This window comes from Phoenix dactylifera, chromosome 14 (assembly GCF_051530095.1).
Source record: "Phoenix dactylifera cultivar Ajwa chromosome 14, Ajwa_hap1_PhDact_Kaust_v1.1, whole genome shotgun sequence".
Classification (NCBI taxonomy): Eukaryota; Viridiplantae; Streptophyta; class Magnoliopsida; order Arecales; family Arecaceae; genus Phoenix; species Phoenix dactylifera.
The window spans coordinates 15,580,342-15,724,520 of NC_143203.1; the positions used below are offsets into that span (position 1 = coordinate 15,580,342).

The following is a 144,179-nucleotide window of genomic DNA, read 5'->3' on the forward strand; positions in this document are numbered from 1 at the left end:
CGAACCCAAACAACGTCAAAAGAAAAATCTTACAGCCGAGACGTCTCCGGAGCGCCTGGGACGCGACTGACACCTTTTTGGAGGTTTGTTTGAATTTCAAACGTTTCTTTCTTTGTGTCTAACGGCTATATTTGCTTTTTGGGCTATAAAAGGGAGCTCTTAAGTGCCTTCCAACAACTTCTCACCAACCCAACACAAGATCATTCAAGAGAGAAGTAAGAGAAAAAGGTTCAAGGGAGTTAGTGCATTCAAGTGAAGAAATCAAGTGCTTTCAAGCTTTCCAACTGATTTCGAGCTCAACTACTCTCTCCCGATCGGCATTCAAAGCTCACATTCAAGACAACGCGATCCACATCGGAAGAACCACCATTTTCCACGCTTCCAACGGCTAAAAGGGTTCTTCCGGGTTTTGTTATTTCTCACTATTTTATCTGCTTATTTAGAGCTTTCAAATCTTTTGTAAAACCTTTGGTTATTGTGCTTGTTCCAGTCAAGGGACTTGGAACAAAGGAAAGGCGTCCCAAGCCTAGGTGAAATTGGGGGTTGTAGGGTTCGTTGTTAGCCCGGTGTAAAACAACGAGTTGGGTAGTGCACTCGCAAAACTACCGGACTGTAATCTTGGATTATAGTGGAAATTCCCAAAGGTGCTTTGGGGAGTGGATGTAGGAGCAGTGGAAGCTCCGAACCACTATAAAACCTTGTGTTTGCGATTGTCTGTTTTCATACCTCTATTTTTACCTTAGCTCATACATTTGTGTGTTTTATTTTTAATTGGGCAAAAAGTTTTAAAACACCCAATTCACCCCCCTCTTGGGTGACCATCTCTGGGCAACAAGTGGTATCAGAGCAGGTGCTCTGTGTATTTCTTGAAGATCTAACCGTCTTGGCCAAAGATCTAGATGGCAACACCCTTCTACAATGTTCCTGCTGAGGGGCAGGCAACCAATAGACCTCCACTCTTCAATGGGACAAATTATACCTATTGGAAGAGTAGAATGAAGATCTTTATTCAAGCACAAGATTATGCCTTGTGGAGGGTCATAATCAAGGGACCACACGAACCATCTCACATGGTTAATGACATTCAAATTCCCAAACCTGAGGAGGATTGGGATGAGAATGATAACAGGATGGTTCAACTCAATGCTAGAGCCATGAACTCATTATTTTGTGCTCTAGATGTGAATGAATTTAATAGAGTCTCCATATGTAGTTCCGCTAAGGAAATATGGGATAGGCTTGAAGTTACCCACGAGGGTACAAATCAAGTCAAAGAATCTAAAGTGAACATTCTAGTTCACAAGTATGAGTTATTTAAGATGGAACCCAACAAAACCATCTCATGCATGTTCACACGCTTCACCGATATAATAAATGGTCTAAAGAATTTGGGCAAATCCTACACTAACCCAGAACTTGTGAGTAAAACTCTCAGGTCCTTGCCAAAAGCATGGGAAGCGAAGGTCACGGTGATCGTGGAAGCTAAAGACCTCAACACATTGGGACTTGAACAACTATTGGGCTCATTGATGACGCATGAGCTCACAATGAAGCAACATGAAGAAGAGTTGCCAAAGAAGAAGACAATCGCACTCAAGGCTACTCGAGTGTGTGTGAAGAAGAAAGTAGTGAGAGTGAAGAAGAAAGCGAAGATGAGGACTTGGGTTTAATAGTAAGGAAATTTAAGAAATTCATGAGAAGAAAGAAACCCTTCCCAAGAAAAAAGTTTGGAGGGAGAAATGATTGGGAAAAGGAAAAAGATAAAGAAAGAGACCCAATCATTTGTTATGATTGCAAGAGACCGGGACACATCCGTTCCGAATGCCCTCAACAGAAGAAGCATTTTGGAAAGAAGAAGAAGAAGGCATTGAAAGCAACATGGGATGATAGTGACACATCATCCTCCGAGGAAGAGAAGGAAGAGACCGCCAATTTGTGCTTCATGGCATTCGAAGATGATGAGGTAAGTCATAGCTCAACTACAAATTTTACTTTAGAAGAATTATATGAAGCTTTTCAAGAACTCATGAGTGATTGTAGTATGTTAGGAGCAAAGAATAAAGAATTAAAAGCCTCCAATCAAAAACTAAAGGATGATATTGAAAACCTATTGATTGAGAAGGAGAGCTTCAAAAATGTTAATACCATTGACCTAGAAAATAAAAATTCAAAACTTAGCATTGAAAATGAAACCGCAAAAACACAAATTAAGGAATTAAATCTAAAAGTTAAATTCCTACTCAATAGTAATACCTTACTTGCGCAAAATGTTGAACTCCTTAAAAAGGATAAGGAAGAATTAGTTAAAGAAAATGTGGATCTCAAGAATGAGGTACATAAGTACAAACCAATTGTTGAAAAATTTACACATAGCTCTGAAAAGTTAAATCTTATTCTATCCAATCAAAGAGCTGTTTTTAATAAAGCCGGTCTAGGATATAAAACTAGCAAACAACAAAAGTATCTAAAGAATTTCTTTGTGAAAGCAAAAGATGTCAAATCTGAAAAACCTACATGCTTTTATTGTGGAAAAAGTGGACATAAAGCCTACTCTTGCATTCAAAGAAAGATTCAAACTAACAAGAGTACATTTGTAAGAGGTAAAAACATAACTAAAGTGTGGGTGCCTAAGGGAACCAACTATACTAACCAAGAAGGACCCAAGAAGACTTGGGTACCTAAGAGCATCACTTGATAATTTTGCAGGTATGCCTTGCAGCCGGAAATAGAAAGAGAATGTGGTATCTTGATAGTGGTTGCTCAAGGCATATGACCGGTGACAAGAGTCTCTTCGTCACCTTGAAATCAAAAGAAGGAGGAGTAGTCACATTTGGAGATAATGCTAAAGGTCAAATCGTTGGTGTTGGTAAAATCTCCATATCACCCTCCTCTTTTATTGACAATGTATTATTAGTTAATGGGCTAAAACATAATTTATTAAGTATAAGTCAATTTTGTGACAAGGGATTTAAAGTGTCATTTGAATCATCACTATGCATAATTAGTAGTCCAATTGACAATGAGATCATACTCACAGGACATAGGCATTGAAATGTTTACATGGTAGATCTTGATGATCTCACCATGAAGGATGGCCAATGTCTTGTAGCCATGGATCCCAAAGTCAATGAGACTAGTTGGTTATGGCATCGTAGGTTAGGGCATGCTAGCATGGATTTAATCTCTAAATTAATTACAAAAGATCTAGTCAAAGGACTACCAAAAATAGACTTTGAAAAGAACAAAATTTGTGCTGCATGTCAATTAGGGAAACAAACAAGAAGTTCTTTCAAGTCTAAGAACATAGTCTCAACATCAAAACCCTTAGAACTAATTCACATGGATTTGTTTGGACCCACTAGAACTGCTAGTCTAGGGGGTAAGAAATTTGGTCTTGTAATTGTTGATGATTTTTCACGTTTTACATGGGTTTCATTTCTTGCACATAAAGATGAGTCCTTTCCCGCTTTTATCAAGTTTCATAATAGGGTTTCGAATGAACTCAATCTCAAACTAAAAGCAATTAGGAGTGATCATGGTACCGAGTTTGAAAATCAACACTTTGAAAAATTTTGTGACGAAAATGGTATCAATCACAATTTCTCGGCCCCTAGGACACCCCAACAAAATGGGGTGGTAGAAAGGAAGAATCGCACACTAGCAGATATGGCTCGTACCATATTGTGCGAATCGGATCTACCAAAATATTTTTGGGCTGAAGCAATAAATACTGCATGTCACATTTTAAACCATGCATTAGTCAGATCAATTTTAAAGAAAACACCTTATGAGTTGCTGAATAATAAGAAGCCAAATATATGTTACTTTCATGTTTTCGGTTGTCGGTGTTTTATTTTAAACAATGAAAAGGACAATCTAAGTAAATTTAGTGCTAAATCAGATGAGGGGATCTTCTTAGGTTATTCCTCATCTAGTAGAGCATACAGGGTCTTCAACAAGAGAACTCTCGTTGTTGAAGAATCCATTCATGTTGTTTTTGATGAAGCTAATGGAGATTCTTCTAGAAAAGAAGAAGATAGTGATGCAGGTATACTTGAAGACAGAATGAAGGAGTTCTCCATACAAGACAAACAACTTGAAGATGAAGTCAAGGAAGATACAATTCAGCAAGATGAAGAAGATCAACCTCAAGCAAGAAATCAAGATCTTCTGAAGGAATGGAGGTATGCACATGGTCATCCAAGGGATTTAATCCTTGGTGATCCCTCACAAGGGGTAAGGACAAGATCCTCTCTAAGAAATACTAGTAATTATCTTGCTTTCGTTTCACAAATAGAGCCTAAATCACTAGAGGAAGCCGAAAAGGATGAAAATTGGATAAATGCTATGCAAGAGGAATTAAATCAATTTGAAAGAAATCAAGTTTGGACTCTAATGAAAAGACCCCCTAATGTTTCGATCATTGGCACCAAGTGGGTGTATAGAAATAAACTAGATGAAGATGGAATAGTTATAAGAAACAAAGCTAGACTAGTTGCCAAAGGCTATAATCAGGAGGAAGGAATAGATTTTGATGAAACTTTTGCTCCTGTTGCTAGGTTAGAGGCTATTAGGCTACTTTTGGCATATGCTTGCTTCATGGATTTTAAACTCTATCAAATGGATGTAAAAAGTGCATTTTTAAATGGTTATATAATGGAGGAAGTTTATGTAGGACAACCTCCAGGTTTTGAAAACCACTTACATCCAGATTATGTTTATAAATTACATAAAGCATTGTATGGACTGAAGCAAGCCCCTAGGGCATGGTATGAAAGATTAAGTAATTTCCTAATTGAAAATAAATTTAAGAGAGGAAATGCAGACAAAACCCTCTTCATTAAAAGAAAAGGAAATGACTTATTGCTTGTACAAATTTATGTGGATGATATAATTTTTGGTGCTACTAAAGATAGTCTTTGTCAAGAGTTTGCCAAGCTTATGCAGGAAGAATTTGAAATGAGCATGATGGGTGAGCTCAACTTCTTCCTTGGGCTACAAATAAAACAATCAGAGGAAGGCATCTTCATCAGTCAGTCCAAATATATCAAGGAAATGTTGGAAAAATTCAAGATGAAGGATGCAAAGGAAATCAGCACACCCATGGGCTCAAGTTGCAAGCTTGACAAAGATGAAAAAGGTAAAAGTATAGACTGCAAATTGTACAGAGGTATGATAGGCTCTTTACTTTACCTTACTGCTAGTAGACCAGACATATTATTCAGTGTTTGTATGTGTGCTAGATACCAAGCATGTCCTAAGGAATCACACTTGCAAGCTGTTAAAAGAATTTTTAGATATCTAGTAGGGACATCTAATGTAGGCTTATGGTATTCTAAACAATCTGACATAAATTTAATTGCTTATTCCGATGCTGATTTTGCCGGGTGCAAACTCGACAGAAAAAGCACAAGTGGCACATGTCAATTCTTGGGTGCTAATTTGGTTTCTTGGTTTAGCAAGAAACAGAATTCAGTTGCCTTGTCCACAGCTAAGGCTGAGTACATTACAGCTGGAAGCTGTTGTGCCCAAGTTCTATGGATTAAGCAACAACTTGAAGAGTTCGGTATCAAAATGGACAATATACCAATTAGATGTGATAATACAAGCGCAATTAATTTAACAAAAAATCCTGTCCAATACTCAAAATCAAAACATATAGAGATTAGGCATCACTTTATTAGGGATCATGTGCTGAAAAATGATGTGATGATTGAGTATGTATGTACTGAAAATCAATTGGCCGATATCTTTACAAAGCCCCTTTGTAAAGATAGGTTCAACTATTTAAGGAATGCTTTGAGCTTGTATGATCCTAGCAAATAAATTGAACTTGTATTGCAATGCTTTGCTACTCAAACTAATAATCCACCTCAAAGTCACAAATAGCAAACCTAGTATCTATTAAGTGAAAGCATGAATCTATCTAAGTTAAATGACGAACTGTTTGACTTTCCGGAGGATGGTTACCCTCCCTTGGACTCTTCATGGAGATATTTTCAGAGCCTATTTTATAGGTATTCGAAATTTGGTCAAACATTCCTCATTTCAATATTAATAATTCAAAAATCATTATCAAACTTTTATAGGGTATATTATTAAAGGGAAGGATCACAAACAAACTCACTCTATATTCACCAAAAGAAATCATGTTGATTAGTATGGTTAAATAAAATAAATTGGGAAAAGATAGAATTCAGTCTGAAATTTTTCAGTGCCGGAGACGTCTCTGGCAAATCGGAGAGACGTCCCCCCGGCGAGACGTCTCGCGTTAGTCGCGGAGACGTCTCGGGGACCGAACGAGGGTTTTTAAAATAGGTCGAAACAGCTCGAGCTGACCCGAGCTATCTCTTTCGTCCCCAACAAAATACAAAACCCTAGCCTCCATTTTTCTCTCCACCTCAAACCGAACCAAAACTCCCCATTTCCCTAGGATTTCCGAGCCATGGCACCTAAAAGAGCTAGGAGAACAAGTGGGAGGCGTCCTAGGGTAGCGACCGATGCCGAGGAACGGAGGGAAGAACCTTCCGCACCGTCTCCTCCGGTTGCTCCGCCAACCATGACCATTTCCTGTGCGAATCGCACAGTAACCACGGGTAGGTTTATAGATTTCCATTTTTTAGAAAGTGAGGGGTTCTCTATTGGAGAGAGACTCTGTGCCCAAGGTTGGGAATATCTTTGTACTCTCAACACATCAACCTACCCCGGTCTAGTTAGAGAGATGTTTAGTAATATGGCCTTAGGGGACTCGGGGTACACTGCCTATGTCCGAGGGACATTGATAGAGATCAATGAGGATACCCTATCTAGTGTATTACAAATCCCTAAAGACGGTGAGGCTCCGACCTCACATCCCCAAAGGGAAATAGCCCTAAACCTAGTTTTAGGACGAGAGGACTGCGGCCCTCTTGATGTGGTTAACTCACAAGACCTAAATGCCGAGATGAGACTACTTTTGAGTATTGTCAACCGGGTCTTGTTTCCAAAAATCGGTCGCTTCGATTTTGTTTCGGAGCGAGATTTAGTCATCATGCACCACATCCTACTAGGGATTCTCCTAAATCTCCCTAGACTTATGCTGAACTACATTTCTATATGTCATAGGTATTCTAGGTTTAGCATACCCTATGGGATGATCTTTACCCTAGTATTCAAACATTTCAAGGTTCAAATTCCAGAAAATGAGCCTGCAAAATCCTTGAGAAACACCGACTACTATAATGAAAGCACAATGCGTAGAATGGAGTTTCACAAGGTAGATGGGTCTTGGGTCAAGGTACCAAAAAGAAAATCTCAAACCTTAGAGCCCGAGATCCCACATCAGGAGCCTGACCACCACTCTCCTCCACATAGCCACATGGCCTTCCCTGATGTTCCCTCCAGCTCAGCTGGACCTTCCACATTTGTGCCTCCTCCTCCTCCAGTCAGTGGGCCCTTCTCCCTATCAGAAGAACAGATGCGCACTTTAGCATCTGTAATATGCCAGCAGATGAGGGAGGAGATGAGATCGATGATTTCTGCTGAGTTGGCCCCCATCAGAACCTCACATGAAGGGCTTCTACAAGAGTTGAAGGAAATTAGAGCCCAGATAGAAGCTACAGCGACAGAACTAGTTCATGTGAGTGCCACCCAATCCTTCAGATCAATTGAGCTACAGGATGACTTGAAGAGCATATCAAAAAGCCTTCAAGAATTGACAAGCCCTGGAGGCAATGTGGGCACTGTGGTTGCCCAACTTAGAGGAAGAATTGAAAGGGCAAGCATTGAATTTGAAGCACTAGTGGCAGCCTTCCATCAATCTCAAGGAGAGCAGTTCAAAACTCTACTGGACTCAATTAATGCATTTATAGATGCAGCTGCTAGGGCTTATGAGCAACGTCGCCGATGAGGGACATTTTGTAGACATCAAGGGTTCATCTGTCTTTGTAAAACCCTAGGCTCATTTTGACACTTCTTTTGTATTAGGAATCAATACTTGTAATGATTTCCTTTTTTTTTAACCTTGTAATGCCTTCAAATGATTGCAATGACATATGAATGACATACAATCTCTTTTGAAATGCCTTCAAATGTTTGTTTCAAATCCTGTGGAATCAAACTTTGTGTATGTGATTCTGTGTTGTGCCATAAAAATCTCATAACATACCTTAAGTGTTCAAATTTGACACAATTTATCAATGCATATAAAACAGGGGGAGCACATCTTGTGATAACTATTTTAAACAAAAAGAGGAGTCTGAAATGAATTCCAAAACAAAGGGGGAGTGAAATGAATGCTGAATTCTTTAATAAAAATAACTTGAATATCCTTGAGTGGTTCATGGTAATATGCTGAATTCTACTAGGAATTGAGTTTTAAGTACCTAAGGATAATTTGTCCCCTTCATTGTTGATGACAAAAAGGGGGAGTAGAACCAATATGGATATTGGATATATTGGAATGCAAAATTTATGGAGTGTATTGAGTCGATATATGTATATGGAGTATATGGAGTAGAACCTAAATATGGAATGCAAAATTTACACTCATACTTAAAAAAATTGAATTAGAAAAAGATATAATTGAAGAATATTGGCCTTAAGATAATTGCCCTTCTGGAAAAGAAAGGGGGAGTCAAAAAGAACTTAGCCTTCAATTGTCTTTAGCATCAATATTTCATTAATTTAAATTTTAACTTGATTCAAATTCAATTGATATGCTAAAATTGCTTAAGAGCTATTAAGATCAATCTTATGCATAAGGATGGAACTGAAAGTTGACTATTTTGAATCATGCACACTGTATCTAGCTCAAATCAAAACATTATACTTGTACATCTGATCAAATACTGTGTATATGTTTAAATTTCGAATTTTGCATATACTCAGTGTTTTGTCATCATCAAAAAGGGGGAGATTGTTGACCCCCTAATGGATTTTGATGAATACAAAACACTAGAGTATAATTCCATTTATCTTAATAATTTATTTGAGAATTTCAGGTGATTAATTAACAATATTGTTAAGAAATGTCTAGGCAAGTTCCCATAATTTTTAAGGATTTATTGAAGAATTTTTGAGTTGAAGAAAATAGATCAGGGACAGCCGAGACGTCTCCGGGTTGTCTCAGAGACGTCTCTGGCACAAACAGGAAGAACTGGCACGTCTGGAGACGTCCCCGGCACCTGGCGAGGCGTCTCGCAGGGTCGGAGTCGACTCTCTCAGAGGCGGAGTCGACTCTCTCAGAGGCGGCAGAAAGGCCGATTTCAAGAGATGCGTGCGAGTCGTCTCTACAGGATGCGGAGTCGTCCCCGCGAGTAAAAAGCAGACTTCTGGAGTCGTCCCCGAGGTAGCAGAGTCGACTCTCTCAGGGTATTCCAGAGGATGTCTTTTTCGATGATAAAACAGCGGAGACGTCCCCTGAAAAAGCGGAGTCGACTCTCTCAGAGAATTCCAGAGGACTTGTTTTTCGAAGATAAAATAGCGGAGTCGTCCCCGAGGCAGCGGAGTCGTCCCCATGCAAAAAGTGCAAACATCCCGAGACGTCCCCGTAAAGTGCCGAGGCGACCCTCTCAGAAAAACAGAAAAACAAGCATTCAAACGGTTCATCATCAGAGTCGTCCCCGTAAAGCGCCGAGTCGACCCCAAACAACGTCAAAAGAAAAATCTTACAGCCGAGACGTCTCGCGTTGAAGCGGAGACGTCTCCGGAGCGCCTGGGACGCGACTGACACCTTTTTGCAGGTTTGTTTGAATTTCAAACGTTTCTTTCTTTGTGTCTAACGGCTATATTTGCTTTTTGGGCTATAAAAGGGAGCTCTTAAGTGCCTTCCAACAACTTCTCACCAACCCAACACAAGATCATTCAAGAGAGAAGTAAGAGAAAAAGGTTCAAGGGAGTTTGTGCATTCAAGTGAAAAAATCAAGTGCTTTCAAGCTTCTCAACTGATTTCGAGCTCAACTACTCTCTCCCGATCGGCATTCAAAGCTCACATTCAAGACAACGCGATCCACATCGGAAGAACCACCATTTCCCACGCTTCCAACGGCTAAAAGGGTTCTTTCGGGTTTTGTTATTTCTCACTGTTTTATCTGCTTATTTAGAGCTTTCAAATCTTTTGTAAAACCTTTGGTTATTGTGCTTGTTCCAGTCAAGGGACTTGGAACAAGGGAAAGGCGTCCCAAGCCTAGGTGAAATTGGGGGTTGTAGGGTTCGTTGTTAGCCCGGTGTAAAACAACGAGTTGGGTAGTGCACTCGCAAAACTACCGGACTGTAATCTTGGATTATAGTGGAAATTTCCAAAGGTGCTTTGGGGAGTGGATGTAGGAGCAGTGGAAGCTCCGAACCACTATAAAATCTTGTGTTTGCGATTGTCTGTTTTCATACCTCTATTTTTACCTTAGCTCATACATTTGTGTGTTTTATTTTTAATTGGACAAAAAATTTTAAAACACCCAATTCACCCCCCTCTTGGGTGACCATCTCTGGGCAACATCCAGATTTACATCTTTGTTTATTTAGCATTCTCAAGTTTACCTTTAGGGGCAGCAATAAATTAATGTTGGATCAATTAGATCAAGTTTATATTAGGGTACGCATGATTTTAGTTCAAACCTAAAAACCGAATTGATCCGTCTTTTTGGGTTGGTTTAAATCAGGTGGAAATAGAATCAGGTCAACTCATTTCCAAATTTTAGAAACCTGAACAAATCAATTCATGTTTGGCTAAAGGGTTGGGTAACCTTGACTTAATCCATGCATACACATATATAATATGTTTATGTAGAATTAATTTATAATAACAGAATAATTATATATCATATAATATTTGGTTAATTTTGATAGATTCTTCACTGATAATGTTGATTAAGTATTGCATTTTTGAATAAAGTATTAGTTCATCATGGCTGAAGTTTGTAACGCACTATATTCTATATATACAGATATTTTCGATTTTATTGTTTTAATATATATTTTATTATAGTATATATGTTTTCATAATTCTCCTTCTACTGTTAATCTTTTTCTTGAATAAATTCAATAATTCATTGGCTGATTTCTTTGTTCATCTTTTGAGTAATTCGAGGACTAATCCAAATCAACCTGATCTTGATTGGGTTTCATTTGGTCGATTCAGGACATTAATTGGTTCAGCTATGGTTCAAAAAACTGGGACCTAATTTGGATTGGATTGGTTCCAAGAGTTGGTCTCTAACCCAAACCAACCCAACCCATGTGAACCCTAGATCACATCGCATGGAGACATAATTACTTTAATAAAGCTATCAATTTGCAACCAACCTATTTGTTAAACAAGTAAGCTATAGCAACACGCATAACCCCACTTGTGTGATAAATTAGTGGGATCAATTTGTCTATGATGACCTATTTAATCTGTCAAATTGACATACTTAACCTCTTAATTTGCAATTGGCATCCAATTATATGGATAATGGTAGATGCAACTTGTTAAGTCATAGTGGTAAATGTGTTAGTTACAAGCTAATAGTCTGGGTCATAATCATGTCAATCTAACCTAGTTATTGAAGAGGCAGAACTAGTTAGATTGATTAAAACTATAAACCTGTTGTCATCCATATTATGCAGTCATTAATCTATGGTTTTTCGGTAGAACATTAATTATCGATGGTTTAATTTATATACTTTTATATATTTTTGATAATATGGCAGGGACACTTTGGCACATGAAGTGGGAATGTAACTTGGTAGCCACACGGTGATCGATGATTGCGTAGGGTTAACATTTGATGCATGGTGCAAGGAAATCATGTACAGATTTTAGTGTGTTCGAGTGGGAGTTACAAATTGATATGTGACGAATGCGAATGAGGAATTCAGTTAGTAGTTGTTTACCCTTTAGAAAGGAGAGTAATATCTTTGTATTAAAATCCCCCTTCAATGCTCTTCACAATGTAAGTCTTTGTAGAACTTATCCAGGTCTTTTGGCCTTTTTACCTTTTCACTTGCAGTTTATCTTTAACTTACTGCTATTTGCTTTGTCACTGATCGCTTTAGTTTTTTGTAGATCAGTTTATTTCCTGTTAACTTGTTTTATTTTCCCTTTGATAATTTAATTTTCTGAAGATTAACTTATTGTAGGATTAGCATGTCATCGATATCAATCACAAGGTGATTAGATGTCCTTTAAAACGAGGCCATCAATTAAGGAACCTGGGACTGAATCAATCAAGTTACCAGTGACTTCTTCATCAGTGATCAATCACTGGTTCAAATGACAAAATAGTGTTTGTCTGATCAATGATCGATAACTGGTTCAGTTAAGAGAGTAGTGTTTGTCTGGTCAGTGATTAGCAATTGATAAATCAGTCCAGTGACCAGTAACAATCTGGTCAACAATTAAAATCAGCCAAGCGACCAACGATGATCTGATCAACAATCAATCAATGATCGATTATCTCAGACCAGTTAACATAACAAAAATGATCGGTAAAAGACCCTCCTTAATTGACTGTTAACTTGATCGGCCGAGGTGATGCTCGCCCCAGTTGATTGATCAACTATTTTTGTAATTGGTGCAGAAAGAGATTGACAAAATCCAAACACGATTCATTTAACGAATGGATTAATCAATTTGACTCATCTATGACATGAACCCATTTATGGCAATCTAAATCTGCTAATTTCATGTCAAATTCCTGTTGCATCACTTCATTGGAGTGAGGATTGCCATCCCTAATTATATGGTCATGATAGGGGCCCATGCATTAAGCATGGTGCTGGCTAATTTTAGAACTGGCCAGAGGTAAATTGGATTATAAATGTTTCTCTGAACAAAAACTAGGGCCTAATATGGAGGTGAACAGGAACCATTATAATAAGCATTATAGTAGTAGGAGATTTTATGAGCAAATTGTGTTACAGTCTATAAATTAATGAAGCCCTTAGAAACCATTTTAATAAGCATAACAAGTGCACAACTTGATACCAACTTTTAATTTAAACTATGACCAACAGCATCATATACAATTTTTTTTTTTTGCATTAACGATTCTCGTCACAACCGGCAATAGAAGTAGATCCATAAATTTACAATAGTAAATAGCTACTTGATACACAAAATTTTACATGGATTTGTCTGACAGTGAATCATCTACCATGCAATTTGTAGAAATGTTTAATTACCTCAGTATCTGGAAGGTTGTTTGTTCAGCTTCATCCACATCTTATGCAAGGGTGGTGATTTTTGATCCCATACACATCGATCAATCCGAATTAGGTTGAAACAAGTAACTTTGGGTGATTTTTTTGCCCCCACAGGACTGAAGTTTAGTTTTTATTCAAGTCCAATGCAATTATAAATGGTTGGTTTTGGTTTAGAACCCATAGGCCTTGGGTTACTCATGGTTTGCTTTGGATAATTAAAAACAGTAGCTAATGGTTTTAAACAAAAGAAACAAAATGGAGAAGAGAATTTGTGGCGAACAGCAAGTGTAGCATTTTTCCACTTTTGCCTCCACCTTAATTTCTTCTCCTCTCTCTCTAACTTTATTTTAATACTTAACTTTAGGTTCTCTCTTTTTGGCTCTTTTTTTTCACTCCTTAACGTATATAACCAACAAGTAGAACTATAATTAGGTGGGTGAAATGGGACCATGTAAAATAAAAAGGTTCAACATGGATTTACACTAGACAATCTGATTGTAAATGGATTAGCTGTGTTGAAGGTTTCTTTTATCGAACCATTTGACCTGAGTCCATTTCGATCCGAATCCTGTGCTTTTTGGTTTTAAATGAAAGAAAATTCACAGGAATTTTAGTTTGGCCTATCAAAATATGCCATGCAGCTGATATCAAGGAAGTTTGCCTCCCAAGTTATTTTATCTATATCAAGAAAACTACAGCAATAAAAAGGTAATCTGGTGAAAACAATACTTCAGCATTTCAAACACAGGTATTTAGCATCATGGCCAATTTGGGACCTCCAATGAGGATTTTCATCTATGACTTGCAACTTTGTCATAGATTCGACGATCTTGAAACGCCATGTCCTGATCTATATCCCCTACATCTCTCCTCTCATAACACTGCTATGCAGGACTACATCCATCTCCATTAGATAGTCTCTGACGTAAGCTCATGAACTCTCATGGCATGCTCTTTGATCATTGAATGATCGATCTGTTAAAAGTGGAGCAGCTTCCAACCGAACATCAATTCTTTTGAGTAAACAAAAGAAATCATCTTCTCTCACCTCTTTTTGAAGGGTCAACGACAATCCTGCTTCTCATATAATGATGTAGCAAACAAATATTCCTTCATACATCAAAATCTTGGAAAAAAAGAATTTCATCCACCTCCAACATCAAAAAACCTAATTGCTAAGGCAAGCTTAAATCATCTCAATGCGCTCTAGCAGACCTACATCTTCAAGCAAATCCTCTGATAGGATTCATATTTAGAGGTCTTCAAATAAGTTCAGCAAATTCCAACAATAATTTTCTACCATAGCATTCAAGAAAACTTACAAAATTCTGATACAAATTATGAAGTTGGAAAAGACAACAGCTGAGATTCTTAAAACTGCAAAGCTAATGAAAACAAAAAGGATTATCTATCAATGCATCAGTACCCAACATGATCCTCAAATGAATATGTAAAAAGACATACATCTGATGATAATCCTTCGCTGGAGGCCAGGTGTTTTGCAGGCAGGAACAATTAATCAGCAAAGAAGGAAACACCACCACGGAAGATCTGGGTGCTTTGAATAGGATGATCACTCTTATGGTCAGGTTTTCTCAACTGGAGCATCTGCTTGGCTTGCAGGTTTATAACCTTACAACAGTTTGCAGCATTAACTTAAACAGCAGTCATTATTTAATTGTCATCCACAACTGCCTCAAGAATTTGCTGTTGAAGCACCTTCTTATCATAAATCTCACAAGAGCAGATCCATGCCACTACTTAAACAGTTCAAAGATGGTGAAAACAGAAGAAATATCATGCAAGATATCACTTGGGTTTAGAGGGAGGGTTCTGAAATTTTCCAGGAACAAACACAGGGAATGAGTTTGCTGCTTGACCTCTCTCTCCACGTACCTCACGATGCCCATGAGATTCCTTCTCAGCATCTGGTCTCAATCCAGCAGCATTCTCATTGCCCCGCATATCTCTAACTGGAGCATTTAGAAGGGGCCCACCAAAGAATATCGACTGCCCCGTGTACATTAATCTCTCTAGTCGTGGCAAAGGAGATACAACTGAATCAGAGGCACTCGAAAGGGTTGGTCTTCGTCCATAAGCACTAGATTCTGCAGGAGGACTTACCATTGAAACCCAAGAGGTTCTCACTGGAACCTCCATAGTAGTTTCACTTCTAGCAGTCACAGGTACTGACACATACCGGCCAGCTTCTTGATCCCATATGACTGAGGCCTTTTTGGTCTCCCTAACAACTGAAGTAGCAGATTGGAACATTGGGTTAGTCAGCTGGGTAGTTGGAAAAGGCCCTTTTGGAAGAATGTGTGGAGGATGTTCAGGAAGTGAATGCTGCAAAGGCCGTGAACCAAGAGCAACAGGATCATGGATGTGAACTGGACTGCTTAAGCTGCTTGCAGTTTGTGTACCAGTCTCATAATCTTCCTTGCTTGCAAGACTCTGTGGATAGGAGTCCCGCAGAGGAGAAAACTTCAGCTTATTCCTTGATTCTTTAGTTGCAGGCAAATCCATGCTCGTACTACTTCTGACACTTGCATTGCCACTGGAGCTGAAGTCCACATCAGAGACATGATGAGCATCAATGGGCCGAAGAACTGAAGAGGATGCCCTGGCTTTGGCTGCAGCCTTTATTGCCTCATCGGAGTCCAATTTGGCAAGCTTCCAGGCACTGATCTTAACAGCCTTTCTGGACTTGTTTGCTCTTTCAAAATACCCGGCCGCATCTGGATCAACAGTTGAAGGTACCATACCTGGCTCCAAATGTGGGATGACTTCATCCTATTTGAGACCAAAAGCAAGAAATCAGTCCACAGAAACACTCATACTTTCCGTTTTATTTTGAAATTTAGATTGTCATAAGATTCAAAATTACAGTTGAAGAAATCAAACAACATTAATTGGATGACCAGTCTTGTTTATACTGAATCATCCATGTGATTCCCATGCATGCTCTCACTAGTCTGAAAAGCTAAGATATTGGTATTTTAAAATTTTACTGATCCATCCATTTTTCAATATGCCAGGAAAGGTGAACATGTTGTGGAGGCTTACCTGCTGGTCAACAAATACCCTTGGAGGAGTGCACCATACACCTTTATATTGAAGGCCCATGCCCACAGAACTTCCACCACTTAAACCAGTTGTGGCAGAATTACTTGGTGAATAAAGAGCATTTTGTCCTTCCTCATCTGCAGATGCTGGAGGTGCTTCACTCATAGCTCTCATAGCAACAACATACTCATACGTCGTAATTCCCTGGCATATGAGAGGAAAAGATTCAACTGGTTTATAAATATGAAAATTCCAAAGGTACTCAGCTTTTCTTCAGACTAACCTTTTTCATCAATATCATGTGGAAAAAGAAGAGTTCACCCAAAGGCACACAAGCCAATAATGATACTGCAGTACATGTGGCCTACATAACAAAATCTTGGAATTATGTTTCTCATATTGAAGGTGTTATTTTCTCAATGCATTCCGAAGAGATTAGATTTGTTCAGTCAACGAGTACTTCAAAATGATATGAAGATTTTAGTTTTAGAACTACTAGTTATGATGAAGCAAGTCATATCTCTATAAGAAACCATGATAGTATTTAAGCTGGCAGTAAAGGCAAAAAAATTTTGCTACTCAAATTTTTTGGATAGAAGTAAGAATACAAGACATTGACATTTAATGGCGTTTGTACATGCTTTGAATTCTCCTTCACAATGGGAAGGAATAAAAAGAACATAAGTACTGAAAAATAAGGAAACTTTCATGGTCTATAACAAATGTGTGCAGTATCTACCCCTTCATAAGATGCTAACTGTACTAATAACTATTAAAGTAGTGCTTATGACTGCAATTTCCTCCAACTGGGTAGTACCTGCATTCCAAGACCATTAGCCAAATTAAATAACAAAGTCGAAAGAAAAAGAAAAAGAGTCTGAATATGCAGGATGACTGGATGAACATACTAAATCTTATAACCTAAACTCATGTCAATTTGCTTATCTGCAACTCTCTGCCTTTATGCTACACATATTATCAGTATCCAGTTTAGACTAATTATTAATCATCTTTTTTACCATTCTCTTGGTAAGCATGCCATTGAAATCATGACTAAAAATACCGATCAGTACCATACCATACCGGATGCTCATACTGAATCGGTATACAATCTCGTACTATACCGACACTAAGTATGCCTCGTCGTCTCGTACTGTACCGCATACCAACACTGTAATAGGATGGTACTAATATAGGATCCGGTATCGAGACGGTGAACCTTGCACTGCAGTACCTATTCACTAGCTCTCAACTTTCCTTCATGATATGATAGTCTATTAGAAATATGGATGTTCTGTCCTTTCTAACACACCTAAGTGATGATTATGTGTAATGCAACTTGATTATCAGAACTCCTTTAGTATTTGTAACATCAAATAAAATCAAATTATTTTTGTTATCATTTTTATCTAAAAAAATACAATATTCAAGGGTTCATCTGAAAGTGAAATGGTAAACCAAACCAAGCAATACTCTGTAAACCTTTAAGATGCATAACTGTAGGACTCATGCAGAATTTCATTCCAAGATTCTTGAAATTGGTGCATGATACCATCAAAATAAGAAAAATATGGTTTGGGGTGGGTGGGTGGGTGGTAGGTCAGCAAAAAATAAGAAGCCTAGTGGCAATTTAATATGCTTGTTAAATAGTACATGATATATGCCTAGATAATAGGCAGATTCATATGGTCATTTTCCAGCTTGCCATGAGGGTAAATTGGTGTGTCAATCAGATTCACACACAAATTTCCAACCTCGAACAATCATTCCCAAGGAACTGTACGAATCATCCGTTTCAGCAAAAAAAAAGAAAATCATTCCCAAGTGCATGATTCAATAGAGATCAGTTAAAACTTGGCTGTGCAACTTTAGTGCCCAAGCAATAACAAAATTCGCTTAAATTTTGTTTACATAAAACACCAAAAAAATATGATCAGAAGCACTAAACAAACTAAAATAGAATAACCAACTTGGCTATGGAAACATCAGACAACGGGCCCTTGATCAAACATTTCATGCCCTGGACTTCTTCAGACCAGATGTTGACTTTTGGTGTATCAACTCTTTTGATGCTCCATGAGCATACTATCCGATAATCTTAGCCCCACAAATTCTCATGCAAGAAAAGGGCAATCTTGATATCTAGTTGTGTTAAAGAATGGAGAAAAGATAAGGAGGGGGAAAAAGACTGGCAATATCAGTGTTCGCACAAGGGAAACTTTCAAAAATTCAACCTGAAATGTTAGAATGCATCACTACTTTTTTAACAACCTATCTAATTACACACACACACACACGGAGGGATAACCTTAAGTTTTGATGCCAAGTAATGTAGGATGCTATTTTAAACACATGGAGGAGATAACATATGATGTAGCATGGATCGGAAGATCACTAGATCAATGACAAAGCCTGCCACAGTTTCTGTGGAACCAGCAAGTTTCTGGAAGGCACAACTTTTTGCACAAATATTGGATTTTAGTGATCTTGGAATCACTGAAAAGGTCTCTTACATATCAAAGATTGTATCTGTTGAACCAGCAAAAGTAGCTTTTTGATGTTCACTCAAAACACATGCTTCAGACCAAAGTCAAGATATAGAGGTGAGAGGAAAAACTAGACTCTAAACCTTTTGAATAAACAAAATTACTAGCACATAATACCTCCATAGTGCCCCATCGAAGATAGTGGCCCAGACCCAATTCGACAAATACTTTCTTATAAAACAGAAAAGCCAACTAAGGATGGCAATGGTCCCCAAACCTGCAACAGTTAATCATCTAGAGAAAACAGGGCAACCTTGAAGCATCAAACTTACCACAACAGTTGCAAATGGAGCACGAGAAAAGCCATTTCCTAATTTCTCCTTAATGCTGATCTCTGTACCCTTCTGATTGACAAAGCAGAGAACAAGAACAGCAACGCCTACACCACATTCAATTGCAAGCTGGCGTACAAGAAAATGTTATGAGTTCAAATAAACTGAGGAACTCAAGTCCAAAGAATTCAACAAATTTACATAGTATTAGCAACATACCCAAATGAGACTAGTGGCCATAAGAGAAATAAATGTTATATAATTTTTCCTCCCCACGCAATTATTCAGCCACTGTAGGCAAATATATAACACAGATATGAAATTTTTTAGCTAATTGACAATTAAGAAATTAATAATTTAAGTATTACAGGAGAAAGTACCCGACAGTGATGGTCAAACCCATCAACACATTTATCACAACTTCTGCAATGTTTACTGAACTTGCGGACCTGCAAGGTGCACAAATATATGAAATCTAAGAAGTCATAAATATATGAACTACTCTATAATTCATAGATTAGAAACTTCACTATAATTAGCAGATGTCCAGCAAAAAGGAAACTATTAGCACATAAAGGATGTGCATAATTCAAGAAAGAAGGATTTTCAAATTATGATCATGACTAAAATCATTTCAGGAACAAATGCTGGAAACAAGCACTTATATGGATATTTCTAACCAAAACCATTTGATTAACAGGGATGTGGTAGGTTAAATTATTAACAGGTGTGGTAGGTTTAATTATTATGAGGTAACTGATGTGTTCAATTGATGTGAGAATAAAACTTATAACAAGGCATTAAATCAAAAAACGTAAAAGATCTCGAAGAGGAAGCAATCCAAGAGCATTTACTCAAATCACATATGCCTTAAGTTACTTTATTTAGGGACCTACAAAAACTACAAAAGCTAAGAAAATGAGAGGAAAACTCATTCTTCAAATACTTATTGTTACATAAATTTAAATTTGATTACCTAAAGTCAGGAAGTGGATGGAGGAGTGGGGAAGAGAAGCTCTTGAGAAAAGAAAATGAAAAAGGAAAAAAAGGAAACAGGGATTGAACATTTCAGTTACTGAGGACGGAATACACCCAGAAAAATGGTTGACGGATGGATGCAAGCATGCAAGGGAATCTGAATTTTGTAATTTACAGAAAGGTTTCAGGTGATCATGTGGGAGATTAATTACTTGTCAAGAGTCCTAATAGGACTCTAATACCTGGGCTTTATGTAACTTCTTTGCTATGTTATGAATCTTATATGTTATGAGTTCAAATTGGACAAGTTTAAAAGCTCAACTAAGTCTAAGAAGCCTAAAACGCTTGTAAAGAGTGAGATATGCTGAATATTTTAGTTAAAAAAAATCTAATTTCTTCTCTCTCCTCTCCCCTCCATTTTTTTAATCTTTTCTTCCTTCTCTGACCTTTAATCAACTAAGTACCTGTAGCTAGTTTCTTTTAATTTCAACTTGTCATCCAATTTGAAATATCACTTGTTTAATTGCTCAAATCCATCAAAGCCTGCAAATCCTGGAATTTGCAGAAATCTGAATAGTTGTGTAAAATTTAATTTTGGGTATAGATTGCACACTCTCTTAAAGTCCTAACACCTCGAACTTCCTAGTACCAATAACCAATCACTAAGGGCCTGTTTGGCATTATTGCAGTATTTGTGTTTTTTGTTTCTCTAAAAATTAGTGAAATACCAAGATAGCACAAGGGCATCATACATCTTATTTTAAATTCCATATTTTTTTTAAATTGTTGGGTGGTGGATGATATTACTGAGATAACAACAACTGTAGGTGATTTATGTCTTAAAAAAAATAATAGGGCATAACAACTGTCAAAGCAACTAGTAGTGGGATAATATAAATATAGGATGTCTCAAAACTTAAAAGATACCTGGACCATTCAGTTTGATCTTAAGTACCTTAAACCAATACTTAGATATGGGCATTAATATGACACTTTGGTATGGTCCACAAAAAAGGATCTGATACTTGGACACACACCTGCACGGCTGCACCTAACAAACCCAAGTGCATGTAACATTTGGGAAATGGAGGAAAACAACAAAATAAACAAAAAGAATGACACATAGAAAATTAGCAGATCCTTTTGAGAAAGAAAAGTAGCAGATCTTGATAATGAATTTAAATGAGAAGACTCTGAAATTAAAAAAAATAAAGAAATTTAAAACAAATAGAACATGAAGAGGATATGACCAAATCTGAGACCTTGAGAAACTTTTGGAAGGAGACAATTTCAAGCAAGTATGGTAAATGATAATTAATGCCCTTGATAAATTTTTTCCCTTTCTGAATTAATAAATGCCTTGGCAACATTTTATGGTCTACTTCCATGATAGGTTTCAAATAATTGTAATGAAGAGAGGAGAAAAAGAAGATGCATAAGAATTATCTTGGAAAATATATGCTGCTTCACTACTGACTGACAAATATATAAACTTAATATAAGTGAGGTTTGATGTGACAAGTATAGTTTGACATATAAAGGGATTCTAATACAACACTACAGTTATGTAATGGTTTTCCTCTTTCATCAATGTCATGACAATATCTTACATGTATTACTTAAGAACAAAAAAGAATTGATGAATTATCAGCAATAATCTTCAAAAAATCATATTGTCTAGAACCTTTACCTCAGCATTGCACAATGTACAGAACAAAGCATCTTCCTCACCAGCTTGTTCTTCAGTAGTTTCTGGTTTGCGGCAGTCATCTTTTACAAATAATGCACAGATGAACCCTCCAAATCTGCAGCAAGGTGACTTAATTCTTCTTGGTGGGTGCACCGGGGTATCTATCCTTGCATCTCCTCCAGGTGAAGCTTTTTTGTTAGGATTACCATCTAGAGAGCTTCTACAAGCTGATGATGGAGAAGAATGTGCTCCAGTTGCATTATTGTGAAGATTGTCACGTAAATTTGTGCCTTGCACCCCAGGATTATTCTTAGGTAAATTGATCACCTCATCATCAAACTTTGACATAATTCCAGGATCAGCAGGGTTTATGCGTGTACAACGGACATAAAGGATAAAAACTGCAAGTGCCTGAAATAACATTATGGGAAATAAAGAATCAAGAGTATTAGAACTCAATCCATCATGTCAACAGAAGCTAAACATGCATCTACAATTGCCTTGAGGTAGGAGTTCACGTACCACAGGAGTGTAAACAGCAATTGAAGCATATTCAAATATCTGTTTACCAAGAAAGGGTGCAAAGAAAGCATAGAATGCAACAACCAGAAGAAAGAACACCGTGAGAGCAATAACCTATTAAAAGAAATGCAAATGGAAAAGAAAATTAGTACCGAGTAATATGATTTCCCAAAATAACGGAAACTAAAGCTTAAGAGATAACATATTGATAAACCCAAGACGATAATAAAGATCATTTCCTTTCAACCGACAACATAAAATTATCATCAATATCACAATACTTCTTGCCAAGCTTTACTGTACTTGTACCAGTACTGGGCACCAATAGCTTACGGTACAGGTAGGCATGACACACCCCCAGACGTGCACATAGGAAGCTTCTGGCAATACAACTTTGTACAGGAAACAATACTTCTTGCACATTAAACTTCTCTAATTTCAATACCAAAGGAAATGCATCATTATCGTTCGCAAGGAAGTACTGCTTGCCATACCATGCCAAAACAAAAAAAAAAATTAATATAAAATGAGGACTTTTGGCTTGCTACCTAGAGGTAACAGTCTATATCAACCTAAGTTGAACACACTACAAGCTGATTCAAGCAGGCATGTGTTGATATGGGTTGGCACACCGGTACCCAGTTCCGGTCCAACGCCCATTCAACAAGAGCAGTACATATCCACAAGAGCAATACTGGAGCAGCAAGGGTCTTAGATCAAGGATTCAAAAGCCGCCCAGATCATATAAAACAAAGCCCATACAATTGTCTAGGGGCTTGGTTCGGGCTAAAATTGACAGAATCGCATTCGAACAGCCCAAACTGACCTGGATCATGCAATTCATGTGCAGATCAAGGTTTTTCACCCTAGACCAGCTCCAAACTAAGCGGTACACCTCAATACTGCTCAATATACCTTGTTTATGTTGTTCCTTCCTCTTTTTCCACAGTTTGAATGTGAAAACCAGGGGAAGGAAAGGTAGAAGACGGTAATCGGGATTTTTGCATCGGATCCTTGAATCTAAACCCATTTCTTCAGCTAAAAACACATTCTAGTTAGGTGATTTTCTTCCCCACCCTTTTTTCTAAAATTTATTCAAAAAACTGAACCTATATTTGAACTTAATTTGGAAAACTAAGGGGAAACTCTGGAAAATTGAATTTACAACATGTTTGATCATTGGATCATGCCATAGAGCATGAATCCAGCATCAAAATCAAGTCATTTTGGGGATCTAGGTTGATCCTTAAAGCTTACACCAAAAAATCTTGTAAGACATGCAAATGTTGTTCATTCAGATTTATCTTCAAATATTGTCAGTCGTCATGAAGGGGCTTATCTACAACCTAACAAGAATAATTGATTTTCAGTTATTAATTTTTCAAATTAATCTTCAAAAATTGATTTTAAAATACTAACGAATTTTGGGAAAATGTAGCATGTTGGCACTAGTGATGTACACATGCTATCAAAATTTAGGCGATAATAGATTAATTTTGACACAAGTAGATCCTTTTACTTTGTGAAGAAACATTAAAATCATGATAATAATGACTTGTAAAACTAGATCCATGTGATTTTTTTTTTACAATTAGAAGCACTCTAGATATACTGGATCCTTGAAGCAAGATGAAGAGATCTGACATATAACTATAATGAAAAGAACAGTCTATCATCTTACTTGATTTCTGGTTTTAAAAATACAACAGTGCCATATTTCTTAAGAACTTGTTTTTCAGATATTATGAACTCTTTACTATTTTAAAAGAACTTTTTGAAGAACAAGCAAAACAATCCTTTGCAAGCACATCAATTTTTAAAAATTGAATTAAATCAATTCATAAAGTTTGGCAACCATACAGCCCCTACCATCAACAGAGCTGCTAAAGCCATTTTTTTGAAATATTACATATACATACATATACAAGGCACTATTAGACCTTAATTTTTGAATGCCGGTTGAGGTTATATGGATATATTGCTTTCCATATTTAAGATATATAAAAAATTAGAATTCCACCTTCATTGCTTTTATGTTCCTGTGCAAACTCCAAACCAGAATTAAAATATCCTCAACTTAGACAGAACTAATATTTAACTAACAATGATTTAGAGTTTCTGCCAAACCAACCAATAGGACCCGTTATAATACATCTGTAAATTGTGCTAATGGTTAGCTATTGCTTCATTTCTTGGAATTCCAAGGGGCATTTTCTTATTATTAAATGAATTTCCAAGTTTTGAAATTGTTTTAAATACTTGCAATGGTGGGTTACAAAGAAATTGAGCCTAAGTGCACAGATGCTAAAATCAGTTGTTTCATATCATCGAAAAATTCCCCACAAAGGAGTAAAGTGTTTCCATGTGTGAATTAGTTCCTGGGCTAGGGGGCGGTGGAACTGTGCTACATGGACATAGACAAACGAATCAGATTTGAACAAATATCCAACCATTTGACTCAGCAAGAGGGCAAAAGAAGAACAGGGACATGTTGGAAGAAACAAATTTTAGCTAATATATAGTTATTTTCAAATATTGCATATGAAAGAACATATTAAAATATATCATTTGTTAAGGTCTTCTAGCATATATTTTTCTCATTCAAACTTCCCACTCAGCTCAAGGATATATGAAAATGATATTTTGCAAAGTCATTTTAATACCTACTCCTTGACTAACCTCAAAAAAAGAATGACAATTCACCTTTAATGACATTATAGCAAGTCAAACACATAGTTAGGAGTAAGGATCTTTTGGGTGTTGTAGCCCTCTTTTTCAGCATATATTTTGGTATCCTAAAGCTCCAATCTAGTAGACAAGATTAAAAGAAATACTTCTAAAATAATGTACTTTTTGTTGCTTTAGAATGTAAGCATGAAATGATACTCCCAAAGACACCAAAGCAATATAAAAAAATATCTATTTTTTTTCCTTTACTCTGCATTTTTTTTCTTTATTTTTCTGAAGATTATCAATTCTTTTTTCTTCATTTGGATCTTCTTCATTATACAATTTTAATAATGACACAGCTAAAACCAAACTGAAACTTGTTCTTACACTTGCATGCTCTTATCAAGTCAGTTCTAATAATCTAGTAGCCAAAAGAAGTTGCACTAAATTGTCCATGCAAACCAATTTCTTTGAGAGATTTGGCGTGCTTAACAGAGATTTTAAAGTTTACAGTTTTACACCCAGGTTTCATAACAATTTTGAAGTCACATTTAATGGAGATTTTCTGATTCTTTAGTCATTCCTTACACAAGTTATTGATATATGATCATAGCAAATTCCTTTCAGACTTTAAGAATATATATTTCACATAAGAGTATACAGTATTACTGTGCATTGAACCATATTTTAAAGTGGCAATTATATTTTGGTCTCATGAAAAAGATACACCCTTTCTAATCTTAAGACACGTGACAGCTGCTTTTATTCAGACCATATTGGCTAGAAATGACTCATGGAAAACCACTATGCAATGATAAAAAGATTAATATACCTGACTCTTGAACAAAATCAAACGTACCCACACTCCTTTTTTGTTTGGTAGGGTTTAAGCAATTTAAGTTCTCCCACAGATTACCTCCATTAAAAATTTGCATCAAAGATAATTTAAAACAACTCAGTTTCAGGAAGAAATAAGAGTTAATTACTTAATTCAACTTGGTAAAGGCATTCTGCATGCTTTATATTTTTCATTTAATCCATAGGCAACTAAGTTTTATTAAGGTTACTCTACTAGACTTGAGTTCTACAAATAGATTTATGCTTTGGAAAAAGCAATACTGGGGTGCTTAAAGTAGGAAGGACTTTGAACTATTTTTTCCTCAAAAATTCAATATATTCTAGAATATCCAACCTCAGTCACTAGAATGCATTGAAATTTGATATTCATGGACAGTGTACTAACACCATAAGTTACCTAACATACTCCAGTGGAAAAATTAGTATAACTCTCTCTCTAATAAACTGTTAGACTTGGAGAGAATATTACAGGATGTGTCCTATGTTGCTTAAGAAAGTACTTTTGTGACTTTTAGAGCAAAAAAGTCCATTCTTAAAAAAATCAGTGTTTGGTGGCACTATCTAAGAAGTGTTTCTACAAGTAGAAACAAGGTATGCTGAACTGGTATCGGTAGGTGTACCGGTCGCCTATCGGACCAGTACCGAACCGGTCTGCATAACATAGCCTGATACCGCTGGGTTCCAACCCTATAGGGGCCAGAACCATTTTTTAACGCCGAAAGTAGCATTCCTTGAGACCGGTCTGGGTCGGTACGGGTCAGTTCAACATTCTCCGAGTACAAAAGTTAAACAAGTGCTCTTAGGAGAAGCCAGAAAATCTAGCTTCTGGCTTTTTCACCTAAAGAACTTTTTTAAAAAGCAGAATCAACAAAAAGCATATGCTTAGACTCTCTAACATACGAGCACAAATATAAACAATTTGAAGGAAGTTCGTACATACACATATCCTTTACAAGCTCAAACGAAAAATAATTTTGAAGATTCCTATTTTATCAAACTAAACATGTGCTGCAGTGTATATGTAATATAACAGGCTCCAGAATTATGCATCATTACTCGTGTTGTTTGGAGAATCGAAAAACATAATTATTTGTAATCAAGAGAACGGGTTACTTATGAGGATTATATTGGCCTAAGAATTGCCCTTGAGTCTAGGAGGTTAAGATTTTCTTTGGCATGTTTTCTTATGTATTTTGCCTTTTTCTTGTCACTTCATTCTTTAATTTAGCTTTGTCATCTAACTTTATTCTTAGCAATGGGTTCTAAAAATTCTTTGAATTACATTCCAGTTGTGTACTCTGGTTTTCTACCATTTATTTATTGTTCACCAACAAGAAACAAAAACAAAAGAAGAATGAGGGGGAGTGACAAACAAATAGTTCATAAGCAGGCAATTGAACAATTTATTGCACGACTGTAAGTTTTATAACTGCCTAAATATGACTAAGCTACTCCATATACATCATATCTAATAAGTCATGTCACCCTACTTGCCAATCGGCCAATATTTTAAAAGATGTCTACTTAGGAAGCAGTCACCAATGCGCCTTCATAAATGTTTCTGCATCACGTTTAAGCATGGAGGACGAGAGTGATTTACAAAATATTATTGAGCTAATAAAATATCCTAACATTGCAGGGAGAAATTTTTAAAAAATTAATATTAAACTATAAAAAGATAAAATGCAAATCAAATAAATATTGAACTAAGGAGGCATAAAAAATATTATTATAAAAAGTAAAAATACATAATAAAAACAAAATTAATAATTTCTAGGATTAAACATAAATTTTTTTAATAAATGAAGGTTTTGAATAAGCCAATGTCATTTTTTAAAAAGTTAATATTATATTATAACTTGTGATATAATAAAAACAAAATAGTCATTAAATATGATTATGAAAGTTCCAAATGCCAATTAAAAGGGAAATCAAGTCAACAACTCACATAGTAAAAAAAACAAAGTATGAAAAAAAATTCAAATTTAACCCTATCCTAATTAGATCTGACCACAAATTGGATCAAGTATGGATCTGATCAAATTGGATTTAACTCAATTGATCTCGACAACCCTGATATGATACAATGAAAATTAGTTAAAAACTCCAAGTTTAGCTTGATTGTGGCCTAAATCAGACATAAAATAGAGCGAGCATGATCCAAACCCATAAAGTGATTCATTAGATGCAAATCTAAATCTTAGGCTTAAAACCAGTAACGGTTGGATATTGACGAAGCTAGAGACATAAACTGATTTGAGATTCCTAACTACGTGATATAATTACCAATAAATATTTTATTTTTGAGATTCCTAAGTAAGAAATGGAGCAATGATGTGAGAGAGGATGACAGACCTTATGTAGTTCATTGGCAACAGTTTTCTAAGTTTACAAAAGCGTTGGTATCATTTGAAGAACCCACAATGAAACTCTCTTTCTTTTTAACTTTTGAGAATCCTAATTAGGGAAGCCAAACAGCAACTTGAAAGAGGAGGACCAGCCCGATCTAGTTCCTTGGAGAAGTCCATCAAACTTCTCTTTTATGTTTCTATTAATAAAACAGAGAGAGAGAGAGAGAGAGAGAGAGAGAGAGATAAGTCCATCAATCCTTTTTTGACATTTCTAATGAACGAAGCCAAACAAAGGCATGAGAGAGGAGGATAAACTTCATCAGTCCATAAGCATTATACGATTGCCAGGGATACATCTAATGTACTTGGCAATTCACAAATTTCTAGGAGTCAATCATATTGTATACTAAACCAAAGGAAAAGGAGACGTCCCTCCATCAGATAAACAATGGTTGGGTTTATATGTTTAATAAGTAGTAAATTAATACACTAATGATATGGTAAAACCTTAGTAGCAGAAATCGTCCATTTAGGATAGTGTGTCCACTTCAGAGTCTCTTCAACAACTTGTCCCTGCACCCAACAGCCAATTCCAAAGCATTTCTTATTAAGAAAAGAAAATTATGAGAGCTACCTCTTTGTACTTGGCTCCCGCACGTGCACCTTCTTTTGATAACTAAGGGTAAAATAATTGATGATGTGAGAGTCAAGTGAGCCTCTTGTTTTTTATTCTTTTCACAAATTTGCTCTTTTTTGGAGAGGGGAAAGATTTCTCTCTCCTATCTATTTAATGCATATATAGGCATAAAATACAGATGTTGCCAAGGCAATACCTCCCATTAACTTGGGACATCTTATTTCATACATTTTGGGTGTATACATCTTGTTACATCTTATTTCCAAAATTGCCAAGTCTGATATACATGTTGAGAGTTGATGTCAGCTTAACAACTAGAAGTAAAACATTCTCAAACTCTCATAGGTCCCTTTTCTGTCCATAACACCCATATACTGTTGGTTAAATTAAATTCCTCCATATGTTTTGCAATGTTTTAGTTATTCTACTTGAAAAGGGAAGAAAAATGTTCAAACCCACCAGCAATTTTTCCATTATTAGTCTATACCATGCTGATATAATTCACACCTTGTGTTCTTCACAACCATTGAAAACACAGGGAACACTACTCATAGAATGGCTGACCCAAAAAGAACCTATATTATAACAGGTAAGAGAAAAGGAAAAGAAACAAATTATAAGCAAAGTCGAATCTCTTTATGGATGATATATGAATCAAATGCATATATGGAGAACTTAAAAAAAAAATTTAACAAAAAGTAGTTCTGATCATATTTATTGTCATCTTATCTAAATACAGTTTCAGTAACAAGAAATTAGCTAATGTCAAGCATGTCATCTTCTGTTAAACATATATTGAACTTTCACAAGGTACAATCAGTGTGACTGGAAATTCAAGGGCATCTATGCAGATAAAAAATCTCACCCAGCAATCTACGCAAAATAACCAACGTCATTAACGTTCAGAAAGGAAAAAAACATGCAACAAGAATGCGTCCCCAACAGAAATAATGTGAATCTTTTCAGGAAAAAATGTAAAATATAATAACAAAGATGGAATCATGAGCCCTTCCGATGTCATTTTGCAATCCATACAAAAAGTTGGCTTCATTATTAATCAAAAGCACAAGTGGAATTAAGAAATAGAATAGATGCCGGTTCCTCACAAAAGTAAAAGGGGAGTAGAAAAAACCAACATATTGGAAAGAAATTAACTGAATCCTGTTGCGATGAAGCAAGGATAAACCACATGGTGAACCATGGATGCAAAACATCATACAATTTCAAAGTAAGAAAAATGAACAAAAATTGAAGATATTTGAGCCCTTCTGATGCCATTGCAGAGTCTACAAACATAGTTCAATCCAGCATCAATAAGGAACACAAATGAGTCTCAGAAATAGAACAACGTAGATTTAATACAAAACCAAAGGCATAAAAAGATCCAAGTACTTCTGAAAAGAAGCAAGAAGAACCCATAAGAGAGATCCACAAGCTTGACATGGTTACAAAACTAAGAAGCAAAAACCTCAGGATAAAACCTGGAAGATTCGTGAACATGGTTGACTTGAAATGCAGCTTTTTCCGACAAAATTAAAGGGAAGAGGAATTGAATACTTCTATGAAGGACCCATGAAATCCAGAAGCAAACGAAGATAAAAACGCCAAAACCTACCATGAAAGGTACGAAAGTTTCGAACTTTTTCCAAAGCCATTTCTTCCCAAGCAATTTGAAGCCGCCGAGGGTTAGAGGAGACCCAATCCACAAGAAATCTCCCAAAAAAAAACCCACAAAAAGAACACTACCTGAAAGTTGTGAGTAGGGAGCTGCCATCCATGGCGCCTCACCATGACTGCAGCCAAGGACTCCTCTTTGGATCCCTCCGATCGGAGCATCAAAAGGGGAAAGCCCAGAGGAGAAGGGCCATAAAGGGAACCTTTTGAGTGAAGGGGGAAAAGAACAAAGAACCCCCCACAAGCCTCAGGGGAGGAAAAGAGAGAGCTTAAATTTAATAGTTTGGGTCCGGAAAAAAGTTGGTTGGGCAGCGGGGGAGTACCACGGCAGTCAATGGGCAGATTTTTTTTTTATCATTTTTTTTAAATCTGATTTACTAAACCACTAAATACAATTATAAAAATTAGAAAATAAAATAATTAATAATTCAGTAGAAATATTTACTACAATGTAAATCTAATATAATTTGCTATATAACCCACCGTCTAATCTGCAGTACTATTAATTTCAATATAAGAAACTTAAAAAAAAAAAATTATAACATATATGATAATTTTTTGCATGCAGCACGGAATTCTGGTGTAGAAAGCTTTACTCAACTTTGGTGAGCCAATAATGCTATTGATTGGTTCATTCTTTCACACGTGTGGGATATTTGTTGTATGAGCTACATTTACTACAGATTCCCCATAGCATTCAATGCCTACACATAGTGGTAAGGCGGTGATGGTAGATACGGTTCGAATCTAAGCTAAGGGCTTTGAATGCTCTTTTAATTACGGCTTATAAATGTTGAGCATTAAAAGGGAAGAAAAGGGCATTGGATCTGCACTTGGATAGTAGGGAACTTGTACGCGTGTTCTGCACCATAAGCTGTCGTTGCATGGCCCATGCATGATTCTTGTCGTGGGAGCCGGATACAAACTGATGGAGTTTGGCCTTCCCGTGGTTCACGGGTATTTGGATGCTTGGCCCTTGCATGGCCTTGATTGGGCCAATTCACTGCAACAAAACGATACTTGACCACTGTTAACAAGCATGAACAAAGACATCTCAAAAAATAGTAAACGTGGAGTGCCATTAATGCACGCTTCTTCTCCATGTAGCACTAATTAATCAAATATGATATGGACAAACTTTCTAAGATTTTGAGGCTTAAAATAGTATGGTACTGCAACTTTAAGGATATAGCTCGAAATTGCCGGAGATGCTCTCGAGCACCTCATGCTCGGCCGATTACTCTGAGCTTGGCAGCGAGCCGAGCTCAAATATTTTTCAATGCTTGATTTCATAAACAAGCAAATCTGAATGCCGACTCTGTTCAAAAATAATAGAAAATATTAGCTTATCTTACTAAAACTAAGCTTAAAGCTTAGCCAAACCGAGCTTCAGCACTTTCTGTGAAGCTTGGCTCGAGCTTGAGCTACAACTAGGTCCTGTGAACCAACGTGTGACCCCGCTAAATCTTGGCCGAACAAACATGGTGGTGACATCACCTTAAAAAGAAAAGAAAAAATAAGGAGAGGAGAAGAAAAAAAAGAGAAAATGAGGGCAATCTTTTGGCTGAAAAAGAAAAGTAAAAACATCGGAGCCTTGTCTCTCCCTTTTTCTTTTTCATTGTCTTCCACCATGGCGAGTAATTTCAAACTAAGCTCAAGCCAAGCTGGAGCAGTGATGCAGGACGAAGGTAAGGGATGGAGAGGCAGTGTGAAAGAGGAGAAGAAGAGGGGAAGAAGAAGAGAAGAGGAGAGGAGGAGGAAGAGGAAGAAAACTAGTTTTCATACATCATTTTATTAAAATCAAACAAATGCATGCCCCATATACATATAGGGCCACAAAATAACAGATAGGTCCCTACAAAGAAAACAATCTGAACAAGATCCTCAAATGACAATATGCAAATTAATCCTACCAACATAAAATAAAAATAACATAAATCAATCCAACCACAACGAAATTGGCTAGACTGTCCTCCTGCGACGACCGTGATCCCGCAAAATAATCAGTCCAGTACTAGTGTCCGCACCAACTCCCCCCGGGTAAGAAGAAGTCGACCCCGACGAATGACTCTGGTAGTACTCCAGGAGATCTGGGTCAATGCGCTGGAACTCCTCACGTGTAATCCATGTAGCATCGGACTCCGGGCGTCCTCGCCAGCAAACCAAGAAACGCTGAACACCCCCATCACTGGTAGAAACAGTCTGCTCATCTAAAATGGCATCAATATATTCTTTTTGTGCTGGTGGTAAGGGTAAATGGGTCGAGATGGTATGGAATCAAAAATAGGAGTATCATCAAGCTCAGGGGATGGCTCAGTGAAAGGGTCAATAGGAATGAAAGGGAGATCCTTGTAAGCAACCAAATTTTCAATATTAAAAGTAGAGCTAATACCAAAATCAGAGGGAAGATCAAGGACATAGGCATTAGTGCCCACTCGTTGCAATACCCGAAAAGACCCAGCACTACGAGCCTGCAGTTTCTTGACGGTTACAGATAGAAACCGCTCAGGCCGAATATGTATCATAACATAATCTCCAGTTTAAAATTATTTATCTCGCTTATGAGAATCAGCCTGTAGCTTATATTGAGCATTACTCATATGAATGCGCTTGCTAATTTCCTGATGCAGAGTATGAATGTGTTGTGCAAATGCATGTACAGACTCAGAAATTCGAATATGTGGGGACATAGGTAGGAGGTCTACAGGTTTTCTAGCTTTATAACTATGGACTACCTCAAATGGACTCATCGCGATAGATCTATTGACCGATGAATTATATGCAAATTGGGCGACAGGCATAATAGAATCCCAGTTACGATTGTGTTCACCTACTAGACTTCGCAAAAGGTTACCTAGACTTCGGTTGACAACTTCGGTTTGGCCATCGGTTTGAGGATGATAAGCAGTAGAAAATTTAAGTTTGGTGCCAACCATATGCCACAAGGTTTTCCAAAAATAGCTCATGAAGCGGACATCCCTATCGGATACAATGGTTTTCGGTAAACCGTATAACTTAACAATCTCATCAAAGAAAATCTTGGCTACTCGAGAGGTATCAGAAGTTTTGAAACAAGGAAGGAAGTGAGCCATTTTAGAAAAATGATCTACAACCACAAAAATGGAATCATGTTTCCGAAAGGTACGAGGAAGGTCGAGCATGAAGTCAATACTAAGGTCTAGCCAAGGGCGATCTGGGACAGGTAACGGAGTGTAGATGCCAGTATTTTGTTTTTTGTGCTTAGCTAGTTGACACGTGCGACACTGTCCTACAATTTTAGCAACATTCCATTTCAAACTTGACCAAAAAAAATGATGTTCAACTTCTTCTATGGTCTTATCACGCCTAAAATGTCCAGCGAGACCACCGGCATGCACTTTCCGTATCAAAAAATCTCGTACGGAAGTTCGCGGGATACAGAGCTTAGAAGCTTTGAACAAGTACCCGTCTTGAAGATAAACACCATTAATCAAAGGTCCTTGTCCATCAGCAAGGGCATTATAGAGTTTTCCAAAATCGGGGCAAGACAAGTAATCGTGCTTAAGTCTGTCAAAACCGGTGATAGAAACAGACATGGCGGACAATAGGGTTGCTCGTCGACTCAGCGCATCAGCAGCTTTGTTCGCTGCACCTGACATATACTTGAGAACAAAAGTGTAGTCCTGGAGAAATTGAACCCACTTAGCATGGCGATGATTAAGTTTTTTCTAGGAATTAAGAAAACGAAGTGCTTCATGGTCAGAGTAGAAAACAAATTTATTTGGAAGAAGATAATGTCGCCAATACTGTAGGACCTAGACTATTGCATAAAATTCTTTGTCATAGGTGGAATACCTCTGTCTAGCCTCATTCAGCTTTTCACTAAAATAGGCTATAGGATGATGTTCTTGACTAAGCACACCACCTATACCTAAGCCAGATGCATCACATTCCATCTCAAAAACTTTACTAAAATCAGGGAATCGCATAACCGACGCTTCCGTCATTCTTTTCTTAATGTCATTAAATACTTTAGCAGCAGCGTGCATCCACTGAAAGTCACCCCGTTTAAGGCAATCTGTGATAGGTGACATAAGTGTACTAAACCCCTTTATGAAACAACGGTAAAATGTGGCCAGGCCGTGAAAACTACGGATGTCAGTAATATTCCTAGGTTCAGGCCATTCGACAATTGCAGAGATTTTTGCAGGGTCAGCAAATAAGCCCTCAGAAGAGACTAAGTATCCTAAGAAGTTTACGTGAGTAGTGAAAAATGAATACTTCTTAAGGTTAGCATAGAGGCTCTCGTTGTGTAAAGTTGTACAAACTTGCCTCAAATAGATTAAATGTTGCTCCTTAGATTGGCTATAAATAAGGATATCGTCAAAGTACACGACTAAAAATTTGCCCATGAAAGGTCGTAGTACTTGAGTCATCACTCGCATAAAGGTACTAGGAGCGTTTGAGAGACCAAAAGGCATTACCAGCCATTCGTAGAGGCCATCTTTTGTCTTAAAGGCTGTCTTCCATTCATCTCCTGGGCGAATTCGGATTTGATGGTAGCCACTTTTTAAATCAATCTTGGAGAAAATGGTGGCACCCGCCATCATATCCAACATATCGTCGAGCCGAGAAATAGGAAAACGGTATTTGACGGTGATTCTGTTAATGGCCCGACTGTCTACACACATTCTCTAAGTTTCATCTTTCTTTGGAGTAAGTAGGGCAGGTACAGCACAAGAACTTAGACTTTTTCGAATAAATCCCTTTTGTAGGAGCTCTTTAATTTGCTTTAGGAGCTCTGCATGCTCAGAAGGGTTCATCTGATAAAGGGGCAAGTTAGGAAGAGTAGCTCTCAAGACTAGATCAATGGCGTGCTGAATATCACGCAGAGAGGGCAAATGATCCGGAAGATCTTCAGGGAAAACTTCCTTGAACTCCTCAAGGATAGCTAGGGCTTCAGCCGGGAATGTGCTTTGAAGATGTGGGTGAAGCTCTTTAACTAGTAAAGCAAACACTGGAGAGTCATTAAATACGTTCCTCTCAAATTTCGTGGGGCTAAGGATATGGAGTTCCTTTTCTTTAGAGGTACTATTGTTCGTACTCTTATCTAATATTTTGGGCCATAAAGGATTAAGCTTAATTTTTTTGCCCTGTAATACAAAAGAGCAAGAGTTAGTTTGACCGTAGATAGTGACATCAAGGTCGAACAACCAAGATCTTCCTAATATCAGATGACCTACATCCATTGGGAGTACGTCACATCAGACAGTGTCTTTGTAAAGGATTTGAATAGGTACAAGACACCTTTTCTTAATGTGAATGGAGGACGTGTCGATCCAGAAGACCTTATATGGTTGAGGTTGGAAAACTAGAGTCAAACCCAAGCGGAAGACAATGCTGGAAGATATCGCATTAATGCAGCTTCCGCTATCAATGATAACTTTACAATCTTTTTCTCTGCACTTAATGTAAGTGTGGAAAATTGAGGTTCGTCTCCAGTCATCAGTCTCCTTAGGCTGGGTAATTGCACACCTTACTACATTCATAGTGGGTTGGTTGGTTTCATGGGCAATTATCTGGGGTGTAGCTCGAATACAGCCTAAAGTGTGTGATTCTTCTTCAGGTTCGTCTTCGACATCTTGAATATCCTCTAATTTGGGCTCATAAATTTGTTCCTCCAAATTATCTATGTCATCCTCCTGTTCTTGTGTATCAATAACAAGGGTCTGATTTGCACATTGGGAGGCAACATGACCAAACCCTTGGCATTTAAAACACTGAATTCTTGAGTTTGTCTTTGGAGGTTCACCTAAAACTTCTTTGCCTTTAATATATCGGTTTTGGATAGGCGTAGAAGAAAAAGGCTTAGGTGGGACAAACCCGATTGGGGGCCTGGGTCCAGATGGTTGAGTATTAGTGGGAACCCGCTTGGTGTCAGGGCGCCTAGCAAACATGGATTTGGAAAATTGCTCATAGTTTTACACAAATGTATAGGCTTGGTCTAAAGTGGCCACTTCACGAAGGATAAGTTCTTCCTAAGCTCATCATTTAGGCCTTGTCGAAACCAGCTCAGGATCATACGTTCATCCTCAGCTACATTACTACGCATCATAAATTCGTCAAATTGAGCGATGTAATCAGTAGCTGTGCGGCTACCTTGTCCTAAATTATTCCATCGATCTAGGAGGTCAACTTGATAGCTTAATGGAAAGTATTTTTCTTTTAATTTTTCTTTCATTTCTACCCAATCAATAATAGCAGGTTGATGTCTCCTAGCTAATAGTTGTTCAGTGTTTTGCCAAAACAGTTTAGCTCGACCAAGGAGTTTCATTCTAGCGAATCGAACTTTTTTTTGTCCTCAGACAGGTTGTACCACTCAAAGAAGTCGTCCATTTCGTGTAACCAATCGGAGAAGACTTTCGGATCAAGACGACCGTCAAAAGTGGGGGCTTCCACCCTAATGCCTCTCATTACATCTTCATCGGGATCAAAAGGTTCTCTAGGTTCTACATTATGTCGGTAACCTCTATCAATATTAGAAAAGGGACCAGATCCTCTAGGTCAAGGGTAGGCATGATGGTGACCTGGAACAGACCTATTATCAAGATTGTCCTGCCGAACAGAGTCTTGTTGTTCTAGGAATTGTTCTAGGGTGCCATCCCCTTCAAGACCTGGTAAATGGGAGATACTAGCTTTCTTAAATTCAATAACCCTCTGAATTGAAGCCTCGATTTAATCAAGTCGGGCATTAACCTGGGTGGACATTGTGGTTAGGTCATGAATTTGGGCATTGTTGTTTTGAACTTGAACGTTAGTGTCTTGGATAACTTTTAATAGAGCTTCGATTTTGGAATCGATGCCTAATTGGGACTCAGGATGAGATGCGACACGACCACTACGTAGATGCATAAAATGAATGATAAAATGTATGATCCGACCAACTATAAAGGTTCCTAAGTAGACCTAATGCATGAAATGAATTCAAAATTGCAAAGTGGATGCTCAGTATAAACTAAAACTACTCCCTAGCAAATAGTTATTACAAACTGAAAATTAATATAAGACGCAGGCCAACAAGTAGCTGCAATCAAGTGGTACCAAGTTCTCGGACTATGCAAGGTGTCACAGAGCCATGTATGTCTCCCCGAATTGATCTAGCTCCATAGTTAATATTAAAGAAATGTGACTACTAGGGTTTCTATTTGTCTTGTGGATGTGTGTGGTTGCATGTGTTTTAAATTTGTGGAACTTATCACCAAGCACAAAAATGCGATAATTAATGCCAATTTAAATGAGCAAATTTAACCTGCAGGGGAGGAGAAAACAGAGCTGACTCAATTTGGAGAGAGGCCTCTGCTCACAGAAGACGTTCAGGCTGAAATAGTGCTGGGAAGATGGTCACAGCATTGTAGAGTCATCACTACGACAACTCCCATAGAGGTGGTCGGAGCAACTGATGGCGGCTGCGGTTGGGACAGTCTGCGGTGGTGGCTGTCAGAGTTGACAGTGGTGGTGCAGCATCCGACGGCGGCGCGGCGGCGAGAGCAACGCGGCGGCGACTAGCAGCGGCGAGCGGTGGCACGGAAGAGCAGGGGCGGCACGCGGCGTGGTGGTGCAAGCAGCAGAGATGGCAACAGTGGTGGGACAAGGGCGGGGGCGCAGATAGCAGTGGACGGCAGGGTGGGTGGCGAATGTGGTGGGCGTGGGAAGTGGTGGCAGGTATAGAATGGCCGGTGAGTGTCTTGCAGTGCAGCAGCAGTTGCGAGAGAGGAGAGAAACGGGCGGCACGGTGGTGCGAAGAAGAATTGGCGGCGGCAGCGGTGACGGTGGGCAGAAGTGGTGACGACTGAGAAGAGGCGGCGTGGGGTGGCGGAAAGTGGTGGTCGGAAAAACCAAGGAAGAAAGTCGGAAAAATAAGAAAGGGAAAGAAGGAAACTCCCGCACGTGCGTGACTTACGCATCACGTGCGGTAATTCATTTTTTTTTTTGATAACCCAAATGGACTCGGGTTATCGGGTTAACAGACCCAACCCGTTAAGACAGTCCGATCCGCAATATTGAATTTTTGAATTTTAAAATCTTTTTTTTTTTGAATTGGTTCGGGCTAATGGGTGATGGGCTAATAGGTCTAGACCTTACCCGCACTGTAGATCATCTTTCACCTTCGACCGTTCGTTCACTTCCGATGGATCTCGCCTGATTTCGCGGCGGTGGTTGCGGGGAGGCGTTGCACCGGCGGAGGAGAGTGCTGGGGCGGCGTCTCGTGAGGAGGCGGCATCCTTCTCCTAGTTTCGGCCACGGGCGGTGGCAGTAGGGTGCGGTCGACGCTTCCGGGGCGACGCGGTGGTTTCCAATGGCGATTCGGCGGCGCTGCAAGGTGAAGGCGGTGGTTGGCGCATGCGTAGCGGCGGCTGGAGGGGAAAAACGATGAGAGGGCCGGCTTATTTGCCTCCCGGGCCACTGTGGGCGTAGCCGGCAATGGGGTTTTCCTCTTCTGTGCGGAAACCGAGAGGGAGGGGAGAGGAAAAGGAGACGGAGATGGTGGTGGTGGGGGACGAAGGCGACGACGGCATATGGTGAGGAGGACCGGTGGAGTGGCGATGGGTGGGAAGCGACCGACGGGAGGGTTTTGCCCCTTTTGTCCTCACGGGAGATGAGATGAGGGAGAGGGAAGAAAACAAAGAAGAAAGGGAACGCCCCTTCTTCTTCGGAATGCGTGTTGTGCAGAGACCCTCCGTACGATCCAGCGTCTGCGGTGCAACTACTCCAGCAAAATACAGATTAGGAAAAGGCCGAAAAGGAATCGGTGGGGTCCATCCATAAATTGGATCCTTTGACTTCAGCAACAAAGGTAAAGTCAGGCCTGCTCTGATACCAAAGCTGATGCAGGACGAAGGTAAGGGATGGAGAGGCAGTGTGAAAGAGGAGAAGAATAGGGGAAGAAGAAGAGAAGAGGAGAGGAGGAAGAGGAAGAAGACTAGTTTTCATGCATCATTTTATTAAAATCAAACAAATGCATGCCCCATATATATATAGGGCCACAAAATAATAGATAGGTCCCTACAAAGAAAACAATCTGAATAAGGTCCTCAAATGACAATATGCAAATTAATCCTACCAATATAAAATAAAAATAATATAAATCAATCTAACCACAGCGAAAGTGGCTGGACCGTCCTCCTACGACGACCGTGATCTCGCAAAATAATCAGTCCAGTACTAATGTCCGCACCAAGCAGGTATTTTGAAATACTAAGTTGAGTCACCTTATTCTTGATTCTGCTCAACTCATCTATACCCCTACTCGAAAGGATTGTTTGGTTTCCAAATGTCTTATATCTATTTTTATACAACAAGTTTTGTTCGTAGGTTTTATTTAGTTGTTTGGCTCTATTCTACTAAAATAAGATTTTTGTTTCTCATAGAGGTTACTCACACTAGTCGTGTGCGAGCGTACTCAACAAAATTAGAAAAAAGTATATAGCAAAGAGGAAGAAAATAATGATTAAATGGGCAATATGATTATGTTGTTTGGTAGTATATTATTGTTCTAGGTTTTGGGAGGTATAATCCAAAATCTCTTTTCACAAACAGTGGAAGAAAACAATGAACAGAAGTGCATCACAGCAAGAACAGTGTATGCAAGAATGGTAGGATTGAAATCCATTGGTTTGGCACGACAGATGAACTGATAAGAATATATGTACTTTATAGAAGCAAATAGGTTTTTAGATGGATAAGCATAGAGAAGCATTAAGGAGGATTTTTTTCCCATTTTCTAAAAACTAGGGTTAGCGGAAGCCGAGCCAAATATCAAAACGGAGGATAGCATTGAATTCAAATCTATTGTATCAACAGAAAAAACTGTACCAATTATTAACCATAGCATTAAGGAGGATTCAAATGTCTAGAGTTAAAAATTGGTTAGTTGTGCACCTAGTGGTAAAAATAAGTGAGGTTTCAATAACGAAATATATATCATTAATTTAATCTACCTTATCCTTTGGACGTAATAAACTAACTAAAACTTATCCAATATATTTTAAGATTGTAGCTCATGCAAAATTGTGTAAATTCTAACTTTACATATCTTATACTATAAATCAAATGAAATCAAATAATGAAAGTTAAAGCGATCACTTGATGCTTAAATAATAGCCTCCATTTTCTTTAGCTCATGTTCCTCCATCCTCCTAGTTTTTGCTAGGAAATCTATCTTTAATAAAATACATATTAACTAAAAATTCAGTATTTAGAAATATAATCTAGAGAATGCTCCTTGCATCATAAGTTTAGATGCTTTCTATGTAAGAGAAAAGCTAAGATGCTCGATTGTGCTTATTGATTATCAAGGGAATAACCACTTTTTGGTTACATTTTTCTTGACCTAAAATAATGACTGCATAGTCAAAATCTAATGACGAATATACAATGTGTATGCTATCTGGAAACTCCTCTCCTTTTGTCTACAAGCCACCATTTTTTCTTAATTTCCATTCCTCCATACTAGTTTTGCTAGACAATTTAAGTAAAAATATATATTAATTAAAAAATTGAGCATTTTAGAAAAATAACTCAAACAATGTTCCTAGCATCCCAAGTTTTGATGCTTTTTTAAAACAGAACTTCGGTTTAGATTATTGATCCGCTTATTGATGTTCAAGGAAGTAACAATTTCTTGATTACATTTTGTTGACCTAAAGTATTGAATGATGGTCAAAACTTAGTGACATCCATAATGTCTATGTCACTTAAAAACTCTTTTCTCTTTTCACTATAAGCCTCCATTTCTTAATTTCCATCCTCCGTACTACTAGTTTTCCTAGGTAATCAATCATTAAATAAAAATATATAATTAGAAAATTAGGTATTTTAGGAAAATCCGACTAATGCCTCTCGCATCCTAAGTTTAAGTGTTTGATTATGCTTATTGATCATCGAAACTATTTCTTCGTTACATTTTCTTAGTCTAAAATTTTGATTAGATGGTTAAAATCTAATGACAAATGTACAGTGTCTATATGTCTTGGAAACATTTTTCTTTTGTTTAAATTAGAAAAGGGAGAGCCAAGGAGATAAAAGACATAATATAAAATATTGAGTGAGAGATGGGAAACATGAGAGAGAAGGAAAGGAAGGTGTTAGTCAAGGGAAATACAAATTTGCTTCTCTGCATTAACAAATTGTACATAGTTTCATGAGAAGCTTACAAGTTATTATACTTTAGCAATAACATACTTTTTATGAGACTATGAATGTTGGTATTAGTGTTTTCTTTTATAAAAAAAATCATTTACTTGAAGCTTCTTCACTAATTAAACATAATCCTTTGACCCTTTCATGAATATATTGTTTCAAGTGGTTGACATATTTAGTCTAGCAAGTATTAGGATGTCCTTCCAAACTATTCATATTGATCAAAACATCATATTGCCATCACTAGGGGCTGTAGCCACCTTATCTCAAATCCCATTCAACTTGTATCCTTAAAAAATATATCCAAAATTAAATGTAATTCCTTTACATTCCTCGCATCATTTTTTACTCTTCAACATGTCAATTTCATGGTTGAATTAGAATTTATTTCATTCAATTTAAATTATGGACTTTTCATTTTGACTGTAATATCCAGCCCATGTCGGTCTAATAAAGAGCTGGGCTTGGTCTACTCGACCAATCAAGGTAGATGAATCGGCCCATAATAGAGAAAAAAAATAAAGAGAAGGATCGGCATGTGCTGGGAAAGACCACGAGCACTGCATGTGTGGTGAGGGAGGCAAACTCCTCATAGGAGTCTCTTTCTTCCCAAATTCATTAGAGTTAATCCAACAACGAGACTGATTCTGATGCTTTCTTTCATCTTATTTAAAGCCCTCCCACCTTCTCTTCAATCTCCCATCGATAAGTTTGATTTTGCATGATGTTTGCTGGTGGTTGATCAAGTCTTCGTCCCAAATGCCGTTCGCCACGGCCACGGCCAAATACCATCTGGAGCTAAGTAATATCCCAAAGACCTCTTAATTAATCCTCCTCTACCTTTTTCTTAGTCCATAGAGCTTGGATTTTGGCCGGTTATCATCATATTTTTGTTGAGAAAGATGATGCCCTATTTTTCCTATTTTTGAACCTCCATCCCTATTATTTATGTTTCAGCCATCTTTGCCGCTAGCACTCATTGTTGAAGCCTTTCTCCAACCTTCCGAGTTGGTTTGTGGCTATGGCCGGAGCCCCAGCTACCAGATATTATGAATTTTTTTGGATTTCAAAACCAAAGCCATCATTTTGGTTTTTCTTTTGGGTGATTCCTCGCTATTGGCCATCTATCGTCACTGGCTGCCATTCACAATAGTCGACAGACTGATAGTGACCAACACGACCTTTCCTATTCCTTTGTTAAAGAGAGAGAGAGAGAGAGGCTTTGTTTTATCTCTTTCTCCCTCTATTGTCTCTCCTTCTCCACTCTCTCTTTTGTTTCTCTCTCTACATGACTGCGCTCTACTATTTCAGTTTTGTTTTGGATCCTAGAGAAGGGTCTCCCCTCAATGACCTTGGTCAAACCTTAGTGATGAGGTCCTGACCCCTGGCCACCGGATGGTGTACCGATCTCCACCATAGCTCTTGTCAAAATCTACTAAATCTAGTCATCCTTGATTTATATTGAGCCATGTGTATCTAGTCCAACTCTAATCAGGTAAAATTACTTGATCGGATCGATTGGAACATTTGGCACTCCTACTTGACCAGCTTTGCAAGGGTTTGGGGGATTAGAATTTTTATTCTTAAAATAATCATGGCTAAATTTCTAATAAAAATATATTTTTTGAATATTGTCAATGATGAAGATTATTGGAGTTAATTGGACTTATTGGTTGATTCTATTTGCAAGGTAAGTAAAGTTCACTTTTTCTAAATTTATTAGCAAATTATAAAAATGTTAAATTAATAAATTTTGAATCGTAATATCTTGATGCATTAATTTGATGAATGGTACTTTGTTATTGAATATATTTTATTTTGAAATATTATGATAATGCATGAGCAGAAGTATTGATCTTGTTATGGATTATATTCTCGATTGATTTCGATACCGTATGATTACGTGTATTTTTATCGAACTGAAATATGAAATCGCAAGATTATTTTGGGCTCTCAGCCTGACTACATTAAGAACTCTGTAAGGGTGGCAAAATGCGATCCAACCCATTTATTTGACTCATGTTCGACCTACAGTAAGCAGATTTTGGTTTAGGCTAAATAGGTTTGGATCGTAAACAGGTCGATCTATTTAGACTGTTTAATAAACGAGCCAGATTTGGATTCCAAAGCCCTAGCCTGTTAAACCTATTTATTTATCAGGTCGGGTCAGATAACTCGTTTAACCTGCAGCCTCTATACCTACTTTTGACTCACGACCTTTAGGTCTATGTCTGGACTCTTGCGGTCTTGCCTGTCTGTCTCGGGTCCTAAAGTTCAAGCCTCAAGCATAGTGTTCCCCATACCCACCACCATGTTTAGATTACCCCATAGCCTTAGGGCTTCTTTTGCTTCGCCCCTTTCCTCTAGTCTCTAGAAAGTTCTGACCTAAGTGGCGGAGTCCCACAGATTGAGTGCCCTTTGCTAGGGTGTCTTTCCTCATTGATCAAGCTAGTGAGCGGCGAGCTCTCTCATTGCTCATCGTGGCCCTATCCCATCGTAGAGTGAAGAAGCATGAGCTCTTCACCTAGTCTAGTAAGAAAAGTACTGCTTCCTCTCCTTCTCCTTCGAAACCCAAATCTTCTTTCTCTCCACCGATCTTTCTTTCCTTTTCTTCTTTTTTGGGTTTTAATTCGTTCTCAATCTTGATTTAATTCTGAGATAGATTTCTAGGTTTCTAGGGTTAGGGTTTTGTAATATATTCCATGGATGCGGACATCACCCTGCCTAGGAGGATTAGCGGAAGATGGAGGAGATGGCACTTCTTAGCTGCGTCACCTTCGACATTAACATCTATAGCAATTCAAATCACTTCGAGGGCTCCAAGTGCTCCATCCCAATCACTAAGAAGGATGAGGACCAAGATGCTGATGGCTGTGATCTTGCCTACTAGATGGCCTCCTACATCAGCCCTAAGTCCCTCAAGGAAATACCCTGAGGCACCTAGGCAAAGGATGACTCCAACTTCAAGAAGCCCTAGCAGATCATCGGTGCCAGCGGCATTGTAAGCATTCAGAAAGAAAAAAGGGGAAAGCCATTGCTGGGGGATAAATAAAACAAGTGGCGAAGAGAGATTGAGGTACGCTCTTCCGATTTCTTGTTCCTTCTTGATTGTTTCTTGATTCAGATCATTCAAATCATCATTCTTTCCTTATCACTGAAATACTTTATTGCTTGATTTGATTCTGAGTTGATCTTATGATTACAAATTCTTGATTCTATATCTAGATCTTGAGGCTTGATTCCTAATTTGTTGGTTAATTTACACTCTATTTTCTTTTCTTTTTGTGATTCTGTTTGCTTGATTTTATTTCTGGGGTGGATTTAATGTTTGCTTTTTTATGTGGTTTTGTCTTTTTTTCGATCAAATGGGTTTTTTAAGGTAGAGGATTAGCTTTTTTTTACGATCAAACATATTTATTTAATAGGTTAAATAGGTCGGGTCAGATTATCTGTTTATTAAATATAATATGTTTAGATTTTAATTCTTGACCTATTTAATAAATAGAGTTAGGTTTGGTTTTGGTATTTTTGACCCAACCTGTATTTGACCCAATCCATATACGACCCAACCTGACATGGTTGCCGCTCCTAGAACCCTTCTAATAGGAGTTATATGGTAGTACTTAATTTATCTCGAAGGATTTACGCCGCAAGAAAATACACAGCATATTGCAAGCAGATACACAATCCTAAAGGATTTTGCCTAGCATGGCACACCGTAAGAAGATGCAAAGTATCATAATCTTGCCATAGAAAAAAATTTAGATTTATGAATAAAATTTAAATTTAAAAAAAATTGATTCACATGCATGATGTTTTGATAATATTATATATCTAAATCTGATTTTTGTATTGCTAAATTCAATATACTTATTTTCTATAAATTATTATTTTTTATTGTCTAATTTATTTAGTTAAAGTGTTCATTGCTTACGGGTCTATCTAGCTTATTATTTAATATTTTTTTTATTTTTACAAATTCAAAGAACTAGCTTAACTCAGGGTTTTGCTATGGGAGAGTGACTAAATGCAGAATTTTAACATCTTTATCTTGATTAGCATTTTATTAAAGTTTGATGTAACACTTTAGAATATAGTTTATTTTTATGATACATTAAATTTGGTTTTTAGCTATACAAATTTAATTTTGAATATTTGATATTTAAATTTATTCCATTGCTTGCTTTATAATATCGTGATGAGATGTCTCGTATGCTTGTGGGGAGGGTTCGCTATGAGTATACGGCTGTTGCCGCAACCCTGGCTCGTGAATTTGGATCAGGGGCGTGACATCCACCTACTTGATAGATGATTATACTATTAAATGATGAGTAACTTTAATATAAATCCAGTCCCTCTATAGATGACTTGGGATGCTCCTTATCATTAGCTAGTTTGGTGATCATAATGATATGGCCAAATGACATTGAGAGGTCCACATTCCTCATCAACTTCCCATGGTACTTCCTAATACATTCTATCATTTACCTACCTCATGGGAGTGAATACAAACTCCTATTTAACGCCGTAGACTACACATGTACAGATAACACCCACTTTAACTAATCAATAGAGCATGAACAATATAATCATCTTTCCAACAGACACATATAATATTATAGACCAACCCAACTGTATGAAATCCACAAACTCCCAAAGTACATAAATATAAAAAGAAAGACATGTCTTCTAAGTTAGAGTTGTAGTATATAGATAAATATAAGAGAAATATATGATTTGAAATCCATTCTCAGATCCTCTTCACTTGCTTCTTTTATCTTCTCCGGGAACTTTGGACTCTGTTAAAATTTCATGTAACAAGTCAAGCCCTATAGATAAGAAGCTGCAACTAAACTTGACTGCACAACTAAAATTTAAACAAATACTTATCTACTCCATATATGAATCAAAGAAAAATACTATATCATTTGTCCAGTGAATCCAATACCATGCGTCCTCACTTTTTGCAATCCCTAAGTTAAGTCTACCTAAGGTAATAACACTTTTAATATCATTAATTATGTGGTACGATAAATGCTAATCATTATGAGGTTTAATGTCATTGTCCAAAACATTAAAGGTGATGATGTGGTCACTAAATGCTATGTTATTGATGATGAGTAGATGATTATGGCTGCAAAATAGATGGGATTGGGTTGGTTTTATTAAGTATAATCATGACATAATTCTGATTTTTTAGGTGAAAAGTACTGATTTTTTTTTGTTGGGACCGGAGGGTTAAATTATGTGGCTTGTGCCTGGTCCAATTTTATATCGACTGAAACCTAATCCATAATAGTAGAAGGTTGAAACTTTTGATCCAAATATAGGCCATTGGTCTATGTTTGGACTACGGATTTTTGGATAGCTTATGTATGTATATATATGTATGTATGTATGTATATATGTATATATATATATACATATATATACATATATATATATATATACATATATATATATATATATATATATCTACATATATATATATACATATATATATATATATCTACATATATATATATACATATATATAGATATATACATATATATATATATATATATATATACACATATATATATATACATATATATATATACACATATATATATATATACATATATATATATATATATATACATATATATATATATATACATATATATATATATATCGTAGCTTATACTTGTTGGGTATTTTAGCTTGACATTGCTTTACATCCAAAAACTCATGAGATAGTACTGGCCATAGTTACAGTAAGCATACATATATATATATATATAGATATAGATATAGATATATATGAACCTACACCATTTGTAGTTGAACATAAGATAGTACTTAATTACCATAGTTGCAGGCCATGGCCTGGGAGGCTAGCCTCTTGCAGGTTGGGTTGTGCTGGCTGGAGATGGAATGCATGCAGTTGGGGTGCAAGTTGCAGTAAGCTCCTTGATGGCTCATCATGGTAGAACTGCCCAAAATGGTCCAGCATTGGCATTTCCAGCTCCTTGTGCTCCATGGCAACCTGCTGATGCTCCATCGTCAACTGGTGCTCCGATAGCTAACACAAAATTCCAAAATGTTATTACAAAGAAATTTGTTACTCTGAGGAAATTATCATGCTTTAAAGTAATTTTAACATGAATTATTGTTGCAGATAGTCTAATAGTTGAATTTTAGCTTACAATGCGGCACAAATGGTTGTTCTGAACTTCTACGATGTGCTCCTATTTCACAAGCCAAAGAAGCAAAGTGTAATTGAGATATATTCCATTTGCAGCAGATGAAAATTGAGCTCTTCAATGCTAGATTTACCTTGCGACGCAAGTTGTCTAGCTGCTGGTTCAGTAGCTGGTGCTGCAAGAGATTGGTAAAGAAGAGCAAAATTTTTTAAAAAAAGAAATTGGATTGATGCTTTAGTTAGCTTGGTTAATTTAATATAAAGATGATGATTCTACACCAAATTATTGAATGTGAATGAATGGCATCAATAATATATATAATGACAAGGAACATGATGATTCACAAAGTAGACTAAAGTTTATTTTGGAGTAATTAATGATTCTGTACATGTTATGTGAGACAAATAATTATTCTTTTTTGAGAAGAAGAAAAGTTAATAACTGCATTGGTACAGCTCTTTTTGCAAAAATAATATAGTGAAAACCTATGTATAATTATACAAAACAATGGATCTTTCTTGATCTATGCTTCCTTGAGCATTTGAGGCATTCCCACATTATTTGTCTTTGCATTCAAACAAATCTCTAGTTCTTTGTGCTTCTCTCAGTTGGTGAACAAAAACCAATATGCTACACCATGACAATCTATATTGTCTGAAAAACCATTAGTTATTCTCATGGCTATTAACAAATTATGCATGACTACAACACAAAGTACAGGTAGACTAGTGAACAATAAAACAAATAAAATTTTGCATATAGTCCTTTTTCTAAAATTTAGCATTTTTAACAATTAAAAATTCTTTCTTTAGCTTCTGCAAATTTCCCAATTCATTGGCTACATTCAAAATTCTAGCTCCAAATAATTCTTGATATCTAAATTGTATAAAATAATTAATTTTAGGAGCAACCAGTGGACCTACCACAATTTTGCTAAAGGTACAAGAATGAAAGTTACACTGGTAGTAGCTTAACTCGGTGCTTAAATCAGTGACTATTTTAATTCTTCAAGTTAAACCAAGTATCCATCTGATTTCTTGTGGCTAGTTTAATACAAAGAAGCTAATTAATTTATGATCACTACTGTCAGGTCATTAATAAACTCACAAGCAAAGGAAAAGCACTTCAGGGTTGATATCAATACCAAAAATGCAAAATTGTACTTCTTCAGATTCTCTTCAAAGGATTGAGGCATAAATATAAATGTCCTTAAAACCTGCTTTGATATTATAATCTCAAAAAATGGGGAAAACACTTTGGAGTGTAATATCAAACCAAACCAAGTTAATAAGCTATTATAAAGCTAATTACTACACTAATTTAGACTACTTTCTATTATATGATCATTAAAAAGGGAAGCACACTTGTGTGATGCTAACCAAAGCCATCAACTATTACCGAGCTACCTCCTTTTTGTTCTTATTAGCATATTAACAAGGGAGAAGTACCTTGACTGTGATATAGAATTGAATAAAGTAGTTAAGCTTTTATTAAGCTAATACACACAAAATTCACTTCAAAGGGTTGAGGTGATACTTAGAACATGAAATCATGTTACCTTCGTCGTTCGAACCTTGTTAACCGAGTACTCCAGTTGCTGTTCGAGTTGATTTAGGTCATTCATGGTCATAGAGCTCAAGTTCTCGCCTGTGTACTGCCTCATGCTCGCCTGAAGCTTATCACTTTCATTCCTCATCCATGATATCTCATAAAACATTTGCTAATGTGAGAAGGAAGAACAAAGTAAATATTTAGGTTAGAAATTTGTTGACAATTTTGAGGAATGAATGCCATACCTGCTGGTTATCAATATCCTCAATCCGAGTATTAGTAACTCTCTGGTATCTATCTATTATTTGATGCATGCTGCAACATGAAATAATCAAAAATAATGCAACGAAGATAAATAAATGAAGTGCTTGCACATAGGTATCGATCATTATAGTGTTTAGAAAATTGATATGAACACGAATAAGAAGGAGAAAAATTAAAAGATGTGTTAATGTGGACAAATTCACATATGGAAAAATTTATGGTTAAACCTACAAATAAATAAGGGGAACATGAATAATAAGGAGAAAAATTAAAAGATGTGTTAATACGGACATATTTACGTATGGAAAAAATTATAAGTTAACCCTACAAATAAATAAGCTTAGCTCAAAACCATATGAACTTAAATATGGCAAAAGGTTGAATGACTGAGGATCTTGGAATTTTAAAAATATTTGTTTTTGGGATGAGTTGATATAGGTCAAGTTAGATTTGATCAAATAAAAAACTACCTAGTCTATAAATCTTATTCAAATTTTCAAAATTAATTTTATGAGATGTGACACATGGGTCTAAAAAAATAGGATCGAGCTATAACTTGCCAAGTTTGGACTGGATTAGGTCACAACATAGCTCGACCTTTTTGCTGCCTATTGTATGACACTAAGCAATTGTAGGCAAGTAAGGTTGACTAAGTAAAACTAGTTTAAAAGCAATTCTTAGTTAATAGTTGCTTAAAACAAATGTGCTTAGCTAAATCATGCATATCCATGCTATATAGAAATGGTGGGTTACTAGACCAAAAATTCTCAAGCATAATAATACTGATCATAAGGATTTTTAATAAAACTATATTTGGCTTTACTTAATAGAAGTAGCATATTTGATTAATCTTTTGGATTCATATCATTATTTGTTTAAAAAATTAAGATAACAACTGCTTCAGACTTTAGCAAAGATCATAATATATAACACTTGCATGCTTAAACAAGACCCATATAGTGGCAAAATTATTGCGCTCTTGTAAATACCCTTTATAATTTAAGTTTTTTGTAAACATCTTTAAGAATTTCAACTAATAAAGATTTTAACTTTAATGGTAGGATAACCTAAGGCTGCATCAAGTTGCAAAGTAAGTTAATATAGAGTAAATGAGTTAATTTACTTTCCACCTACATACTTGGAAATTAATCACTCAATATAACAAAATAGTTTACTTTGAGTTAAATTAGAAAAATAACTTTTTAAAATATCCATTTTACCTTAGAAATAAGAACTATATATTATCTAGTTTTGGAAGGTTAAAGTGGAACAAACAAGTTAAAGGGGACTTATTCTACTTTAATCCACTTCAATAGAGAACAAAACATAGTATAGGACTTGTTAAGGGTTCTGCTTTAATTTATAGCAATAAATTAATTCTTAAATATCATATTTCATCATATGAAAAAGTAAATAGCACATTTAGAAGGGAGACTTATTCTTTTGGAATGCTATATGATTACATTAAATTCTAATTCACAAGGAATCCATTCTAATATCATCATGTAAAGTTTTTTTTTTTTTTAAGAATTATTTGTCAAAATAGAAATAAATTAACGATATTTAAGTATTTGATATGGTCTAACTAATATGTGATCTATTATAAGCATACATTAACTAGAAGTTCAAATTCAATGTTTACATGGGGTGATTTGTTTTAGCTCAAGTGATAGAAGTGTGAAATTTTCAATCCTAAGAACTCAAGTTATTTTCATTTTTGTAGGAATTTGATCCATGGGAAGTACAGTGGTTGCCAAATTATTATTATTAGTCATTTGTAAGGGAACGGAGGGAGAAAGAAAGTTTCAAAGTAGTATTAACTATTAGATCATACAAAACTAGATTTTTGAGCACCTAACTTAAAGCCAAAATCCGTGGTTTTGAGTAAATTGGAAACTTAAGTTCTATATTTCAACCTCAATTACAAAGAGTGTCTGACTAAATTTGATTTCAAGGTCATGCTTATTGGGAAACGAGCACAACCTTGGTTTTGCTCAAAATTTCTCATGAATTATTTTGGAACACAATCTTGTTTTGAAGTGTTGATATTCCTTTATAAATTGTGTTGACTATGTTCTTATTATTATATCTTGGCAACTTTGATTAGAGCCATTCGTACGTATGCAAAGATTATCAATTATAAGTTCACTACAATTGTTTTTCTTTTCACTAGTTTAGAAAATCTCCAAAAGTAGTTCAAAAACAAATATGTCAATTAATAATGCAGTTTGTATGGATAGTAATCCAAAAAATGATAAACATTATATGAGCAAGTGAATGCATGCATTTTATGTTTTTTGATTTTTGGTAAACAAGTGGGCTTGCCCTCCCTTTCCCCAAAAATAGATAAATAAATTAAAAAATAAAAGCTAGTGACTAGTAATACAAAAATTGATAAATATCAACATATTTCTTTTAAGAGCAGATCGATAGAAAGGTATAATCTAAAACTATATGCTAACATTAAGTTGTACATTTTCTATATTGAAAAATAATAATACATCAGAGAAGCACTAATAATTAATAGGGATACAATTGGATACTTTTAAACATGAGTAATAACTTATCAAGATAGGTAGTTACATTATCAAGAAATTTCTTATTGATACTACTCTTGATGTAAAACGATCATAGAATGCTTATGAAACAAATGTCATGCTTGATAAATGCTTGCAAAGTTTTACACTCAATTTATAAAACATATGCTCATAATATTACTTCTTTGAGGAGAAAGAAAAAAATCCTTGCAAGGACCTTTCATGAAGACCTTGATCTAGTAAATCTAGTAGCAAAGATTAAACTTTGAAAATCCAAGCAGATGTTTCTCTTCTATAGAATCACTTATCCAATATTTGCTAGTATAGAATCATTTTTCCTTTTCTATCAAAATATATAATTTTTCTTTAGTATCAAAATTTTAAATCTATTAGTTAATTTTTTCATTTTCTACATTTATGACTCAATCTTATTTTAATACAGAAAATCAGAATAGCCAAGGCTAGGCCTAGAAGTTCTCCATGGTAAGAAATAATAGTTCAAAATATATGTTTTTTTTCTTAAGGCTAATTTTGAATAGTATTATTATGCATGTTACAATGTAATAGATAAAATGGGCTTGATGATATAGAAATTTCAAGAGCAATATTTTAAGCATTATATTTTGCATAGTAAAATAGTTCTAAGTACTTATTGAAAAGGGTTATATGAGAATTCTCTTCCTAGATTGTTATTTTTCTTATTTTGAAGACGGGAATAAATTGAAGCTGGAAAAGAGATTTATTAGGAAAAAATATTATTAGATGGAGACGAAAGTGAGTAGGTATTCAATTTCATTTACACAATTGCACTGAGTATTCTTACCATTATTAATGCTCACCCTCCTCAAACAAGAAAAAGAGAGCATAATGCTCGAGTTAAATATTAATGTAGCCTCAAAATATTTTGCTTATCCGCTGTTCTAGAGTTTTTTTTTATAATTTTCCTGAGTGAAACATGTGTGCTCATAAAACTTGCTAAAGATACAACGGGAATGAGTGAAGCTTGTTTTTGACAAAATAAAGTTGAAGCATTATTTACTGTCATTCCATGCCTAAATCTACTGAAAAGTCCTTTTGTTTCTCACTCCAAAATGTCATTTCAATTATATAGCACTTTTGGTGAGAATTAGATATACAGGTAAGTCCGTAAAGTCATGCATAAAAGTCCACCGACAAAAGAATGCGACAACTATCTTAAATCTATCAAGTTTTGTTTGGAGACAGCTTAAATCTATTAAGTAATATGAGAACAGTTATGCTACTTTATTTTAAAATATTTTCTTATATCAAAGTCTTCAACAATTGATACGTATAATTAGATTTTAAATCCTTGGTGATTATCTTGACAATTAAAAGTATGGCTTCATGAGTTTTTACATAGGAGAGAAACCCCCCCCCCCCCGTCAATATATATATGCATCGGATCTAAATTTATATTGCCAAAAGTTACATGATTTCACCCAAAAATGAGAACTTACATGCTCCAAACTCACGTTAAACTTATATGAAAAAAGCCTGTCTCAAATCTTGGATAAATGACATCTATGAGCCATGAATTGAGATACGGTTAAGTCAAATATGAAGTCCATGCCAAGTTCACCATGCTTGTAGTTGGTAGCAATGAATAGCAAAACAAGCACAGTGATCACGAGGATAACCTACAATGTAACAATAAATGAGTTGACTACAGTCAAATCGAGTATGAGACACCAGGATAAAGGAATTATATCCTGGGTGAAGGTAGTGCAGGGTCACCAAATTTAAAGACACTAAGGGTTAGATCCGTATCTCACTAAAAGAAAAAAAAAATATTATTTTCACATGATGGAGGAAAAATGAAATGAGCAATGCTACTGTAACTCCAAAAAATGACTCAAAAAAGTCACACGAGTGCCTAGCACCAAAGGAAGCAATGAGAATATATCAAACCAGCTAAAGGATTTTTTAGAGGAAATTAAGAAATATAAGTTGATTAAAACCCATAAGCTAACAAACCATGAACCAACATATAAATTGAGTTTTTTCCTGTGCAGATACATACACCCTCTTATACCCTTGCATGCCATTGCTGAGCTATCATGATATGAAGGAAAAGGCATTGATCATATGAAATTCAAAACTTCAATATACAGACTTCAGATATGAAAATAAACCATATTGAACAAAAAAAAATCACAAGATGAGATGTTAAGCTTTCAAACCTTAAAGGTGGACTGCTGTACTCAAACATCTTGCCAGTGCTTGAGAAGATCACAACCCCAACCTGCGCATCACACAGTATTGCGAGCTCATTTGCCTTCTTGAGGAGCCCTCCGCGCCTCTTGGAGAAGGTGACTTGCCGGTTCGTTGGGTTCTCGATCCTCTTGATCTCTATCTTTCCACGACCCATAGGTGTTGAGTGTTGTTGAACTCCTCTTCTGTTCTTCTTGGGTAGAAAAAGGAAACTACCCTTTTTGGCTGCCCAGGACTCCTAGTTTAAGTTGAAAGAACCAACTATAAGAAATTGAATGCAGAAGAGAGCAATAGCACAGAGATTTTGGATCGGAATTAGTAAATAAGCTTAAATTGGATTTGGTTATATAAGGGATTAGTAGACACTGGGTACTGTCATCAGAAGAGGAAAATATCGTTTACAAGCATCCAAATGATACTCTCTTTCTTCTGTTTTTCTTTGAAAACAATGTGGCAGAAGGCGAAGGATGAAAGACAGAGAAAGAGAGAGGAAGAGAGGAGAAGGGTCACCTGTTATGGCTTGCTTGCTTGAAGGTCGGGGAGAGAGTGAGGTATATAGAGAGAGCTGAATGTCCCACACTGCCCAGGTCTAATCAATGAAGAATATCATTCCGACCCCCTCAAAAAAAAAAAGAAGAATATCATGACCTCCCAAATGACCCCTAACTTCTATGCAAACTACAAATATGCACTCATATTAGGACCACAATATGCATCATATTTATATGAATAAATTAATGGATTTTATACTTGGTTTTGCAAGACCTAGTGAGCTGTGGGCTTGTGTGGGTGGAGAGAACTACATGCTCATGCTAGCATGCATGCAAGGACAGGGATTGTATCTTTCGGCAAAAGAAAAATTAACTTTCGTTGGATTGCGTTATGGTTGCTTTGAGATCTGTATAAGTAGATGAATGAAGAAGTTCGAAATATTTTAAGATCTGTATTGGGTGTGATCTAATGATCGACTCCGCATGCAATGTTATACTGTGTTTTTCTTCTTTTTTTTTCTTTTTAGTGCAAATGCTGGAACTTAATTATATTTCCTTTTTTTTTGGGAAAACTTTGTCTATTTTTTCATGCATACATGGATGAAAGGAGGAAGGGAGGGAGGGAGAGAGAGAGAGAGAGAGAGAGAGAGAGAGAGAGAGAGAGAGAGAGAGAGAGTCTTTTGTAATCATGACTTTCACAAAATTAAACATTGCCCATCTGAATCATTTCTCCACAACAAGAAAAGTGCCACATCCTATGGGTTTGTGGCCTTTACAATAATTCCTCGAAAACCTCAAGTCCCATTTGCATGTCCTCCCAATGGGTTATGAGAGCGAACATTGCTGTGGACTGCTAACTGCCCCTAACCTGGGTGGCCCTTGCCAATTTCCTGGTTTTTGCCTCTTATGGAAACTTTTGCAGGACCTATATATGAAACCAGGACTTTGCCATAATGGAAAAGGAATGACGCTGTTGGCCAAAACCCTAGACCCCTTAGGAAACAGACAGAGAACACAATGCCTGGTAAAGGACTACGAGCACATGGGATGATGGTGCTTTCTTTGATCTTGGCTATTCAAAATTGTTCCTTTCTTTGGCAAGGAAAGATAAAGAGTCAGATTGCATGCATGATTAACACCACCCTCTTCAATGTCCTCCAAAGCTTCCAATGCATAGAAGCTCTTAGATTTCCACTAGGGTTTCCACATACTCCTTAAAACATCCTTAAAAGCCTATGCCATTGCACTTACTGCACATAAATCCTAGAAGATGTACTTGATCAGCTAATAACTATATAAGCCTTGAAAGGCCATAACTTTACTGGATCTTCGCCTTTGAGACCCTAATAAAATAGTCGGAGGTAAAACAATTGGAATTATTACCCTAAAATTTAACTCACAAGTGCCTTAAGCCTAGTATATCTAACATCTAATGCTGCACAGATATAAAGAAACTTAATACATCCGATAAGCTTTCATTTATAACCTAGTTTGTCTTAAAAACTAGGAAGATGTATATATAGAAGTTCTCAGATACCTTCTTTAGAAATGTAGCATGGACACAAAGCGCAACTGCAGTGTTCTGGTTGAGTAATACTATATATGTAGATGTTAGTATGTAAGATATTCCACCCTGTAACTAAAGTGAGATATGTCTCAGCTAAATGATAAACTTGCTTCCATGATATGATGTTAATATCTAATTAATGGATTATTTTGGTATCATAAGTTATTTACAATAAATTGGAAGGACGTTTAGAAAAAATTATCTGTTCCTTCCTATGCAAGTATATAAAGTCCATTTACAAAAATAAGATGACACAAAATAAAATAAAGTATAATAACTGAAGAGGAATGTGATGGAGGGATGGAGGAGGAAACAAGTAATGACAGGATGAAAGAGTTCAAGCAGAAGCACGGAAAAGCATGTTATCGATGGCTTTCAATCTTTTGGTTTGATATTTTGCTTTCTTGTCCTAAAGTGTAATGTTGAGACTCCTGTGAATGCCATGGTTATTTGGTTCTTAATTATGTGCTTCTATTTGTAATTAATTAAGCGTAGTCTATGTATTTGAAGTCATTTTCATGGTCTTCACTAACGGCTATTTGCTTCTCATTCGTGGAAAAATAATTCTAGTGCAATTTCAAAGAATTGTACATAATGGAAGATCACTCTCTTGTTGGGAGAAAAGAAACAAATCATACAATAGGATTCAGGGCATAAACAAGTCTACGCTGTTAAACACCTTGTTTGTTCAGTGATACAAGAAATCATGTTGATCTGCTTAAATGATTAATAACTTAGCCATCGCATATGTTGAGATCAGATTTAAAATGAAGTCCACATTTCTAACATCAACCCATGGTTTCTGAAACCTAACCAGGAAGAAATGGTGGTAGTGGAATTGGTTTAGTCTCAGCAAGAATAGGCACAAAGACATCTATATTTATGGTATGAACAAATAAAGAATGGCCTTACGTGTGGGCCTATAATCTTTCTGCTTTTACTTAACAATGTTTATAAGGACTAGCATATAAACATTCTTCTTCTCAATCTTTTAATCAGATAGTTTTGGAAAATGGAAGATTTTATCGCCTTCGTTATTGTGATCATGCAGCTTCTTTTCCTATAGGAAAAGAACATAACTAAAGCTGAAGCTATCAAGTATGGGTTAAACTATAGAACATAACTCAATTAAGTTAACAAGAATCTATTAAAGGGCTAATCAAATTCCATGACTAAATACTTCTATAAATAAAGCTGAAGTAAAAAAAATTGTACCATGTGAACATTGTTCTTAAGGTTGGCAGCAAAGTCAGCTTTGAAGTCCTTCAATTTAGAGCAAACGTTGTGAAAGCCAATTCTCAAACTTGGACACGCATGTCCCGGACCCACTGATTCATGTGACGCAGACCATGCAGGCTCTTCATGGGGACCCCACGAGAAAGAGATGGAAAGATGTATATGTGCGCCCCTTGTGCAAATCAGGGAATGTGTGGTTAATGTTGGTTTGATCATCTGCGTCAGGTTCTTGAAGTGTAACCTATATGTAGGTGCCAAAAGAATGTCTTTGGTCCCCGGGGCTCTTCTTCTTCTTTCCTTCCTTTTCTGGACCTCATAAATTCCAATCCCATGAGCGCTTTCTGCGCGCACTACTTCATCTGCTTCCCCTCAACAAAACTCTCAACCACCAACTCCTGCCACCTCTCTGATCTCTCTCTCTCGCTCACTCATACACACACACAGAGCTAAAATTGTATGTATGCTTTTGATTCACATTCTACAAGCCATATACCATACGTTTTGATAGAGTTTGTACTTATTCTTCTTTCTGGTAATCACATTTAAACAGAAGAAAGTGTTTCGTCTAGAATAGTGGAATATTTTCCTGTGTGTGTTAGAAGTCCACAGTGGCCAGGCCTGAACACAGGAAAAAAATAATGCAGTCACAGGGAAATGTTTAAGTGAGAAGATCTCAGAAAGCAAGCAAAAGAATTTCTCCACTGGAGGAAATGAAAATTCACTCTTAATTGTTTGCTAGATACATATACACACTTGACAAAGCACATGATCATTAGCTGAAGACAACCACCAAGCGAAAGCAGACAGCAACAACATGGCTCCATTTATTAGTTTCTCACCCTCCTCTTCCTACCATAGGAGACAACTGCTAGCTAAGGGCGTCGTTTCTTGCTTTCACCTCTACCTTACCTTATTTATATAGTGGGCTGCAGTGCGTATGCGTGCGTTTGTGTGTGTGTGTGTGTGTGTGTGTGTGTGTGTGTGAGAGAGAGAGAGAGGAGTTTCCCATGCAGATCTATCGAGATTCCCTAGGGTTGAGTTAATGAAATGAGGTCATTCCAGCGGTCAGCAGATCACAGCATGTTATGAATTCTCCTACATAGATGGAAGGATGAGTTAAGTTCGTTCACTGAAAAAAAAAGGATGAAGCATTACTGTCCACTGTCCTTCAGAACTTACACTGTTTGGAGATCTTGCCATGGATATTTTTACACTCGATGAATTTGAGCTTTATTTCCATCTGCTATACCAAAATAGAAAAAAAAGATGAAATAATTAAGTTTTTTATTGTTATTTGGAAAAAACAAAAATAGCATTAAGATGGGTGCAAGCCTGATCAACAACTAGAGTGAGGTGGAAGCGAACCAAGATCCTTATGCCACAGAAAACTTTACCAACTCAACTAGTTGAGATGCTCAAAAATTAGATAAATTAGCTATGAGTTATTTAAATCTCAAATTAAAGCGCACAATTCAGCACCAGCATGTTAAAGATACTCTTGCCAGAAGTCCTCATCCTTTATATTGATTTCTAAGAGCACGGCTACATATTGTGCTAATTTTTATGTGGTTAGGTTTTCTTTTTCTTCTTTTTTTTTTACTTGAGGTCAAACTATATAATAATTTACATTTAACTACATTTTGGATTTTTTTTTTAGGCGACCAGAATCATTAAACCAAACTAGAATAAATACATCTAAGAGCATATGAAAATAAAATATCTAACAACTCAAAAGAAATAAATATATTTTGGTATTATAAGATGTGAAAGGAGTGGAAAGTGAATGTAATGTGAGTTTAGATTCTCGAGAGCTTTATAGCCTTCATTGGATGTGTCAATATGCATTTACAAATTGAGAAATAATGATAATGATGGAGATAGCAGAACGTCCCATCACTACAGTAAAATTAGAAAAGGCCGACCCTTTTTTGCCGATGCTAGGAAAAAGCGTCGGCAAAAGTTTCTGCCGTGCCAAATTTTGCCGACGCTTTTTAAGAGCGTCGGCATTTTGAAGAATAAACGATACTTAAAAGCGTCGTCATAGTCGTCTAGCGAAAGCGTTGCTGGGAAGCGTGGGAGCTGGACCTAGGACGACGCTTTTAAGCGTCATTATTGTCCCCGGCCTAAGACGACGCTTATAAGCGTCGAGTAAACACGACGCGTATAAGCGTCGATCAAAGACGACGCTTCTAAGCGTCGTCTAAGGCTAAAAACCCTTAAAACCCAGTGCCCGACCCCGATCGATCCCTCCCTCATTCTGCCCTATTTCTCCTCTCCGGCTTCCGTCTTCCTCCTCTCCGGCACTGCCCTAGCTTCCATCTTCCTCCTCTCTGGCGCTGCCTTTGCCACCCGTCTTCCTCCTCTCCGGTGCCGAGCGTTCGACTCCAACCTCCTCTCCTCCTTCCTCCTCTCCGGCGCCGACCGACCAACCCCGACCTCCACCTGAGGTATTTTTCTCCTCCTCCCTTTTCTCCCTCCTTCTCGTCTCGCTTGTTCTCCTCCTTCTCCGCCTCTTCTTGTTCGTGTGTTCGTGGGTGTTTTTTTCTTTTTTTACTGATACTCTAGCTTTGCCTCCGCCCGAGGATCTCCTCCTCCTCCCTTCTCTCCGGCGCCGTCCGGGCAGACCTCAAACCTCGATCGAGCGGCAACTCTGATAAGTATGATCGTTGATGCACATTGAACAATTATTATTTTTTATTATTTTGTTGCTATTTGGCTAAGTTAAAAAATTAAGTATCAAATCAGTTCTCCTAAGAGCCTATTTAGATAATCTATCAAGATTTGGACTGAATTTTCTACTGGATTTATAGGCTTGTAAGCCCATTTGAGTACCGTTTTTATCAACCCAACACTCTCCGGCCTGAATCATGTGGGACTTTTTTCCTCCTTGGAGATTAATAGGCCTAGGATCAGTTAACAAATCCAACCCCCCAGCTTCCCCAAGAACCTTTAATCAAAGGAAGGAAACATGAGTATTATGAACCATAGAAATCTTGATCAAGAAGCCCAGTCCCAATTCAGATTCACAGTCATTTGTGCAAATCACTAGATCATGATTCATATTGGAGGGAAAAGAGAAAAGCATAATTAGGGTTTAGATAATACTACCTTGAGATCCAACTGGTTCACCATTTGACCAAACGACCACAGCCACATAAAAACAACATAAATTTGTGTTAGTATGTCAATTAAGTGAGATTCATTTTTTGCAACTTCAGACCAAGCAATGAAGCACAATCCAATGCTTGTAAATTGGTTATGAAACTTTGCTAACACAAAAGGGGGAAGTGGTAACATTCATTTTTTGCAACTTCAGACCAAGCAATGAAGCACAATCCAATGCTTGTAAATTGGTTATGAAACTTTGCTTTTGGAAATGACATAGGTGATGATGATGAGTGGCTGCAATTTGAATTTTGTTATTTCTCTGATGGAGTTTTTTGTTGTATTTGATTGGTCGACAATGTTTGAAGTAGATAAATATGACAATGCATTGTGTATTAGGATTATGTAATCATAGTATCTACATTTATAATTTACAAGAAGTTGAAAGTGCACAAGAAAGGGAAACCCTTAACAACTAATGAACTAAACACAAGTGTTCCAATCACACTCATATTTTCAAAGGGAAAGGTGGCAATGCTTATCTCCATTCAGGAGTAGATAGAGGCAAGGAGTGAACTCAAATGGAAACAAAGGACTCTTTAAAATCCTTCATGAGCAATGTACTAAAAAGTGGATTGCAGGAACATAGTAGCCGGGGGGTTTCATGGCGAAGAGCATATGGCAGGTGCTATAGTGGGCACCATGTACTCAAAATGGGTTGTTGAAACATATCAATATATTTTTATGAAGTATCAAAAATCATTATTTTATATCAACTTCATGCAACAAATAAGGAAAAAAGATCAAGGCCAAAGCAATGAAAATATCAACCACATGTAATGTCTACAATCACATAATATCTATATAATGGCCACTATAGCTGCTGTAGTGGCTGTTTTTAAAACAATGTTCATAAGAATTCCGCATGTAATGTTCATAAGAATTCCGCATGTCTACAATCACACATTGTAAGTTTTTGGACTAATGAGAAAAGATCACATTCAAACTCTTCTCCCAGTTCTCTGTCTTCTCAATATTTTACTGTATTAGAATAGTTTCAGTGCCGTGCCAGTAGATTCAAGGGATGTGCCAGCTACAGTAGATTCAACACATCTTCTTCAAACTTCTTCAATGAACAGGATAAATGAGGATATCAAATCTCTCACTTCGCTTCCGGACCTTGCAAGTAATTCTTTCCTCCTAACTATAATAGAACAGATTCTTTGAGCAGCATCTAAGCTATTATCTTGATGCTATCTTGAGCAGCATCTAAGCTATTATCTTGATGGCATTGATTCCTTTCTGACTTGTAGGAATTTGGAGGTAGTTATTATTACTCTAAGAACCTTCAGGGCATACACTAGTGTTTGCCCACCAACTTTGCTTTCATGGGTGGGAAAACACTTGTTGGAATCTTTTGTCATAGAACAATTTTCCTTCTCGACATTCAAATTCTGATGGGTTATAGAAAGTTGCCACATACTACAGTGGATATGACTGTTTTGGTCTCAGGACTTCACATCATTACACACATGCCTACAAACTTTGGGCAGTTATCTGATAGGAACTTTCAGTCATGAACGTTTTGATGAGAACTGTTTAGGCAAAATAGATTTCTCACCCCTTATCTTTTTGTAGCTTTATTCATTAGCTTGCTGATTTTGGGGCTGGCCATGTCTCATTTAATTTCTGGTATTGGTGAGATTTTTCACATGCACTTGTATCTTTTATTGTACACTCTCAAATAAGGGAGAGAGCTTAATAATTAAATTGCCATAAGCATTGAGGACTTTGGAATAAAAAACTTTACTTTGTTATCATCAATTTCTTTTGGGAACAGAAAAATTGTTGAATCTGTGGGGTTTGGCATTTAGAATATACCTAAGGGCTCAGTAATTTGATTGTGCTAAAAGCATTGCTTCTATTCACAGTCCTTTCTCGCTGGCTATTTAGACCCAATTATTAGGAGGATCTTGAATGAGCTTTCTCCTTGTAAGTGGCTTTCTCTCTTCTTACTAGGGGAAAAGGGGGAAGTGGCTATCATAAATCAAATTCCCCACTTTTTTCCAAGCCTTCTTAACATCCTTTTTCTAGATGCTAACACAAATTGGTAACATTCATTTTTTGCAACTTCAGACCAAGCAATGAAGCACAATCCAATGCTTGTAAATTGGTTATGAAACTTTGCTTTTGCAAGTGAGATACATAATTATCGATTGCATTGCAGCATGCAGTATGGTGGGGAACTCACTAAACTAAAATAAGAGCAAAAGATGTTGGGGAACTCACTAAACTAAAATAAGAGCAAAAGATGGTGGGGAACTTTATTTAGTATAAATTTATCATTTAACCAAATATTGATTCTTTTTTATGCATACCAGGTAACAATATGCCCCGGGGGAGACGATATAGAGATGTGGAGTTCCAGCATTCTCAGGTGGGATCTACTTCTGATCAGTCCCTACAGTCCCAGCAGCCATGTGAGCACCAGCAGCACGAGTCAGGATCTCAGCACGAGCCTCCTGCTGATTGCCCGGAGGATGAGCTCCGGATCCAGGGTAATTCGATTTAAAGTTCATATTTTATGTTCATATTTGTCTTCAACTTTTTAAGACATATTTTATTTAATTTTAATAGATGGACAAGGGACGGTGAGGACGAGACGGGGACCCACTCAAGCAAAGGATGTGTGGAAGCTTCCTCTGGGTGAGAAGATCATCATCCGATGCAACGAATTGGGGCAGCCCATCAATAGAGCTGGAAGTCTTCTATCAAGCTTTTTAGGATCGGTTGCACGCAAGGGTCAGCTGTGTCTGCTCAACTATACGAAGTGGAATGACATGCTTCCTTCGTATAAGGTTGAGCTTCTTAAACTTATAGAGGTAATGAATTGAATTTATTCTTTTTAATTCGACACCTTCTGTATGTTAATTTGCTTTGTACCATAATTTTATTTTAGAGGTTTAATATTATTATAACATTCTGCATCTTGTTGTAGGGTAAGTTTGTACTCCCTCCAGAGAGCCATGATTGGGTGCTAAAGTCCCTCAACCGCAAATGGAAAGAATATAAAGCAAAATTGAAGACGGACTTCAAGCGCGAGGGTATGACAGAGGAGGAGGTTGCTCGTGTGACTCCTCCTGATGTATACCCTCAGCAGTAGAGGGAGCTTGTTCACTACTGGTTTTCTGAAAGAGAACAGGTCATGTATATTGTTTCAATATCTTCTATTATCTTTATTACTAATATAGATTGCAAATATATACATTGAATCATATTATACTGTGTGCTTTTATTTTGGCAGACATATTCTAATATTGGTAGAGCTGCACGAGCATCTCAAGCAGTTCCTCATACTTCATGCTCGAAGAGTTATGCGAGACGTAGAAATAAATTCGTAAGTTCTTTTGAAACTATTTGAAACTCTACTAACATATAGCACGTATCATGATATATAGTTTACCAATATACTTTCCATATGTGTAGATAGTAGAGCATGGAAGAGAGCCTGGTGAGGTAGAGTTTTATAAGATGACCCACACTCACCGAGATGGCAGCTTTGTCCGGGACAAGTCGAGAGATATAGTTGTATGTATTCATTTTTTATTTGATCATAATTTTTTTATTAATTTTACTTCTTTTAAATTATTAATGTGACTGTTTATTTTTTTGAGAGAGATATAGGAAAGAGCTACAAATCTTATTTCAGAGCGTGTCGGGGAGTCATCATCATCCGACGCGGCCAGTCGCGTCGAGGCTCAGGTCTATGCCGAATTGATGGGCCCAGAACGTTATGGTCGCGTGAGGGGTTACGGTGTCGGAGTTACCCCCACTCAGCTGTCTGCAGTGAGGCGATATACCCAAGATGCCAGACAAGGTACTAGCACTGCAGAGGTTTGTAGTTTGAAGACAGAGATGGCACAGATAAAGCAGTCATATGAGACAAGGATAGAGGAGATGAGGCAGAGTCATATGACTGATATGGCGGAGTTGAAGCAGAGCCAAGAGTTGAAGATACAATCTTTGCAGGATCAGCTTGACCATATTTCATCTTTTTTGCAGAGATTTGCTCCTCCGGTACATAACTAAATATATTTGAATATTTTATATAATTATAATGTATTCTTGTATGAGCGTGATGACTTTCGTATTTTTAGTTTCTAAAGTATTTTTTTTTCTTGTAGGTTGCTGATACTTCATCTATTCGTAGAGATGATGATGCCGTCGACTCTTGATACATCGTAGATTGTGTACTTAGGAATTTGAGATGGATGTTTTTAGAATATTTTTGAAGTACAATGTAATCAAATATAACAATATGAATATTTTGAATGAAAAGTTCTTGTTTGTGATGTGTATTTTATTATCTATGTGATTTAGTGTATGTGTTTTGTTATTTTATTAATGTATACAAAGTATTAAAAATTGCTTTTATAAAAAATTTTTTTAACAAAAATGCTATTGCCGACGCTATATAGCATCGGAAATACCAAGCAATGTTGAACGCCTTTAACGACGCTTTATAGCGTTGGTCAGGGAGCATGAGCCGGCGCTTTTAAGTGTCGGCATAGTCCAATAGAAACATCCGTGTGAAGCGTCGGTCGAAGTACGCCGACGCTTTTATGCGTCGGGTATCTCCAAACGGAACGACGCTTAAAAGCGTCGGCATAGAGCGACGACGCTTTTTTGACGCGTCGGCCTAAACCGGACCCACGCCCACCTGCCCGACGTCGGACCCACGCTTCGGGGAGCGTGGGTGGGAAATTCTCCGACGCTTAAAAGCGTCGGTATAGACGAAATATAGCGCCGGGAGATATCAATTCTTTTGTAGTGCATCCATTAAAGATGAATGCATGGTGCATTGCTTTTTTTGGATCAGCATACTGATGTTTCTTGGTCATTGAGTTGTTTTTTTTTTTCTTGACTTTACTGGCTATGCTCATGTTAGAGTAGTGTAAGTAGTTGATGTGCTCAAAAAAAAAAAAAAGAAAAAAAAAAAGAAGGTTGCGATGGCAAAGAGGCATCACATCAATTTTTGATCTCCTTTGTCGCAAGATAATTTTCTTCAAGATGATTTGTTACCAGCAATGCATTCACTTCGCAAAGACTTAGGCAAGATCCTTAGCAAATGTTGGCACCTTTGTTCATGAGTCACTTGAAACCAAAAGTGTCACGCCCCAAACCCATCACTCGGGTCGACCACGTGACATGGCCACATAATTCCTAAAGCATAACCCTAGAGATCATGTAAGGCCTAGAAGGTACAATATTCACATACATGCCAAAATTAATGATTAATGTAATTAAATCAAATCCAACCAAAATATACTGATTAATTACATAATTTCAAATGTCCGTAAGCAAAAGATAATTTAACTTCTATCTATCTAGCAGTCAGACTCCATGCTGATATCATTTCTCGTCCCACCTGATGGACTCTACAAATCCAGTGCCTCTGAAAAAGGAAGTAAGAGTAGTATGAGCTTTTCCAGCCCAATAAGAATCCTAATAGTCACACACAGTAATAATAATAAAATACTCAAAGCATCAAATAAATGTCATTTCATCATTTCAAAGGCTCAACAAACAACAAGTATATATAACCATTTCATATACATAAATCATTTTTCACATTATGTGATCCATTCACGTATTACTCTGATTCCCAAGTTTTAAGACTATTTATCACTTCTGACTTTGGACTAACCAAGATCATAACCCAGTCCAAGACTGCACAAATTCCACGCATAAGCTCGTGGCAGCTATCCCACGCGTAAGCCCGTGGAGGCTATTTTACGCATAAGCTCGTAGAGGCTATCCCACGCATCAGCTCGTGGCAGCTATCCTACGCATAAGCTCGTAGATGCTATCTCATGATAAGATTAGTCCAAACCATTTTACATGTCTAGCTTTACATGTTTAATCACATTTCAATCATATCACATATTTTCATAAATTTTCAAAAATATTCTATTTCTTCCCCATTTAATTATTTCAATATTTTCATAATAAACAAAATGCACGCCTCATAGGTATCATATCAGCTCATAAAACAAATAACAACAATAATCATAAAATAAATACAACGATAAATCAAATATATGCATAGAGGTGCTCAGATGTAGGGATTCTTACTGAAATTGTAGACTGACTCAAGCACGGATCCGAATCACAACCTACACGCTGGGGTGTTGAGTTCCCTGATCAAAATCTCCTAGTATCGCTGACTCTTCCCCTACAACATCAATTATAAATCACAAACTAAATTATTTAATATTTAAATATTCTAAACCATAATTCACATCCACTATGGGGTCCATCACCAGATCCCCAAACATCTCTATCCCTCCAGATCTAGGGCAGTCGGGGTGGCCCAACTTCCACCTTGTACCACCGGCCTATGTCGTCGCTAGCCGTGGCCGCAGCCACGCCGGCGACGATGGCCGGTCCCGGTGAAGAGACCAGGAGAAAGGGATGATTCCTCTCTCTTCATGGTTGAGAATACATCTTCCTCCCTCAAATCTTTTTGATCTAAGAGCAACAGCCATGGTGGCTGTGCCCTCTCCTTCCCCAACCCGATAACACTGCTGGCCGAACCATCGCCGGCCGCCACCGTTGCAGTCGCCGGCGATGGTGGCCGGCCAAGAGAGGGAGGGAAGAAGAGGTATTTTCCTCTTCTTCTCCAAGAACCGGCAGAACCCGAGGGAGGAAAGAAGAGGTTTCTTCTTCTTCTTCCCCAAGAACAGGAAGGATCCCCCCCCCCCCGAATGGCATGGATCCTGGCCAACCCGGCGGCCGGTGGCGGCAGGATCCAGAGAAGAGGGGCCGAAACAGGGGTACCCTGTTTCGGATCCTTCTCCGATGATTTCAACGGCCAAATTCCAAGCATTACGACCCAAAAACCAAGCAAACGAAACGCAAGGGAAGGAGATACGCTTACCTTGGTCCGACGGGGTGTTCTGGCGATCTTTCCGGCGAAAAATCGGAGGGAGGAAATCCGTGAGGGAGAGGTCTTCTTCACCCGATTTGTGGAGATTTTCGTTGAAGGGAGTAAGAACTTTAAAGCTTCCTCCACGGCCGGCCGGTTCTCGGAACCGATTCTCCTTCGGTGATCGGTCCCCCCTCCCCCCCCCCCCCCCCCCCCCCCTCCTCTCCTATAACTCCTCCCTTCCACGATCGTGCCTAGGTTACAATCGTAACAAGGGGGATGGGCCCGGTCTTTTCGGGCCGGCCCGTCAACCCTTTCCCTTTTTTTTTTTTTTTTTTTTTTCTCTTGGGTTTTCACAAAAAGAGTGCCAACCCCTTTCTATGTCCCTTCACTGAATGGCATGGATCCATTTACTACTTGGGACTAGCATTTGTATTTGTTAATGCAACCAACCTGTAATATTAATTAGTTGTTATCGTACTCAAACTCTATTATAGTTTGGCTTATATATATATATATATATATATATATATATATATATATATATATATATATATATATATATATATATATATATATATATATATATATATATATATATATATATATATATATATATATATATATATCGTGTACATACTACCATATTCAGGTAATTTATACTACAATTAGAATTATAGAAAATTATTCTACTTCTTCCTTCAATCCATCAAATACTCCTTGCCAATGAATAATGTAGGTATGCAGCAAGATGAGGTTAAAAACCTTGAGACTTTCAGAAGTAGATGGAATGGGATTGCCAACAGAATTGGGTGAAGGAGGGATGATGACAAGGTAGTATACAGGGAGGAGCTGCAGCAAGGATGAGTCTGTGTGCTGAGTTTGTTGGTGTTTCCAGCATCTTTATGGTTGGACTTTGATGGATGCTAGCTAGATGGTTACAACTTTTACTCCAGGATCACACTGTAAAATTAAGATTGCTGACCCTTAAACTCTGTGTTCACTTCAACTCCCTTGCATGCAGTTGGTCAAATAGCCCTCTTACCTTAAATAAATAAGCTATTATAGCTTGAAAGGATTATCTTCTTGACATTTAAACTTAGGTTCTACAAATTGCAATTGCTTTTTTGTGTAGGTTCAAGAAAATTGGAACTTGTTGTCAATTCATTACCATATTTGAACTCTAGAAAATCATTGATGAAAATTGATGTAGGTTTTCGGCTCTAACTTCATACTCATTTTGATAAGAATCAAATCATAATTGCATCAGTGTGAATCCACTCACCCAGCATTCAGTGTGACTCCCACTGTTGTCACCATTGCATCAACCAGGAACGGAGGCTTTCTTTCTTTCTTTCTTTCTTTTTTTTTTGGTTCCTCCGCCGTTACAACACCTCTATTCTCTACTAGATTGAGATTTATTGTTTGTGCCTGGATTTATGGATGTCTAAGAAGGCAAAATATAGCAGAGCACCCTCTATCTAATAGCCAAGGATGGAGTTCACAAATTAAGACCCTATTTGGGGGAGCTGTTGGCAGTAGAGCTGTTGGAAGTAGAGCTGTTATAAAAAGCTGTTTGTTGTTTGGTAACTACATTCGTAAAGTGTTGTGGTACTTTGTTTTGTGTTTGGTAAACAAACTGAGAAAGTACTCTTGTATGACAAAATTACCATAAAGCACATTGCATAGTATTATACAACAGAACATAATAAAACATAACATAAATTAATACATAAATATACGATATAGTATAATATTATTGTAATATAAAATAATATTATGTTAATATAGCATAATAGTAATGTAATCATTAGAGTAAATTAATATTTGGTGATATAACATAATATTAAATTATTTAACATAACATATTAATATATTATGATATAATGTAATATATATTATATTGATAATATAATATAATAATAAAAGTATAAAATATTATAATTATTAGTATAAATTAATTTCTCATAATATAATATAATATTAAATTATTTAAAATAACATATTAATGTATTATAATGTAATGTAATATAATATAATATTTATATTATAATACAATAATAAAGGTATAAAATATTATAATTATTAGTATAAATGAGCAGTACCTTTCCATCCAGCACAAACAAAAGTGAAATGCATGTCAAAATCACAACAAATACCTTTTCTAAAATGTGGTTCAAGAGATGCATACAAAAATTGAAAAGAAAAATACCTTTTCTTATGGAAGGAAGTCTGATGGCTAGGGTTCTTGGCTCCAGCAGATTTTTAGGTTTATAAAGGGACAAACTATGTAATTATTATATTTTAATATGGGCATTTTTATCAAAAATACAGCTTTCCGAAAAAGCTGAAACAGCTTCCTTCCAAAAGCTCCAAGTTGGAGCTTCATCCCAAAAGCTGTTTTCAGCTTCCCGCAAAAGCTGAAACAGCTTTTTGAAAAATTTACCAAACAGGGCCTAAAACTATGATGAAGAAAAATAGCATCCAATATCCTATACAGCAGATTGAACTAAATTATAAAAAAAATAAAATAAAATTGAGAAAATTCATTTAACATAGAGTTGGCATCCTTTCACACGAAATATTTGAGAAATGCTTAAAGTAAAAGATCCTCCTCTTGAATGGTGATATGGGAAGCAATCCCTAACATCCATCTTATGTGAAACAATTCCTGAGAACAACTATAAAATTAAATGTCATAGATATGAATGAGATAGCATCAAAGTTTGCTGGTTGGAATGCCGACGCGTGATGTCCTTGACTTCTTCTCTACGACCCTTGACAGCTCTTTAACTTCCTCCTTTGAGATGTGCCGAGGGCGGCTTAGCCAAAGGCCTCCATCAACAACCATGGTAGTTCCATTAACATATTTACCTTCAAAAGAAAATAAAGAAAGAAGAAGATTATGAGACCAAGAATATAAGATATAACAAGAAAAAAGAAGGGTGCCAAAAAATAAAAACCTATCCCAATATGAAGATGAACATATAAAGAGCTAGTAAATTGATGGAGACTGGTTAGGCTGCTAAAACATTAAGGTGGCTTTCATATAACTATTGGGAGGTCCTACGGTGTAGCAAATAATGACAACCACCAATGCAGCTACATCATCATATGACTTTTATAAGAGAACAATTCATTGCTCATCACTAACCAATCTTTTGGTAACAACCATTGGAGTCAGAAAGGAATCAATATCCCCCATCAATAGCGTTCCATCAATATTCAATACACCGCCCAAGCCGCTCAAACCGTTGCTTCACTAAAGACCCATGAAAAACATCGGGTGCAAATTCCTCATGTAACAAGTAAAGCATACAACTGATTTGGTCCCAAAACAATCCGACTCTCAAAGCATCATGGAATGAGGAGCCCAAGGAAACAACTATTCCAGCACCCCTTGTAAAGTTAAAACCGTTGCCTACTCGTTGAACATCATCTGGTTCCTTCTAGAGAGAGAACGAAGGCCAGCATCCAGATTGCAGGAGCCAGCATGGTACATTAATATTGCATTGTGTTAACAATAGCATTTCAAATATCCTAGGATTTCTTACTTCTGCATCTACACAATGGGCACAGTTATATTGATGCAACACTGGTTATGAATAAAGGGTGCTAATTAATTTATCATGCAGTAAATTTTACTGGCTGATTTAATGTCTTCAGCAAATAAGGATTTTCAAAGTCTAACTACAGCAAAAACAATTCAAAATTTATTTCAGAATTGATATTTTTCAAACTTCAGCTATATAAGACAGAAATCAACAGATCATAGAAGAGAAAAGGAAGGTAAAGAGAGTAGAAAAGTTAGGGGAATGACAGGACTGAGAAAAGATAAGAGAGAGGCCAGTGGTCCTATGTCAACATAGTAATTCTTCCACAAAAACTAATCTCCATTTCTTCTGCACATCACACCCTTCACACCCTTTTGTTCATCTAATCGGCTGCAAATCAAAACCCTACTGCGACTCTCCAAAAGGAAACTAATTAGAGATTAATCAAGCTGGCTAAAATCCTTGCTAAGAGGGCTGCTTGGTGACTCATTAGTTGCTTGAGTCCTTTCAAGGCTCTTTAAAGAACAAGCTTTTGGTGAACAGCTGCCAGAATTGACCCTGTGCACAGTCACACATAACAGAACGCTCATAGGCATAAGTTGTTGGCCTGGAGCTCTTATAGATTTCATAGACTTCAGAAGCAGCAAAAGGAGGGGTTGGGTAGGGACTAATGGCCTTACTGATGTCTTTGCAGAAAGCATTAGGACAGCAGTGACACTGAGTCACCACAAAGTAGAAAGGTGTTGAAATGCTGAATCCCCCTCAACCCCTGCCCAAATCCCTCACCCCCCTTCCCCTTTTTCAATAACTCATTAGTTAACTAATGGTGGCAAGTCAGCATCTTTTGAATGGTCTAAAATCCATATAAAACTTATATGTGTCAATTATACGTGGGCTAGGCAGTAGATCGGCCATGTGCAACCATGCAACCAAGACTTCTCCCTCTTCATAAAGGACTATTGACTAATCAGATCTAGGTTCTCAAAACAGACTTTCTTGGGCATTCAAAACCCCCCAAGATAGACTCCTAAAAATAAAATACAAGATGAAAATAAGGTAGAATGATCTAATAGAGAGAGTAAAATAACACAAATTGAGGCTCGTGAAAGGCTTAGCAAGCCACTCTTCACTGAGCTTCTTTCCTTTACCACAAAAGTCAAGCGAAAGTCTCTGAAAGAACTGGCCCTTTGCTGCTTTTAACTACACCAGATATAACAGAAGCTCTCTTTTTTCCCCTTAACTAGGCTGTTGACCATTGTTTCCTAACAGAGTATAGACATGACTAGAACACTCAAAAATGTTTTCTGATCTATCTGTTAGCCTGCATCATACCTTTGACATGCACATTACACTATTAAAAGTAATCTAGCACACGAACCTACATATAAGTACTGTATTATGTTTAACAAACAATAACAGATAAAAGAGATTGATAAGAAATTGAGGAGTTCCGGAAGAAAAAAGATATACAAGATACCAAGAACACCCAAATGATAGATGTTGTGTTTTTGGATCACATGATAACCCACATTGGCATGTAAAATAGCATAATACTCTGATACATAATGATACTGGACAATATCCACAAAGAAAAAAGCATATTTAAAGAAGCTATGGATGTGTATCACAGCATGGCAAGAGATTGACCAGCACTTGTATCTTCACCATGTGATAGAGACACAAGCATGGACCTAAGTGCTAGTCGGCACAGCATGACAATGACAAATAGATGCCATAATAATTCTTTATTGGCACATAAGATCAGAGAAAGTTCCTAATTTGTGCTAGTACTAGGCATCATTCATGCATTGTGCCAAGCATGCCAACTGGCATGGTTCAGCAGACACGCAATGGTATGTACTGTTCCAGTGCAAAGCCAACACATCTTTGGCATTCAGTACTTACACCCTTGGACCTAAGCCATAATTGCCTGATAATATGGGCTATTTTTGCCATTTGCCCCTAAGTTACTGCATCATAACTTTGAGTAGTTGTATTAGTATTTTGAGCCACCAAAAAGTTGAAGTGCTTGTAAGATCTCTTACCTACCATTCAATCACATGTCAAACAAAACAAATGCAAAGACACATTCTTTCTTAGATAAGAAAGCTTCCACCAACTTTAATTCTCATTATTGCACAACAATGTTTGAAATTTTAAGTGCACAATACCATCTCGAATCCATGTCATGCCACATATCAAGACAGTATTTTCCAGTTCACTACTGAGTGCAGTACTGCATCACCACATGAATGATACAAGGTTGATACACAAGATTTCAGACCTTGTTGCAAAAGTTGTCCAATGACTTTGAGCATGCAGTCCAACCTTTTCTAGCCTTATTGTTGGATAGTAAATAAAGCTTTAGTTTGCCAACCATGCAAAGTAAACTATTAATAAACTTTGAGAGTATAATTTTTTTCAAAGCAAGGCAATTTAAACAGTATGGCAGTTATACATTTATCCATAAAATGGGGTAAATTTTCACCTTAGACATTAACTGAAAATGGGATGACATTGAGATCATGAAAACCTAAGATGTTCAGTTGTAACCAGATATAGAAAATTAAATTGAGTAAAAGGAACAGCAGATGGCGCATAAATTTTTTTCAAAACATGGCAATTTAAACATTATGGCAGTTATACATTTATCCATAAAATGGGGTAAATTTTCACCTCAGACATTAACTGAAAATTGGATGACAGTGAGATCATGAAAACCTAAGATGTTCAGTTGTAACCAGATATAGAAAATTAAATTGAGTAAAAGGAACAGCAGATGGCGCATAAAGTCAGACTAGGTTACAACCTGCATCAGAAGCCAGGTACAGAGCAGCCATCGCTATGTCCCATTTCTCCCCAAATTTAAATAGAGGCATGTATTCCCGTGTTTTGGGCTTCATCTCTTCTGGCGAAAGCTTTCTTAGTCCAGGAGTGCCTTCTATTGGTCCTGGAGCAATCCCATTGACCCTTATATCATAATCAGTACCCCATTCTAGGGCCAAGGACCTCGTAATACTATCAACCGCTGCCTGTCAAAGCAGAATATCACAATATATGTCGATGCTACTAACTCATTTACACAAATTATGGTAACATACCTTGGCTGCAGACACGTGAATTTGGTACCAAGATGCCGTATAGTGCAGAGTTGCACTTATGTTCAGAATAAGGCCACCAGTAGAAGGACCTTTTCCAGGCCCTCCTTTTTTCAAATACTTTAGAGCTTCATGACACATTGTATAAGTGCCAACAGAATCAATGTCCAACACTGTAAATTGGAGCAAAAATGACCATTCAATTAGCACTATTCTAAAGATAGAATTTCCAAAGTTTTCAAGTTCAAATATATCAACAATATAAGTTAATCAAAGACAGAGCCAACAAGAATTTCTTATGACTGCAAGATAACCGGTACAATCATAATCACTGCCTTTTATCCAACCCAGTTGGGATCAGCTTTATAAATCCTGTTCCTTGATCCATTACAGAACACTACATTGTCGACATTAGGGATAACAATGTGTTGGGCTAGCCAGAGCAGCCTCACCAAAAAAGCCAGGTCCAAGCTCAAGATTTAGGCCTTAAAGTCCAATCGGGGCCAAAAGCTAATGAAGCCTAAATAAATCAGGGCCAAAAGCAGGTTTGAACATCCCATGAAAATTGACTTAATCCCAAAAGCAAGCCCACCCCGGCCCAAAAATACCTGTGTTCGACCAAGCTCAAGCTTGGCATTCTAGGCTAGATATGTTACTTGGACCCTTTGATTTAACCTAAAGTTAGCACACCCGACACTTGAACATGGACATTGCTGTGGCACTTGGACATGACTTCCTAACATGGTCTGCCGAACCGATCGGAACCGGTCGGTTCAGGCTGTACCGAACCGGTGACAACAGCTACTGGTACGGTTTGGTTATAAAAATCGGTACCGAACTGAAACCGGTGCGACTGGCACCGATAGAAGCAGGGAAGAAGAGGAAAAAATAAGAGAAGAAGAAGAGAAAGAAGAAAAGAAAGAGAATAGAAGAAGAAGAGAAGGCAAGTACCGGGAGAAGGAGGACCTCTCTTCCTTGCTCGCGGGCGGGACCTCTCTTCCTTCCTTGCTTGTGGGAGAACGGGCGAAAACCAGGAAAGAGAGGAGAAGAGAGGAGGAGAGAGGGGAAGAAGGAGGGATCGGGAAGAAGAAGAAGAGGCGAAAAAAATAAAGGAAAAAAGAAAAACCCAGCGCGCGGGGGCGAGTGGGGAATCGGGCACGAGTGGGGAACCGTGAGCCCGCTAGCGCCCGCTCGCTTTCCACGCGCAAGAAACTGCGCCCGCACGTGGTTCCCGGCGCGGGCTCGCCGGGCGGGGCAACAAGCCCCCGCGGGCTGCCCCGCGTGGGCTTTTAACACCGCACAAAGTGGCATTATGCGGACGCGCGCCCGCGTGTCGGACGTGTTTTTTTTCTATCTCGACCGGTTCGGTATCGATTCCAACTGATACCGAACCGGTACCATACCAGTATTAGTCTTCACCGGTACATCGGTACTATCGGTACCGCAGACCCTGCTTCCTAAGAAGTAATGCTTAGATATTGGAATGATTCAACACCTAAATACACACTAACACCCAACACATAACCAAAGTTCATGTAACATAGAGGCTAAATTCCTGAAGGTCAGGCTTGAGCCTGAGGATTTCCTAAGTTGAATTAGGCCCTCGCATTTCAGACCTCTTGACGGGACTTGTTAAGAAGCAATTAGGTTTTCTGATTGATTAAGGAACCAAAATGTTGCAAACAACTAAGATTATGATTTTTCAACTTGGTGCAGACTTGATCAATACAAAAGCTTAAAGAAAGACACCCTGGAATCATATTTGTGATCTGTTAGACCACCTCAATGTGGCGAGATGGCATCTACCTGTTCGGAACCCATTTGGTGATAAATTCTCTGGCGATGCAAGAAAATTGCCTGCTGCCCCGTTAACAAGAATATCAAGCTTTCCAAAATGTCTAACTGTTGTTTCAATAACCCTAGCTGCATCCTCCTGCTTACGAACATCTCCCTCAAGCCCAATTGCCTGCGAGTCATATTGAGCAAACATTACTTGACAAGTAACGAACTCAAACAAACTGCTAACTACTTGGAATAATTTCAATGTAGTATGATACTCTACCATGTTATGCGTATAAAGTCAGAATAGCAAGTGGAACTTTAACTCATTAAAGCACCTAGATCACATAGAGCTCATTGCAAATCTTGCATATCATACTTCAGGAGAGAAACAGGATATATAATAAGGCTCAATGAGGGTAGTCTCTGCCCAAATAAAGTCACAATAGCATGTAGAACTTGGACCTCAATGTGCTTCGGTCAATGTAATTTTTTGCAAGCTCCAAGTTGGGAACAAAATTGAAGAATAGAAAGAAAAAACTTCCTAGTTTGTTGGCTAAGTAATCATCCCTAAGTGTGCGCTTGAGTGTGGCGGATCTCATCTCTTAATTTTTTGATATGGTTAGACATTAGGATAGGTTGGGAAGTGGGGCTTTCTGTTGACATTTCTAAGACTCCTGTTTTTATTGATGAGTCGGGGTTATTCTAATTGGGACTTACTAGGCCTTCTGCCCAGTCTCCCTTTCTTTTCCCCTTTCCCTTCTTCTTTTCTTTGCCCTCTCCTTCTTTTGGTAGGTTCGTTTCTATCCATATTTACCATCTCATTTTCTTAATGCAGTGGTGATCTAGTCACTGCATCACCGTTTTTCACAAAAAGAAGAAGATGAAGAAGAAGAACAGGGAGAATCAATTTCCAATTTTGCAATCATTCTAATTTTTGAATGCGGAAAGTGAAGAACTCAACTGTGAGACCCTATAGAGGTGTTGCAACGTCAAGACCCTGACAATAACCGATATAAAAAGCAAGCTTACATGCTGATTTATTTTCTAGAGTATGTCTGCTTGCATGACCTGCACTTGCTTTTTGCAGGCCTTATAGAAAATCATGTCCCCTATGTTGCCCTTATGATTACAATTCATATCTGCTGCCACCGCCTTAACACTTCCTGAATGCCTCATGCATATGAAAGGCCTTGCACATCACCAATCATGCAATTTGACATGATGTTTGAATATAGAGATTGCAGAATTGTTGAGTTAATTGCAGTTATCATGAAAGTAAAAAATGTAAAAAGATTTCTATGTATGTGTTCAAACCATGGAGTCTCTTAAGAGTTAAGACAATATCTGATACATCACATCCTACTAAATGAGTGCTTTTGGTGTTGCCTTCACATTTTTGACCCGGTTGTTTCCACTTTATTTTGTTGATAATAAAACAGAGCTTCTTTGTTCGCTCTTCTATAATTGTCTCTGATTTTCATGAATATACTTTTCTACAGCCTACTTAAGAATATTAAAATTTGCAAGGGAAAAATAAATATCAGAAAGAGATTCAATCAAGAACAAAATATACCAATAAATCGAGGTAGTAAAATATGAAACATTTGTAGTATGAATTCCTAATATAACAAAAAAAGATCAGTTTTAGAGATTGTATGCATGTAGAATTATTACTATAGTTGAAAAAATTATGTGCCACTGCGAAGTGTTGGAAGGTTGCTGCACTGTTATGTTCAAATTCATGAATAGCATCCAGCTATTACCAATTAGATGAGCAAAAAACCTAAGAAAAAGAATTATTAACTTTTCATCCAACATAATTGCTCTGACGGTCAAAACAGTTATCAATTATAGCATCACTCCCATCAAATAATTTTAGGTAATTATCAACACTTATAAAGGTCAAATTTATCAAAATTAGATCAGTCACAACTCACAACACCATGAAACATATAAATCATCCAAAAAAGCCAATTCATCGCAACAAAAATCAATTTCCAAAGTCAACGGACACCAAGCTTGAAAAGATCACAAATTTGACGTCATAACAACCGGCAACAGCGCCAGACACATCAAAATTCATAAAAAAGATGACTCTTTTCACGAATTCGAGAGAGAATCTGAGTCGAGGGGTTCACCGCAATCCCCTCCGATCGGAGGGCGGCGACGGCAGCGTCGAGGACTTGGCGCCGGCGGCCCATGATGGCGACGCGGGCGCCATGTCTCCCGAATTGGGTGGAGATCTCGAAGCCAATCCCTGACCCTCCTCCCGTTATCAAAGCCACCTTCCCCTTTAGTAAGTCCGGCTTGAAAGGAGACTCCATGGAAGGTTGCACGCGCTCTCTCCCTCCTCTTGCTCTCTTGGCTTGGATGAAGTGATTGATTTGCCTATCCAATTAATAGTTTTGGTGGTGCGGACTGTCCCGTTTGAGTGTTTTCCTAACCTAGCACCCAGCTATGGGTGGCAAAATATGGCCCGGCTCGCCAATTCGATTCATATTCGACCCACTATAAATAGGTTGGGATTTGACTTAAACAAATTCGAGTTATAAACAAATTAACCCGTTTAATCTGTTTATTAATTGAATCGGATACATGTTTTAAATGTCTAACCTATTTAACCCGTATAACCTGTTTAATATATGGATCTCATTGGGCCTGATTTTATCCCAAATAAAACAGATGGAGGCTAACGATTCCAAGATCCAACAGCTGGGAGCGGGAGATGAGATCACCAGATGAAAACCTAACTAAACCCGGGTTCTTTCCCTCTTTCCCTCCTCCATCTCTCCCTCTCTTCCCTCGGCTGCCGAGCTGCTGAAGGTCTCCCTCCGACCTCGCCCCTTCGGCCATCGCCCCTCCGTCGAAGACTGGAGCCGGCCATTGCCTCCCTCTGCCAATTGCCGGCATTCTCGTCCCCTCATTCTGAGCTTTTCGTGAGATTTGACCTCGGTCCCCTAAGATTCGGTGAACAAACGAGCCGAGGAGGTCAGTGAGGAGGGACTCGATGATTTCGAGGAGAAGCAGAAGATCCAGGGATGCTAGGCCTTCGATGATGCCGAGGAGGTCGGTGAGGAGGGACTCGACGATGATAGCGGCGCCGCCGGTGTCGGGGTCGGAGGAGGGGGCTAAGGGTCAGAGGATTTCATCGAGATCCAGGGGTTGTCGGAGAAGCGGAGGAGGGAGTGGTGGCCACAGAGGGAGACGCGGGGGCCGACGGCCTAGAGCTTGCCACGGTTGGGGTCATGGGACCTTTCGACTTCCGAGGTGGGGTTTCCGGGAGGTGGGCGGCAGCCACCGCCGGCGGACGGATGGGGAGGCAGATGAAGTAGGAAAGGGTCTTTGGGGCTAGAAGGGTAGCTTGGAGGATACAGGTGAGGGGAGAACGAGGAGGTGACCTTTCGATCCGTTTATGCCCGATCCGACCCGATTGCCACCCCTACACCCAGCACGCCCCACACCAAAGTCAGCTCAGGTGAGCCCTTTCTTCAGATATATAATAACCAAGCACATATCGTTATGCCTTTGTTCAGCAACTCAATCGAAGGATACTGATGTCCCTGATGCTCTGTTTTATTTTCTTTCTGCTGATGTAGCTGGCTGTACTCATTTAAGAGGAATATGAAACGCTGTTTTACCACTAAAAAAAAAGAAGAAGAAGAAGATACCCTTAAATACCCATAAGCAATCTGACCTTTCAGGTCAACCACAACACTCATGTGCATCTCCCTGCCATAGTATAAACTCTTTCTAAGCATGCTGGCAGGTCGGCAGTTACTGTGCCAACTCTATGGCTTTGCTGCACAAGCTAAGTATTGCGCACTCAAGATGTTCCGATTCTCATAATACTTCCGTGCCATGACATAACTATTGCCCTTCAGGAATACATAGACCAACTTCGCATGACACGACTACGCAATGCCACAGCTATGCATAAAACTCGAGCAAATTCATCTCTAGTGTCACTTAGCCAAATCGCCAAGCCGACACGCCTTGCAACCCTCGGAGCTATGGTTGATCATGCACGTTCAAGCCCTTCCGGGTTCCACCATCCAAGCTTCCACACAAGCTCTTGTGCTACAATCCTGGCCTTGCATCCTCCAATGCCTTTCCATCCATGACCACACCATCCAACAATGTTCATGGCATGTTCGCACATCATTGTGCACTGCCATGGTCCTAAAGGTCCATAGCCATACCACCCAATATTCTATGTCCACGGCTTGCTTGCACATCTTGCACTTCCACGGCATTGGCAACCAAGTTTGCCTTTGCCCATCAAATAAATATATTTGATTGGTTAATCCTTGCATCCAGTGTCCTCTCCTTGGCACGACCCTCTTGGCTGACCTTGATCATTAGCCCAGCTCGAAGGCATACAATCCGATCGATATTCCATAAGACACACATGATCCCCATGATGTTTACGGCAAACCCATGTCCTACAAGCCTCTCCTCGACCAAAAGGAATCCTCGAGTATTTGCAAATGTCTTAGCGGCCCGCCGCCATGCCAAATATCATGCTTTCTGAGCCCCTTGATATCATACCATAGCCATGCTGCGCCATGGGTAATCATTACTTCCCTCAAGCCTATAGCTAGGTACGTGACAGGATAGCATGAAAAGTAATGACATCCCTGAGAAAGCATAACATTTTATCTTGCCATGAAATGTTATGTACAATCTCATATTGTGACGTAGGAATTATTTGTTTGTTAATTTGCAATTGAACATGTTATAATTATGAATGCCATTATTGAATTAACGCCTCTAAAACAAATATTTCAATGTGCAGAATGTGTTTGAACTAAAAAAGAAATATAGCTAAAACTATGAACAAAATTAGCTGCAGTTCCAACTGCAAAATTTGTGGTAACTAGCATGTTACCAGTGCGATGCACGGGTATTTCTTTTCGAATTTCATCAAATATGAATTATTTTGAATTAAATACTCTTTTTCAAACAAAATGTAATATAGTCGAAATCAGATGTTTAACCTCACATCATTCTAATGTTAAAAGCTTTATACACTTAAAAAAATATTTGAATAAAAAATAAAGTATTATTGGTGGTACCAAGTTTTCTTAATTGGGACATATAGTCAAATTGTTCACGTAGCATGGTAGTAGAAGCAGACAACTATTTTTGTCTTTTTCTGACAGCAAATCAGTTAGATATATTTTTATATTTTTTTTATCACAAATTTGTCTATAATTTGACTTGCATATCGTGAAATAATATTTTCATCGTTAAAACACTTGGCCCACAAGATTCTACACAGCCTCTTGGTTAATAGAACGCCATATATCTCTTAGCATAGATTACATCAAATGTCTACCTTTCAAGAAATATGGCAAACCTTAGTTTGAAACTAAATTAGTACCTATCTTTTAAGGACATAGAAGCCATCTTGAGAACTTCTCTAAGAACTGTTCTCTTATCAAACAAACTCAATTTTATTAACTATTTTTGATCATCTCCGCAGGATTTTGTCTGGTCTTGTTTCCATGTATGGTTAGAATTTTTCACTGATCAGGTGTGATCAGTCTCATCCGTGTAAGAATTACACATCTCACACCTGATTGAAGACTCATCCAAAGATATATTTGGGACCCAAACTTGCATTATAAGACCACTTTTTTTGGATCCAAGTCGACCAAGTTGGACTGGGTCTACTTGACCCACTTATACCTTCTTTGGAACATCGAATATGTCTATCCATCTAGCTATTACTAACAAATAGCAACAATAGGTGCATGGTATGTACATTATTCTCTTTTTGATGCTTTACATATCAATTGAAAAGCTAATAGTGTAACTGATTGGATGATGTCTTATGTGGCCAATCATACTCGGACTATATTATGGGATTTTACGATTAGTCTTCCGATTCATGATTTCTACAAATATATTTGTACTAGAATGGTTTAACTTTCTTGATTTATCGGAAAAGAAATTCAACAAAAATTTGGAAAGTTACATCAACTGACAGATGCCTAAGGCATCTTATCCTCGCTCGAGGCACTTGATGCCAAGTTGTCAGCTGTTAAAGTGTACAAACGGGCCAGTATGGATCCCATTTTGCATGGCCCAGGATGGCCCAAATTTTAGTGTTTGGTCTGCATCACCATTGGTGTGGTTCCAACCAATCAATTGTTTTGATATAATTGTTGGGGCCTAGTTTGATTGAGTCTATTTATGTGATCTAGTTTGTGACCATACACAGCAACCAATAGTTTAGATTTAGAATTCAGGGTTCAAATCTAGATTGTACTGCATCCATGTTGGAAAATAGTATAAGGCCGCATAGACGGGCAAAATAAATGCACTAGAGTCGAGGTTTTAAGATACTATTCCTAATAAAATTGTGCACATACCCCTTCTAAATTTCATCATATAAAAGCCTCTAGGCCTAAAATGAGAAGGACTTGTGGTGGCGTCGACAAGAGACCATGAAGCTAAGTTTTGCCTAGGTCAACTTTAATGTGACGAAATTACCGATTATGAACAATCTTGTTGCTAATAACTTAACACTACTAAAACAAAGAGATGCCGATGGCAATAGCAAAATGACTAAACCTAGCTTCTTAATCTTATATAATGATTTTCTCAATATCTGACCAAGCGACAAGTTGCCATTTGGTGTGATCGCAAGCACGTAGATGTGAAATATTTGCCAGCTCATTATACTCAAATTACTATTGTAATATCAGTATGATTGAATCCCAGCATCGACATTTGGTTAATTTAACCCTCCCTCACCCTTAGCGGACTTGAAATTAGATAGAAAATGGATGGAAATATGAAAATTCGTATGATAAAGCCTAGGCCATAAAGGTGCATGAAAACTATCCCTTCAAACAAGTAGCCAGCTTTCTTGATTATATTTTATCAAATTATAGGCAAATTTACCATCAGATGCTCGACCAACTCATATGTTTAAAATTAAGACTCCTCCGTTATAAACCCATTAAAAACCCGCTAAAAAACCACAAGAAGGTAATAGTAAATGGTTATATTTTTTTAATATATATATAGGGTAATTTTTTCTCAATTATTTTTAAATTTTCTAAATATTTTATTGATGTACATTTATTTTATTTTATTTGGCGACGAGAATATCACCTTTCAGCTCAAACCGAACTTCCCCTTTGACAAATTTGCCGAGGGGATGAGTGCCAAGCCAGCTTATGGAAGGAGGTATCTGATTTCCTTCCGAACTCTGACAACAAAATGGTGACTGACAATGACCTTGTTCCCATCAGGCTAAGGTCATTAATTAGAGGATGACACTTCCAATTTCTTGTCTCAAGAAAGAACAAAATAGGGTAAAGAACAAGTCAATCATGCTAATGTTTAGTCCAAATTGATTCCAAGCAAAAGGGACACAAGGAGAACATAAAAATTATATTTTTCTCAATTTATAAGAAAAAAAATGTCAAGATCAACCATATGTAATATATATTCTCTATTTCAATAAGCCCCGGGCAGGTTACCCATCTAGATATTGAAAAGCTCTTTAGCGTACATCGTAGATAAATATTTCTCACCGATACATACATGTAGCTATCGGACTCTCTACTCACATATACTACTATATAGTAGGAATATAAAGTACATTTGCATCCTCATATTCCCCCTCCATCATGGATCTCATACCCATTGGTGCATTTATTTATTTTTTCTAATAATTCATCAATCCATGTCCTTAGTGCGAGCATACATGGACTAGGTTACATGTATCATATATACTCAATGCTTGCAATTTTTTTTTTTTTTTTTGGTACACCGGCTTCTCATACCAAACGTATGTGAGTACGATAAAAAAAATTAGAAAATAGAAGCAGACTAAGCGAGAAGGAAAGATCCGCCTGTTTCACCCAAAGAAATTCTTTCGAGTGATGCGCCGCATAGGAGACTACCCAGTCAGCAGCTAAGTTAGCCTTCCGGTAATAGTATCACCTTTTTAATTTAGTGAGAAAAATCAAATAGTAGATTATCTGAACATGTGATATCTATGGACATGAAATGTAATAGTCCATGTGACACTTTTCCATGCTTAATACATCTAAAAATAAATGATATGTATATTTTCTAGCACATAGTCTCAAAATGAGGTCCCATATTTTGGGGCCATCCAGAACTTCTACTTTCAAGCAAAACTCCTTACCTCCACTTTGATCCAAAATTAGGTGGCAGCTGGCGCCCGATGACAACAACCCTTTGGCAAATCTTGGTAGCACATAACATCATGTACACTTGCACTGAGAATACCATGAGTGTGACACCCATCCTGGCCCTCTTTTTTGGGCCAGAAGTGTGTCTTGTTCTGCTGTGGCTTCTTAAATACGTGGCATGTGTGGGCCCAATGCCTACCCAAAAGGTGAGACAATGGTCGAACACCATCTTGCCTCAAAAACCTTTTAAGGGTTCTTTTTTCTTGTGATTCAGCTTACAAATCTACTTTTTTAAGTGGACCATCCACACTCGAGGCACTCGCAAGTTTGGACCACCACCCTAGTGATCAACAGATATATCTCTTGAAGTGCATGTACAGTGTTAAGATGAGTGAAAGTGAAGCAGGCTTGCACTCAAAATTTTTGACCTTGATTCGATTATAAGTCAAAGTTTGGTAGAGCCAAAATCAATCCAATTGGACACATTTATAGCCACAGGGTTTCCCAGAGGTGCAATTTAATAGACTTATACATAACCTGAGTTGGTCTCTTCTTGTACCTTAAACCCTAGGTTGGATTTCGGAAATACCTTGGGGTGCAAACTCAAAAGGGGTTGGATATGGATTATTGAGAACTTCAGCTAGAGGTGGCAATCAAGTCAAATTGGGTTGAGTCATATATAGGTCCATTGGATGGAGGTCGGGTCAAATATCTATCAACTTGAACATGACCTGTTTATTAAATGGGTCAAAAATCGAAACCCAAACTTAGCCTTTTTATTAAATACGTCACTTGACCCGACATGCATAATTCATTTAATAAATAGGTAAAGTTAGGTTAAACAAATTTTAATCAGGTTAAAAAGGTCATATATTAGTTAAATGGGTTTTAAATGAGTTGGATTATAACTTGATCCAACTATTAAAGGGATTAAATGAGTTAAATATGTCAAGATTCTAAACCTAAATCCAACCCGTTTAATAAATGGGTTAGGTCAAGTTGACCTGTTTATGATTTGGACATGTTTATTGCAGACCGGAACCCACTCAAAATGAATAGATTGCAAATAAGGTTGGTGGGTTGGGTCATAAATTACCATCTCTAACTTCATTCAACTAAACTTGTATTTACCTAGGTCAATCTAAAGGAGCATTAGTCAAAACTTGACCAAAGTTAACCAATAACTATACTTGAATCAATCAGCCAAATAAAATGCGTATAGAAACAAAAGAATGAACTCCTATCATTTAGACAAAACTAAGAAAGATGGTTGCAAAATAGACAAAGATGTGAAGCAACTAGTTTTTTTTTTCCTTGTTGTTTTTTTTTTTTGCATATATACCTTTATAAATATTTGAAATTATATGTATATCCTCACAAATGTACTATTTATATAAATACTCTTATAAATTATTCTTTTTGCATGTATACCCATATAAATATATGAAATTGCATATATATCCTTGTAAATTTACTTTTTGTATATATACTTTTTCATATATACGTACATATAGACACACACACATATACGTATGTATGTATAATAATTGCAGAAAACATGATATTTACAATTTTAAATGTAATCACAATTGTTAGAAAATGTAGTTAATATTAGAAAAAAATGACCATCATATGTAGCCTTCTGATACTTACAAATATCAGTAGTCATCAAGACATTTAAGGAATGCTAGAAAAGATCAATGTAGAAGCCCCAACAGCACTAAATTTCCGACATTTTTAAATACCGCAAAATGTAGATGAAATGTCTACTATAAATGACTTGATCAGTATCTAAAAATGCATGAAAAAATGCTGGAAAAGATGCATGTAAACTATCCCCAAATCACAAATCTTTCGTGTTTACAAATGTTGCATAAAATATCCTAATCCCCCTATATTTCCGAATGCTACAAAATATAATTAATATTTAAATACCGACACCTACAAATTCCAGTATAAGTAAACGAATAAAACATTACAGATGCGCTAAATCCCTCATATTTTACAAATGCCTGAAAAATTGTTGATATAATCCTCTAATTGGATTAGTTGACATATATCCGGCAATTTCATAAAATGTGGAGCATACAATGTGCAGCACCTTTCTATTTTCCCTGGAAATTTTTGTTCTTGCTGTTGTGCATTTCGCATCTTTCTAGGATTTCATTAGGACCTCCTGGATTTCATTAGTGCCATGCATTTAGTTTTGATATTTAAATACTTGGAAGTACCTCACTATATTTCCTACTACATTCATTGCTTTTACCTGCCAGCCTAGTGAGTGGTCCAACCCTACATGACACCCACTTGACCTTTTTATTGCATTAGTTTGGTAGCAATACTCTTTTTAAAGAACACTTCCATCCAATCATAGATCCATCTCTTTTGCTAATGTGTCGTCGTTCTCAAGACCAAATTCATGTTGGATCTTAAGCTGTCTTGCTATCATTGATTAGAAGCATGATCACACCATGATTTTAGGTAAGGTGATAGAAATCCCAGCTGACTAGCTTGCAGTCACCAATCAAATCAATGAAAGAAAGTTGTCCTAGAAAGTCTTCCTATTTAAGATTAGGTATCCTAACCATTTGGAAGCTGCGTTTCAGACATTGACATGCATCAAGAAAAGATTGCCTCTCAGAAGTGCCAATCATCTCAAAGATTTTTTTTGCTTTTCTTTTGCCATGCTGGTTGGCTTTTCAATTTTTTTTTTAGAAAAATTATCTCTTACACCACGACTACGCCGGTTGCCATATACGGCAGTTCGTTTTTATAACAACACACCAAGACAAGTTCTTGATGAATGGTGCTTATAGAAATAAGCGGCTAGAATGTGCCATGTGTATGACCACATGGTGCACGTCGTGTAGAACATGATGATGCTACTCTAGCACTAGTATTAATTTCAAATTGGAGAATGCTTGAAGCACTTAGTAAGGAGCTCCAAATGAAACATATAAAAATAGGGCTGAAATGCAGGTGGCAGAGAGAAATTATATCCTACATCATATACGTTATGTCTGCAGTGCACCATACCAATCTCACTTCGAAAAAGTCCAGCAATCCTCATGAAAAATTTTCAGAAAAAGTTTGTCTGCTCAGCTTAGCAAGGCCTCGAAATAGAATTAGTGTGATGCACCGCTGATGCCGTATATATGGTGTAGTGTATAATTTTTCAGTAGCAAGTGATAATGCACTTAGGTAAATAATGTAGAGGATAAAAGTTTCAAATATCTTGGTCATAGGTGATAGCAAAAAAAAGATAAAAGAAAAAGGAAAAAAAAATCAAAGGATGGCGCCGCCGGTGGTTTTGGATTTGTCGGGTAAAGTCATCTCTCTTCTATCGTGCAATGAATCTCCCTAAAAGTGAGATAGATTTAATGGTATCCAATGAAGTTTGAAAAAGAAAGCGTGGACAAGTGCGCCACTAACGCAAGCGAAATGCAGTGACGAATAAAAGGACAAAAGAAGAAACGAGAGACACGTGGACGTTAACAATGTTTATTCGGTGACGAAAACGATGGCTCCCTATTCTGTTAACGTAAGCAAACTTCAGTGGCGGATAATAGGATAAAAAAAACAGACACGTGTTGGCTACCGTTTGCTGTTAGGAGGAGAAAACGATGGCTGCTTTGTAATTTGCAATAAATAGTGTCTTTAATGGCGCATGAGAACCTAAATGCTTATTTTATTTCTCTTTTGTGTACACGGCAGGAGACTGAGCTTTAACTAAGAACTGTAGTATATAATACGCCAAATATATACGTTATAAAATAATAGTGCATGAGAACCTAAATGCCTCTTTTTTTTTTTTTTTTTTCCTGCTGCTGCTGCTGTTTTTGTTGTTATTGTAGTAGTAGTACAAGGGAGGAGGCTGAGCTTTAACTAAGATCTGCAGACTGCAGTATATAATGCACCAAATACGTCATAAAATAATGGTGCATGAGAACCTAGATGCCTTTTTTTTTTTTTTGTGTTTATGTGTGTGCAAGGCAGAAAGCTGAGCTTTAACTAAGATCTGTAGCATATAATACACTAAATATATATGTCATAAAATAATGGTGCGTGAGAACCTAGATGCTTTTTTTTGTGTGTTTGTGTGTGCACAAGGCAGGAGGCTGAGCTTTAACTAAGAGTTGTAATATATAATATACCAAATATACATGTCATAAAATAATGGTGCATCAGAACTTAGATGCTTTTCTTTTTGTGTTTGTGTGTGCGCGCAAGGCAGGAGGCTGAGCTTTAACTAAGATTTGTAGTATATAATGCACCAAATACGTCATAAAATAATAGTGCATGAGAATCTTTGTGCTTGTGTGTGTGTGTGCAACCGTGCAAGGCCGGAGGCTGAGCTTTAACTAAGATACGTCATAAAATAATGGTGCACGAGAACCAAGGTGGCTTTTGTTTTTGTGTGTGTGTATATAGTACGTCAAATACGTCATAAAATAAAAAGCTTCCCAAGGGAGGTGGAACCGAGGTCTGCTTTTCGATTATGAAGTTCCCATCCCAGATCCTTGACCATGCCTCGAAGCATCCCTGATCCCAAACAAATCAAATGTCCGGCATATAAAAATAAGAAGACTTCACCAGCGGCCTTCGAATGGTGACCTAATTTTGAAATAGCCGGTTGTTTCTTACAATCCACAGCCACCAAGCTAAACATGCTATCAATGATCTTACCTTATTCTCTATTGGATTGATGGAAAAAATATTGGCCACCTCGATCTCAGAGTTGATTGAACTCCTTGACTCCAGATATAAACCGAGAAGAATGACTTCGGCCCCAACTAAAGAGCCGATCAATCGAAGAGCCACCAGCAGAGAAGCTAATTAGCTGAAGACTGACAGTTTTAACAACCGATAGCTCTGACAGCCCGCAGTCATGGCAGCACCATAATATGCACCCGACCAGCACTACACGCCGCACATGTGGACTGCTCCAATGCTGCTGCTGTACTACTAGCCATTACCTAGTCATCAGTACATGCTACATCAGCCTCGGTAATAACAAAACAGGCTCCCTATATAAAAGAGCAGCCTGGGGGACCTCGAGGAACAGAGGTAATAAACAATTCATAGAGAACGACACTGCTGAAATTTTACCTTTTCATACTGTTGCCTCTCTATTCTAATTTAGGCATCAGAGGATCCCCTGCTGGAAACTCTCCATCAAGCAGATTTTTTGTAGACCGCTTTCCTGCACTTTGGCTAGCCTGCTCAACTTGCCCCCAGCCGACCTTAGGGTCGCTCAAGCTGTCCTCTAACCTCGGTCTCATATCCACCCCAAGCTACATCAACATCAATCGAAGGAAGAGATTACCAGCATGAGGTCACGAGGAGCCCGCGGTGCATCACATGCTTCACACTGTCGTGCTGCGACTTTCCGAGAGTCGTTGCAGAGCCCGAAACCTGCTCCACTAGAACAACCCGCCGCACCTGTGGGCAAAAAATAGTTCAACCTATTCATTCGACAAGTGTAGGTGCTGACCGCAATGGTTTAGGGCCTGTACCAGATAACAGCATGACCGAAATCGGTCAAGTCGAAGTTCGGTTAGCTCAGCCACCACACTCAGTCACCAACGCACCACATGTGTCTGATCAGTCACCGACGCACCGCATGCGCCTGGTCAGTCTCTGATGCACCATATATGCTTGGTCAATCATTCGTACACCGCATGCACTTGATCAACCACCGATCTTGAGGTCGAGGCTCGGAAAGGTCTCCCCAGAGTCGGCACACCCAACGAAGCAGTCTCGGTCATGATGAAGAATGACATGCTTCGAGCCTCCATTTCGACGGGGACTCCACTCCAACCCTCTCGTCCTCTTGTCATGTGGAGCCCCCGCCCCATCGGAACTCCGACTTCGATAGGAGAATCGAGGAGACGAGTCGACAGATTGACGCCCTCCGAGGACAAGCTCCGAAGGCGAATAAAAACCTCAACTTCTCTTTGGAGCCCACTTCATCAGACAGATCATAAAGGAACCGATCCCATCTCGGTTCAAGATGCCCCAGATAGAGCTGTATGACGATACCTCTGATCCTCTAGCGCTTCCTTCCTAATTCGAAGTGACTGGAGGCCTAAGCCACCATGTGATTTAGGAGAGCACATCAACAAATAAGATGTAAACCTCATTTATCTGCAGAGTACTGACCACACAAAATGCTCTAAAGGTCCTCCAGCCGATGAAGAACAAAGAGTGGGACATGCACAGCGGCCATGTGGTATGTGCACAACGAAGATAAAACCGAGTGGAGCAAGGTTGCACTACACATGAAGGATCGATAGAGCCTTCCATTGCCACCCTTTAATTTTTCCTGCCACTTTATCCACAAGGGTACTAAAACTATTAGGCGAGAGCTTGGCACCTTGACGGAGGAATACTCAGATATTTCCAAACACCCTTTTTAATTGGATTTGGAAGATGCTGCAAATTTGAGATTTGACAGATGTGGGAGTGAGTGGACTGAATTTGATGGAGGACTTGGCTACATTGATGGCCTAACCTGATAAAGAGCAGTACAATTCGAGGAACATCTTCAAACTCATAGAATCCCTAGTAGTTGCTCCAGCCACAAGTAAACAATCATCAGAAAAAAAAAAAAATGATATAGAAGGCCTCGTCCTACCTGGCTTGAAGGCTCGAAGGACATTGGATCCCACTGCAAGTTGCAACAATCTAGGCAACATTTTAGAGCACAGAATAAATAAATCAGATGAAAGTGGGCAACCTTGTTGTAATCCCATTGATGGATTGAAATAGGAGGTAGGAGTGCTATTTATCGAAATTTTTCGTAAGGTGGGCTTCCATTGATTATGGACTGATTTTATTTTGATTTATTACGTAATACCAGTTACGTTGTCACCTGAAGGAATATTTAAGGAGTCCATAATTAATTTATGATTATATGGTTATTTTGGACCTTATTGTCTTAGTTATATGGTGTAATGAGTATTGATGTAGGCCTTAATTGGTTAATGGACTATGTAATAGGTGGACCCATTAGCATTATATTAATTAGGGGTGGATCTCTGCTCCACTCTTATATATATTTGTCTGTAGTAAAACCCCTAGGTCTCTACATTCCTAGAGGATACATATTCCATTGAGGAGATAGGCATTAAGGATTAGAAGGAGATGAAGATCTACCCTATTTTTGTACTTTCTTCTTCTAAGAGATTCCACCATAGCGATCATCAATGGCTACTCAGAGTTCTCAAGGCATGCTTAGATCTTTTTTGGTTTATTTTATAAGTTTTTGTGTCCTAATCTGCTGTATAGTGTCCATGAAAAATTCCACACCATTAACTAATAGAGCAAACCTAGGATTAAGTACAAATGCCTGCATCCATCTAATAGATTGTGGATGAAAGCCATAATGGGTTAATACCAGCGAGAGAAATTGCCAGATAACCCGATCATAAGCTCTCTCTATGTCACCTTAATGACCATAAGGCTTCTAGACTTAGGTCCTCTCATCACGAAATGCATAATTTCTTGGGCAAACAATATATTTTCAGTTATGTTATGACCTGGAACAATGGCTCCCTAAGCATTTGAAATTAACATTAGCATGATATATTTGAGCCTGTTAACCAAGAATATTTTAGCTGCAAGTTTATAGATAGTGTTGCTTAGGCTAATTAATCTATAATCATGCCCTGTGTGGCATGGACTTTTTCTCACTGGGTCTAGGGGAACCTAGGGCTCGTTGGCTTGTGGGACCCAAATACTTTTTCTCACTGGGTCAAAACCATTACCCATCCCCAAAGAACCTAGGTGCCATTTGTTACACATGAATGTGGACTAATGGGCACCTCAAGTCTCCAAAACCGTCACAATTGATACAAATCATTGGATCCCTCATAGTGTATATTATAGGATACCTTGTTGTCTATATTGTGATGAGACAAGTTGGGTCCATTGGCCATATCTATTGCTTGGATTTGCATGTAACATCACAGTATTCCGGGCAAGTTGTAGGCTCCCACACCATAAACTCTAATATTCAATAAGCAACGGTGGAACAACTCATAAGGTTTTAAAAATATGTCGTACTATATTTGTAGCTAACCAATTCATATTATGAACAAAGGGCCATTCGTATGCAATGATGTAATGAGTTTTGGAAGGAATATGAATCCTGTATGATTCTAATGATAGGAAATACCTGTCATCAAGGTAGTAAATTTCTATTGGCCCGCAACTTTGTCCACACCTAAATAATGGTCAGGGAGGCATGTGATGGTGCTGGTTGCCTATGCCGGTGAATTCTTTGTAGTTAACCATGATATCTATTTCTTTTATCTAGTTGGTAGGTAATCAACATTACCTACTTTTGTTCGTGCTCCCTTAGCCTATATTCAATCTAAAATGCTTTACCTATGTGGTAGTGACTGATATGCATGGGATCTGTGATCAAGCAGCCATGCAAAGTCACAACTAGAGGTTTAAGAATTTGTCCTATGTCATAAATCCAATGTTGGCAAACTCTCTCTCCCTATGCACTCTTGTACCATAATTGAAGCAGAAGCATGCCGTTTATACGACATCCAGATCAATTATGATCTAAAAGCTGATACACCAATGGCGGATTAGACTGAAACACCAAGGGTGCATTCAAGTGAATGTGGTGTAGACTAAAAGGGGCAAGAGCTATTGGTCTAGGATGAGAAGAGAGGTTATTATCATACATAATGGGCCATATGGCATAAGCCGATAAGTAGTTACACTCATCTTATCACCACCTAAAATATGAGAGGAGTAGGGTAGTCATATCTATCTTACCACTACTCATTCTACTACCTAAAACATTGAAGGAGTAGTACAACTACTCAGAATAAAAGAGTAGGAGATGGAAGATAACTACCATGTACAACAATAACAGCTCACATGATGCAAATTAGTAAGGACAAGTATTCTAGTAGTTAATGAGAACCACTTATAAATATCATATTGTAATGTTGTAAAAAGATCCTTCGATAATCAATTCAATATATTTTACCTTATCTTGGTTTACTGTAGTTTCTAACTTAGAAGTCGAAGTAACTTAGCTTTCACTACTATAGCCCAGTATTACATTCCTAACATAGCCCAGCACTGCAGCCCCCATCTATCTCCTTTGAATAGTGGTATGATGGTGGTAAAAATTCTTGAATGTCAAGGTATCTAGATCCATGCTACTCTCCATCCTCCCTTTGATCACTTTTCTGCTGATCTGATGCTGGTGGCATACTCATACATACCAACCCTTGCCATTTTGCTTGTCACCGCTCTTCTCTATCAGACCTCGATGGGTCTCCATCAATAGGTGCCACAACATGTCCAGACGGGATGGAGAGAGCACCAAAAAGTTTGTGGCATATCTGGTGGGACATTGCATAGTCATCATCACCCTGGTGCTAGTAGGGCATCACATAGTTATCATCATACTATTTTCAACAAGATCATGCATAGTTGGCATCATGCCATTATGGAAGAAAATTGAGGAAGTAACTCCAAAAAAGGGAACTATTGTGCTAAGATCACTCTTGGAGCGATATGCAACATCTTCGACTTTAATGCTGGAGCAGGTTAGAAGATGTGTTTCTATGATAGAGAGCTGATACATCAAGTCATAGCACCTTCCGGCAAATTCTGTAATGGAGATGTTGAGCCTATCTTTATGGGTGAACCTGCTTATCAACCAGAACACAAAGGTGTTGAAATCTTTGAAGGACCCAAATTTAAGAGTTTGGCTTATTATGAGGTAATTTTTGAAGACTATTTTATGGAGTTCTTAGAATCTATAGATTGATATAATAAGGAAGAGGTCCTACAGACAGATGCAGGAGTAGATAGTCAATGATGCTTTGGTCAATGCTAGGCCAATATTCGAGCTCGAGACAGGCTTCCACCATTCTGGTTTGTAGATGGTCACTGAAAGGAAGGTCAGTAGGACCATGCTGATACACATCTCTACGATCGAAGCTAATCATCCCCTAATAGTAATAGATGGAGGGCAGCAATGATATCAACCTACAATGCAGCCTATTTTTTTATAAGGATTAGATGGCAACTGCATCAATGGAGGCCACTATTTTTTTTCTCGAATGGTGTGCATTTCAAGGTCATATGCTGGAGGGCAAACAGGACGATGGGTCTTATAACTACTAGATCCTCCATGGTTTCTATTTATTGCTCAAGTTTGAGTCGTGCCCATCAAAACTTTCATGGTCTTCAAATCGGCCAAGTTGAATGATATCCAAGTCCAAAACTAGGCCGATGGATGTGGTGTCAAATATATTCTACCATTCTCTTGACCATCAGCTAATGAGATGTGGGGGTATTATTTACACCACATCCAGACCGACTATGATCTAAAGATCGATACGCTAACAAAGTAGTAGACTGAAACACGAATGGTGCAACCAAGTGAATAGGGTCTAGATTGAGAGGGGCGAGAGTTATTAGCCTAAGATGAGAAGGAAGGTCATTATCATACATAGTAGGCCATGTGGCATAAACTAACTAGTAGTTATACTCATCACTACCACTCGAAATATGGGAGGACCAGGCTAGTTGCAACTATCTTATCACTACCCATACCACTATCCAAAATATGGAAAGAGTGGAACAACTACTCAGAATAAAGAAGTGGGGGAGGGAAGATAACTATCATGCATGACAATAGTAACTCACATAGTACAAACCAGCAAAGACAAGTGTTCCAATAATTAATGAGACCTAGTTATAAATATCATGTAATAATGTTGTAAAAGGACCCTTCGACAATCGGTCTAATACATTATATCTTAACTTAGTCTACCATACTTTCTACCTTAGGAATAGAAGTAATTTAACTTTTACTATTATAACTTGGCGTTACACCCCTACCGTAGTCTAGTACTACACCTCTTTACTATAGCCAAACATTATACCCCTTATCTCTCTCTTTCGAGGGTAGTGTGATAATGACGAAGGTAATATAATTATTATAATATTACATGGTATAGCAATAATATATTTTCTAGTATAATTAACATAATAGATTTTTATAATATATACTAATATAATATATAATTTAGTAATAATAGAGGTAGACTAGGCTTCGGTTGACCAAATTTGAAACCAGATTTAATTTGTTAGATAAAATATGAAGATTTAAGCCATCAATGCAATTTGTTACTTCTAAATTATCTACAAACTAAAATCATATATTTTGGAAATTTGTGCCTTTACATTATGTAGTTATGAACGAGCATTGTATCATGCTATTTAAATTGTTCATTTGTGATCACTTGATTCATAAGCAAATAGTCTCAAAAAATGTACGACTTTTAGTTCATAAGTAGATCATATTCAATATCTAAAATCCTCATTTTGGATCCCCTTCCCTCGTTTTCACTTGACACAGCGTCAAATCCAATCAGTGAGAGCCTAATTCATCTTATATCAATATACTATATCATACATATCTTAGGTTGAAGTAACGGTACTCGAACATACGCCAGTACAATACTATTAATACTCGACCACAAAAGAGTATGCTTTTTGATGCTAACACAATAAAATTGAGGTAATGCACAAAGTATTAGCATAATATGATATGAAAGCAGTATACCGATATCATGCCTTGTCAATAGGCATGACAAGGTCAGTATTGATCAATATGTCCTCGGACTTAAAGCCTTATACAATCTTTATTATCAAATATTGTTATATAACATAATAATGTAATCATATAATAATATTACTACTATTATGGTATACTAAACTAATGATTATAACAGAAACAATAATTTAATATTATGATAATAAAATATGATACCAGCAATGTTATGACAAATAGATCATCATCTTATCTTCAAAATACTATATTTGGATGGAAGTATCTAAGTGTGAGTATCTTGGATATTGAATTACACAGAAGTAAACATTAAATTTGAGATAGTTGCAGCAATTAAAATTGCAACTGGATCCATTGTATGCAACCAACCATGCCCGAATCGATGCTGACTTAGCGGTGGCTAAATAGCCACCGTTCGCTCGTGGCGTCGTTTTTCTCCGAAGTATGCGAATTTAGGCGACTGTTCCGCCCGCCACGTGGCTGTCAGGACGATGATGCCTAAAGAGACGGCGGTCGAAGGATAGGTTGTCAAAAACTTGCGGCAAACAACGTTACATCTCCCCTGCGTGCTACAGCGCCAGCTTTGGCCGTTTATTGCCACGTGTGCATATTTTAACTATTTTTTATCTCATGGGGTGTGAAGTTTTGACCTGTGAGCGACCCACTTATCACGTCCCTCTCTGACGGCCATGGCAGCCCTACACAAGCAGGGACGGCCGAATGTATTTGAAGGCATAAGACTGTCTTGTCTTTGAGACTTTTTTTCTTTTTATTTTGTCTTTGAGGTCTTTTTTTTGTGGTGGACCTTTTTTAGGCCGGGACCTTAGGTGACCGCCTCAGTCTCTTAAGAATTGGGTCGACCCTGCACACAAGCATTTCTATGAGCTCTATTTACGAAGCGCTGATCTCGATGATTAGCCGATAGAAATATGCGCTTATGATAGGGATGATGCACGACTACACGGTGCGTATGATGTGGAATATAATTTTTCCACTGATACAACAGGATTTGGATTGTATCTTTCGTATGAAAGAATAATTCGTCTTCTCCATGATATCAATTATTGGGTTACATGCTTTGTATGGTTCTCAAAGCACTCCAACTTCATGCATCGGCTTTAAAGCAGTCATTGCATGATCTAACAATGTTGCAAAAAAAAAAGTGAATTATTTTTTCGTGCAAATAATACAACCGGAACCCTACCATAATAGGGTAGGTAACACTTATTAGAGAGCTCTAACTAATAAAAAAAATGGACAGTGGTTAATCCCTCTCTATCCACAGGAGGAATATATTGATGGAGAAGGGTCTCTAAAGATTCGAATATTCTAAACAGCTTTCCGTTTATTATTGGCTAACCTGGAAACATTTGTCTCTATCTTGATACCTACGTATAACAAGCAACAATTTGTAATTCACTTCACCTAGGCTAATATTATGTAACCAGGGAAGGATCAAATATTTCAACTTCTTATGGATATATTTTTATGCTTTAAAAAGCGACCATAGATTATATTAGTGGCTCTAGATATTTAAACTAGAGCTAATCTCACATATTAATGGGCACAAAAATAACTTCTATAAATATGAACGAAACCAAAAAGAATTAAAAACATATTACATTGATATAATTCAGAAAAACTATGCAAGGGCATCATACACCACTTCTTTTATGTAACATAAAAATATGCACTAGAATACCTCAATGGGATTGACACTGTAATCTATTTTCAAAGCAGCTCTTATAAGTTCACTCTTTATGGGTCTGTTCTTTATGGATTATTTCTCCTCATGTTTTTTGATAAATATATTAAGTGTAGAGTTATCTTATGCTTGCAAAAATATGTGATCCACTATTCCTCTACTTTTCATATAATTTAGGAAAAAATATTAGATAGACTTAATTCATCATGGATCAAGGATGAAATTATTTTAGATAGTATTACCATCACAGATAACAAAAGAGGAAGAGGAAAAATAGAGTGATTTTATCCCAGGTCCACACTCATCAAAAAAATCTCTTGCAATTTTGGTTGTTTGTGAAGTTTAGAGATGCTACGAATGCTCGGGGGGATTTTGCTAGGTATTAATTACGGTCATAAGCGCCACCGCCCATAAAACAAAGTTTTTATTTATTAAAACAATCCATGTTAGGAATCTAATAAGATATTAATTAATCTACTGTTAAATCCAAAGTCGGATCTCTGGTGACACCATTGGCAAAAAGAAATAAATTTTCCAGCTTTTATATTTTTATAGTACAGTTTAAAGTTGATTAAATAGTTCTTGGGTCAACGGGACAAAGTAAGATGCCGCCCTCTCTCTCTCACTCTCTGTAACCCGACCAACCTCTCTCATGGCAGTAGAAATCCCGCGTCGCTCTCTTGCTGAGTCCCCGCTTGAACCCCACCTTCCCTTGGATCCCAAACCCTACAAATCGTCGCAAGGCGACGCCCTTATCACCTCCCCTGAGTACCACCTGCGAGCTCTCCAAGCTCCGGAAGTGCCTCCCTATCCTCCTCTCCCTTCCCCTCATCTCGCCCTGCGGCTCCACTCGTTCTTCTCTGTCTCCCTGGTGGCACTTGCCATCTAATTACTGGCCAAAGATCAGATTTTGGAGTTTCCTGGCGTCCGAACTCTGGAAATCTCTGTCTTTCCTGCTGGAATCGCGCCCAGGTGTCTCTTTTCTGGTAGATTTTTAGTTTGTCAGCCGTTTTTGGCTATCCGGACTGGAAAAAAAGATCAGATCTTTGGATGCTTCTTGTGATATGGGATTGAATTCTATTCCAAATTTAGCATCTTGCTTTCCAGTAGCTTTTACTGCCACTCCCGAAGTTTCATTTTTCTGGCCGCTGGGACCCTATATTTGAGCTCAAATCCACAGAAGTACATCGCTCCTCCCAGGCTTGGATGTCGTTTTGGTGTCTGTTTATGGTGTGAGCGAGGAGTTGAGATCTCAAGATCTCAGAGATTGAGATCTTGGGCATCGATTCGGGCCGCTTCGAAGAGCCGAGATATCGAAGGAGTGTGCTGAAGGAGTTGGGATTCATGGCATCGGAGATGACAAACGAGGAGACAAATAAAGGGAACATGTGGGATTTGGATCAGAACCTCGACCAGCCCATGGATGAAGAGGCTGGCAGGCTTAAAAATATGTACAGAGAAAAGGTGCTCTTCAATCTTTCATTTGGAGCCCCTCTTATAGTTTATAGTATTTTCTTGTTTCTCTTTGAAATAAGATGCTGTTTGCTTATCCAATAATTGGGCAGAAGTAGAAAGACTTCACATTCTTTCAGATGCATCATATTTTTTTTTGTCTTTTCCCCTTTTCTTAGAATACCAGTTCTAGAGTACTGTGCATTGTTAGTAGAATCTCTTGATTTATCAGATCAGATCTTATAATCAATTTAAATAACATGTAAGAGCTAACATCTGTCAAAAATATTATCTGATTTCGATCTCTAAGATGATTATTAGTTTTTTTAACATGAAGTGAAGGAAGGGTAATTTCATGCCTACTGCTAGTGATGTTATCAGTTAAAATGTATCCTTTTTCAATACTTTGCTGATCTATGTTTGAGATGGAACTAAATGTTATACAACTTACTAAAAATCATGTTGAGGACTAATATATTAATCATTTGGCAAAAAATTAGCAAGGGTCTTTTTGATGATTTACATGATTTATTGTTCAGTTTCTTAATTTGATACATTCTGAACTTCTTACAATTATGAAACTGAAAATTCTTCAACAAATTAGCAGTCTGACTTCTGCGTTTCTTGGTGTTTTGTTATAAGAAAAAATGTGATTTATCTTTTATTTGTGGAATCTCTCTAGCACAAGCTGATCGGATGGACTGTTTTTATTTTTCTATTTTCATTAGTTTTTATTTGCTCAAACCAATGCTTGTGATGTAGTCATTGAAGCACGTTGATATGCTGATATGCTTTTGTCTACCATGCAGAAATTCTCATCAGTTTTAGTTTTACGGCTTGCATTTCAGAGCCTTGGTGTGGTATTTGGAGACCTGGGCACATCACCGCTGTATGTTTTTTACAATACATTTCCTAAAGGGGTGGAAGATCCAGAGGATGTTATTGGAGCACTTTCTTTGATCATATACTCCCTTACTCTCATCCCACTCCTTAAATATGTTTTTGTAGTGTTGAGGGCCAATGACAATGGTCAAGGTAGACTATCACTGTCCATTTTAGTTTCTTATTTTTGGTTTTGCTGTATCCAAGTAATACATCTACAGCTAGATTTAATGACAATGGTCAAGGTAGACTATCACTGTCCATTTTAGTTTCTTGTGTTTGCTTTTGCTGCATCCAAGTAATACATCTACGGCTAGATTTATGTGAAAAAAGTTCAATCTTGTCAAACTAAGATACTTACAAAAAATTCTGATGCAATTTAGACTATGTGGAAATGGGGGGGTTACTTTTATGGAGAACAGATCTCTAATAGAAGCCAGAGTGAACAAACAAAATATCAACAATTAAGTTTATGAAATGGGTCTACATCTGAAATATTGCAATGATGTAGAATCTATCTTATCTTCATCTTCTCACTGCAACATCTATTGCAATGATGTAGAAATCTGGTTGTATATGAATGTCTAAGGGTTGGATTGAATCAAACTGATTGGTAATCATAAAAAATGCTGAAATTGCAGAAGTAGTTACATGTGTTAGAATTTGTAATTTCTCATGGAAAATAAGGGTGTGTGACATCATTTAATATTTTAGTTTCTGACATGAATTTATCGTGTTGAAACATTTTATTAGGTAACTATACTCTAATGCCTTATAAATAATTTCATTAGATGGGCAAGTTTAGAAATAAATACCCTAAGGAAAATCTAATAGTTCCATTAGGTAAGAATAAAGTCATGGCTAACCAACAGAAATATATATACCATAAGCATCTATTTTAATAGCTATACTCAACTCTTTGGCTACTTTTAGCTTGAGCATGTATGGTCAGTGCCAGATATTATTCAAAAAAAAAGATTTTTTTTTTTTGGAAGATTAACCATCAGATGGCCTCTTTTTAAGAGTTGGTAATATTTCCACAAACCAATTCTTTCCATCAAAGACATTCGCTATTTTCTTTATTGTTGGATCACTCAAGCATTAGTTCGATATGTACGATATAAACTAAATAAGCTTGGTTAGCTCTATAACATCAAAAATGATTGTTGCTTAATTAATGTGGTTACCAAAGGTTCTACCATCAATGGTCCAAACCTCACTCAATTTGTTAGGTGAGATACACAAGGTAAGAGAGCAATATGGGTAAAGCATGAAGAATGAATATGGTGTAATAGAGGCTTATGGGCAGATAATCTTAGGGGTGATAAGACAAGAATTACAATGGAGAAGCTTGCCATGGAGTGGCTCAAACTTGAGGTGAGGGCACATGAAAAATTGATGGAGGCATGGATTTAAGTGTTGTTTGTGCCTGATCAGCACAGGCTAATATGTTTCCTACCAGTGCCTTGCTGGCAGATGATAGTTATGTGATGCCTGCTTCATGTCATTGCTTGCCATGCTATAATTCTAGTGCATGCCAAACACTGGCACAGCATAGTATGAGCCATGAGAATTCTAGGTTGGCACAACATCAACAGATGATATTCTAATCCTTGGATAGGGATATGGAGATCTTCCAAAACTTGCTACTTTGCAATGTAAAATAGTAGGTGGTTTTATGGTCCTCAGCATGGAATTCCTACCAATATCTGGTCATTAGGGTACATAATGCTTTAATGGACCTTTCACCTTGTTCTTAGAATGTTTGTCATGTATAAAGGCCAGACTGTTTATTTGATGCTTGGAACTCATAAACTAACTACTATTTCAAGATTAAAAGTAGAGATAAACTAAAGGTTGAGCAAAAGTAAAAAATGAAATATGAGAAAAAGGAGAACCAAACTTGTTGAGTTGAAGCAAAGGGAAAGGGTCTTAGGTCTTCTATGGGAAAGATTACTTAGTTTTAACTGATAAATATCCTATATGTGCATGTGAACATGCGCATAAACACACATACACACACAGAGGGAGAAAGCAGGTGAGATCCCATTTCATATTGAAAGGAGATATCATTGGACTGAAGATTTTTGAGGATCTTCCTGAGCCATATATAAGTAATGATTCATGGACAAAATGTTTTGGGAGGTTGCTCCAATCAAAAGAACAGGGGTCCAGGCTGCATAGGGCTGCACAATGTCAAACAGTTGCAATCTCTGTATGTTCTGAAGCAAGCATTGACTGCTGGCCCTAGTTTTGGTATCATATATGTGTTGCCTCCTAAGTTAGGAATGTATAATACACATCAATAGTTTCTCATACTTGCAAACTAGAAGTTGTAATCATGAGATTCTTACTGCAATCCCATGAAGTGAATAGGCTGCCTTGCATAAGAGGGCGGCAACGGTCAAATTTGTGCTCCATTATTGGGCAATCCTAAAAAGTTGATCTCCTTAGAGGCAAATAATGTACAGGAATGACAAGGAATAAGCAGTCAAAAGTATAAGAGAGAAGGGTGAACTGCTAAAGAAGTCTCAATGACCATAGTGTAGTATGAGATAACCTAACTAGGAGAATCTAGAGTAGTCAACTATGCTTAACTAAAAGAGAAAGCTTCAAAAACCATTTAGAGCATTGTTGGATCAATATTTTGATCTCAATTCAAGAAACACAAATAAATACTTAAGTGAATTAATTTTGAACAAATAATGCAAAGTTTTCCAAAACTGAGTTTAATAGTGTTATTATATTGTCCACTAATCTCCTATTAACTGTCCTTTGTTGATGTAATAGAGAATATATGGGGGATGGATAGGAAGGAAGGTTCGTTACTACTGTAACCCAAATGACCTTGGTGATAACGAAACTGGAGCTAGAAAGAAAACAAAGTAATAAAAGGAAGTTCAACAGATTTTGACACTACTAAGTATTAATTGATGCCACAAACACACACACACACACACACACACAAAATATGAAGTAATTGTATGATGATCAAAAGGAAATGAGAACCCTATGTTTCAGATGAATCGACAGCAAAAAGGATTCTAATGCTCTGATGGTAAGATCCAATATTATTGGTTTGGTGAAATTATGTATCACCATGAAGATGACTTTTTTTAGGCCAAGAAGTTGATAGCGAGATCTCGAATCAACTTCTTGGTCTCATGGTATATCTCAGTATAGAAGATGATACTAGGGATCTTTATTTATTTATAAACTCTTCCGGTGGAAATTTAGACTCATATGCTATCAAATGTAAAGATGTTCCATTGTTTCTAAATTGATGTATTTCATTTAGACTCATAGGCTATCACAAGACATTTAGGAAGATAAATCCTGTCTTAGTGCTATGAACTTGAGGAGCAAGTGTTGGGATGCTGTAGCAATGATCAACTCACTTGCGGGCAATGACCCAAATTCATCCTCATAGACAGCATTTTTACAAAAAACACATGTTTATGCCACATGCTTATGTTTACCAGTGCAGTTATAACTAACACTACATAAATTTCACAATTCTATGACTTACAACTTTATATTCATGGTTTGTTCTTCTTAATTTTATAGAAAAAGTTTATATAGACCTAGAAATCGATAGATGACATGAAGATCCTTGGAGAGACATTCAGTCTTGGTTCTTCTTTTTTTTCCAAGTATGGTATCTTGGGAGTTATCTACACCTTGCAAATATGTTGCAAAGCTTGGCATCAAAGAAACATCTTCTGATGAGAGAGATCAATTAAAGTTGTTTTGGCCTTAGATTTATTTTCTCCATTTCTGGTGGGATCAAAATGCTGCTGTGCCTGGTTATCTTATTTGTTTCTCCCGGAAAATGAATATCTCCTGAAAAGATTTCACGATGGTTAAGAACTATGGAATTTAGTTGTCATTATGCTGGATTAGAAGTAAGTAAAAATATAAAACTCCTATCTAAGAACTAGCTTGCCGTAAGCCTTTTTTAGCATTGCTTATCTTGCATTCCTTCAAAACCCATATATGTTTAAATCTTGTCTCCTTTATTCTCCTTCTGTATGGCCTTGTTAAGTCTAAGAGAAAAACATCTTCCATCAGCCCTATCAGTCTCACTGCTATTTGTTTGACATTTTTTTTGAGACCCCATCAAGGGGTACATAAGGTCCTTAGCCTCTTTATGAGAATTGTAGTTACACATGGCCTGGAAACAGTTTTTTCAGTTTTCTACATCATATGATGTTTTATTGTTCACTGTGCATTCTCTACAAGGTAATCCCCTTAATGAAACTATATCCATCTACTGTTTGGAAAACTTTGGTCATAAATCCACTTAATTATTTTCTCTGCAGTATCTAAAGAAATATTGAGGAAGATGTTAAGTTAAATGTACTTTTCAAGGTCTATCAATGAGTCTTATACATCAACTCTATCATTGTGTCCATGCAGAACAGTTGGCAGTGTGCTGATTATTCTTTATAATTGTCAATTATGTGTATACAATACAATAGAGACTTACTGGACAATGAAGATTTAGATTACTCATCAAATATAGGTTTCAACATAAATTTGTGGAAGCTAATATATTCAGATTGCTGGTTCAATTTGTTAGTAAAAAAATAAAAATAAGAATGCAAACGTGAATGCTGTTGATTGTAGTCACTAATATCAAGGACTATTAAAAATTAACCTTCATTCTCTTGGCTGCTGTCTTTTCCTTTTTATGCATATTGAGAAAATACAAATTCTGCTTTGTTATGTGCAGGTGGTACATTTGCTCTTTATTCACTGCTTTGCCGCCATGCAAATATAAATACTATTCCCAACCAACATAGAACAGATGAAGAATTAACAACATACAGTCGTAAGACTTATGATGAGAATTCGCTAGCCGCGAAAATCAAGAGATGGTTAGAGACACATTCTTATAAAAAGAATGCTCTTCTCATTCTTGTTCTTATTGGTACTTGTATGGCAATTGGAGATGGGATTCTTACTCCAGCTATATCAGGTCAGTTTGTTCTATATTTTCCTTCTCCATGGTTTAGTAGCTTGACTGTATTGCTTTTCTGTATGCAGTCTCTTAAGACAACTTGCTCCCTGTAATCCCCTTCATGTATCCATTTACATAAGCTCCTGGAGTTAGATTTAGATTAATATATATATATTTTTGAGGTAGAACCAGATCTTGTTTACATTTTTTTTCTTCTTTCCTGTAACCATATCTAACAGCTTATTGACTCCCTTAGTTGCAAAGATTTGTTCCTTATGTTCAAGTCTTTCATTACAGCAATATTTTTAGTCAAAGATCGGTTCATGTTCTTCGAGCTTTTCTACCTGACAATACGTGACTTACAAACCAGTGCAAACACGCACGCATTATATATTGTAATTAGTTCACAGAAAATCCACATTATTGTACAAAGTGTTGGATCTTACTCCTTACAACGTGGGCATCATTTGTGGTTGTCCAAACAAATCTCCATTCCATGATCAGAATCTAGGATCATGATTATCGAGCTTCTGCTGCTGCTAGTTCCCTAAATTCTCCCTCCATTTTTTGCCTCCTGCATTTCTTCTGCATCTATGGCGTGGATCTATGTCATTAAGATTCTGACAGCCATTTGGTGATTGCATCTTCTAGGGTGTAATTCTTGCATATATATTTAGTAACATGCCTTTGTGAGAATATGATGCATTGGCTACTTTTTCTTTTTCTTCTTCTATTATCATCATCATTGTTATTGTTATTGTTATTGATATTGTTTTGTGCAAATGTGCTGCATTTATTATAGCATTTTGCTCTCTGCAACTACCATTGCATCTTCATAGTTTTGCCCAAAAACGTCCCCCAATTAAAAGACATGCATCTAAGTCTCTAATTCAACATTTTCATTCTTTTGCTGCAGTATGATTCTTTACTTTTGATCTTTTCTATAGGAGGATCTAGCATTAACCTATGGTTGGTCTATCTTCCTATGTCAGTGGGTCTATAAAAACCAGAACAGTGATCTACTATATCATACAAATATTACATAATAATCATTTTTATGAGTTGTCCGTATTTATACTTTCATTATATCTCTGTGGTCAATCATTGAGATTCTTGGAACTGGGTTATTTTTACCATGGTATCTGGTTTATGGGCGCATAAGATTTATGTTAGAGATTTAAAAGGTAAGATTTCTCGACAGATGGTGGGTCAACCATCACATGGTATGCATGAGTTTGGTGTAGTGGAAGAATTGCTTTAATGAATGGTTATAATTCTGTCAACCCTAGAAATTTGATATCAGGAATTCATTTTATTATATAGTTTGTTTTAAAATTTATGTTGATTGTTCTCTGATTTGAGATATACATATTTGATTGAAGGCTATGATCCATATCTGATATGCTATCAGATCTTTTTGTCTATGAATTGATATGTTTGCTCCTAAACTGTTTTTCTTTTAAACAGAAGATTCAATATGTTTATGTTTTGTAAATTAGGTTTTCTTATAGAGGCCTCGATCATCACGTTGCTTCACCAATAGGCTGTAGCAAGGTTTGCCATACCGGTCAGTACCATATCATACCAGTACCGAACCGGTATGCAGTCTCATACCATACCAATATTCGGTACGTCTCGTACTACATACCAACATTGTAATAGAATAGTACTGGTATGGGTCTGGTACCGAGACGGCGAACCTCAGGCTGTAGCCTTAAACATGGTATACTGTTTGCATGGCTCAGAAATAACCAAAAAAAAATCTTAAAATCTCTTTGGTAGTAGAATATCATATTTCATTATTTTTCTCAGGTTACTATCTCCTAGAGAGTTTTGCATAACAGAATACAACTCTTAAATAAATATTAAATATTTCCTTTGCCTAACCTTACAAGCAAAAAGAAATAAAGAGTTTGATTTAATTGTAAAGGCATCCAAACGAGGACTAAATGCTTAAGGTTTTCCATTAAGTTTCAGATACTCTTTTTTTTTTCAAGGCATTTCCATGGAAAAATAATAAGTTTCACCAAACATTTTTCATTGAATGTGCTGGAAAAATTGTCACTGTTTTGTATAAGTTTTTAAAGGGGCTCCTTCAATTGTCCAAGTTTTTCCCAGGATTCTTTCGCATTTTATAGTGCACTCTTACTGCTAATGTTTCTATGAGTGTCTTGGATGTGATTGCTCTGTTAGCCTCTCTAAAATTCTAACTTTAAAATTTTATCTTTCTGCAGTTCTTTCAGCATCAGGTGGAATAAAGGTTGACCATCCCAACATGAGTAATGGTATGGCTTTTACCACCTATATGTGCTTTGATGCATACTCTTGAATTCATGGATCCCTTGAAGCTCTCAATTTCAAAAAATCATTTTTCTCACTTATAAGCTCTAGAATACTATCAATCTATTTCGTACCAATTATACTCTTAGGCATAGATGCCAATTTTTCTCATTTATTGGACCTGATGATAAGGATTGGTCATTCCATGAAATTCTCCATTATAAACATATTATAAATGCCCTTCAAAGGGCATGTCTGGACTGAAAATAAAATATTTAATATTACTGCTATGGAAAGAAAAAAAATCATATGTTATGTTCTTAGACAACTAGATGTTCACTTGTATTATGAATATCAAAAAGTCCCTTAAATCATGGAATTAGAAATTTCTACTTTGAGTAGAATTTCCTAATAATTTTCCATTTTTCAACTTTTTCCTTCTAATTATTAAACAACTGCTGGAAAATCTAAACACTTAAAGTCTGAAATTTGAATTATAAAGGGATCATGTTTTTGAATGATAAAGCTTCCTTAAGTAATGAAAATAAAAAAATGACTTTAGTTGAATTATGCATGGCTAATTGCTTTTTCATTCTCATGTCCCAATGTCTCAGATGTGGTTATACTTGTTGCTGTGGTCATATTAGTTGGTTTATTTAGCATGCAACACTATGGTACAGACAAAGTTGGATGGCTTTTTGCTCCCATCGTTCTCCTCTGGTTTTTATTGATTGGTGCTATTGGTGCTCTAAACATATGGAAATATGATAGTTCTGTTCTCAAGGCTTACAATCCAATTTATACATATCGGTATTTTAGAAGAGGGAAACTTCATAATTGGACCTCTCTTGGAGGAATTCTTCTTAGTATCACAGGTGAGATTCTTCTGAACTGATGCACCTTCTTGTGGTGCGTCATTGTATGTAACCATGGATTTTTCTTGGTATACTGAAAGCTAACTTGCATTGTCCTGCAACATTATTATGCAGGGACAGAAGCATTATTTGCTGATCTGTGTCACTTTCCTGTCCTAGCTGTTCAGGTATTTATTATCAATTCACACAATTATGATCAATATCTTAAGTTGAATGTGCTCAGATTATGTGTTTTCCGTTTGCAGATTGCTTTCACCCTCATTGTGTTCCCTTGTCTTCTTCTGGCATACACCGGACAAGCTGCTTATATAGTTAGCAATAAAGGGCATGTGTTTGATGCTTTTTATCGTTCTATTCCAGGTCCCTTCTGACTCTTACAGTACAGAATCCTTTAAGTCTCTTTCTATATAAGTGGATGGTGACATCTTTTTATTTTTTTAGATAGTATATACTGGCCAGCTTTTATCATTGCAACAGCAGCAGCAATTGTTGCGAGTCAAGCCACCATATCTGCAACATTTTCAATAATCAAACAAGCACTTGCACTTGGTTGTTTTCCAAGGGTCAAAGTTGTTCATACATCAAAAAAGTTCCTCGGTCAGATATATATACCAGATATTAATTGGGTCCTTATGGTTCTTTGCATAGCTGTCACAGCTGGATTCAAAAATCAAAGTCAGATTGGAAATGCATATGGTAAGCTGTTAACTTCACACACATCAACAATAATTTCATGACCTATTTGCTTTATTTTAAAACAGTCAGATGTTACAATGAAGTAGCAATGATGACAATATTTCATATGAAGACTTATCATGTGACTAATCATCATAAGGTTTGATACTTAAGATACTTTTGCATACAGTTCAAAAAATGCTTATTTGCTTGTTATCCCTCAAAAAGTTTAAAGTGAACATACATCCCTCTAAAAGCGTACAACTTGCACATATGCCTCATAAAATCTGCAAGTTATGGATATGCCTCTCCAAAATCTAGCAATTGCATACACACCCCTATGCAAGATTCTTTGAACCGATACCAGGATGTACTGGGCCGACAACTGCTTTGGTATGGTACTAGTATGTGCCGTACCAAGCCAAATTATACTAGAACCAAGGAGGGAGAGAAGGAGAAGACGAAGGAGAAGGAGAGGGAGGGAGGGAGGGATAGAGAGAGAGGGAGAGGGGGGAGGCGTACCTCGTCGTCGCAAAACCCTAACCTTAGCTGTTGTTGTTGCATCATCGCCATGGAGCATCGAGAGAGAGGGCATCAGGAGAGTAGAATTGAGAGAGGGAGTGAGGGAGAGGGGGAGGAGAATTAAGAGATCAGGAGAGAGGAAGAAAACCTAGGTGTAGCAAATCATGCTAACAATAGCATAATCACAGGGGGGACCAGGATGGCTTTTTCAAAGAAAACATCAGCAGAAAGCACTCTGAGCAACTCTCAACTGTAAAAACTTAGTAGACACCAATAGATATATATTTGCAAGTGGAAAATATAATCAATGACTTAATGCTGCCACCTGCATGATATATCATGCTGAGATTCGATTATTTTTAAGTTGCTCTATGTGTCTGATTTCCATGCAGTTAGAACCTGTGACCAGCAAGTTGATTGTTCATGACTTTGAAATGGCATTCCATTTTGTGCCATAACTATTTTTTGGTTTTCTGCAAAAATCTAGTTTTAATTGATCATTGAACAAGTTGTCATTTTTCATAATATAATTTGATTATATGTGCTTGATACATGAATCTCTCCATTAAATTTCTTCATGCTTGTTTCATAATAATAAATAAATTCTATATTTTATGAACAGGAACTGCTGTGGTGATAGTTATGCTGGTGACAACATTTCTTATGGTCCCTATAATGCTGTTGGTATGGCGGAGCCACTGGATCCTTATTGTCATCTTCACCGGTCTTTCCTTGCTGGTGGAACTCCCATACTTCTCTGCAGTGCTCTTCAAGATAGACCAAGGTGGTTGGGTTCCACTTGTCATCGCTGCTGTCTTCCTCCTCATCATGTATATATGGCACTATGGAACTGTGAAGCGGTATGAGTTTGAGATGCACAGTAAGGTCTCAATGGCCTGGATCTTGGGCCTTGGCCCCAGCCTTGGCCTGGTTCGGGTCCCTGGCATAGGCTTCGTGTACACAGAGCTGGCAAGCGGCGTTCCTCGCATCTTCTCCCACTTCATTACCAACCTCCCTGCCATCCACTCTGTTGTCGTCTTCGTCTGTGTCAAATACCTCCCAGTCTACACAGTACCTGTGGAAGAACGGTTTCTTGTAAAAAGGATTGGTCCGAAGAATTTCCACATGTTCCGCTGTATTGCAAGGTATGGATACAAAGATCTCCACAAGAAAGACGATGATTTTGAGAAGATGCTCTTTGATAGCCTCTCTCTTTTTGTTCGTCTTGAAAGTATGATGGAAGGATACTCTGATTCTGACGAGTACAGCTTATGCGGGCAGCGGACCGAGAAATATAGTGATTTCCTTCTTACTGAGAATGGCAATGGCAACAGAGTCTCCTCTAATGTAGAGCTAACGTACTCACCATCGAATGATTCTATAGTACCTGCCCAATCCCCGCTCCATGGAAATGGTTTAGTGAGCTCATCAGGCCAGACAATCCAGACAGTTGGGGATGAATTGGATTTCTTGAACAGGTGCAAGGATGCTGGGGTGGTGCACATTCTTGGGAACACAATTGTGAGGGCTCGGAGGGATTCGGGAATTATTAAAAGGATAGCTGTTGATTACATTTATGCCTTCCTTCGGAGGATCTGCAGGGAAAACAGTGTGATCTTTAATATTCCCCATGAGAGCCTATTGAACGTGGGACAGATATTCTATGTATAATTCATCTGATCAAGAAAAGGTGGTCAGCTGCACTTGCGGCCTGCTCTCTTTCCGTAAAACTTCTTTTCAAATGTGGGATCTTTACAAGAAGAATGTAAAGGTGGGACTGTTTTCATAGATGCCTTGCTTTTTCTTTATTTTGCTCGATGGTCTTACTTGTTATCAGCAATCCATGCAGGCACAGGGTTGAGCACCAGGTAGCTGCTGTTACTCACTATTTCTCTTACAGAAATGAAGTGCTCTCCCAAAGTGGTTCGCAGGTTTTGACTAATTGTGAGATATGCTATGTTTGGAAATATGTTGATCAGTTGAGTGAAAAGCATTTAGGGTCTTTGGCTCCTTTGTTTCATCAAAAGAAAGACATTCATGATGTATAAAATGGTTGGTTGCAATATGAGAATAGGGATCTTTCCCGTTACATGTGCCATAGTGCCGAAAAGAGCTTGAATTCTTTTATCATATGAATTGGTAGAAGGTTCATTCATCTTCTTAATCTTTACATGTTCTATTGTATGCTTTGTGTTCTCAGCCCCGTTTTACATTGACACAGAAACATAAGAGTGCATCAAGAGCTTATGCAGGAACTTGGCTTTTGACTGCTGGTATCAGAGTATGATCGCTTTCTAGGAGCATCATCGAGGCCCTTTGTTGGTAGAGATGCCAGAATAGCCATGGCATTTTGCGCGAGGCAAACCAACAGGAGTTCGTAGCTCAATTCTGCTATATACTCCAAGAAATGAGTTAAAATGATAGCTCCCTTGAATAAGTGACCAAATTACTCTCTCCGGCGCAGAGATCCTTGTGAAGAGATATAGGCAACTTTCTAAAGCATATACACTGATGAAGATTTGAACGATAGATATCATCAAGACATCCTAAAGAAGGTTGCTGAAAAGAAGAAAGAGGTTGATACAAAGCAAAAGCTTCTCCTCAACTGGCATTGCTGCAGTTGTCACACCCCTCCTACGCAAAGGGTCTTCATCCCAAAGTTTCCAGATATTTTACCTAGGCACAATCCCACCCAGAGAGATAGATAGATAGATAGATAGAGAGAGAGAGAGAGAGAGAGAGAGAGAGAGAGAGAGAGAGGTCTGTTCCATGGCCGGATGGAGCCCTATATATTTGTTTTGCCTGCTGGTGCACGCAAATCATGCAGTGAAATCTTAAAACGTAAAATGAGAGGTCTGGAAATAATATCAGGATCGCCCATGTCTTCTCAAATTCTTTAGCAAGGTTTGACAATTCATGCACGGCAAAGTTCCTGTCTATAATACATTGGCTCATCTGAGATCTACTGTACCTGTTGAAAGACATTCTTAATTATATCAAGCAGGGATGCACTAAATTAGCAATATTTGGTACATGTTCTGCATCAGTATAAACACAACATGCTTGCCTACTGAAAGACATGCTTATCGATTGCATGTAAGCACTAAGCCACTAATGATTGGCTTGTGTTCCATGTCACACCTTCATTGTAAACACTGTATCTTACCCATAGAAAGACATACTTGATAACATCTAGTATTGCAAGCACTGAAATAGTAATTTTCGGCATGGCTTCCATGCTGGCACTTCACACTATACTCAGCCTGTAACTTACCATGAATAAAAGGGAACTTTCTGAAGGTCTCAAGATCATTAATGCATCAGTCATAGATTAAGAGCAGTAAAGTTTATTGTCTATAGAGTCACAGAACGGAAGCTTAAGACGGCACCACTTTACAATAGTTGTGCCCCTTCCATCTGCATGCAAGTGACAAGTTTTTCTTATTTCACCTACTACCCAAGTGAAAAGAGGTCTACTACAAGCTTGACTACTTGTACTGACACATTAGGGAACATGAAATTCCATCTAACAATGTTCCTTCCTATATCTGAAGAAACCAGAAACATAAAATAGCTTTCTAACCATTTCATATGTTCAGCTGCTATCAGGCACCTGTTGCTGCTGCTGTGGCTGCCGCCACATGTAAGCAACTGGAGTCTACATTGCAGCTGTGGATGTTTGATCAACAGGCTTCCCCAAGATCATCTCTGTGCCTGTTACTTGATGCTGTGGTGGTACATGATAGTCGGCCTGAGCACATATCACTGGCAAAGCAGCACTTGCAATCCTGGAGCCTTCTTCCTTTAATTCATTCCTGGGAATGACATCAACAAAGAAGTCAAATATGTCAGTCTGGGATATAGCGGCAGCTACATCATTCTTTTGAAGTGTTCTTCTTTTATTCTCCTCAGTATGATTCCATGATCTCAGTGTCAGCTCCAGTATGAACATCTCACACGCCTTTGCAAATATCATAGGAGCCTCAGCTGAGATCATCTTGACATCTCCATCAGATTTCATGATTTTCTTTATCCTAGAGAGAGGCAGGCTGTGGTTCTTGAAGTCATTGGTTTCTTCTATGTCTGCCATCTGCATGGCCCAGAAGGCCTGGAGCTGCGGATGTTGTTGCAGCTGCTGCTGCTGATGCAGCTGTTGGATTTGCTGATATGCGAGCTGGTGCGGGTTGGTGGGGAATGTTGATGTCAGTTGCATGCCAGGTGATATGGCTCCGATCACTGCTGGAGCTCCCGGAACCATTGCAGCAGATTGGTAAGGAGCAGCGTAGGCTGTTTGGGCAGTGCATGTTACAAGTCCCATCAGAGGCTGAGACGGCTGTGCGGACTGTACCATGGCCAGAGTGACACCTAAATATTTTGATCATATGAGTTTTGATTACATGACTGGCAACTATATTAGGATGGTTAAAGAAGTTTAAGAGTATCAATGGTTACAGATTTAGAGACAAAAGGAACTAGTAATTTGATTCTTGAGGTTAAAACCTGAAATAAGTGGTGAAGTTTTATAATTTCATTCTTATTAAGTTCAACAGACAATCAAGCCATGAGAGCTAATAATTGCGTTATATTTTTTTATTAATAATTGTATGAATTTGAAAATGGTCAGCAATGAGGCTATGATATATTTCATACACCAGAAGAAAGAAAGTGCAATGGATTTTAATGCTAATAGCACTTCACCTACGAATACCAGAAATAGGCATCCAATGTGGTTGTGCAAGCCAGAGTTGTACTGTAACTAAGCTTATGGCAGAATTTGCATTACTTGGTGCCATAAATAGGTATGAAAGCCAATATGGCGTGCTTGTAAAAAATATTGTCCTACTAATGATCCTGTCGAAAGCATTGACCTTACAACTAATAATATCTTGTGCAACATCAATTGGACGTGACACATTACATTTAATTACATATAATATAGGCTAGCCATATATTACATTTGCTAGTTCAACCAACTACTTCACTAGTTGGAATTTCTCTTTTCTTTTTTTGGATGTTACCTTCATTTCCCCCATCTTTTCCTCTCCTCATTTGTCATCTAGCATCCCTCCTTGCTACCACCATCAGGCCAACATCCTCAACCAGCATTTGATTCTGAGCTCTTCAGAACTGTATGATGCTCTGACATGGTCACAATTGCCATGAGTGGCATGTAATAATCATAGTCCTTCCCAACCTTATTTTTTGTTAGAGAGATGATATGCAGTGGCAATTGCTGCCCTACTAGACATCAAGAGCAGTGGCAATATGGGGATTGTAAGAGCTGGAATTAATGGTATCCTTCTATCCCCTCTCTTTATCTTTCTTGAAGGGGTATTGGCTCACTTAAATCCATCTTGCTATGGATGTCATGGTCAACATCAAAGGAGAGGTGCACAATTAATGATCCAACCAGAAAACCTCTCGTTTCCTGTCACCATCTCCATAGTCGACAATTGCCACCTCCAAAGCCCCTTCTCTCCACAATTGCCACCTCCAAAGCCCCTTCTCTACTTTTCCTGCGCTCCACCTCCTCCAAGGAGTTCACAACCATTGAAATCCTAAAACAAGATCCGATCACCAAAGCATGCGAAGGTTAGGAAGTCACCGCCCTCTAGAGCATAACAAGGTTAAGAATGTATTTGTCCTCTTCTTCAATAAATCACCATGACTGCTACTTGAAATCAAATAGGAGTTGAATAGACTCAATTTCTATGAAATCATCTACAAAGATGATATCAATCAGTGTCTCAACCCATTGTCATCATTAAGGTTGGTTCTTTTTCTCTCTTTTACTTCAAAATACTCAAAAGTCAAAAGGCAAAAAGATAATAGGTCCATGAACCATTAGCGAATTGAAGGGTCTACATGTGAATCAAAATTTTAATACACTTGAAGAGATGGCTTAAACCTGTCCCAAAAAATGATGGGTTAATGTGCTTAAGTTTAGATTTTGAAAATTACATAATTAGGTTTCATTAATTAGATGGTTTGGTCTGCTGGTATTTTAATATGTTCTATATCACTGCTCCTTTTATAAGAATATATATATATATATATATATATATGTATTTTTTTATACAAATATGCCATTTTTAATACATTTAAATAATGATTTTCTGGAACCATTAAGAAAAATGCTGATGGTGCCTTTTTAGTTGTCATCAATTTCAAAATGCTATTGAGCTATCATAGAACTATGTTATAATGCACATATAATTTGCTCTAATAATGAAAATAATTTCTTTATTCGCACTTTATCTATTCTATTATATTACATCATGATATGGTGATTTATAATTCAATTATTTGATGTTCTTTATTTTTTTGTTTTATCATAGCAAAAAGTGTTGTTTGATGTCATGTAATTTTGTGGGCTTGAGTTGGTAATATTTTGCTATTGTGAGCCTTTGATTCATTCTTTTATTAGCATCGGCACCTTTGTTTGTAATCAGATGTTATGTTGATTTGACTAGTCAACCATGACATAATGTTTAAAAAAAATATTTCAAGCAAACCAAAATGACCAAGTATAAGAAAAGAATGTGTTCTCTCCACCAACCCTTCTCACATCCTATCCACCTTACCCACTCTATTGTCCCTACGGGAGTCTTACAAGAGACTGGAGTGGATCATAAGAGATTTGTTATGGGGTCCACTAGATAGCTCAAGAAGAGTGCACTTGCTTTCTTGGGAGCGTGTATGCCAACCTAGCCTAAATGGAGGCTTAGTGATCCCTTCCTTAATTGCAAGAAGTGAGGTGATGATGGCTAAAAATGCAGCAAGATTCATGTTGGGTTGGGATAGTTTCTGGCAAGGTTCGCCACTCGTACCAAATACCGATATATAATCGGTATGGTACGCCCTATACCGCCCGATTCGGGCCAGTATAGTGAGCCATGGTTTCTAGTGCTCGCTCATGAGGGCGAAATATGGTGCTTGGGCTCCTTCCTCTCCCTCGATGCCACCTCCAAGCTGCACCCGTCTGTGGAGGAAAAATGCTCCCCTCATATGTCAAAACCTCAATTGGTGTATCGGAAATAGAGGCCCCCCCCCAAAAAAATAAAAAATAAAATGAATGTGTTCCTAGATACTAGTTGATCAGCATGTGCAATGCACAAGCACATGCATAAAGCTATTTAACTATTAGACTATCACATATTCCATAGTGATGCAATTTTATATTATTACCTCATTTGATTCCTTATAGAAATAAGCTTGAAATAGTAATAGCATGATATTTATGAGTATGTCCAGCTTGTATGAAGGAGATCACTTATATAAGCAAATATTTTCTAGAGATTACAAGGTTGGCAAACTTATTGTATCACTTTTGATGCGAAATTCTAACAATTTACAAATGAAGTTCAGAAAACATGATAAAAAATTCTAGTAGCTGAGGGTAGATTCCAAAAAAGTCAGTTGCAAAGGTCATGCTATCCATGTGGTTATGCATTATACCCATCAAATGTAAAGAAGTCTGATAACCATCATTGCTTATGCATGCCAAGGGACTGCAGACAGCTATCAAAAAATACCTCCTCTTGCATGCAAGTCTTCAATGTTATATATAAATTTTGAAAATAGAAAAATCATGGATTAATCTTTTATCAATTAGTAAAATCAGAGATATCAAATTCTCCATAGGAGAATGTTGAGGAGATGAGGAGTCTAAGCAGGAGGACTTGACATACAAGTCAAAAACCTAATCCAGCCTAAAAGCTTAAGCCCTTAACAGTGAGTCTAAACCTTAAAATTCAGTCCTTTTATTTCATTCTATTTGTTCCATGTGGGAATAAACCTCACCCATGAACCTTAAAATTCCTCGTTCATATATGAACCCATTCAACTTCCCCTCGAGTCTAATCCACTATTTCTAATCAAGCCCATGACCGATTACCCTTCCAAGTGTGTCGCATATTACCACACCAGCCCAAGAGGGTGTCCTTACAACTTGGATAGCAGCCCAGGATCTTCATCTATTAGCTCTAATAGCACTTGTTAGGGAGATGGAGTCTAAGCAAAAGGCCTTGATATATGTTTTGAAATCCAATCCAACCTAAAAGCTTAAGCATTAGATTTGGGTATCCTTTCAACTATTTATTCCATGTGGACTAAACCTCATGCATGAACCTCAATAGCGAAGTCCCAGCTTCAATTCCTAGTGGCAACAAATGACCACCATATTTCTAAAAATAAGAAGAAAGTCATAAGTTTCCATCAAACACTCTTATTTGAATGAGTTATTAGCTACATAAATTTGAGATCATAATCATCCATTAGACCATTTTGTATTTTGAAATTTAATCCCAAATGTTCCGTCAATAGATAGGATCGCACAACCATCCAAAGAATGTGGAACCATCCTGAATCGCCCTGTTCAAGGCATACCGAGCCTTACTAGTGGTGGATCGGGACTGTTCTGGCATCTAAAACAACAAAACAACCAAGGAGAGAGAGGGAGAAGGAAAGAAAGGAAAAGAAAGAGAGAAGGGGGAGGAAGGAAGAGAGATAGAAGGTGGCAAATGACTGTCGGACGACCGGCGAAGGCCACTGGAGGGCCGTGGAGTGGCGTGGAGGGGCAGAGGAGGGGCTTCGCCTTGCAGATCTCTGTTTCGTTCGACTTAAGTGAAGTTGGCAAGGAGATTACCGACTTCACTTAAGATTTTTAAAATAAAAAAGGGGCTCTATCCCGGACCCATATTTCGCTCCTCAACCCTTATGCACCACTCCTCGGACCTCTACAGCTCTCCAGCGCCCTCCACTGGCCATCCTCCACCTTCCATCTCTCTCCCTCCCTCTCCCTCCCTCCTCTCTCTCTCTCTCTTTTGCTCCATGTTCTTCCTCTCCCCCGCCCTCTTTGCCATGTCGGGCCGCATTCCACCGGCCTTCACCCTCTCTCTCCCTCCCTTCTTCCCTCTCCCTCTTCCTTCCTCCCCCCTCTCTCTTCCTCTCTCCCGTTCTCTCTCTTCCCTACTCTCTCTGTTGTATCGATTCGAGCCCAACATGGAACGACATGGAGGCGTACCGAGCCATGCCATCGACCAACCAGTATGGGTTCCAATACTAGCACAACGATCTTGCAACCATTATTAGGCCTATGCAATGTGATCATGTCACAGACTTACATGAATCATCTAAACAACTACAATTTTTCAATCTTACCAACACCTTTTGCCATGTCTGACAATAACCAAATAGTGTGGTTGCATCAAATAATTCTTAACACTATATATAGTCAGAATAATTTTATAATTCATTTTGTTGTTAAAATACCCAGATAGCTGGTCCATTTCCACATCTCTCATTCTAGAGAGTGGTTCATTTACCCACTTAAGTTGACATTCAATGTGATATCGTTTTATTAATAATGAAATGGAAAATGAAAGGCCCCCTTGCATCAATATTTTTCCTTTCAACATATGGTAGCATTAATGTCTTTTTATCTGTTCTGCTACATTTATTAAAAAGGAACTTTATCTCGCACAAAAATCTTGCCATCTCAAGACAATGCTTTTCTCCTACTTGGCAGAAATCTTTTTACGCCACGACTCTTATAAAAATATCCATTCTAGGAATACCTTTAGAGGAACAACAGTTTATGCAAATCTTTTACTTCCATACCACTCCCAATGTTATCCATTCCTCTTCCCCACTTATAGCTCTATTTATGTCTCACTATAACTTCAACAATTAATTAGGAAAATATTCTTTCTCAAGAATTATGAAATCTTCTAATTTTTCTTCATTGCTTTCTAAAAATGGTTTGTTAGCCATCAAAAACACCAAAGGTGGCGCCATAAGTCATCATGCCATGTCAACAAGGGAGCGTTGACTTATGAAGCATGGAACTACAATGATAATATGGATATGCCATGGTATAGCTACAACCAAGGTACGCGGCACTGACTGTACCGACGTATCGACGGGCATCGGTACCGATACGGTACCGAACCAAACTGAGCCGAACCGGTACTGTACCGATGGGGCTAAAAGCCAAACAAAAATTGGAGCCAGTACGGACTGGTCGGTTCAGGCCAGTACCGGTTCGGTACGGGCCGATACCGAGTTGGTATGGGTCAGTACCGGTCGGTACAGACCGGTACGTATCGGTACGGGCTGGTATGGTTCGGTACCGAAATATGTAGCTGTACCGTACCGTACCGGTAGGATCCGGTACCGGCCCGTACCGACCGGTACGGCAGACCATAGCTACAACCATGGTCTGTCGAACCGGACCGTACTGGCCGGTTCGGCTCGGTACGGATCGGTCTGGCCTGGAACTGGTACTCGGACAACATGAAAACTAGTTCCAGCTATTTTCGAACCGATCTCAACCGGCATGCATGTGTATCGGTCATGTACCGGCTGGTACCCATCGTGTATTGGTGCGAACCGGCCGGTTCGCACCAGTACATTTTTTTTGGAAAGCGCACGTAGCCCTTTCGGCCACATGCTTGGGCAAAGTGCCCCATCCCGTGCAGTTCCATGCACTGGAGTCCCGCGCTGTGAAACGCCGCACAGTCGTTTCCCCTACCCGCACTTTCCCAGCCCGCGTAGGGCAGCGCACCCGCGCGCCCACACGAGCTTATTAATGCCACAGAGTGGCATTTATCCCGCAGGCCCGCACACGGATCCGCGCGTTGGGAAACCGCGTCCGCATGCAATTCCCCACGTTGTGAAGCGCAGCGCAGGCGTTCCCCCGCCTGTGCGGGGCAGCGCGCCCGCGCGCCCACGCAGGCTCATTAAGTGGCATTAATGCCACTCTGTGGCATTTATCCTGCGCGTTCGTGCGCAGACGCCGGTGCACGGATGCGAAAATTGTAAGATAAAAAAAAGAGCTTACCATTTCGTATCGGACTAGTTCCAGTACGAACTGAACCGTACCGGTCCAGTAGACGATCGGTATGCCTACCGGTACCGATACGGCAGACCTTGGCTGCAACAATATACATATATATATATGATATGATATGGCTAGAATACATTGAGAAATATACATATATATATATATATATATATATATATATATATATGCATACTTGGATACACATACATAAATTTATATATATGTATGTGAAAAGCATCTATAGATAGTAGGCGATCAAAATAACAGTCCTTAATCCATACTTTATATGATAACATCACTTTGATAAGCTTATCACTTAGTCATCATTTGAATCCATAGAGCCCAAATAACATTTCATATTTTAATATTATTATGACGGACTCCAAAATGGTCATTCACTACTAAAATGCTAGCATTAGAAAAAGAGAATGCCCTCCTTTTTTTGGGAAGTATAGGGGCATATTTTTAATTTTGAGAGATAGGAAATTTAACAAAAGTATTTCCAAGAAGTACCTTTCAAGTATTAGTAATGTATACATATACAGTATAGACATGCATGTGATTTAAAGTCTGTACATTCTATGTGTTGATATTACATTATAGGCAGAAAAAATATCTAGTTTGCCACCAATATGTGCTTGATCCTCCGCTTTGTATCATTCCATGGTTAGCCAGCTATCACCAAGTTCTCTCTGAACTCAACCAATTAGCGATCATTGTTCTGGCGAGCTATTGTTGCTGAAGAGAAAGATGACTAGACTCGGTCTTTCTTCTCCTTGCCCATGCGTTTTTATGTCAAGTGTTCAGGAGATGGATTCGACGACTCCATTGCCTTTGGAGACCAAATAGTCATTGTTGGGAAAGACAGGAGATGCCAGACTTGAAATAGAATGTGGAGGCAACAATGGCATGCCATCTCTTTTTGATTACCTAACTCTGTAAAAAAAAAAATAGAAGTTGTAGAAAGCAGTGTTAGTGGTGGCAAAATGGAGATGGAGGAGTAAATGAAAGTGGCACAAGCAAAGGTTAGCTGAATTGGTATCGAGACCCATGTTGTTGGCTACTGATATGGTACGGCTCGGTACGGGGTGAATTGGGCAGTTCACCTCAGTTCAACAGAACATAATTTAAGCCTTTTGAGATTTGAAAGAGACGGAGGGGCTAAACCAGTTCAAACTGGTGCGAACCGAGCGGTTCGTACCTATTCCACTCTCGGTTTGAACCTGTTCCACACTGAACTCTCTAGTTCGGAGCAGTCCCCACTATTTTCCTAAAAACAGCACCGAACAATGTTGATTCTGTGCCGGTTCGGTTCAGCAGACCATGGGCACAAGTCTTGCCCGCCTCAATGATCCATGAGAAGACTGAGGGTGGGAGTAGAAGCAGAACTCTCCACAAAGATCTATCATGGAGAAACATACAATTATGAATATAGATGGTGGGACCTTTCCTGTTAATCACCCAAATAGTGGTTAGGATGTAAGAATATTTTGATTTCTTTTGCAGCCGTTAATAATAACAAGGCAGTTTTAGCTGGATATATCCATAAATAGCTAACTTATTTTTGTCATTTTGGTGCCAGTGTGTGTCTAGTTTGCCACCAATATGTGTCTAATCCTCCGCTTTGTATCATTCCATGGTTAGCCAGCTGTCACCAAGTTCTCTCTGAACTCAACCAATTAGCAATCATTGTTCTGACGAGCTACTATTGCTGAAGAGAAAGATGACTAGACTCGGTCTTTCTTCTCCTTGCCAATGTGTTTTCATGTCAAGTATTAAGGAGATGGATCCAACGACTTCATTGCCTTTGGAGACCAAATTGTCATCGTTGGGAAAGATAGGAGATGCTAGACTTGAACTAGAATGTGGAGGCGGCAATGGCATGCCATCTCTTTTAATTACCTAACTCTGTAAAAACAAAGACGGAAGTTGTAGAAAGCAGTGTTAGTGGTGGCAAAGTGGAGATGGAGAAGTAAATGAAAGTGGCACAAGCAAAGGTGGGTACCAAGACCCATGTTGTTGGTTACTGATATAGTATCGGTTCGGTATGGGTTAAACAGGGCAATTCACCTCAGTTCAGTAGACCATAATTCAAGCCTTTTGAGATTTGAAAGAGAAAAGGAGGGGGTTGAACCGATTCAAACTGGTGCAAACCGAGCAGTTCGTACCTATTCTACTCTCGGTTTGAACCTGTTCCACATTGAACTCTCCGGTTCAGAGCGGTCCCCACTGTTTTCCAGAAAACAGCACTGAACCATGTTGATTCTGCGCCGGTTTGGTTCGACAGACCAAGGGCACAAGTTTTGCCCGCCTCAATGATCCATGAGAAGACTGAGGGTGGGAGTAGAAGCAGAACTCCCTACAAAGATCTATCATGGAGAAACACACAAGTATGAATATGGATGGTGGGACCTTCCCTATTAATCACCCAGATAGTTGTCTAGGATGTAAGAACAATTTGATTTCTTTTGAAGTCGTTAATAATAACAAAGCAGCTTTAGGTGGATATATCGATAAATAGCTAAGTTATATTTGTCAATTTGGCGCCAGATAGGGGTACCAAAATCTCACCTAGACTTTTAAAGCAGCAATATCAACATTTACTTGTAAAGAATTCATAAACTATGTTGTGTATCTTTTGGTGTTGCCATGCGATAACTACCTACAAAGTAAGGAACAATCTTCTACAAGTATAATTAGTGGATGTAGTTTAGGTTTTTGATTTGGTTTTATGTTTAAAATTTTAATTTTCTATTAATTATCTTTCTTTAGATATAATTATGGCTATAGTAAATAAGAACCATAACTTGAATAAAGTATTTGTATCAACCGTACAAAAACTAATAAAATAAGTTAACAGATTCCAAGTCATTTGTGGCCAATATACATAGGGAGTTAGTCTATACTTGAAAATGAGTTAAAAGAAAATTTGAATGAGGCTCGAGCATTTTCTTGGAGTATGGTGAACATGGTTAATTTATTTTCTTTATTTTAGTTATAGGTGTAATCAATCTATTTCTCTTGCTTTTAACTAGAAAAAGATCTTGAGATTAAGTTTAAATCCATAAGTGGTGGAGGAACTATATCCACACCACAAAGGAGCAAATTGAAGCTCTAGAGAAGCTGCATAAATATAAGCCAGGTGAGCTTGCCTATAGGAAAGGTTGAATGATTTTTTTTGGGTGGATCTTATTAATGATGAAAATATTAGAAAGGTAAGAACTTGATCCAATGAAAGAATGTCCTATGTAAGCCAATATAGTGGATAAAAAGACTAACAACAAGAAAGAACCTATTGGCAAAGAATCACAAGATTTTGCATACGTTGAACAAGGTTTTAATCATCTGCAATTAATCGATTTATCATCTTGCTTCATCCAGCCAATAATCAAACACATCAGGATCTCTAGTCAAGATCAACTGAAGTCATTTCTTGATGGCTGAATCTCAAAATGTTGACAAGTTGGCCTTGCTCTTAATACTTACCGCAAAAGATCTCAAGGCAAGATTATTGCAACTAATTAGTTTTAGAACTAGGATTTATTTTTAAACCATGTTTCTTTTGTAGGTTTAATAAAACTGAGACTTGTAAAGGCCATGACTCAGGATTTAAGTATTTGTTTCAAACATAGGTCATAGAAGTTATGGCATCTCAGTGAGAATCATCCTCGAAAAAGTTAGGAACATCAGATGAAGTTATCATGGACAAAGAGTGTTATGAAGTAATACGTGATTTTGCCTCTTCTATTTTTTTTGACAGTTGAGCTCAATTTCAGAGTTAGAACCGGAAGAAAAAATTAAAAAAATGAATAGTTCAATTAAGTCTCAGTTTTTTAAGGTCACATTATATACTTTGTAGTGTGAAAGCCATTTACAATGAGTAAACTAAAAGAAGAATTATTTTGTAGCTGTTCAATCAATAACGTAAAACAACTAATACAGGTAGTGTAATAATTGTCACATTGGTTACATGCAGAAAGTGATATAGGTAAAGGAGCCACCAAAAATGGTGCTCTTATATAAAAAACAAGTAATGATATCCATAAGTGTGATGCAACTATGAACAAGAATTACTAAAAATAATGAACACCACAAGGAAACCAATAATTAATGGTTATTTTTTTCCCATATGCTTCGTCTCATTCATAAATGGTTTCCCCAAACTTCTACATTTTCATAGAGTCTTCCCATGTGTTTTCTCCTTCTGTAGAAAATTGGGTCAAATCCCTTTCCAAAAAAAAAGTTATTTAAAGCATGTGATTTTATTGGAGAAATGGTTAGAGTATCTATCCTTCAATACATTGAGGGTGAAGAACTCCAAATTTGATTAATAAAAACTACCCACAAAAAAAAAGAAAATGCAATTCTTCCAGTTTAGGAACCAATTTGGCTCTCTGTTTACCTTCCGAATTGGAATCATCATCTTTGTAAAATTCACTCTATTCTCGTTAAGGTATCTCACTCATGGGGTCAAACTGATTATATTCCATCCCACAATCCATTCCATTTCTTTCACATGTCATTGTAGTCATCATGTATATTTCAAATTTCCAACATACGGTACTTGAATTGATGAGTTTTCCTTGATAAAACAAGTCACGAAATAGCTATCTTATGACTTACATATGACCTTCCTTCAACTTCTGTAATGAATTTACATTCATTCCAGCCCATTACTGTTGATTATTTTGGACTTTGCTCCAAATCACTATTTTGAGAGGGACTTTTTTGCAAGATTAACACCTCTTTATATAAGGTAGCCAAAACTCTTTTTCATTAAGGATTTTTACTTTTGAGAGAGGGGGATCCCGATCGCCGCCCTCTATCCTCTCTTGTTCTCTCTTGTGCTCTCGGTCTCCCGGCAACAACAGGCATCTTCTTTTGATCTTCCGCTCGCAGGAGACCTCCTTTCTTCTGCCATGACTCCTCTCTGTGGCTTCTCGTTTCCGTGCATCCTTGCTCTTGCTATTCACAGGGAAAGAAGGGAAGGTAAGATACTTTGATATTCTCTTGATCTGCCATTGAAGCCGTAGAAAGGTTGTTTCGCATACTACTCTCTTGATCTACTATTGTGGCTGTAGAAAGGTTAGTCCGATCGGTTATTTTGCCTTATATTCAATTTACTGTTGCCTCCTCTTGTGATCAATCGGCAGCCCATACTTTGGGCATTTGTGTAGCTTTGCTTGTACCCTATTGGGACGGTTGATATAGTGGATTGCTCCTCCTCCCCGTGGATGTAGGCACTTGCTGCCGAACCACGTAAATCCTTGTCTCTCTGTGCTTGTCTATTTATACCTGTGATGTGTTTAGTGAAATGCCTGAATGAGAATATATATTAATTTATAAGCCGGGAAGATTCATTCTTGTGCCCCGTGATCCCAACAATTGGTATCAAAGCTATGGCTACTGACGGGCAACAAAGTTCCTCTAAGGCTAACGATTCAGCTTCTGTTTCTCATTCCACTACCATAAGGCATGAAGTGGCTGTATTTGATGGCACAAGGGATTTCTCACTATAGAAGATAAAGATGAAATACTTATTGGTTAAAAAGGGTGTAGCAAAGGCCCTTAAGGGTATGGATGCAATCCTAGGAGATAATGAGGCTGTCAAAGAAGAGATTAATGAGAGAGCACTAGGGACTCTGTTTTCAGGCTTGAGTGATAAAGTCCTACGCAATGTTGTGGATCTTGATACAGCTAAGGGAGTATGGAAAAAATTGGAGAGTCTATATATAGCAAAATCCCTTACTAATAGACTATATTTGAGGAGAAAGTTGCACACATTTTGTATAGCAGAAGGAACTTCACTCAAAGATTACTTGGATGAGTATAATAAGCTTCTGCTTGATTTAGCAAATATTGGTGTTGAAGTAGATGAAGAAGACAAGGCTTTGATCCTAATCTAACTCACTGCCTAAGTCCTTTGAGCATATTACTACTACTATGCTCTATGGAAAAGAGACAATAAGTCTTGAAGAGGTAGAACTGTAGAAGCTACTTTGTTATCCAATGAGCTTAGATTGAAAGTACAACTACAGCATCAGGTTCAGACTCCAGCTCAAAGACTTATAGTTAGAGGTAGAGATGAACAGAAGAAAGGTGGACAAGGTAGAAGCAAATCCAAAACCAGATCAAAGTCTAGGTCTAAAAGACCAGGTGTTTGTCACTATTGCAAGAAGCCAGGCCACTGGAAATCAAAATGTAGACTTCTACAGTCTAAGAATGAGAGGGAACAAAAGGATAAAGGAACCATCTTAGATTCGGCAACAGTTGCAGTTTCATCAGCAGGTCACAACAGTAATGAAAATGATGCAGTATTTACAGCTGCTTGCAGTATTAGTCATCCTGATATTTGGATTGTGGACTCTGGAGCATCTTTCCACATGACACCCCATAGGGAATGGTTCTCTTCTTTTAGATCATGTGAGGGGGGCACCGTTCTTCTTGGAGATGATGGTATTTGCAAAGTGTAAGGTGTTGGTACAGTTCAAATTAAATCTAATGCAAACACTGTGGTGATTTTGGACGATGTCATATATGTTCCTCAACTAAAGCGAAACCTTCTCTCAGTATATGCTTTCGATAGTGCAGGTTTCGAGGGCAGATGGATGGGTAGAGGATCAATAACTATCAATAAAGGAGTATTGACTTTATTGAAAAGGAAGCTATGTGGCACCCTCTACTATTTGGATGGTAGTACAGTAGTTGGACAGGTTTCAGTAATACAGTCTTCTATTGAGCAGTTGATACACCTATGGCACCAGAGATTGGGTCACATCTCAGACAAAGATTTACAGGAGCTGAGCAGATGTGGTTTGCTAAGTGGTCAGAAGGTTGGTGCACTTGGATTCTATGAGCATTGTGTGTTCGGAAAACAACACAAGGTCAGCTTCTCTACAGGCGTGCACAGGACAGCTGGTATATTAGATTATATTCATTCTGACCTATGGGGGCCTACCCCAATTACATCCAAGGGTAGATCTAGGTATTTACTCACCTTTATTTATGACTACTCCCACAAAGTCTGGATATACATTATTAGAAATAAGAGTGATGTGTTTGACACGTTCAAGAAGTGGAAGGCTATGGTCGAGAGGCAAAATGATAGAAAGGTGAAAACCTTCCGAACTGACAATGGATTAGAATTTTGTTCTACTGAATTTGATGACTTTTGCAAATCAGAGGGCATTGTCAGACATAGAACCACAGTGGGTACACCTCAACAAAATGGTGTGGCAGAACGTATGAACCGCACATAATAGAGAGAGTCAGATCTATGCTATCCAGTTCTGGATTAAGTAGAGATTTTTGGGTAGAGGCCACACACACAGCCTGCTACATTATAAACCGATCTCCAGCATCAGCATTGGGCATGAAAACTCCAGAAGAGATGTGGACAGGAAGACTTGCAGACTATTCAATAATCAGAGTTTTTGGGTGTCCAGATTATACACATGTAAGAGATGGAAAGTTGGACTCTAGGGCTAAGAAGTGCGTCTTGGATACGCATATGGGGTAAAGGGATACAGACTATGGTGCATAGAGCCTGGATCCCAAGGATTTCTAGTCAGTAGGGATGTGACATTTCATGAGATAGCCACTCCTTTAAGGCAGCTATAGCCTAGTTCTTCTCAGAGAGATCAGGGTCAGGATCATATGGATAGGACTATTATGAATATTGATCAGACTATCAAATCACAGCAGCAGCAGGCAAATGAAGATACTTATATTCTGAATAAGCAGCAACAGCAGATAGATGCAGAGATACAGACTCAGGAGGAGGTTACCATGCAAGGTCAGGATTAGATTGATAGCATTGCCACTCGTAGACCCAAGCGTCAGATCAGAACACCTCAAAGGTATGGCTTTGAGGATTCAGCTTATGCTGGGTTAGGATATTATGCTCTGAGCATTGCAGACACTATTGGTGATGAGCCAACAACATATCAGGAGGCTATTAGTAGTTCACAGGCTGAACAATGGACCATGGCTATAGTTGAAGAACTACAATCTTTAGAGAAGAATCAGACTTGGGAATTAATCAGATTACCAGAGGGCAAGAAGGTAATTGGCTGCACATGGATCTTCAAGAAAAAAGTGGAAGCCAGTCCTCAGGATTTTAGATATAAGGCCAGGTTGGTAGCTAAGGGCTACAGTCAACGGGAGGGAATTGACTACAAGGAGATATTTTCTCCTGTAGTCAAACACACTTCTATCCGTGTGTTGCTTGCTTTAGTTGTTTCTCAGGATTTAGAGCTGCAACAGCTAGATGTTAAAACAGCTTTTCTTCACAGTGATTTAGAGGAACAGATTTATATGCAACAACAATCTGGTTTTGAGATTCCAGACAAAGAAAATCATGTATGTTTGCTCAAAAGATCATTATATGGTCTCAAGCAGTCTCCAAAACAGTGGTATCGCAAATTTAATAGGTTTATGGTCGACCATGGATACAACAGATCTCCATATGATAGTTGCGTATATCACCAGCAGTTTTCAGATTGATCCTTTTGTTATTTATTGCTGTATGTGGATGATATGATGATAGCAACCAAGGATATATCAGTCATCCAAAATCTGAAAGCTGAGCTCAGTACTGCATTTGAGATGAAGGATCTTGGACCGGCAAAGAAGATACTTGGGATGGAGATCAGTCGTGACAGGCAGTTGGGTAGACTTTTTCTTACTCAGCATGGATATATTAAGAGTCTTAGATAGATTTGGTATGTCTATAGTCAAGCCAGTCACTACTCCCTTTGCCAGTCATTTCAAATTATCTGCTAGACTCTGTCCCCAGACTGAGGATGAGGAGAGATATATGTCCAGAGTGCCATATGCAAGTGCAGTAGGTAGCATCATGTATGCGATGGTCTGCACTCGATCTGATATTTCACAGGCAGTAAGCGTAGTAAGCAGATACATGGATAAGCCTGGGAAGGCTCACTGGTTAGCTGTGAAATTGATACTTAAATATCCGAAAGGCACTTCTAATTTGGGATCGGTATTCTCCACACAGAGTAGTTGCACTATTATAGGATTTTCTGATTCAAATTATGCTAGTGACTTGGACAGAAGAAGGTCATTAATCGGATATATATTTACTCTCTCTGGTTGTGCAGTCAGTTGGAAGGCTACTTTGTAGCCTACAATTGCTTTGTCTACTACAGAAGCAGAGCATATGGCGTTGACAGAGGCAACAAAGGAAGTTATTTGGTTAAGAGGGTTGATACAGGATTTGGATCTCAAACAGGACCGCTTGGATATTCATTGCGACAATCAAAGTGCTTTGCATCTTGCCAAAGACCAGATGTATCACGAATGTACTAAGCATGTGGATGTCAGGTATCACTTCATCAGAGACTTGGTGGAGAATGGTGATGTCCGACTTCAGAAAATTTATACTGCTCATAATCCGGCTGATATGCTCATGAAACCAATCACATTAGTTAAGTTCAGGACTTTCCTAAACTTGATTGGTGTGAGCACTTGTTAATGCCCTTCCGGGCTTGTGGTGAGGAAGTTATTTTTTTTTATCAATCCATATTTGATACTAGGTAAATGGTTTGTCGCAAGGAGGAGGATTGTTGATTATTTTGAACTTTGCTCCAAATCACTATTTTGAGAGGGACTTTTTTGCAAGATTAACACCTCTTTATATAAGGCAGCCAAAACTCTTTTTCGTTAAGGCTTTTTATTTTTGAGAGAGGGGGATCCCGATCGGTGCCCTCTATCCTCTCTCGTTCTCTCTTGTGCTCTCGGTCTTCCGGCAACAACAGGCATCTGCTTTTGATCTTCCGCTCACAGGAGACCTCCTTTCTTCTGCCGTGACTCCTCTCTATGGCTTTTCATTTCCGTGCGTCCTTGCTCTTATTGTTCACAGTGAAAGAAGGGAAGGTAAGATACTTTGATATTCTCTTGATCTGTCATTGAAGCCGTAGAAAGGTTGTTTTGCATACTACTCTCTTAATCTACTATTGTGGCTGCAGAAAGGTTGGTCCAATCGGTTATTTTGCCTTATATTCGATTTACTGTTGCCTCCTCTTGTGATCATTCGGCAGCCCATATTTTGGGCATTTGTGTAGCTTTGCTTCTACCCTATTGGGACAGTTGATATAGTGGATTGCTCCTCCTACCTGTGGATGTAGGCACTTGCTGTCGAACCACGTAAATCCTTGTCTCTCTATGCTTGTCTATTTATGCCTGTGATGTGTTTGGTGAAATGCCTGAATGAGAATATATATTAATTTGTAAGCCGGGAAGATTCATTCTTGTGCCCCGTGATCCCAACAATTACATCAAACCCTTTTATGATATTTTAACTAATTATAACAATTTTATTTTCCACAACATAAAACCATTTCAAGTTTTCGACCATATAATCTAGATTGAACATCATAAACAGAAATAAGAATCTAAACAATAAATCTAATTATTTAAATTTATCATTTGAGACTATATAGAGGTCAAGATTCTGAATATCCATATCATAGCAAGTAGCATCTCTTCATAATATCAAAGGACATAGTCGCTATATCATTATTTTCTACATCCCACTCTATTTTTCCTCGTGGCCTTCTTTGTCCATTATGTCATTCAAAACTAAATGTCGATAATCATGAGTTGCTAAAAGAAATGTGAAAGATAGTCCATAGGAATTTGCCTGGTCATTTATTTTTTAACAGTAGAGATAATTTTTTATCATGGAATTTCTATTCACACCAAATTATGAACATAAAATATGTTTGCAAATTTGCTTTCAAGAAAGAAATGAGCGAACTAAACAACCATGTATAGAAATTTGTGCATGTGCAACCTTAATAATCTCACAAGGTCCCTTTTCCAGCATTTTCAAGCTTCCAATTATTTCAACATATATAAACAGGCTTGAAACCAAGGAATGCTGGACCGACCGGAACTGGTCGGTTCAGCCTATACTGAACCAGTGTCGACAGGAACCGGTACGGTACAGCATATAAAAATGGTTCGGACCCAAACTGGGTCGGAACCGATTGGTTCCGTACTTGTAATGGTGCGAACCGAACCGGGCCGGTTCGCACTAGCCCAAACACATTTTTCCCGCGTGCCCCGCGAGTGGGGAAAAGCGCCCACGCGGGCTCCAGCTCGCATGGGCCACTTAATGGCACAGAGTGGCATTGTAGTGATTTTTTTTGGGGGAATTGCGCGCGAACGTGCGAGAAGAATCACGTGCTTGCGAACGAAGAATCTCGTGCTTGCGAGCAAAGAATCGTGTGCTTGCGCGCGATTCCCCGCGCAGGAACCGCATCTGCGGCCGATTCCCTAGCAGAGAATCACGCCAACGCGCGGTTTTCCGTGCAGGGCAGCGCGCCCACGCGGTCTGCCAGCCCGCGTGGGCCAGTTAATGCCACAGAATGCCACTCTGTGGCATTTTACACGTCCGCGCGCGCGTCTCTGGTTCGGTACCGGTTACAACCCGTACCGGTGCTCACCGGTACGTCGGTACGGTCGGTCTGGCGAATCTTGCTTGAAACAATTATAAAAGTACGAACACATAATGATAAGGTGATGTTAATCATCTTATGAACCCTAGAAAGCTAGTGTGGTCCTATTAGAAACTAAATAAAGGATATTAAAGCATGGAAAATGGGAAGTGCTATGATCTCAGTTCATAGTTCTTACTAAACTTTCAGACTCTCGCTTTAGATTTCTCTCCAAGGCCAGATTGAGCAATTACTTTCCATCTAAGTCAGATCATAAACTAATTATCAGATGCTTTGTGGATTTGATGTTAAGATCAAATTTTACATCAGATAAACAGAACATAAACCATGACCTAGTTTCCTTTAAAAGGTGACAAGATGAACTAGGCAAGGAGGAAACATAAGTAGCAGCAGTCTGGATGCCTCAAAAGTTCATGGAGGCAGTTCAAGTAGAATCAAAAGTCTCAAAAGCCCATACCTCCCACCCAATTAGGTGCATCCAGCAAATTCATACCAAATTTTTAGACCTGGACTAATTTCACCAAATCTTTTCCCTTCCTCCATTTTTTAAACTCTCAACATGAGAGGAAAGTTGTTCTGTGCTACTTTTGTTCAGACATGGATGATCACATGCTAACCGCCATTTAAATTTAAATCAGCAAATTAGATGAACTTCTAAAAGGCACGTTCGGTACAAGTAAAAAAGCATAGTATATGTAATATGAAGGTTTCCTTATCTTCAAAATGTAGATCGTACAGTTCCCATCCAAACAGACCAAACCAACTTCACTTTTAAAATAGCAGGAACCATCTCAGCAAAAAATCATTAATTCCTAACAGCTTGATTTAATAAGCTAAGGAGTCAATTTTACTGAAAATTCCACACTAAGATAAAACAAAATCTCATACAAGCAATCTCATGTTCTAAAAACTTTGGGCTGCGTGACAGCTGATTCCCCGACAATCAGAACTATGAAATATTAATTCTCATGGCAAAAATACAATAAAAAAATGGTCACAACGTAATCATAGACATAAACATACAACTACTACAACCAATAAGGTAGAAATAAAGACATTACGAGCTTATCCGTAACTTAAATAAAAACAGAGAATAATACGAAAAAAAATCAGGTTAAATGCAACAACAAAAAAAAATAGTTGGCAAGGCCACCACATCCATGATATTTGATCAGGTGGCCAATAAGACTAAAAACCCAACACTCAATCACAACCAGGTTGTCACAGATCAATAGAACCCCAAAATCCTATAGCATTAATCCTAAAAAAATGTTTCCAATGAAAGTCTGGATTTTTGAACAAGTAATGCCATAGACAGTCAATCCCAAGCAAGTGAAGATCCAAATGAAGGCAAACTCCCTTCGATAATGACAAATTCTTGATGATGATGATGATGAATCTTCGATAAAACCCAGGATTCCAATTGTACAGGGAAGATGGAAATGAGAAATAAAAAAAAAATAGAAATGTTAAGGTGGACAGTAGAAAGCTAACACTTTATTTAACAGTATACATTTTATTTTATTTTAAATTTTCTTTATTCTTGTTGCTGTTTTTATTTTCTCTTTCCAAGTTCTTTTGGTACAGTTTCGTTCCAAGTTTTTGAAAATGGGAAGCATGTTTGGCAATCATAGCATTTTTTAATTTTTAAAAGAAATACGAACAAATATATTATTCGTAATAATTAAAAACATAAGAGACTACTAACGTGTCATCCCAACAAGACTTTTTTAACCATATCTTCCCAAATGGAAAAAAAACTTATGCAAGTAAAGCAATAGTAACAATATACATTTTTTTGCAACATTTCTTCAAAAAATAGAACACCAGACTGATCCAACAATTCACTTTTCTTATACACCCTACCCTTCTATCGTGTAATGAGAGGTCGCCCTGACATTGATCGCATCATTTGATGGCCCAATGCAGCACCACCCTTGATCTTTCCTCTAGGTCCATGAAAAACACAGGGCCAGATGTGATGCATGAGAGCATTAACACCAAAATTATGTTTTCACAGATCTCAAGGCAAGATCAGGGCTAATGCTGAATTAGACCATCAAATGGTTTGATAAGTATAGGAACCAAATAGGGCTGCACATGGGTCAAATCAAGATGGTGGCATGCTTGACCTGGACCACTCCTGGTTACATTTCTTCCAGATAGACCAACCATTGGCAGACAAGGTCAGGTCAGATCAAGCCAATTGAAGAATTTTAGACCCAATGGGCCAATCAAACTGGTTTCTAGGGTCAGCATGATTTAGACCCAACCCAAAATCTTCAGGGCCAGCTTGGGACTAAGCTAGGTTGAGTCTACAGTTTCAGCCAAACATTTAGCAGTTCTTTTATAGCTAAGTGCATAATAATCAGTAATCAACTATTGATTCATTAAAAGTATTCAAAAAAAAAAAATAATAAACGTAAGCCAATTTAAACATGAACTTTCATTCAAATAAAACTTCTTTAGTATGATCCATGAAAATTAATATTCTTGAGATACAAAGTTACAGACTACAACCTTAGAATACAATAAACTTGAGCACATAGTAGCGAGCTATGAATGTAAGCAATGAATGTTTAAGCACATCCGAGTGAGAAGAGGAGGTGAGCAGAGGTCGCTTTGCTAGGGTGAAAGGAGAGGGATTAGTTTAGAGAAGTGTTCAATGGGCATAGTAGAAAAGGTACTTAGAGAGAAGGGGGAAGGGTGTTTCCTATGACTTGAGTTCTCAAGTTATGCTATTCCATGCTCAAATCGCATCAAGCTTATTGTGACTTGACCTGGATTAGACCTAGGTTACTTACATGCCTAGTCAGGTAAGCATTTACACTGCCCAAACCTGACCCAAGATTTCAAAACAGGTCCAGGATTTTGACCCCAACCTAGGCAATGGCTCTTCCAAAATAGTTCAATCCAGGTCTAGCTGTCGGGTCATGGTTTGACGGAACCAGTTTCAGCCTTAAATCTAACTCCCTTATATGTTTTGCTCCATCCAAGAATTTAATTGCATGATTGATCAAAACCCAGCACTGAATTTCCTCCCAATGGCTGAAAACAACCATGAGTCACCACTATGCATTGCCAAAGGGAATAGTAATAGACGAAATTAAGGCTTTCACATCAACCAGTTCAATCACTATAAAACCGCTAGAGGTCCAAAGCTCCTCTTTTATTGCAGGCTTGTAAGATGTATATGAAATAACTAAACATACTAAACTGTAAGACGTGAAACAATGCAGGAAGCAAGGTATATCGTACCGGTACTAATAGGCATACTGGTCGCCTACTGAATCGGTACCGTTTTGGTTGGGACTAGCTTAAACCAGTACCGAACCGGCCAACAGACTCGCAGCCTGCGGAAGCGCGGGTGGATGCACACACACCACGTTAAATGCCATAGAGTGGCATTTAGGCATTAAATGCTCCGCGCGGGTGCTCTGCCCATCACGCGCCCGCGTGGGCATGGTTCCGAGTGCAAGGAACCGCATGCGGGTGCAGTTTTGAGTGCGGGGAACCGCACACGGGCATGGTTCCCAGCTCACGCCCATGCGAGCGGGCTACCTAGTGCGGAGAACCGCGCGCGGGCGCGGTTCTCAACGCACGCGTATCGGTGCGAAGCGGTCTGGTTCGCACCGGTACCTGGCTTGTATTGCTCGGTTCGGCCCTTTGGGGCCAGAACCGTTTTTCATGCTTGAACCAGACCGGTCAAGGATCGGACCGGTCCGGTATGAGTTGAACCAGTCGATATGGGCCGATTCAACATACCATGACAGAGAGGTCTACAATCAGCAACTGGCCAAAACTTAGGCTAGATTGCTGTCTACTGCTATGAGTTCTCATAGATAGACGCGGGGGACAGTTCAACCCAACAAAAAGCACCTATGACAAAATAGCAGAAAACAGGGTATATCAAAATTATCAAGCTAAACTGAATTGATCACATATACAAAACGAATTGAAAGAGATGTAATGAAAATTCAATGGTACTTTATACAAAAAAGCTGATGGTAGAAGTATGATGAAAGTACCAATGATAAAGTAGCGCAAAACAGGGTGGATCAGAATTCTTGGACTCAACTGAATTGATCGAATCTACAAAATGAACAGAAAAGAGATGCAATCAAACTTTGATAAAAATTTTATATAAAAGTTGAAAGGATCACATTCTCCAAAATTCTAATATCAGCTTCAAAAATCAAAATGTGAACTTGTAATCCCTCATCAAAAATCCGGCTTTAGAAATATTAAAAATTCATAATCCAATGTTAGCAGACGATAATAGATTGATAAAAGCCAGCAAACTCCTAACACAATCAACGAAAATCCAAGGAAACAGATTCATGCCATAAAACACCATACTTCCACATGAAAGAACATAGCCACAACATCAGAAACCCCGGACCGTCCATCCAAATCTAGAAATCAAAAGATAGATTGTGGACCAAGCGAACCCACCATAGAAACACCAAATCGAACAGGACGAGATCGACCATAGAAACAAGCATACCAATCAATTTTGCTGTCCAAAATTTTTAAACAAGTTCTGATAACCGATTTACCAAAAATCAAAAAACGGAACTACATTTCCAGGCTTCTTTTTCCCCCTCCATCGGAACGGGGGATCAGAAAAACAAATTAAAAGAAGATGCAAAACGGACCACACAAATTGGAAGTTCAGAACTTTAAGTAACATAGAAATAACAGAGCAATCAAGAGAGAGAAGCATACTAATCGATTTGAAAACGAAACAAACCTTAAACAGAACTACATTGTCAAACGTCTTTTCTTCTCTCGATCAGAAAAGAAACAACAACAAAAAAAAAACACAAACCAAAAATGATACCAAAAGAAATCTATGAAATCAGAAGCAGAAACTTCAAACTAGCAGAGAACTAAAGCTGAAACATGGTAAAAACTTGATGTTTTTACTCATTGTACCTGCGAGAAGAGGAACAGTTCCGGTGGCCCCCTTGGAAACTCTGGAGAGAAAAGGAGAGCGATAGAGAGAGGAGCAAAGTCCAGAGAGAGAAGCACAAAAGAATTAGAGAAGGGGAAGGGAGGGAAAAGGTAGCGGGGAATGGGGTGCGATGGCCACGTGTATCGTGGGGCCATGGGGTGGTTTAGACCTGGCAGCAATTGATTGGCTGGGTGATGTCAGGGGAGATGCTTTTTTTTTTTTTTTTAATTTGCTACGTCGCCGGGAGCTGTTCGTATTTTTTTCACGGTTCGTGCTCCGTTCGGCACTGGATCGCCGAACAAAAGGCTTCTGTTCGGCTGAACAGTGCCGAACAGAAGCCTTCTGTTCGGCAACCCTCAACCGAACAGATCTGTTCGGCTGCACAGTGCCGAACAGAAGGCTTCTGTCCGGCACTGTTCAGCCGAACAGAAGCCTTTTGTTCGGCGATCCAGTGCCGAACGGAGCACGAACCGTGAAAAAAAAAATTTCGGGAGAAGCCGGCGAGGTGGTTCCGGGAGAAGCCGGCGAGGTGGTCGGAGATCGGGAGAATGCCGGCGACGAGAGGGAGAAGGGGGAACGGGGGGGTTTTGGGCGTTGGCGAGGTGTTTTGGAGGGGAAGAGCGGGGTGGGGGGGGGGTTTGGGGGGTGTAGAGAGCAATTTAGGTGAGGGGGTGGGGAGGGTGGGGGGTAATTTAGGAATTTTTAATTTTTTAGGGGTGTCCTTAGCAAATGGGGGGGTGTAGAGAGTATTTAATTTTTTTTTAATTTTTGGGGGGTGTCCTGAGCAATAGGGGGGGTGTATTTAGAACCACCCTAACGGCTGCAGAAGTCGGCAAAATGGCCGCTATGGTTATGGAATAATAGTGGTAACGGCGTAATGCTGTACAGCTGTGTGGATAACTATACGCGTGGGAAAATATTTCGACCCGCCGTGACAAACTTTTTCATGTGGTACTTGGCAGAATCCCGTTCGGTTTAACACTTTGCACGCCTGGTCAGCCAGACAGCGAAACCAAGTTGAATAAAGTTTTTCACTAGTGGACAATTATCACTAGTAGGCTGTATATCTGTTTAACTATTTACAATTAATTAAACCATTATTTTCAAAATAACTTATAATATTATTAGTTTGCTGCAATAATCTTATCTTTACCTTGTGCCGAGCTCTCCATTCACCAAGTAGAAGCTTATATTATTAATATCATTAATATAATTTTTATTTTAGATAATACATAGAGCTATTATATCTATTTTATTGATTACATATTTTACTATCTATTATATCGGTTAATATATCTGTATAATTAAAATAGAGGCTCAATTTGCACTGAGCTTTTCCTTCACTATATGGATGCTTGTATGATGATATTATTTATGGTTTTTATTTTGAATAATAAATAGGTCTCTTATATATTAATCTATTATCTGTGAGGACTCGTGCGGGCGTGTGTTGGGTCCGACATCAGTTTTTTATTGAGAAGATCTTGGATACTTATATAGAACTAAGAAACCCAAAAATACCTTCCAACTAACCATTTTGAGTAAGGTTTTGGGTTGTTACGAATGATATCAGAGCAAACCCAGCCCATAACCTATGTGGACTAGGAGACACTACAGCACGAGTTCATGGAGGATGACCACAGATCGATTATAATGCTTGTGATTAGATTTGAATGGATTTGAACCCTTAGCCTAATAAGAACGTCAAGACTTGAATGGAGAGAGTATGTGAGGACCCGTGTGAGTTTGTGTTTAGTCCCAACTAAGAAATTCAAAAATATTTTATGGCGAGCCTTTTTGGTTAAGGTTCTGGGTTGTCACAAATGGTACTATAGCAAGAAGTTTGATTCTAGGTAATACATAAAGTCTAGCAATAGGTAGAACTTAAGCTTAGATTTATGATTCGTAAAGTTAGGCATAAGATGAGTATAGAAGAGAGTTGGTTAGATCAAAGTGTGCAGCAAAAGTGTAATGGTTGAGTGCTTTCAAAATCTGATCCTTAAATAAGTTAATTTTGAGGACAAAATTATTTTAAAAGGGGAAGAATGTAATAACCCTAATTTTAAAGGCTTGTGAGCCAGCTTGAAGTGGCCAAGCCCAGCCCGACAATGCTTAGCCCTGCCCTTGGGCTTGTGAGCTGGCCCGAAGAGGCCAGGCCCAAGGCCACAATGCCCTATGGCACGATGCAATGGAGGAGTCTTCTTCGTCCTTCGATTCTGGTGGAAATCAGAGTTATCCAGGCAATCCGAGTTCGACTAGAACTCTAGGATTTCGCTTATTTAACTCCTCCTCTATTGAAAGTCGTCCGCAATGAGTTTAAAAATCATCGTCGATCTCGACGATACTTCTCCGAGTCTTCTCCTTAATTCGTCACTGGAAAGCCTTGCCAGACAAAGGTATGAGTTCTCCATCTCCTCTTCTTTCTTTCTTTGTGTTTTGGGCTTTCGTTCCCATGGATTTGAGCCAGCAATCGCAGGAGTCTCTTCCGAAATAGAGCACCCCTGTTCCGATTTCTTCAACCGGGATTTGGCACCGTTACCCGCCAAGTTTGGCCGGGGATTTTGGTCACCTGAGGTCACCGTCGAGTGGTCAGTTGGGTCATCGCAGCTGCCACTTGTTGCCAACAAGGGGGAAGGATGAAGAGAGATGAACAGAAGGATCCTTCCCTCTTCTCTAATTTCTCTCTCTTGCTCTTTTCTCTCTCTACTTTCTCTCTCTAGAAGATCTATGGAACCCAGAATTGGGCCCTATCGACTTGATCTATGACCCGAGTTGATCCCTGAAAAAAGACCTTGAACTGTCTTAGTGTCCGGGCCACCTACTGGACTAAGCACCCCGGCCCTATTAAATGTTTTCTTCTTCCTTTTCCTCTTCTTCCCAACATGTAGTAACCATGTTGTCATTTAAAAAAAAATAATTCAATAATCAAATGGGCAACAGTAAGATTGAAAAGTTTTAAACCATTTTGAGCTTGACTGAGCAATGGCCAAGCCATCCAGTGATAGCTAAGCTTAAGACCACCTCTAGCCCATACCAACCAACCATATATGCAGCCACGGTCAACCCTCCAACTTATATATGTTCAAAAACACTACTATGCTAAGTTCCATGAAAGTGACCAAGAGGGAGTAATTGTATACCATATACCGTGTATTGTATACCATATACTGTGGTGTAGGGTATATCGTATACCGTATACGGTACAAGATATACGATATACTATACATGGTACACGGTACATGGTTTATAGTTTACGGTATAGAGTTACTCCCACTTGCTCACAATCATGAAACTTGGCATAGCAATGCATTTGAATGTATATAAGTTAGAGCCTGAACCATGGTTGCATATCTAGATAGTTGGTATGGGCCAGAAGTGTTTTTAAGCTTGGCGATCACTAGATGGCTTGGCCATAGATTAGTGTAGCTCAAAATGGTCTAAAACTTTCCAATCTTACCATTGCCCATTTGATAATTGGATTGTTTTTTTTTTAAAATGACAGCATGGGTACTACATGTTGGGAAGAAGGATGACTAATATTCCTCATTTTTCATGCTATAACTTATGGTTATTACGTAGATACGAAAGAACTTGCACAATAAAATGTATACCTATATATATTTGAGTTTAATTTTGCCTCGAACTCATGGATTGTTGATTTGAGCTTGGCCTGCATTTAGGTTGGGTGAGATTTTCCAGCCCAAGCTCTACCAAGCTCAATGACAATTTGCCTTAGCACAAGTAAAATGCTTGTTGGGGGAGGTAGGGACAAGCAGGCTTTAAGCAGCTCAATATGCATTACATGATGCACTTTTAAATTTTTACCTTCATTTGATTGCTCTTATTGAGGCGGCCTGTGATAACCTAAAGAAAGTGGCATGTTTAATAACTGGTAGGTGTGTTTTTTTATTTTTGGGTTAGATGGAGAAGTGATGCAGAAGCACGAGCTCGAGTCATCCTAGATGTGTGTCATATTTGGATCGTTGCTTGGGTGTGCCCGAATTACAGTGGTTCCAATATTTTCAGCACCTTGTTACATTGGATCCTTAATTTGGGTTTGTAATTTCTTGATTTGTGTTTGATGATTGAGTGCATGTAATTGAGTGCCAAGTGGCAATTAGATGGCGTGAAGATCAAAGTATGATGTGGAGACTATGACTTGGTCAAAGATAAGTTGTCCTAGGAGTCCTAGATTCTCTCCAATGTCAAGTGATTAGGAGTTGTCTATTTGGTTCATCTGGCATTTGGGGAAGAGTCTTAGTTGATTTGGACTCTCTTTCATGCGCCATAAGAAGTCCTAGATTATTCAGAGTTTTGTTTATTGAGTCCATGTGTCGTTTGAAAGAGTCCTAGCTTATTTGGACTCTTAGTCCATTGTCTTTAAAGTGTCCTAATTATTTGGAAGTCTTAGTTGCTTTAATAGATTTCGTTAGTTGATTTCGTTGGTTGATTTCGTCAACTGATTTTGTCAAATGATTGGTTTGATTTAAAAGAGTCCATGTTTAGTTAGAGTCCTAAAATTTTGGTTGTAAGAGTCTATATTTTTCCAACCTCTTACTTTATATAAAGGGGAGGTTGAAGAATAAAATTAGAGAATTAATTTGGTTTTCAATTGCTCTTGAGATTGAGTAGTGTGAGGCTTCTTCTTCCTTCTTTGGTGAGACTCTAAAGGTTCCTTCTTCCTAGGTGAGATGCCTTAAAAACCCTTGGTGAGATACCGAGGTTCTTCATCGGTAGAAGCTGGAAAGGTGGGACTCCTTCTCCTTCTTCATGCCAACTTCGAGTTTTTGAGCGAAGGTGAAACTCTTTCAATCAAGACCTAGTTATCTTCTTTACATCTTCTTTGCATCCAGCATCACCACGCCCTAACTCTAGCCCTAGTCCAATTATTCGCCATTTTCTTAACTTAGCTGCTATCTATAGAACCCAATCTCTTTATCATCATCATCTTCTTCTTTCTTCATCCTTCCATCAATCAAAACTCTAACTGCCACTTGAGAAAAACAAAAGGAGAAGATAAAGATCAGCCCTTTCATCCGAGTCCGCCACATAAACTCCATTTGTACTCCGTCAATTGGTATCAAAGCAACCATCCCACCTCCGACTACGTCAATTAGTATCAGAGCAAATCGATCCACATAAGTACAAGAAGAAGTCATCCCTACTACGATGATCCCTACCACGATGATCCATACTATGACGATCAATACTATCCTTACAACATTGAACGACAACAAGATGATCTGATGGATGAAGTTTAAAATCAAATAGCTGCCCTAGCATGGAAGATTGATGTTGTTGTGGAGGCAGAACTACGACGTCGTAGCTGTGTCAAACCAAAAATTGGGTGACGACTTTTAGAACGCAGCAACAAAGGCACCCCTTCTCCTTGAGGTATTTTTTCATCTATAAGATTTAAAATTTCAGCAAATAAGGGTACATATCAGGAGCGAGGAATGACAAAATTCAGCAAAAAAATAATGAGTCCCATGCCGCAAAGAAAAGGCAAACCCGATTGCTCCAAGTGCGGTGGCCGAGGGCACCTCGCTGATATTTGTCCCACTAAAGATCAGCAAAATTTTGAAGAAGATCTTGGCGCTAGTTCTAAAAATTCAGAAGCATCGTCTGATGATGTCTTTGCCGCTGGGATCCCTTCCTCTTCCCCTAAAGTCTCTCATAAGCCCGCTAAGGTTGAGGACAAGAAGGAAGACAACGTGGAAGAACAAATTTTAGAGGTACAACTATCTAAATTTGAGCCAATTTTAGTTGATTTTTTTGATGTAGCTCCAGAAAAATTGCCAAGAAAGACAGTTCAGAAAATTCAGTGGAGATTAAACATGAATTCGAGACCAAGTTTGCATCGATTGTAAAGGAAGATGACTTTGAAATTTTAGAAGAAGTGTGATCTGATTTCGAAGTGGGTGATTTGATCATTAATGGACGTCAAGAGGAACAAATTAGCGAAGAAGAAGCAACAAAGCAAATCGGCTATTGCAGCCTCCTGACGTTCACCCGGACTCACATCTTGTGTGCACCGATCTTGCATCTCATGCGCCCCAGACCTGTACCACCCGAGTTAGGAATTTTCACTACGCATCAGCCCACGATCACTTGGGCTAGGAATATTCAATTCAACCCCAACTCGACAGAGTCGAGTTCTTTTTCAGCTGGGGAGAATTGATGTAGGAGCCCGAGCCGAGTCATCCTAGATGTGTGTCATGTTTGGATCGTTGCTTGGGTGTGCCTGAATTACAGTGGGTCAAATATTTTTAGCACCTTGTTACATTGAATCCTTAATTTGGGTTTGTAATTTGTTGATTTGTGGTTGATGATTAAATCCATGTAATTAAGTGCCAAGTGGCAATTAGATGGCATGAAGATCAAAGTATGATGTGGAGACTATGACTTGGTCAAAGTTAAGTTGTCCTAGGAGTTTTAGATTCTCTCTAATATCAAGTGATTAGGAGTTATCTGTTTGGTGCATGTGACATTTGGAGAAGAGTCCTAGTTGATTTGGACCCTCTTTCATGTGCCATGAGGAGTCCTAGATTATTTAGAGTTTTGTTATTGAGTCCATATGTCGTTTGAAAGAGTCCTAGCTTATTTGGACTCTTAGTCCATGTGTCTTTAAAGAGTCCTAGTTATTTGGAAGTATTAGTTAGTTTAGTGGATTTCATCAGTTGATTTCGTCAGTTGATTTGTCAAATGATTGATTTGATTTAAAAGAGTCCATGTTTAGTTGGAGTCCTAAAATTCTAGTTATAAGAGTCCATATTTTTCCAACCTCTTATTCTATATAAAGAAAAGGTTGAAGAATAAAATTAGAGAATTAATTTGGTTTTTAATTGTTCTTGAGATTAAGTGGCGTGAGGCTTCTTCTTCCTCCTTTGGTGAGACTCCAAAGGTTCTTTCTTCCTAGGTGAGACGCCTTGAAGACTCTTGGTGAGATGCTGAGGTTCTTCATCGATAGAAGCTAGAAAGATGAAACTCCTTCTCCTTCTTCATGCCAGCTCCGAATTCTTGAGCGAAGGTGAGACTCTTTCAATCAAGATCTAGTTATCTTCCTTATATCTTCTTTGCATCCATCATCACCATGCCCTAACTCTAGCCCTAGTCCAATTATTCACTATTTTCTTAATTTGGCTACCATCCATAGAACCCAATCTCTTCATCATCATCATGATCTTCTTCTTCTTTCATCCTTCTATCAATCAAAACCCTAACCGCCACTTGAGAAAAACAAAAAGAAAGAGTAAAGATCAGCCCTTCCATCCGAGTCCACCACATAAACCCCATCCATACTGCGTCAATTGATATCAGAGCAACCATCCTACCTCCGACTGTGTCAAGAAGAGTGTTCTCCTGCCATACCATACATTAAAATAACACTTGGGTTGTGACTCATTTTCAAGTTCCCTTACGAATTTTTCAAAATTTGTCCAATTTGATTATATATGTATATAGAGAAAGACAAAAGGAAGCACATCAGAAATAGGGTGTTGCAGTATCCTATTTCAAACAAGCACATAAAAGAGCTAAAAAGTTCCAACTAGAGTTAAGCGATGCACCAAACCCTTCTATCTACTTTCTTCTACAAAGGACAACAACAGC

General features: G+C 38.0%; 5 protein-coding genes and 1 long non-coding RNA gene across 13 annotated transcripts; 1 reads left to right on the plus strand and 5 right to left on the minus strand.

Moving 5' to 3' along the window:
• Positions 1-14,444: 14,444 nt before the first annotated feature.
• On the minus strand, positions 14,445-30,713 carry LOC103713169 (putative protein S-acyltransferase 19). 4 transcript variants are annotated; one of them, XM_026806990.4, is made up of 10 exons: positions 30,501-30,691; positions 28,625-28,690; positions 22,239-22,352; positions 21,717-22,127; positions 19,429-19,497; positions 19,268-19,339; positions 19,049-19,177; positions 16,514-16,594; positions 16,231-16,434; positions 14,445-15,957 (listed from the first exon to the last, which is right to left on the minus strand). In XM_026806990.4, the coding sequence occupies exons 1-10, from the start codon at positions 30,588-30,590 to the stop codon at positions 14,974-14,976; spliced, it is 2,220 nt and encodes a 739-aa protein (XP_026662791.3). In that variant the 5' UTR covers positions 30,591-30,691; the 3' UTR covers positions 14,445-14,973. The 4 variants fall into 4 exon arrangements, with proteins under 4 accessions (XP_026662791.3, XP_008798218.4, XP_008798219.3 ...); XM_008799996.6 differs by lacking the exon at positions 28,625-28,690 and having other exon boundaries at positions 30,370-30,713; XM_008799997.6 differs by lacking the exon at positions 28,625-28,690 and having other exon boundaries at positions 30,501-30,707.
• A 16,739-nt stretch (positions 30,714-47,452) lies between these two features.
• On the minus strand, positions 47,453-54,750 carry LOC103713188 (MADS-box transcription factor 29-like). The gene is made up of 5 exons (XM_089927106.1): positions 54,346-54,750; positions 49,589-49,658; positions 49,351-49,512; positions 49,241-49,245; positions 47,453-47,558 (listed from the first exon to the last, which is right to left on the minus strand). The coding sequence occupies exons 1-5, from the start codon at positions 54,531-54,533 to the stop codon at positions 47,453-47,455; spliced, it is 531 nt and encodes a 176-aa protein (XP_089783232.1). The 5' UTR covers positions 54,534-54,750.
• Positions 47,581-47,969, minus strand: LOC149751365 (uncharacterized). Its single transcript, XR_016398371.1, has 3 exons — positions 47,926-47,969; positions 47,796-47,837; positions 47,581-47,671 (listed from the first exon to the last, which is right to left on the minus strand). It is a non-coding gene; the product is annotated as an uncharacterized LOC149751365 (long non-coding RNA).
• Positions 54,751-70,229: 15,479 nt separating the features above from the next.
• Positions 70,230-78,568, minus strand: SDRB (short-chain dehydrogenase-reductase B). The gene is made up of 5 exons (XM_008799995.6): positions 78,276-78,568; positions 76,162-76,321; positions 74,359-74,528; positions 74,067-74,289; positions 70,230-70,577 (listed from the first exon to the last, which is right to left on the minus strand). Exons 1-5 carry the CDS (start codon positions 78,459-78,461, stop codon positions 70,423-70,425), a joined length of 894 nt encoding a protein of 297 aa, XP_008798217.3. The 5' UTR covers positions 78,462-78,568; the 3' UTR covers positions 70,230-70,422.
• A 19,403-nt stretch (positions 78,569-97,971) lies between these two features.
• Positions 97,972-111,374, plus strand: LOC103713167 (putative potassium transporter 11). Of its 4 annotated transcripts, XR_605036.6 has the most exons (10): positions 98,210-99,100; positions 99,898-100,123; positions 104,706-104,951; positions 107,168-107,218; positions 107,828-108,088; positions 108,203-108,255; positions 108,334-108,448; positions 108,530-108,784; positions 109,908-111,056; positions 111,135-111,374. XR_605036.6 is itself a non-coding variant. In XM_008799994.6 (9 exons), the coding sequence occupies exons 1-9, from the start codon at positions 98,981-98,983 to the stop codon at positions 110,954-110,956; spliced, it is 2,376 nt and encodes a 791-aa protein (XP_008798216.1). In that variant the 5' UTR covers positions 97,972-98,980; the 3' UTR covers positions 110,957-111,374. The 4 variants fall into 4 exon arrangements, 2 of the variants coding, with proteins under 2 accessions (XP_008798216.1, XP_088566867.1); XM_008799994.6 differs by having other exon boundaries at positions 97,972-99,100; positions 109,908-111,374; XR_015973134.2 differs by having other exon boundaries at positions 108,203-108,448.
• Positions 111,375-112,576: 1,202 nt separating this feature from the next.
• LOC120112752 (nuclear transcription factor Y subunit C-4-like) lies at positions 112,577-136,639 on the minus strand. 2 transcript variants are annotated; one of them, XM_039132578.3, is made up of 3 exons: positions 136,550-136,639; positions 135,640-135,703; positions 112,577-113,650 (listed from the first exon to the last, which is right to left on the minus strand). In XM_039132578.3, the coding sequence occupies exon 3, from the start codon at positions 113,634-113,636 to the stop codon at positions 112,944-112,946; it is 693 nt and encodes a 230-aa protein (XP_038988506.1). In that variant the 5' UTR covers positions 113,637-113,650; positions 135,640-135,703; positions 136,550-136,639; the 3' UTR covers positions 112,577-112,943. The 2 variants fall into 2 exon arrangements, with proteins under 2 accessions (XP_038988506.1, XP_088566868.1); XM_088710742.2 differs by lacking the exon at positions 136,550-136,639 and adding an exon at positions 136,365-136,490 and having other exon boundaries at positions 112,804-113,650.
• Positions 136,640-144,179: the final 7,540 nt, after the last annotated feature.

Coding starts and splice junctions, on each gene's coding strand:
- LOC103713169 (XM_008799996.6), bottom strand. CDS start 30,528: ATGGCAGCTCCCTACTCACAACTTTCAGGTAGTGTTCTTTTTGTGGGT. Junction 22,353..30,369: donor AAACTTTCGTACCTTTCATG/GTAGGTTTTGGC, acceptor TTCTTTTAATAG/GTTATTGCTCTCACGGTGTT. Junction 16,595..19,048: donor CTCCATTTGCAACTGTTGTG/GTAAGTTTGATG, acceptor TTTGTTATGTAG/GCCACATGTACTGCAGTATC.
- LOC103713188 (XM_089927106.1), bottom strand. CDS start 54,533: ATGGGTCGTGGAAAGATAGAGATCAAGAGGATCGAGAACCCAACGAAC. Junction 49,659..54,345: donor TACAGCAGTCCACCTTTAAG/GTTTGAAAGCTT, acceptor TTCATGTTGCAG/CATGCATCAAATAATAGATA. Junction 49,513..49,588: donor AGGATATTGATAACCAGCAG/GTATGGCATTCA, acceptor TTCTCACATTAG/CAAATGTTTTATGAGATATC.
- SDRB (XM_008799995.6), bottom strand. CDS start 78,461: ATGGAGTCTCCTTTCAAGCCGGACTTACTAAAGGGGAAGGTGGCTTTG. Junction 74,529..76,161: donor ACCAAATGGGTTCCGAACAG/GTAGATGCCATC, acceptor TCCAATTTACAG/TGTTGGACATTGATTCTGTT. Junction 70,578..74,066: donor GTACCTGGCTTCTGATGCAG/GTTGTAACCTAG, acceptor TTTCTTTTGAAG/GTAAATATGTTAATGGAACT.
- LOC103713167 (XM_088710741.2), top strand. CDS start 98,981: ATGGCATCGGAGATGACAAACGAGGAGACAAATAAAGGGAACATGTGG. Junction 100,124..104,705: donor GGCCAATGACAATGGTCAAG/GTAGACTATCAC, acceptor TGTTATGTGCAG/GTGGTACATTTGCTCTTTAT. Junction 107,219..107,827: donor CCATCCCAACATGAGTAATG/GTATGGCTTTTA, acceptor CCAATGTCTCAG/ATGTGGTTATACTTGTTGCT.
- LOC120112752 (XM_039132578.3), bottom strand. CDS start 113,636: ATGGTACAGTCCGCACAGCCGTCTCAGCCTCTGATGGGACTTGTAACA.